Source organism: Heptranchias perlo, chromosome 19, assembly GCF_035084215.1.
Source record: "Heptranchias perlo isolate sHepPer1 chromosome 19, sHepPer1.hap1, whole genome shotgun sequence".
Taxonomy (NCBI): Eukaryota; Metazoa; Chordata; class Chondrichthyes; order Hexanchiformes; family Hexanchidae; genus Heptranchias; species Heptranchias perlo.
Window position 1 is genome coordinate 21,309,121 of NC_090343.1, and position 118,694 is coordinate 21,427,814.

Consider the following 118,694-nt stretch of genomic DNA (forward strand, 5'->3'; position numbering starts at 1 on the left):
GATTTTTTATATATCTATGTACAACCTGATTCTCTCATTCCTGAGCACCAACATTCTCGAGGATAAGACTAGTACATTGAGTGAGGCAGACTATGCTGGGGAATTCTACAAGTTCTTGCCTCATAATGTCCCAGCTGTCTTGCAATGAGGAAGCCAAGCTGGCAGCGCTCTTTTTGGTGAGAAACAGCCCTTTGGCAATTAGATTAAGAATAAGAGCCAATTATGAAAGCAACCCAAGGATTAACTCCATGTGGGTACACCACACTCAGCAGGGACACTGGCTTGAATTTATAGTGAAATTTTATAGGATCACAGAAATGACAGCGCAGAGGTTTAGCCAATTGTGCCGGTGTTAGCTTTTCAACTTGAGGTAACCACTTTCCTTTCTTGGTATCCTTTCATATTTTTTGCTTTTCAAATACTTACTCAATTCCCTTTTAAATAATATGACCTTGCCTCAATAGCCACTTGTGGTAAAGCATTCCATGTTCTAATAACCCACTGTGTGAAAAGATTTATTCCAACTTTGTTCTTCCAGTAAAAATCTTGAATCTATTGCACCTTGTTACTGATTCTGCAATCAGTGGAAGTAACTTTTCATTATTAAACCACTTAAAACTTTCCAGTTTTAACTGCAAAAGCCATTCTCACCAGACCTTAAATGCCACTGTCCTGATATGGGATTTCATGCAACCCACAAGAGGTCATGCAGAGGATATTCTTACCATTCCACAAGGGTTGGTGGCCATTATGGTTTGCAAACTATTGAACAAAGTTAATCATAGTTGCCTGTGTGCTGAAAGCTAGCATCTCTAAGGACTCATCGAACGTTCCCTAATACTACTACGAAGACAACCTACTCGTAAGAAGATTAAACTTTATTATGCTCCCAATCTGTCGCAAGGCCAAACAGTTAGTGTAGTTGATGATTTCCAATAAATCAAGAGTTTCTAAACGCATTATGGACCAAAATCCGAGCAAGTCCTTGGAAAGGAAAAACTCAATGTAAGAATGCGAGCGCATGATCATTTAGGAGGGATTGCATGGCAGACTCCAAAGGTACGAACTTTCACAGACACCCAAGAAGGTTACTAAGGTTCTTGGCAAATGTGCTGCTAAATAGAAGGTGCTATGCTCCAGGCTGATATCAATGCCCACGGTTTTCATGTCTGTTGGTAGTGTTGGTCTGTATGCATCTACATAGATTTCGTATATGTTATTGGTTGGAATATGTACTTGCATTTATATAGCACTGTTCATGTCCAGGAAGATGTCTCCAAAAGTAAACAAGAAGAAAAGGCAAATTTAAAAGGCTATCTGAGCAAAGACTTAATGTACAAGTATATGAACATTTCTCCCATTGTTGAATTGATGAAGACGAACCAGAGAGATCCTTGCACATTCTGGGCAAGAATATACTATCCAAGTTGAGGACAACTTACCATTCTGCATTGTACAATTTGACTGTTGAACAACAAATGCTGAATACCCTGGGTCAGTTTCAGGTAATAATGGATGACATTATGATGTTCAGACAATGAGCTACATATAATAAATGTAAAGTTTTCTGCCTAGTCGAGGAGAGACAGCAGGATCGTACCAGTGATTCAGTTGTAATTGTGCTGTGTGGTTTAAAAGTATAGTTCCTTGGCCATAATTCTTTTGTGGCTTCACAAAGAATGGGTATTGCTAGATGAAAATACCTAACTGGATTGATAAGAGTTTGAAGATCAAATACACAAAATGGGATATAAATACATTATAGTTAGCCTCGTGTTGCCAGCCTCATATTGTCATGCAGTGATTTGGGAAACTGCTCTGTTTGTGGACTTCGACTCCAAAATGAGAGGAATATGATTCAATGTTATAGCAGATTTTAACTGGGTTCCAAGTTGGTGTCAGTGCTACCCAGCACAATAAAATAATGACTGCAGCATAAATTTGAAATGAAATTCCACTATGTAAGTTAAAGTGAACTAATTCAAGAATTTTGAAAAATCTAGGAAACTGTTTTGTTGCATTAGGGTACAAGACCTAGGCCAGCCTGTTGTAAAACAAAGAATAGCAGAATGGATTCAGTGCCATTACCAGATAAGAGAGAGACCTCCCTGCCAAAATTAAAGGCAAGTACAACTGCTGTGGCATGTAATCTTAAACTATTTGTAAAAGCAGCCACATAAGCAAACATTAATTTTTGGAGGTAGCTGCTTATAATGGCATAGAGTTTGCCGGACTGTTTTGGCCTCTGAAGATGCGTATTCCTGAAGTGCATTCCTTTGGGATACAGAAACTTGATGTATATGGGAAGGTAAATAAAGGCAAATTGTTCTCTAGATATATTTTTTTGAATGAAGTTCTACAAGTACCAACTCTCCCACTATATTCTATGTTAAATTTGTGTATAGACTGAATTCCTATGACTTGAAAAGATGTGTGCGACTAGATACGATGAGAGTTGCTTCTTTTACTGTGGAAAGAACAGTGGCGGGTTTTAATACTGATAATGGACAAGAAAATTGCAGCTAGCTGACAAAACTAAGAAAAGAACTGAAGAGAGTATAGGCATGCTACAAAGTGCATATAAAGGAACTCTGGTGAAGGGTTAAATGGTGCCTTCTGAAAAGAGCAACAGATAAAAACATACCCTCCTTTCTTGTTCCCCCCAAGTGACTACTGTCTGCTATATTGTTGTAAATGAGATTACTGTGGCCATAGTATATGGTCTAATAATCCAATACATCAATGATTGTCACAAATTTGATAATGTATTGTTATGGGAAGACGTTACATGCAACAAAGAGAATGAGCCTCAATATACCTCTGAAAAATGCAGTTTAACCGTAATTAGTCCTACAATGAATTTTCCATGTTTTCTTGGCTCCTCATTCTTTGTGAAATGCTTGCACATTTAAAATGGCTGCTTCTTGGCTTCCACTATCTGTTCGCTATCCAACTTCTATTATTAAAGCTGAGACTGACTTTTTTTGTAAGTTGGAATTTGCTGCATTGTTTTACTGGTCATATTTATTACATAGATTTTAACATTTTTTCTAATTTTATTCAGAATAGAACTGTATAAAACTGTTGATGCTGAATAAAATGTTTTTGTTTAAGAGTGAGCATTTTGTTTTAACTGTTCTATTCTGTTTTGCTACTTTTTCTTTTTTTAAAAAAACACACCCTAGTGCCAGAAAAGGGGTTCATGTCCATTTGGTCTGTAGCAACAATTTAGGATTCAATTAAGCCATTTTTAGAGGTTACCTGGATACAGCTGCAAATAAGATGCAGCTGTGATTCAATGAGGCTCAGGAGACAAGAAAGACATAGAGGGAGTAGGAATAAATGGATAGAGACTTGGAAGAAAGAGACTGGAATTTGAGGTACCAGGAATATGGCACAGACAGTAGAGATGTAAATTAAAATTCTCTGACTACCTGCTGCTGAAGCACTCTCTACCCACGTGGAAAATGTGCAGGAACATGTAATTATTGAACTGAGCTGTCTTTGCTGAAAACTACGAGATCAGCTGAACCCTCATCAATGCTGGAGCATATCATGCTGTGATCTCAGGCTATTTTACCTGTAACTTGGAATCAGTGTTGAAGTTTCTTCATTTTTTTAAAGGATTTTCAGCTAAAACTATGATCTTACGAGCAACTGCTCCCCTGAGTCATTCCCCATGTTATAAAGTATTTGTAAATTTCTTTAAAATAAAGAAAGTGGTGGAATGGGTCAGCACAACTTCTGGGATCTAGTTTTGAAGGCAGCCCAGATTGATGAAAACCTTGTTTATTTGTTGGCTGTAAGGATACAATGTGAAATGAGTTTAAAGACAGTCTCTTTTTTGCTAACAAATGCTCCTGGCTGGTTTTCTGGTGCCCTTATCGCTGCATATGTACACAAGAGGAAAGCCAGCTACCACAACATATCCCAGCTTCCTTTCATTCTGGCTGCTGTCCATTTGAAAAGTAATGTAGTTGTTGGTTCTGGCAAAGAGGACATTGGTGGCATGCTTGATACACTTATGAACTGCAAACTGAGATGCAAGAAATGTCCTCTAAGAGCCTGAGGCAAAGAAGTTAAGGGCAGTGATGACTTTCACCACCACAGGCAAAGCATAGCCATCTGGCTCAGCAGGCAGTAGGTTGTGTTGCTGGAGGCTACCGAGGTCTGCAACAGCCTGTCTGGTGAAGCGCAACCTCCTCATGCGTTGCTCCTCAGACAAATCAAGGAAACTCTAGGACTGTCCACCTATGGGTTGGGTATGGCCTTTTTCGAGCAGCCCCCCATCACGTGTTGACTCCTAACAGGCCCAACTGCTGCTCCTTATGTTTGCACAACCTACTGTGGCTGTTCCTCTTCATACAACCAGATTAAAGTTCCAAGAATGACACCCATCATAAACCGTGTGCTTATTAAGGGGGTGGAAGCAGAAAAAATGTAGAAAAAAAGCAATCTCCATGGCAAACTCCTGTGGAAATCCAAAAAGACTCAATGACAAACAGATACCTATGACCTGAGTGCTTATAGGTGAGTAACCCTTTAAATACATCTTTTAATGACCCTTTCAAAACCAATTTTGTTAAATTTTATTCAGCGGGTTCACTTTCGGAGGGACTTCTATTTTTGCACGTTAAAATTGCATCAGGGTCCTAATGACATAAAAGGACCCCAATTTGCATGTCTTCATGAGGCTCCTGCCTGCTTTCCAGCAAGCACCTCTTACACTTAAAAGAACTGGTTAAAATGGCAAAGTAGGAATCAAGCAGGAATGGGGCACTAATTCTCCCGTTGCAATTTTAATTCTGCTGCCACCCCATTCTCACCAGGTGGGATGAGTTACAAACACCCCTAATGTTTTAAACATTTTTTTACAAGACAGTACCATGTGAATTCGAACAATTGGCAGAGTATTGTTTTATGAGTGATTCAGGATGTTTTTTAAAAACAAGTTCCCCTTTAACAGATATTTGCAAACTTAAGTAAAAGACAAGAAGATTAATCAGAGTAGCAATATTATTTATTTAAATCTTAACAAATTCTGTGAACTGTGCTTGTAAAACATTTTCAATGAATTTCAAAAATTATAGTGAGGACATATTCTTTGATTTCCATATATTTGTGGAGTTATTTTTCATCTTGTAGGTAAGCCGTGGTATTTTTAAAGCCCTTTATTGGTTACCTGTGCTCAAGAAGATAATTCCACAAATATAAACCATCATTAGCAGCTGTAACAGACAGCTGACATTTGTATCAGTAGTTTCCTCATACAAGTTACTAATGCAGTCTAATTAGGATGTGCAGGGCATTAAACTGTCAATATTTAAGAAAAATGAAGGGGTGGAATTTAATTTGTCTTTGCCAATCTAACTCTAGAGCAAATTTGTAATGTAACCCACAAGGACATCTTAGTTCCTTTTCAACAAGAATTCACACTTATCTGGCTGTCATCTCATGAAAGCATTTTCTACAACATTCAAATAATCTATTGGCTTAGAAATATTGGAGGTTCACTGTTGTTCTGTCACCACCACTTAATTCAGAATTTACATTAGTATGTTTATAGACACAAAATGAGATGTAAAATACCTAGTACAGTGCTCTTGACCATATGAATTCGGGAAAGGGTGATTTTTTGACAACTAGCAACTGGTGGAACCATAGCAGCGACATTGGTGTTTTTAAAAGGCTCATTAAGTCCAGGACTGCACACTTTACGTTTTTAAACACTATTCTCTTTTGTGCCTTCTTTGAAGCAATATGACTGGTTACGTTCTAATATAAAGATAAAATAACATCCCTTTCATCAGAAACAGTTCTGTTTTCATGTAAATGAGCTCATACAAATATGTTCTGAAATTATTGTAATGGTACAATGTGTTTTCAGGTCTTGTGTTTGAATGGTTGGTACCTGACTCATGTAAGGTTTATGCAAAACAGTGTCCCTTTGCACTAAGTTTATTTACTAATGCTTGCAAAAACATAGACTGTAAAATCAATATTATTTAAGCCATCACTAGAGTCTTGCACAGGTTAATCTGAAGCTGAAGGTTAACCCAGTCCTTAGTGCTTCTTGCATTTTATTAGGCAACAGGAAATCAGTAGTAAAATAAACCTGAGTTTAATTTTTTCTCTTGATGATGACCCTGTACCTTCAGTAGACAATTTGATGCGTGTGTATAAAAATTGAACTTTTTTCTGTAATGTATAGTTAAATATCTAGGATTCTGAAGATGTGCTGGATGACCTCTGAAGCAATGACTTGTATACAGAAGAGTTCAGGAACCTTGGATAGGAGTCTCTGTGCATTAAGGTATAAATCTGAAGCTGTGCATCCTCAAATGTATGAGTTGTCGGTTCAGCCATCTTTTTGTTGATGACTTCACGAACCCGTGAATCAAGGCTAACCTGGATATAAAAGAAAAGTATATCTGTAAATTAACCTGATATACAGTCAATTTAATTTCTTCCATACAATAATACAGTTTCTTCAATACAGTATTTTCATTACCCACATTAACTGCAATTCCGCATGATTTAAAGACATTTTCACCTTTCCCCCAAACTCGTCCTCTGTGAATCACTTTCATATATTATCTTCTGCAAGTCTGATGGAGGAGACTTATTTGTAAATTAGGTCAGTCTTCTATGCCGCAACCTCCACAATTTGCCATGGTGGGTTATTAGTCTAGTACCATAGCCATTATACTACTATGCCATCAACTGTAAAAGGCCTACACTTTGGGAGTGGATAGTTCTATTTGAAATCCTACAATGTAATAGTCCTTTAATCACCTCAGTTACCTATATTTCAGAATTTAATCAGTTATCTACTCATTTTTGTTTGACTTGTTGTTTTCTTCTGCAGAACAACAAATTACTAGTGACCACCTTAACCATCTTTCATAGCTGGTGGTAGTTCTGTTTTGTAATACTCAGTAAATTGCTGGGTTAGTAATGGAATAGAACCATTTTATCGGATGTCAATGATTGAATTAGATCAGTTAACTGCAGTAATGATTTTCTGACAGTAGAGAACAATAGTGCACTTTTTAAAAAATTGTGCAAAGCAAATCTGCACTGTTTGCTGCCAGAAAATCAGTACTGTATTGTAAGAGCGTTGTTACTATTCTTTAACCTGGATTTTAACATCAGTAATACTGCTGGTGATAAAATAATGTAAATTGGGAAATACAGGTTTTTATACTGACATACAAACATGATAAATTTATGCACATATTAACATTACACAGAGACATGAGACAGATGGATACAGAGACTGGACATATACAGGATCTAAGTGCCAATATGAGACCAGTGCCACAAACACAGATCTAGCAGGTAATGTGTTCTCTGGTGCACCATTAAGCCAAAGACATTTCTTTGATCCTCTTGTGATTGAATTGAGGATGAAGGAAAATTATTTGGTCACTGTTCATCCATGAGTACTAGCATATCATGTCAGTGATTTAGCTGATTAGAATTTCCATATATATATATATATGAGATGAAGCCTTACCCCAGCTTCAGTTACCACCTTCAGGAAAGGTTGGGTAATGGAAAAATTAAGGAAGGAGAAAAAAATGACAGGAGGAAACATTTCAATTTTAATCAAATTACTTTCTTTAATTGGGCTTTCCCTTCCAAAAAAAAGTGTGCTATCATTCTTTTGTATGTAAATGCGGATTCATAACACTATTAATTTAAAAATGCTTCAGTGAATTTTCACCAGACTTTGGTAATTGACAGTTCCTTACCAGATGCTACATACTGTTACAAAATTAGCATGTTGGGAACAGTTGCTTGTGTTGAACATTAACTCAAAAAATTAAGTTACATCTTTTACATAATATCAAAGCATATAATTATGTTTGTTTTATTACAGTGTTCTATATTTTGATATTTGTGTCTTTGTGGCACAAAGGATAGCATATGGCAGATAAACAGGATTATGGCTGGTATTACTGGATTTATTGGCAATTATATTTACTGTTTTGCAAAAATGAAAGTTTTCTTTGTCTCCAATATCCTTCGTGGGGGTAAATCAACAGCTCCCCTCCCCTGCATCGTTTTAACCCCATCACTGCCACAAATCTGCCCTTGATTTGGTTCATGTGGACTTAGGACAACATTAACCTATATTTATGTTGCTGCTATCCGCCTATTAATAGACACTCAATTGACAACATTAACATATTAATACCCAATTGAGAATTTATTTCTATAGCTGTGTGACATCTTGAGTGAAATAGATGCAATCAATAGCAATATCAGCAAAACAAATAATATGAACAGTAATCAGACAAAATCAACAAATAGTTTCATATTAGAATGTGGTCTTGTACTGTATTATGACTATTCAGTAGAGGGGTATTACAATGATTGGAGATGAGTATTTTGCTGACATCAATACTGCTCACATTTTTGCATATCTTTCAGAAAGCTCCCTTCATTGTTTTACTTTTATTGAAATAAAAATGCCAGAAAACAAACCACTAAATGCCTTCAAGTGCTAGGGGAAGGAGAACATGGGGTCAAGAGGCTGCATTTTACTGACTTGCAATAAATAGAGCAGCACTTTCTCCAAAATACCAAAACAATAATTTAAATGGGTAAAATTTCTCCCTGGTTTGAATATTCCATTGTGCTCAATCATTAATTTCTGAAAACTTCCAAAGCCATACTTCTAAAGAGATTTTTGAGCTACTTTTAGTTTAATCAATCAAATAATACCAGTTAAGCATTCCCGCTGGATAAAGCAATGAGTAAATGAGGCACGGAAATTAGGATGGTACCATGATCCTTGGCTTTTGCTAACTTAACTTGACTGATCAGATCTCAGCTGAGGTGGTATTAGGGGCTCAACAATGGTTTCAGCATTCCTGACCAGGGTTCCTGCTGTTTATCACCACCCAGTGATCTCTGCTGGAAATGTGTATGTGTGGACACTGAATGGGACAATCTTCACCCCCCTCCCAAGCAGGAACGAAGCAGTAGTACCATGAAAATAGCAACACAGCACTTCCCACTTCATTCCCACTGATGTCCAGGTCGCTGCCATTTTGGTGGGAGCATTGAAATGGGCAGCCCAGATGCTTGTCGGAACCAGGAGAAAGCCTCATTAGCCCATGCAAATTGGGGTACCATGATGTCACACTTTTTTTTAAAAAAGAGAATTTTAAACAATTTTTGTTGGGCCAGGAGCATTACTGCTCCTCCTGGCTCCACAAAAATTGACCCTCCTGACACCTGACCCCCGACCCCCTCCAGGGCTCTCCCCCAGGCTTGCTTCTATCCCTCTTTACTTGGACTGTATGAAGGAAGCTGCTGGATTTCCCATGCCCTCTGAACTGAAAGCAGCTCCAAATAGTTAGCAGCTCACTGTTGGAACTAAAATGAGGCCTGACCATGAAAATAGTTCGGGCCTCCGACTGCTTCCATTGGGTGGGTGGCAGACTAATTCAGCCTGTTTCCCACTCAGTAGATGTAGTAACTTCAAAATCAACCCTTCGTTGAATACACCAAAGAATTTGGCTGTGATACCCTGCAGTTGAATAACTTGCCTGTACTCGCTGATTATTTTTATAAACTAAGAACATCTACAAATGAAGAAAGACCAGAGGCTCCAGAACTGTACCCCATCAAGGAATCATTGCCTTCATGGGAAAGAAAGGTAAGGGAGAAAAATAAGCCTTTACTGGCAGATAATGTTCACTCTTCAGATAAGGAGTTTCTTGTGAAAATGCTTATGTTTTTGTAATTTTATAATACAATATTTGTGACTACAGTGTAAAAAGATTATGTTCATGTGATGTTCATGAATCATCAATCAGATTCACTTCATTACATCATATGAAACTAAGGGCATTGTATAAAAATATTCAAAAAAGGAAAGATAGGAGGTGGAGAGATCTATGTTCCTTAAAGAACTTCCCACAGAAATGCTCATTAGAGTCAAGAAAAAAGTACAAATTAATCATTTCAAATTAGAGCCCAATTATCTGGAGCTAACAATTCAGGTAGAATGATTAAGAATGCGCTCTAATTTGAATAATAGTGATAGCAAATTAAGAATGCAGTTTAGAACATAGATGAAATATGAGAATAGTGAAAAGGAATTCTCACCCCACATGAGGTTTGTATTGGAATCTAAAGGGTGCTGGAAAACTTGTTTCAAAATAATTTCAATACAAGGTTAGATATGTATTTCTAGGGTTTATATACAAGACTAATTTATAGATATTACCATTTCTACTAAGTTATTGGTGTTCACAGTGGACATCAATTTGAACTATGGTTGGCCACGTGCCACACTGTTGATCATCATTGTCTTAAACACTTGAAAATGTGCAAAATGTAAAATAATTTACTGTTGATTTTATTTAGGTTTTTGGGGTTTTTTCTATGTTAAAGGCTATATATAAATGTAAGTTCATGTTGAAATTGGTAAATTAACTAATTTCCATCAGTGAAAACTCTACTGATTGACTATATACTTTCTCCAGAAAGGGTGTCTCTGGGCTGGTGCTTGACAAGTAAGATGTATGATGGAGTCAAGAATTGTGAATCTTGATGAGCACAGCTGTTCATCTGAGTAGCTGAACTCTTCCTCATGCAACTTAACGTTTTCAAGATTGATGATTCTCCTCCAGCAGCAGTTCTTTGACACTGGTTATGCACTCTCTTTTCCTTTGCAATGAGAGAATGTGACTGGCAAAGATACTTTTCACCCATGTGACTTTATTAGAAAACCATAAAAAGGCTGCTGTTTCTACATCTCATTGCCAACACCAAAATGGATCATTTTATGGACTGACACTCAAGATTTTGGGGAAGAATTTCAGATTTTATAGCCATCCCATTAGATTCATTGGTTGGACAACCACCATTTGTGGAAATTTTGATTTAATATGCAAGTGCTATATGACTGTGTAAAAGATTGTTAACATGAAATTGGGTGTACAGGGTACAATTTCAAAATTTGCAGATGACACAAAACCTGGAAGGATAGTGATAGACTTCAGGAGGACATAGACAGGCTGGTGGAATAGGCGGACACAAGGCAGATGAAATTTAACGCAGAAAATGAGGAGATGAGGAGAAACTTCTTCACTCAGAGGGTAGTAGGTCTGTGGAATTTGCTGTCCCAGGAAGCTGTGGAAGCTACATCATTAAATAAATTTAAAACAGAAATAGACAGTTTCCTAGAAGTAAAGGGAATTAGGGGTTACGGGGCGCGGGCAGGAAATTGGACATGCATTTAGATTTGAGGTTAGGATCAGATCAGCCATGATCTTATTGAATGGCGGAGCAGGCTCGAGGGGCCGATTGGCCTACTCCTGCTCCTATTTCTTATGTTCTTAAAAGTGTGAAGTGATACATTTTGGTAGTAAGAACAAGGAGATGCAATATAAACTAAAGGGTACAATTCCAAAAGGAGTGCAGGAACAGAGATCTAGGGGTATATGTGCACAAATCATTGAAGGTGGCAGGGCAGGTTGAGATAGTGGTTAAGAAACCATACAGGATCCTGGGCTTTATAAAAAGAGGCATAAGGTACAAAAGCAAGAAGGTTATGATGAACACTGGTTTGGTCACAACTGGAGTATTGTCCAATTCTGGGCACCATTCTTTAGGAAGGATGTGAAGGCCTTAGAGAGGGTGCAGAAGAGATTTACAAGAATGATTCCAGGGATGAGGGACTTCAGTTACGTGGGTAGACTGGAGAAGCTGGGATTGTTCTCCTTAGAGCAGAAAAGGTTGAGAGGAGATTTGATAGAGGTGTTCAAAATTATGAAGGGTCTAGACAGGGTAGAGAAAGAGAAACTGTTCCCGTTGGCAGAAGGGTTAAGAATCAGAGAACATAGATTTAAGGTGATTGGTAAAGAACCAAAGGCAACATGAGGAAAAACTTTTTTACACAGCGAGTGGTTATGATCTGGAATGCACTGCCTAAGGGGGTCTTCAAAAAGGAATTGTTTAAGTACTTGAAGGGGGGAAAAATTGCAGGGCTACGGGGATAGGGCTGGGGAGTGGGACTTGCTGGATTACTCTTGCAGAGAGCTGGCATGGACTCGATGGGCTGAAGGCCTCCTTCTGTGGTGTAACCATTCTATGATCCTATGAAATGTAAATGGACACTTTAAAATAGCAGGATTCTCATTGATAAATAGCTGCTGAGGGGACTTACATAAGTCTTACACAAATCAAAAAAGATATTTGGCACAGAATGGGATGTTTATCTGTAAAGTTTGAAAAAAAATTCACAACAAAAAAAACCCCTAATGGTGATGAATTTCTGATATCAAATTCTTATTTGAAAAAAGAAACCAAGAATATTGAATGATATTTTAAGATTCAAATATAACTATTTTAGTTACCATAACAAAATAAAGTCATAATTTTTTAATGAATGTCCTGAGTCATAAAGGGAAGGAAATATTCCTTGCGTTCCATTTGGATGAGTAGCTGGCTCCTTTCAGACCAAGAGAATATGGGGACAATTTTCAACTGCCACCCGCCCAATTTACAAAGTGTCCGGCAATTGAAAATAATAGGGAAACAGCAGCTCAAGAGTTGCCTGATGTGACTTTCAGGTGGGCCAATAGGCACTCAGCACTCCCTCCCCCCACAGGCTGCTTGCATATGCAAATTGGGGTCCTATGCCACTTGTAGGACTCCATTGGCAATTTCAAATTACAAATGGGCAGAATGTGCGCCACACACCATTTGTGGCAGGCGGTGAACGGCCTAATCAGCGGCCGTTAAAGGGACCGCTGGAGGCTGCTCCAAAAATGTCCTGGAACATTTTTGGGGGAATTTTTGTGGAGTCAGGAGGAGCAGGAATGTTCCTCCTGGCTCCATTTTTAAAAAAAAACTGCAGCCCGCTACCAGCCATTGGGTTGACCCCCTCCTGCTGCACCTTTGCCCCCTCTTACCCACCCCCCCCCCCACCACCACCTTTTTAATGTTGACTTCTGGCTCAGCTTGCTCATGAAGCCGCTGGGTTTCAAGCCCCTCCCCCCACCCCAATCAGTTATTGAGTGCACCGATTGTATTATAAGGCCTGAACCTAAAAATGGTTCAAGCGCCCTGCAGAAGTGTTTTTGGAGGATGCAGTGTATATACTGCTGACTTTGTGCACATTTTAGAGGTATGTGAATAATTGGTTCCTTTTTATCTTTAGGATTCCCCTGTATCTGTAGGTTCAGATGATAAAGAAGGTATAATAGGCCTACTGAAGGAATTGGAGAATGCTTTGGCTTAAGGAGGCTCTCACACATTTATTTAGCATTTTATTGACCTGCATGGTCTGGTCCCTAATCTCCTGGCTAACTTTATGAATTCCTCCAATATGCTTCCTTCTTGTCCCACTATTTTAATCCCTTCTTGTATAGATACCCTAGACCTTTTTACCTGCTTGAAAGCTTCAGAATTCACATGTTTTCTCCATCTCCAGGATAGTTACTGTGATGATGGTGGTAAAAGAAACTCCAAAGAGTGGACCTATATTATCCCTGTATTGTACTTGATTTAGAGTGTACCATTTTCTTAACTCTAATTGCCGTTACGGTATTAGAAATAGAATGTGTCATGATTTCATGATATGCATTTACTCCTGAGGTAAAAAAAAAATACAAAAGTACTATGTGTGGTACAGGGTTCCACACCCTGGATGTTCCTCTAAAATGTGAAGCTCCAGAAGTATCACCACTATGCACGTGGGGCATGAAATGAAGTGTTATGGGAGCATGGTGGTAGTTAAGAAATTCAGAGGAAGGAACTATAGAGTCTAGCTAGCTAAGCAATGTGCATTTAACACAATGACCCAAGGATTGGGGACTCCACAAATTATAACTCATGACAACAGCTGACTTAGTTGGCAAGTCAACAGCTGGCAACCCATATTCCCTAGGGGTTTGCTGACCATCAAAACCATGTGCAGATGGTTCTGTGGAATATAAAATGAAAAGGCATTGAGCTAAGTGGAACTTTACAAACTTAAATCTAAAAAGGTACTTAGAACTTTACAAATACTTTATTTTGTGGACTATAAAGAGTGTGAAAATGTAACAATTTGAAGCAGTTAAATTTTAAGAACTGAAATCTTAAGATACAAGCAAGTGTATTTATTTTTAGCCTTTGCAGGTGGTTTGGCTGTTGCGGTGACAGCTGTGGTCGTAATAAAGGCCACAGTTAACAATGTCTGCTGTTACTGGGGTTCTCTACTTTCTGCACTTTTTTAAAAAAAAAGACTTAAAAAAAGGCTGTGGTGTGAGGCAGGGTAACAGCCCTTTTTTGAATGTTTTAATTTATTTTTTTCCTTTTTTTGATCAAGGGGACAACTTGCGATTGGCGAAATTCATGTACAAATACTTAATACAATAATAAAAATAGTACATGTAGGAATGGAATATGAATGCGTTAAGTGTTCATATGTAATCTGCACTGATCAGAAGTTCTCTCCTGGTCTTAATTGTGCCCTGTTATTGCTGAGAGTTTGAGAGTTTTATAATGACCATAGTGTGATAGTAAACCTGCTACTTAGATCTGTTTTAAAAGAGTGAATTTGAAATGTTTTTATTTAATTCAACATTTCCTAATTTGTGCAAAACGTGCCCACTTCACCTCAATCATCCATGTGCATGCTTCTGTAAATATGGGATAAATTTTCTGAGTTAGTGTTCCTGGTGCAGAACTGTGTAACTGGAGTGCATATGAGGAATTCAAGCATAGAGATCAGTGCACCTGATTTGCAGTCCATGTGATTTTCCTAGCCTGAATTCCTGATGTGCACTACAATTGTGCAAGCTCTGAATTGGAAGCACAAAATTGTAAAATTTATGCTTATATTCCAGCTCATGCCCCTTCACTTGTTCCTTTTTTTTAAATGAAACTCTTATCTCAATCTTTTCAGTAAAGATCAGTAAATTATTCAAGTTTTTTTTGTAATAGGTTTATTGAGGGACATTCGTGTGTATGTTGTCTCTTGTCTTCTGAATGAAAATGGCCAGTGTACTACCAGTTAAAACTTTCAACTTGAAAAAATAAACCACTGTGCTGATTTTTTTTTTAAAAAACTGGCCAAATAATATCCTTAGACAGCAATTTTTGATCCAATTTTTGGACTTTGATAGCCAGTGCCACAGACTTAGTAAACCATTTCTTACTATTTCAAGGTAGACAGACACTTCATTTACATTTTAGTTAAATTTATATTAGTGTTTTATAAATGCAAGTTCTTTTTTTTTTCTCTCAATCAGAGTCAGTGCTGCCACTAATTCACCTTCTTGGTGCTGTTGCATCTGCTGTCTCTTGCCAGTGTCTGTGCTCTAGAAGAAGTTAGCAGTTGCTACAAGCACCGGCTAATGCAAATAAAATATATGCTCCAATTATTGACACTTTGAAAATACCTTAAATGTGTCTCTAAGGCTCCATTTACACCCCAACTGTACTGTCAGTGCAAAGTGGTTTCACTTCACATCAATGCTAAGAAATTGTGAGAATCCAGAGAATTCCTTGGCAAAACCATTGACCCGTACAGTTATAGTGGAAATGCAAACTAAGTTTCTAAGAGCGGACAAAGTTTATTAGATCAGGCATGAAAGCGCCCCAGGTCATGTCAGTTGCTTTTCCATAGATGATGGACCAGATTTTGCTGTCAAAGTAACAGTGAGGCTAATGGCACTTGCCGTTATTTATGCGTAAATGGTAAAGCAACTTCAGGCGAGGAGCAGATGCGCAGTTAAATGGCAATATCAAAAAGCTGCAGTCCGAGTTGCGACGCTCTTCCGTTTGCTTCACAAAAACGGCATTTTGCTGTCTGCCTCACCATTGACATGGATTGAATGCTGTGAAGTTGCTGTACCTGCGCGGTAGATACGAACTAAACTCGCCACAGAAAGTTAAGTCTTGTCATTACAAGCATAAATACCCTTTTAACGAGATAATAATTGTTAGAGATTTTAAAAAATGTCAAATTTAAAATTAAAAACGTTTTTTTTACTTTCTGGCTGTCTTTTTTCTTTCTTAATCCAATCTTTCTTTCCATATCTGATTTGACATTGAATTCAGCCACTCTAATTTACACTTCCTTCTCAGTCCTTCCGCTGTTTATTTCTCAAGCCTTCAATCTGATTGGTTAAGGAGATACCCTGTTGGTTGCCCTGTTCACTCAGGTCCCAGATGCTCTGTTTCCCTTGCTGCACCTTTATCAGCTCGCACTTTCAGCAACTTAGTGGGCAAAAGTATTTTGAGCTGAAGGGTGCCAGGGCAAGTCTAACTAACGGCACATGACGTTAGATGCCCCGCTGCAGCAAAATCTGCCCTGATATTTCACCTTAGCCAATTTTTAAGGTTTCTTTTCCCTGTGTGAATAACAGGAAAAAAGTTTGTACGTGGAAATAACTTTGCTACAAAGAATTTTATACATGAGTTATATTGTTATATATCATTTGTACTATATTAAGTCATGTGCTCCATCAACTCAAGCACCAGAAACTTTAGGTGCCTCTAACAAACTTGGATTGCATTTTGTAGACTTCAAGGCAGTTTATTTGTAGCTGCATATGGTTAATTCAATTTTATCATGTTAATTGCAATTCATTTAAATTTTGTGCATGACTGATAAATGCAGAAATGCTTGAACACAAATCGCGTTGGCTCGGGGACTAGATTACCAAAATTACATCATGACGTAGATAGAAAATGTGTTGATGATAAAATAGTTATTTTGCATCCCATGTATATCAGCTCAAGAAAATTATATAGGCTCCAAAATTCCAGAGTAGGGTAGTTTTCTGCCACAATGTTCATTGGGAAGTAGGGCGGAATTTAGGTTGGAACCCGGATCTGGCAGGAATCCGCCCCCTTTCTGGCCCCTTTGGAAAATCCGGTACATTTCGGGCTGGGATGATCATAGTAGGTACAGCACAGGAGGATGCCATCTGTGCAGGCATTTTGAAAGAGCTATCCAATTAGTCACATTCCCCTGCTCTTTCCCCATTGCCCTGTAATTTTTTTTCCCTTCAAGTATTTAACCAAGTCCCTTTTGAAAGTTACCATTGAATCTGCTTCCACCACTCTTTCGGACAGTGCATTCCAGATCATTACAACTCGCTGCGTTAAAAAAAAAGTTTCCTCATATCCTCCCTGGCTCTTTTGCTGATCACCTTAAATCTGTGTCCTCTGGTTACTGACCCTTTTGCCACTGGAAACAGTTTCTCCTTAATTATTCTGTCAAAACCGTTCATGATTTTGAACACTTCTATCAAATCCTCCTTAACCTTCTCTGTTCTAAAGAGAACAATCCCAGCTTCTCCAATCTCTCCACATAACCGAAGTTCCTCATCCCTGTCACCATTCTAGTAATTAGAAGACGCTTGCCCAGTTGTGGGTGGGCATATTATAATCCAATGTAAATGGGGGGAAAATATCATACAATGTATTTCCCACATTTATGCCCTAAGCAATGCTGGATGACTGGGGCAGGGGGAAATTCCAAAACTCACAAGCTATTTTTGCCTACATGGAAGCACATCCCAAACTCGTGACCTCCACCACCTAGAAGGACAAGGGCAGCAGGTGCATGAGAACACCATCACCTCGAAGTACCCCTCTAAGTCACACACCATTCTAACTTGGGATTATACCCACACTGCTCAATCTCTAATCTCTCCCAGACTCTGCTCTCCCTTAAGCACACCTCAAGTGCTCTGCTCAGTTTTCTTCCTGGTTTGCTACAGCTCCATGTTCTTCATCCCGCTGAGGCCCCCCTCTCTGTACTCCAGCTCTGTTCCCACCCTAACTTAACCCTGAGTACAGTAGCCAACTCCCTCCCTGACTTGATCCCAAGAACAGCAGCCAGTTCTCCACACATCCTGGCCCCAAGTGCAATAGTCAGCTCGCTGACCTCATCTTGAACGTAGTAACCAACTCTCCATCCAATGTTGAGTGCCATAGTTAGTTCCCGACCTCACCCTGAGTGTAGATTCCAGCTCCCCACTTGGCCTGACCCTGAAATCAGCAACTGACTCACCTCCCAACCTGACCTGAGTTCGGTAATCATCTACTTACCTGGCCCTACCCAACCCAGAGTGCAGCCAGCCTCTCCAATCTCACTCAACCCTGAAGGTAGGTTACCAATAAACATTGGGGAATTATTTGAACTGCATCAAAATGGAGATATTTATTTCTTTCAATGTTCTTGGTAACTGAGTTTATTTAGGGTGATCATTATGTAATTCTTAAGCTAGTAATTTGTAATATTTATTGATCCACTAATCAATTTCCCATGTGTTTGCACATGGGGAGTCAAGACCAAGTGCAGTATTCAGCTCAAGCAGGGTTAGAGGACAGGATGATAATTGGACCAAAGCAGGCAAGAGGGAAGGGGGGAGGGGAAGATAAGAGTGAGAACAGAAAGAGAAAAGGGGAGCAGGGAAAGGGAAGCAAGAAAAAGGGAAAGAGAGGGAGATGGGAAGGGAGGGGTAGAGGGAGAAAGGAGGGGATTCATGGTCTCCTGGACTGGTTTCGATTGCCTGAGGAGGATGGAGAGAAATTTTCCAGATTTTTTTCCCCCCTTATTGGCCCTGGGTTTGCCTCTTCCAGGAGATTACATACATAGGAAGGGTCTAGTCATGCTGCTCCAGGCATCATGGGTGTGGAGCAGGTTTACTGGACCAGACAGTCTTTTCCTGCCCATCATTTTCATGTGTTCAAATGTAACTCCCTGCCCCTGACTCCACTCCTGATGACATTTGCCATGTAAGGGGACAGGAGAAGGTTCTGCCCCTTACAAGGCAAGTGGGAAATTCTGAAAACGGCAAAGACCTGGCCCAACTGGGTTTTTTTGGTGGCGGGGGGGACAGTTCTGCCAGTCTCCCGTCAGAGTTATGGCAGGAGGCAGGCAGACCACCTAGAATTCTGGCCCCAAGTATATTTTGTATAAGGGCAAACACTAGCACTAAAATCAGAAGTTAATTATGTCTTGTATTGTCCACATTTTACCAAAACAATCACAAGGAAACCAGAGATACGGTATGCCCAAAGGGGCTGCATGATGACATCATCAACTGTCCAGCCATGCCACCTACTAATTATATCAAACAGGTGAAAAGGTTATTACCTGCACATGCTGAAGCAAAATTTAAACTTTATTATCAAAAAGTCCATTAGAGTAGGTGTTCTACTACTGCAGTTTTTCAAATTTTTTAAAACTGAAACTCAATAAAATGTCCACTTACCTTTGCAGAATTTATACTAGGTATTCCAACCAAGAGTAATTGTCAAACCAGCAGTGCAAACCCATTATTGTCTGATTGGAATACCCAGTACCCATTGTGAAAATAGCCACACAAAGAAACAGAAGCATTAGCATTGAACATTATTACTCAATTTTCCACCTGCAGCTATCTAAGGTAAAACTAACACCCAAGTCTGCTAGGATTAGGAGTGGAAGAGGCCCAAAAATAGAAAAATAAACTTGAAAGAAAATAAGTTAGCAAAAAAGGCAAAGAAGAGGAAAGAAAATAAAAAATAAAGAGGGAATAGGAAGATAAGCCTAGAAATGATCTTTGCCATATCAGCAGACAAACCATTAGTGCATTCATGTGACGTTCCTTTGTCTGTTATTTTAGCACAGGCAATAATTTATTTATTTTAAATTGTTTCATGTCTTTCCTGAAATAGCATACAGTGGAATCTCATGTGAGTGGTTAGCACATTCATCTGCTAATAACAGCAACAGTAATTTCTAGGTTAATTTGACAAAAAATAATTAGAAGCACTCATAATTTATTATTCATCCTCTGCCAGTCTACTATTATTATTTTGATGTTCCAGTGTCCTGGAGAGTTTCAATCCAAGATACTCTACTGGCTCATTTGACACCACTACACTAATGACGTACCAAAATAGAATTTAAAGATAAATAAAATTTACCTCTTTAGGAGAAAGTATTGAAATATAGTCTTCATATATCATTCGTGCTTTGTCCTCAATAACACTTTTGTTTGCTTCATTTTTGAGATCCTCACATGATAGCCAAAACAGCATATTTTCTTCACTGTATTCAGTTCGTAAAAATTCTCTGAAGACATTTCTGCCTGCAGGAGTTTTCATTAGCTTGTCAAAGGATTGAGCCCATGAGTGCACTTCTTCTGCTGTTGGCTTCGCACTGTGTATAGCATAATTAGTGAAAACAATGTGAGTCCAAACACGACAAAGATTGTATTTAAAAACTGTCTTATTGGACTGGCATCAGATTTTATTAACATCATGATCTAATTAACCCAGAACAGCAGAGATCCACATCTAAGCTGGTAATTTGTTACCAGTTATTAAGAACTAACATGTTTTTGCTACTTCTGACTTAATGCATTATGCTGTAATATAAAATATACGATGGCCTGGAATTTCCTGGAAAGATTTAGCGTAAGTATGGCGTTGCGCTGTTTTGTTTTGAGGAAATTTGTGTATAACTGCTCTTTGTTAGTTTTACACCGGAATATTACTATGCATGAATTTCCTTGATCGTTTGTGCCATTTTCGAGGTACATCCATCAAAATGCTGCAGCCTATTTATATAGCTCCAACCCCACGCACAAGACCAGCAAGTTTCCTGGATTTACGTGAATAATGTACTGGTGTAGACTTACACCCAAAAATCTAGGTGCAGCATAGCTCTAAGTCACCTGATATTGGCATAATTGAGATTTCTGGAGTTGATAGCGAATTACTTTGCATCGTTTTAATGTTTCTTACTGAGACTTGCACTATACTAAGTGTTGTCGGTCTTGGCTTTTACGTTCCGGCATAGGCAAATGAGCTCCATAGGAGATTTGGGCGTAAGTTTCTGTTGGCATGATCGGTGCAGAAACTGACATAAATTTCAGCATAATTTCTGCATAAGTGTGATCCAGGAAATTCCGGTCCATTACGTAAGAATTATGCCGCTCTTTAGAATGAGAATTCATCTGGTCACTTTGTATAACAACATCGTAATAACATTTATGAAACTTCCATTGGTAATATGTTCTAAGAGAACAAGCTCACAAATGTGTTTGATGTCACTACACGCAGTTACCAGAGAAATTCTTACCTTCATATTCATTGTGCATTTATGCTTTCCAAAAAATTAGGCAAGAATTATATTTTAGAACATAAAAAAATGTGTTCTTTTATTTTATTCTAAGCAGCTATAAGTTTTATAATTATTTACACATTTCTTGAATGTTTCAAGGTTTGTTCTTACCACAGAATTATATTCGGGCGGTTCTAACACAAACCAACCAGGCACAGTGACTCATGGGCAAAGAATGTAAAGGTCAGTTAACAATGTTCCAGTGATTACATATTCACAAAACTATGAAGAACAGCAAAGTAAAAGGCCAATAACCTAAGAATGTATTAATCTTAATATGATTCATGTGTTTATGTGATGTATGCAATTAATGGTAATCAAAGTGATGACTGTTGAACTGATGTTTGGCTATATCACTTTTTAATGTGGAATAATGGATGGCCAGGGATGGATTATTAATGTGCTGGCGAATCCAATGAAAAGCTGACTGCATGTTATGACGTGAATTGGGTATCGAAGCCCAAACTGATACTGAAGGTAAGCAGAGTGTGTCTATCTCCTCCAAGGAGTTTCGTTTTCTTTCATTCTAGGATCGAATTGAGCCCTGATTCAGGTTGTATTTGCACTATAACTACAGAGTGGTACAATGTGAAACAATTTCAATTGTAGTATGAAAGCACTCTTAGTGATCCATTTGTGCCCTTCTGCTATTTTATACAATGCACAGAACATCCTTGTTTTAATGAAATTAACTTTACTGAGAGTTGAGCCTGGAATATGTTTTTGCTGGCAGTAGCTTGTCACATTTTGGATATTTTCCAACATTTTATACCAATATTAAAATGTTTTGTTGTCACAAGATACAGCAGAACTTAAATCATGTGCACTCTCATTTTTTGGATTCTCAATTTTCAGAAAGGATTTTCACAGCTAATGGGAGACTAGTAGAAATTGGGATTGCCAACACTTTTTTGTCACTCATTGTTCTGCTCCTGCCAGAAAAATCAGATGATGCCGAACAGCTATCAGCTGATCTGAAGCTCGCAGCTCCTCCAAACACTTGGCCCATGACTCCAGCCATTGGATCTGCCATAGCTCCAATACAGCTGCCCAACAATCTTTCCCTTATGCCAACCACAACCTCCCAGCTATAGATGTGAGCTCTAAAGACAGTATGTACTCACCTCCAGCAATCCTTTCAGCAGCATCCGCAGTGCTGATCTCAGTGGAGCTGCTGACATTAAAATCGAAATGAAGCCTGTTGGGCTCTTGTGCTAGTGAGGAACTATCACTAATTCTACACACCAGTATGAGAGCATGTTATTGATTTTAAGCTGGCAATTCTGTAGCACTGATCTCACCAGTGTTGGAGGGGAGTACGTGCTGCTTTCCATGCTCACTTCCAGAGGGCTGTGGTTAATGTCAGTTGAGTATTTTAGGTCAGCTCTCTTGTATTTGTGGTCCAGCAGCTGAGTCATGAATGGGTGCATAGAGGAGTTCTGAACTGACAGATTAGCTGATAGATCAACTATTCCAACGACAGCTGATCCTGTCAGCAGAAACAAAGCAATGAATGGGAACAGTGCTGGGACTACTGCCTCTGCAGGTCCCTGTGGCACACCTCTGTCTTGTGAAGCTGCAACTCCCAGAACTGCAGGCCGTGCCTGGCGCAGAATGTGATGTGCCTTCTCCTCAGATGTAGTGCTGAATGCATCCATTGCGCACCCCCCCCCCACCTCACCCCACCCCACCCCCCATCCTGATGGTGTCAGTTTGAGGGGGCCTAAAATGCAGGCAAATATGTCTGCACAGAAGAATTCTGAGTGTGATCAAAGAAATCTGAGTCTAAACACTAAGAACTCCCAGTCAAATGTTTGTCTGAGAGAACTGCTTCCCCTGTCACCTTTTATCCCCATTTGTCAATCATTGGTTTAAATGTTCAAATGGTTGCCGGCTGCAACTCGCCTATGTTTCCATGGTGTGTTTCAGAGGCCACGGGAGACACGTTCAGGCAGAGTTAAAATCGTTCATTTCCCTCAATCCCCACAAATTTAATTGATTTAAGTACTTCAACGATCTTAATTCCCCCTTTAAATGTCATCCCGCCGCTTTTGATTGCCGGTGGGACTTCTGGGTTTCTGAAGCACGCACGAACCCAGATGCGTCTGGGTGAAACTCATTTTTCAGCGTGTTGGAGCCGGGACTCATTCCCGTTCCCAACTTTAAAAATTTTTACTGCACCCCCGCCCCCAAATCACCTGTTCTTCGGTTAAAACCATGCCCTGTGTTTGTATGATATTCCTTTACCCACTATTTTAACAGAGGCATTAACTCATTTTTAAATAATGAACTAATGCCTGTGTTAAAATAGAGAACCAAAGGAATGTCACATGATTACATTAGGGAGTCTGTTAATATCGCCAACAATAATTTCTAGGCTTCAACGTTTTTTCACTGCGCTTTCTGATATTACATATTTTTTTAAAATGGTTTTGATGTTATTTTCAAATATATGTAGGTACATTTACTTAATGTATGTATTATATAGAGCATACTTGGGAACTGTAGATTACAGAATCTATTCTATGGTTATATAGACTGGGTGTTCATCGTGATACAACTGATGCTGCACTGTCTGTGAAAGGAGTGGAATTGATGGGCTGAATATCTTTTTCTTCTTCCATTCCATGTTGTGTTCTATGATGAATTCACAAGTGAGTTATCAAGACCTTCCTTAAGAGTGGAATAACTTCTGTATCTTATAATTCAGCATTGACTTTTCTATTTATACCACAAGTATACCTATTTATTTTAGATTTTGTAAAAAAAAATTAAAGGAATTTCCTTCTCTCTCGTCAGATGCCTACCTACTATGCATCATTTCCCAGTGAGGGGGGAAAGAAGGTGACTTCTGTCGTACTGAATTGCTTGAAAGTGCACAATTTTTTTTTAAAGTTCAAAATCAACCCAGCCTCCGAGCAGCGTGCCTTGCTGCGCAGCTGGAAAAGTCTGAGGAAAAGACACGCCCACAAAATCTGTCAAGTAGAGAATTCAGGCCCACGGATTCAAGTTGCATTGCTCTAGCAGGCAAGCAGACTTTACTTATTTAAAGTTAATACTCTATGTAATTGTAAATAAAAAATTTTAATTTTTCTAGTAAAAAGCCAAGAAATAATTGAATTAAATTTAGGGAATTAAAGGGAAAAGTAAAAAAAAATTTTTTAATTTAAAACAAAATTTTAATGACCAAAAACTCTTAAAATAAGGAGTACTATGAGACTCCACAATTTACAAGTTAATTTTTAGTTGTTTGGCAGTCATTAAAACTTACCGCACTGTTAAAACTTAGTTTAGACCTGGTATTTTTAAGTGTACCTGTTTGGTGGCGTAATTAGTTACTTTCCAGCTGAACAGATAAGCAAGTTGGCGCTTTTTCAATGATTTCTCTGATTGCAGCATGCAATGGCCCTTTAATCCAAAGTTGTCCTATTGCCTGCAAACCATCAGGAGCAAGTTCTGGATTTCCGCGTTTCACTGCGCATGTGCAAACGCTGGAACTTGCTCCTTCAATTCGGCAGTAACAACGGAGAACGCTGTTGAGATCCATTGTTATTTAGGGAGCAATTTCTGGCCCTGTATACTGTATGTATACTGGTCGATCTGGTCACCGAGACACAAGAATGGCATTCAAGCATTGGAGGCAGAAAAGAGATGTAAGGCTGATCCCCAGTGTCAAACATCCTGCTGAATAAGTCACTGATGTTGGAGTGGCACAGGACAAAGGCATTGTGTCATAGTAGGTACAGCGCTGGAGGAGGCTATTCGGCCCATCGTGCCTGTGCCTGCTCTTTGAAAGAGCTATCCATTTAGTCCCATTCCCCTGCTCTTTTCCCATAGCCCTCTAAATTTTTTCCCTTCAAGTATTTATCCAATTCCCTTTTGAAAGTTACTATTGAATCTGCTTCCACCACCCTTTCAGGCAGTTCATTCCAGATCATTACAACTCGCTACATAAAAAAAAATGTTTCCGCATCTCGCCTCTGGCTCTTTTGCTGATCACCTTAAATCTGTGTCCCTTTGTTACCCACCCATCTGCCACTGGAAACAGTTTCTCCTTATTTACTCTATTAAAACCGTTCATGATTTTGAACACCTCTATCAAATCTCCCCTTAACCTTCTCTGTTCTAAGGAGAACAACCCCAGCTTCTCCAGTCTCTCCACATAACTGAAGTCCCTCATCCTTGGCACCATTCTAGTAAATCTTTTCTGCACCCTCTCTAAGGCCTTGACATCCTTCCTAAAGTGTGATGCCCAGAATTGAACACAATATTCCAGCTGAGGCCTAACCAGTGTTTTATAAAGATTTAGCATAACTTCCTTGCTTTTGTACTCTATGCCTCTATTAATAAAGCCCAGGATCCCACGTGCTTTTTTAACAACCTTTTCAACTTGTCCTGCCACTTTCAAAGATTTGAGAATGTGCACCCCCCACCCCCCCCACTCCGGTGTCTCTGTTCCTGCACCCCCTTTAAGATTGTACCATTTAGTTTATATTGCCTCTCCTCATTCTTCCTACCAAAATGCATCACCTCACACTTCTCTGCGTTAAATTTCATCTGCCATGTGTCTGCCCATTTCACCAGTTTATCTATGTCGTACTATCCTTCACATTGTGTACTACATTTTTGAGTTTTGTGTCATCTGCAAACTTTGAAATTATACCCTCTGTACCCAAGCCCAGGCCATTAATGTATATCAGAAAGAGCAGTGGTCCTAATACTGACCGCTGGGGAACACCACCGTATACTTCCCTCTAGTATGAGAAATAACCATTCACCACTACTCTCTGCTTTCTGTCTCCTAGCCAATTTTGTATCCACACTGCCACTGTCCCTTTAATCCAATGGGCTTTAATTTTGCTAACAAGTCTATTATGTGGTACTTTCATCAAATGCCTTTTGAAAGTCCATATACACAACCTCAACCGCACTACCCTCATCAACCCTCTCCATTACGTCATCAAAGAACTCAATCAAGTTGGTCAAAAATGAGTTTTCTTTAACAAATGTGTGTTGACTTTCATTTATTAGACTATACTTTTCCAAGTGCCAATTAATTTTGTCCTGGATTATTGTCTCTCAAAGTTTCCCCACCACCGACATTAGACTTTCTAGCCTGTAATTGCCGGGTTCATCCCTCACCCCTTTTTTGAACAGGGGCGTAACATTTTCAATCCTCCAGTCCTCCAACACCATCCGCATATGTAAGGAGAGTTGGAAGATTGTGGCCAGAGTCTCCGCAATTTACACCCTTACTTCCCTGTGTAGCCTAGGATGCATCCCATCTGGGTGACTTTTCTACTTTTTGTTTTTAATTCATTCATGGGATGTGGGCGCCGCTGGCAAGGCCAGCATTTATTGCCCATCCCTAATTGCCCTTGAGAAGGTCGTGGTGAGCCGCAGCCTTGAACCGCTGCAGTCCATGTGGTGAAGGTACTCCCACAGTGCTGTTAGGTAGGGAGTTCCAGGATTTTGACCCAGCGATGATGAAGGAACAGCGATATATTTCCAAGTCAAGGTTGTGTGTGACTTGGAGGGGAATGTGCAAGTAGTGGTGTTCCCATGCGCTTGCTGTCTTGTCCTTCTTGGTGGTAGAGATCGCAGGTTTGGGAGGTGCTGTCAAGACACCCTTGGCAATATGCTGTAATGCATCTTGATTAATGCTACACACTGCAGCCACGATGCGCTGGTGGTGGAGGGAATGAATGTTTAAGGTGGTGGATGGGATGCCAATCAAGCAGGCTGCTTTGTTCTGGATGGAACAAAGCAGCCCGCTTGATCGAGCCTTTTGAGTGTTGCTGGAGCTGCACTCATCCAGGCAAGTGGAGAGTATTCCATCACACTCCTGACTTGTGCCTTGTAGATGGTGGAAAGGCTTTGGGGAGTCAGGAGGTGAGTCACTCGCTGCAGAATACCCAGCCTCTGACCTGCTCTTGTAGCCACAGTATTTATGTGGCTGGTCCAGTTATGTTTCTGGTCAATGGTGACCCCCAGAATGGTGATGGTAATGCCGTTGAATGTCATGGGGAGGCGGTTAGACTCTCTCTTGTTGGAGATGGTCATTGCTTAGCACTTTGAGTACTGCCAATCTTTTAAGTACCTCCTCATTATCTATTCTTATCCTATACAATATCGCTACCATCTCCTCCTTTCCTGCTACAATGGCAGCATCTTCTTCTCTAGTGAAGACAGATGCGAAGTATTCATTTAGTACCTCAGCAATGCCCTCTGCCTCCACTAGAAGATTTCCTTTTTCATCCCTAATCGGTCCCAAGCTTCCTTTGACTACCCTTTTACTATTTTTATGTTTATAAAAGACTTTTGAATTCCCTTTTATGTTAGCTGCTAATCTATTTTTATACTCTCTCTTTGCCCCTCTCATTCCCTTTTTTTACATCTCCTCTGTACGTTCTGTATTCAGCCTGGTTGTCTACTGTTTTATGAACCTTACATTCGTCATAAGCCTCCTTTTTCTGTTTCATTTTAATCTCTATATCTTTAGTCATCCAGGGAGCTCTGGCTTTGGATGCCCTTCCTGTCCCCCTCGTGGGAATGTGTCTACTCTGTACTCGAACCATCTCCTACTTGAAGGCCTCCCATTGTTCAATTACTGATTTGCCTACCAATTTTTAATTCCAATCCACCTGGGCAAGATCCCTTTTAACTCAATGAAATTTGCCCTCCTCCAGTTAAGCATTTTCACATTTGATTGTTCCTTGTCCTTTTCCAAAACAATTCTAAACCTAATGATATAATGATCACTGTTCCCCACATGCTCCCCCACTGAATTGTGAGCACTTTCCCAATGCCCTGCATTAACATGCAGGACCCTCGGTTGGGCATCACAGTTATTAGCACAAGAACAGACTGCCAAATGTGAGAGAATTAAAAAAAAACTGAGAACAATTTCCAGACTGCAGGGGTGAAGCTCTACAGCTTTAATGGCCCCTTTGCTGGCCTCCCAGACTAAGAGTCAAGTGAGGGCCATTTTCAGTCTTAAGTGACTGCAGCATGATTAATGGCGAATGATGGTATAAATCATGGAAATTGGTGATCGCCATTGACTGTAACGGTGAGCTGAGCGAGAACAAATTTTTATTGGCTTAGGTGAGCCTATCGGCGGTGCGTCGCAAATTTTCCAGCAAATAATGATGCGACGTATCTCACTTACTCCATTATTTGCTGGAACTTTTACGTATTAACAATGGCGCACGCCGTTAATGCGTCATTACTATGGTGCAAGTTCCCAGCAATTTCAGGCCCTGCATTTACAACAGGATTCAAATACAAAAGCAGTAAATACAGTTATATGCCACATGGCAAGGTATATATAGCCCTTTCCTCCTCCACTATGTGATAATCTAAGCTTACCTTGCTTCACACTTCTGTAAGGTTTCCAATTTGATATCACCAGATGTTCTTCGGAATCGATCATCATCTTCTCTCCTAATAAGAAGAGTGGAATGTAGTAAATGAAATTTTAAAAAGCTATGTTCACTTATACTATGGTAGGACCTGACCAAGGTGACACATTTACAATGTGGCTGCTTGTTTATTGGGTCAGTTATATTGCAGATATGGATTTGATGCAGTTTTTGTGGCCCCACCAAAACAGAATCTGATGTCACATCTGTGTTTCAATAATGTAAATGTAGATGGAGGAGGCCATTTGGCCTATTTTCCATAGAAACCTACATTTCCTCCATCAGAGTATCCAATTGTCTCTTCAGTGATTCTAGAGTTTGTGCCTCCGATAGACCAGTTAGAAAGCCATTCAGATATTAAGAAGCAGCACTGTGGCGCTGCAGGAAGAGTGCCGAGGTTTTCAGAGGCAGCCGTGAGGATGCTGGTAGAGCAAATGAACAACAGGAAGGAGGTTCTTTTCCTAAGGATTATAGATGGATACTGCGGCAAATTGGTGAAAGGGCACGCGGTGAAAGGTAGCGCAACATTTTAATGCCATTAGCATTTTCACCTGCAGTGCCATGAGAAATTTAATGATGTCACCAGCAGGGCCAAGATAAGACTTCCCTTCATATCTCTCACACTCTCTACACAATCCATCATGTACTCTACCTTAGCCTCAGCCCTATCAACTCTTCCTTTCCTTGCTTGCCATGACTCTCCTCAAGTCAGTGGGGATGATTTCACTATATTTCCTTTCTGCTTGCACTCAAGCCCTGAAAAGCTGTTACTTCTGTTCCAGCTACTTTTCTATCTTGGCCTCACTTGTTGCTTCTTCCTATCATTATGCAGACTAATGTAAGCTGGCTTTCATATGTTGAATACTCTTGCCCAGAGTACATATTAACCTAATTTCACTCTTCTTGAAGGTGGCATACAACACCAGGGAGACAACCGGGACAGGAGGAAGTCCTGTCATTCTGCAGACACTGACACCTATGGAAGAGACTGCCATTGACACAGAGTAGTCAGCATCATAAGAAATCGGAGCAGGAGTTGGCCATATGGCCCCTCGCGCCTGCTCCGTCATTAAATCAGATCATGGCTCATCTTCATCCTCAACTCCACTTTTCTGCCCAATCCCCGTATCCCTTGATTCCCCTAGAGTCCAAACATTTATCCATCTCAGCCTTGAATATACTCAACAACTCAGCATCCACAGCCCTCTGGGGTAGAGAATTCCAAAGATTCACAACCTTCTTAGTGAAGAAATGTCTCCTCATCTCAGTCTTAAATGGCTGACCCCTTATCCTGCGACTATGCCTCCTAGTTCTAGACTCTCCAGCCAGGGGAAAAAACCTCTCCGCCTCTACCCTGTCAAGCCCCCCTCAGAATATTTTATGTTTCAATGAGATCACCTCTTATTCTTCTAAACTCCAGAGAGTATAGGCCCATTCTACTCAAACTCTCTTCATAGGACAATCCTCTCATCCCAGGAATTAATCTAGTGAACCTTCGTTGCACCGCCTCCAAGGCAAGTATATCCTTCCTTAGATAAGGAGACCAAAACTGTACGTAATACTCCAGGTGAGGTCTCCAAAGCCCTGTACAATTGTAGTAAGACGTTCTTACTCTTGTATCCAACCCCCTCGCATCAGAGATGGCGAGGCTGGATGCATAACACAGCACGATGTGTTGACTACCAGGAACATAGTCTTTAAAGGCATCTTCCCTTTCTTTTTTCTTACTACTTAACTCTTTCAGTCACACACTGAGCATGTCAACTTGATGGTACATTGCCACTGAACTGCTAGTGCTTACCCTCACAACTACACTAACCCTTTTTCTAGGTCAATCAGACAAATGGGTTGCTACAGTAAGATAGACTGATGAGGATAGTGCTGAAGATAATACACCATCACTTGTTCTTCCTCTACCAAGCATCAGCAAAGAAATTGGCATCCTCCCTGATTTAGATAGTGATGTCGAGGGAAATGCACTGGGGGATTCACCAAGCATAAATGAGGAGCTGGCAAGGAAAGCCCAAGAAACAGCTAACTAGAGGGCCAGCTCACATCCTAGCTCTGCTGAAAAGGTCAGAGATGCAGACTTCAGGCACGTAGTCTTTAAAAGAAAGATGATTTCTGTGCACCAGTAATTGCCGAATGCATTGGACGGTTGGCCAAGGAGCTTCCAGAACATGTAGGAGGGTATGCTGGAGTCCATTACCAACTTGTGGGGGGGTTCTTACATATGGCATCAACACTCTGCACTCAACCATGCAGCATGCTGTTACCTCAATGGCCTCTGGAGGAGTCTATGACAGCAGTAATAGTATCTCCCATACTGGGGCTATGCAAGCTCTGGACTCAATTGTCACTTCCACCTTGGAAAGGCTGGGACAGTAAATAGATAGTGGCTTCAATCGGATCATGAACCTCCTAGAGAATGCTCCCCCATTGATCAGTAGATGTGCTGAGCTGCAGCTCGATAGTAAAGGCAGTTGTGCAATGGCGATGGCACTTCTAGACCTTCATGACCCTCTGAATCAATTCCTGTCCTGGTACCAGATTGCTCTGACTAATGCCAAGTTGTTGCAATCTGAAGCTAGGCCATCTCTGTCCTGAGCTCCAAGAAGTTGCTGACCATAAGTATCTCATGAGCCTTGAATGACCCACAACTACCTCCCATCTCCCATATTGCGACTATGGGGGAGCACCTCATAGAAGCACTGGAATAGATAAGACAGCATTTAAGAAAGACACAGGGCACTCAGATGATGATGTCAAACAGTGTATGGGCTTTTCTATAAGCCAGTAAAATCACAATGCTGTTTGACATCTTTGTGTGCAGAGAGTTCCTATTTGGAGCTGGTGATCCTATAATGTTAGTTGAATATCAATTTTGGTCTTTGGGTAGATGCTATTTATTTTTACGTGGAAGGACTGGGAGATGTGTTGCACATGACTGTTAATGCAGGGGAGCAGTGTGCTCAGCTTAAGTTCTCTTCGATGAACCGTTGCTGAAGAGCTCTGGCTGCAGGATACTATTGAGCCCTTCTTGCAGGAGATGGCAAACCACAATCATTCTGGACTGATCAGCCACCAGATCTGTCTAAGCATCTGAATCATTGTTTGAGGACTCCAATGGTCAGCTCAACGAGAGGTCCAGTTGACCCATGGATCTGATTGTAGTGGGGTTCTGCAGCTGAGCATGGGTTTGTAAGACGAGTCAAGAGTTAAGGGGATAGCCAGCCTTTAAATTGCTGAGCCGGGGCAAACTGGGTGGATGAACGATTCACACAATATAAAAGTAGCATGGGAGCTGCCTGGAAAGCAGGCATAAACCTGCACGATGCACTACTGGCCATCACACACCAACTGCACATTAATAGTGTGGAAGCTCTTGCGAACATGAAAGCAGTTGCATTGTGTGATGTGGGTGCAGTCAATGATGCCCTGGACTTGGGAGGAATCCTGCAATCTGTCTGAACCCCAGAGCCCTATCCTGCAGCTTCTGGATGTCCGTGAGGAAAGTAATGAATGGGTTTGCTCTAGCAAGTAAGGCACGTCACCTTTCTAATACACTGCAGAATGACTGATGTTGCTGATATCCCCTATGGCAGCCTAAAAGAAGTTCAGGGCTGCAGTGACCTTGAATGCAACAGGCAATACTGTTCTAACTTGAGCAATTGGCTGCAGGTCTCCTGTCACTGCCACACTAGAGAATCAAAGCCTTCTTATGCACTTTTGTTGTTTTGGGCCTATAAACTCTGTTTAGAGGGTAAAGATTCCTGCAAGTATGCCTCCTTCTATTTGCTCTCCCTCCAGCTGTGGCTGTGTGTGCTCTTTCCTCCTGTTCCTACAAGAGTGGGATTCTTATAAGAACCCCTATCAAGGCACAAATGCAATGCCAGAATCCTTTTGACAGTTCAGCACCTACAGTGGCAACTACAAGCACTTTTGAATTCTTTAAGGTCAAAAAACCCACATGGTACTGCAAGAAAAGTGTCAACAAAAGCTCTATACAGCTTTACCTGAGAACAGCTGAGGATCATTTAAATAGCATTTGAAATTACTGCCTCAGGACTTGTTTCGCCCTTGGTTAGTAGACGGGAGCAGGAAATGGTACTCAAGTGACAAGGTTGGAAAATGGCATTGGTGTCATAATGACGTTACTTGACCCCGATTTGAATTTATTCATGAGATTCCCACCACAGGAGCTCTGGCCACTAGCGCAAATATCCACAGATTTTCTTAACCTTTCCTGATAACTTAGTTTAAATTTTTTTATGAAACCTGTTTTTTCTGCTTATGTTTATAATAATATTACAACAATATATACAGTAGACCATGTAACCAATTGAAATGATGTTAAAACACAGATTACAATAGCTAGTAAATTTAACCAACTCTTGAAAGTATTCTATTACCACTTACTTTAATGATAATAAAAAGTTTGTATTTCTACTTTGTACATCAAAGGGAAGTTTAAAAATTGAACAATAATAACCATGAAGAATGGCTCTATGATCCACATCATATTACTCGCATGACATGTAGTGTAACTCCAGTTTAACTTCCAATACATTAATCAGAAATGTCGTGACACCACCTTGTGGAGGCTGCTTTACAATGCTTCCTCGTCACAGTTTATAGTATATATTATTACAGTTTCTAACCAGTGTGAAGTGAACTTTTTATTAAGATTAGGCAATTACTACCATTGAATTTAAATAACAACATATATTTATATAGTGCCTTTAAAATAGCAAGGAGTTTCACAAAATGGGGAGGGGAGAATTTTTGACACCATGCATGAATTGGGAAAAGAGTTGGGGAGGTGACTGAAGGCAGATTTTTGAAGGTGAAGAGAGATGCAACAAGGCAAGAGGATTTAGGGAGAAAATTTCCAGGTGCAATTACAAATTTAATATCCATACAAAGCGATAAGGGAAGAATATTGCTGAAAATGCAGCCCGTCCTAATATGCACATGAATGGCATAAACGGATAGCAACTTAGAAATCTTAAAACTTATAGATAGATGCAAAAATAGTGTACTCACACAAACCAATGTTAATAAGAATGGAGCAAGGAAGGTAGAACTAATGGATAGATCAAGCTATTGAAAACTACATTACACATGCCATGATGGCAAAGACAAGACACTGTAGAAGGAATTTACATGATTGAAATCACCCTGTTTTAATGAATATTGCTGTTATGTTATATGCCAAACTAATGTACAACAGGAGTATAAGGAGTGGTACAAGTGGTAGGCCCTTTACGGCGAAGTCTTTAACTACTTTTGAACAATATTTATTACACTTATTAGGGAAGGAAGCTCTGGAAAATACAGAACCTATGGAAGTTACATTAAGACTAGCTAGAACATAGATAGTAACCAGATATCATGGGGGGGGGTGATTTTCAACTGCTGATTGCCCGATTGTTACCTGAGAAATGGGCAGACAGCAATTGAAAATCGGGGGGGTGGGCCTACTCCAATGATGCCCAAGGACCCCCGTCACTATTTTCAGTTAAGCCTGTAAATGGGTGAGCAGCCTGCCCACCTGAAAGAGAAGGGAGACAGCTTAAAATATGAAAATTGGGGTCCTACACCAGTTGTAGGACCCCAAAAGCAATTTTCAGATACAAATGGGTGGAGTGTGCACATGCTAGCTTTGTCCATTTGTACAAGGCAATGAGCAGCCTAAAGAGTGATCCTTAAAGTGACCACTGGAGGCTGCTCAAAAAACAGCCCAGGAAGCTTACAATTTATTTTTTAGGAGAGCTCAGCAGGAGCTGGAGTGCTCCTCCTGATCACCCCCCCCCCCCATCCAGAGGCACAGCGTGGGAGCTGGATGACTTCCCATCCTCGCAGAACAAGCAAGCTGCATGCTGATGCCACCAGGGATCTGCTGCCCAGCTGCCTTTGGCAATCGGAGCTTCCACCAACACGGTGTCTGCTGAAGTTAAGTTATGTTACCTCTCTCTGTCAATGTGGGTGCTGGCGGTAGGGCATGGAGCACACCTCAGGCATTCTGACTCACCTGGCATTTCTCTGCAAGTCCTCCTTTTCCTCTGAACACAAGTTCAGAGGATCCCTTTTGCCCAACGCTCTCTTGCAAATTAAGGGAGCAAATAATGGGGCAAAAAAAATAAATAAATAATGACAACTGGCACAAAGGCCCTTGCAAGCCTAAGTGCCAGTAGTTCCAAAAAATAAGAAAATCTGTCGTTCTTTTAAAGGCTTTCCTGCCAGCAGGTCTGCCACAGGCCTCCTTCCCATCAGGATTCTATGGGTGTGCTCGGGAGTCGGTATGTAGCACATCTGGGGATTGCAAAATGGCGTGATTCCCTGGCCTTCCGCCTTTTACACAGATTATTGAGGCTCCTATCTGTTTCAGTTAGGAGTTCTCTGGGTAAAATTTTCAACTGCAGCGGGGGCGTAAAATGGGGTGTAATGGATCAGCCATCTGTTATACAGCCCGCCCGATTTTCCTTCCCATTGACTTCCATGGAAAATCAGGGGCTTGTAAATAATGGACGGCTGATCCGCTACTACCCATTTTACGGCCCCAACAAAGTTTAAAGTTTCATCCTCTGTGTCAGTAAAATCCCCCACCCTCACCCCAGAAATTTGGACAGCCCCAGAAACAGGCATTAAATGAGTATTAAATCTCCCTTTATTTTCCACCAAATCCTGTCCCATTTTCAGACACAAACAGGGTTGGGGTGAAGAAATCAGTTTATCAGACTTACCATGAGCAATACCACAGGAAATCGGTAGTGGACTTTAAAATTAATAGGTGAGAGGAAGTTAAATGGAAATATTACATTATTGGGGGTCACTTCATGTTCACAAACCATCCATGACTTATGATGTACTTGGTTTGCATTGGGTAATTCCCTCCTTCCTAAATAATCCATCCTGTTCAGAAATCATATCATACTTTTTCAAAGTAACCATTTTTCTAACTGTTCAATGATACAATTATTGTTATTAATATCAAATCATTAAATTGACTATTGGTCACAAATCATATTTCAAATGTGTTTTCAACCAATATATTTCACTGTGCTAGAGATTGAAATGTTTTCAGCCAATTTGTTTGCAAACAGAGTAATATTGGTGCTGATCATAGTGACACTGGTCTTGTGACACCAGTTCCCCAATTATGAGTCATACAGCCAGGAATGACTGTTGCAAAATTGATGTCGCCATGCTGATATCGCTTAAGAAAACCTCACTGCAAATGTGATTTATGGTAAATGAATACTTTTGTGCCTGAATCTGCTAGATGGATGTTTAATTACACCATGGTCTACAATAGAGTAAATGGCAACACAAACTTCAACGGCCCAGGGAATAAGCAACATTGGGCACTGCTCCAAAATGCTTTGACTGCTACTATGTCCGACGTAGGATCCGCTATCCAACAAGTCTATTAGAAGACTAAGATAAGTCTCCCATATTATGTCAGTGTTTAAGAGGGTAAATAGTGAAATATTATTTCCACTGGCTGATGAGTCAGTAATAAAGTGGCATAACCTTAGGATCAATACTAGAAGTTTAAAGGGTGAGGTTAGAAGAATTTTATTTCACACAAAGTTATTAAAATATGGAATACATTATCACAAGTGGCTACTGAAGTTGAGTCAATCACAACATTTAAGAGGGAATTATACTAACAGCTTACAAAAAATATTAAAAGGTACATGAAAAGCAGTGAAATGGGATTAGCATTAATAGTTCTAATGTGAAGCTAATGTTGGCACAGGCATGAGGGATCAAATAGCTTCCTTCTGTGCTAAAATTTCAATGATTCTAAGTCCTGCAGTCAGGATTAAACAATCTTTGAAGGAAGATTCAGTCAACCATGAGGATTGGTTTCCCTCATCTTATAACTGTATAGTGGTCTGTCCTTAGACAGATTACTACAGCCATGAGCAGCTGTTGGCCATCTAAGTAGAAAATTTCAGAAGCTATTGATTCTGCCCTCTCACCTCATTTAATAAGCATAGTTAATATTTTTGCAGCAGCTTTGCTTACCCATTTCCCACAGCTGAAACTTATGTTGAAAACTGGTAGATTTAGTCCACGTCCAAAAACTGATTTGAGGTATTTAGTACTGCTGTTTTTGGATATTGTTGGACATCAGAAATTCTGCAAACTTGAGGGGCAATTTTAACCCTGCTTGCCCAGTAGGAACGGGGCAGGTGGGCGGTTAAAATGGTTGCAGAGTACTTACTGCTTCGTTCTCACCAACCACTATTTTAACCATGCATTTTTTTTAGTCGGCTGAGGCGCCAGCCGTGGCCTCATGAATACATGCAAATCAGAGTCCAATGATGCAGATATCGCGTGTGAAGGCAGTGGAGACAGTTTCCATATATACGGTTGAGATGATGGGAAAATGGTAGGAGTCCACTACCAGCATCTGAAACACATGTGGAACATCCTAGAAGCTTTCTGTAGCATCAGTATGTCAGGAACAGCTTCTAAGGACTTTGGTAGCTTCTGGTGGCAGCTAACAGTATTGCTATAGATGCTTTAAGCAGAATGCTTTCACAGAGATTCCAAGACCTGGTTGGGACTATTCAGTCTGTATTGACACTGACCAGAAGCACCTCTGAACCTGTGCCCAGCAGCAGTGGGCTGCAAGGCGTGGGCATAGATGTTACTGTCTCTCTGGAAAGTGGCATTGAGCCTGCTTCCTTAAGGCCCCCTCCAATGCCTACATATGAGGGAGCTTCAGACATGGGCTCGGCCCCCCTTGTCATGGCAACAGAATGGCTACCAGAAGCTGGCCCTCCTAGGACAACTGCTTTCCTGAGACAATAATCACTTCAGATTGCTAAAGCTCCAGCGGGTCCATTGCAGCCAACCACCACTGAACCTCATCTCATTCAGGGAGCACTTTGTATGAGGAGTAGATTAGGAGCACGAGCGAGTAAGTTAGCTGGCATAGCGTCATTATATTTGGTGTCCCCCTCTGTCTGCAGAAACCTTACTGGAATCAGCAGCCATGGCTACAGAAGATAGCCCTCATCACCAATCAGCCATCTTGATAAATGGCTCTAAGTCATGAGGACTGGTATGGTGGATTGTCGCATAATGAAAGCAGCATGGCAGCTTCCTGGGTACTTGGCATTCACGTACAGGAAAAGGTGATTGTCATCTGGACATTAATAGAATGAAAGTCATTCTTATTCATAAAATTGAGGGGTTGTTCGGTTGTGATTTGAATGATACATGTGTTCCGTCAATTGCTCCGTGTACCTTTTAGAACCCTGACAGTCTATTGAACTGGATCATTTTCTATCTTGTTTATCTGGCTTCCATTGGAGAGGATATGAATTGTGTAGCCCTCCTGAATAGAGCATCAGTAACATTCTTGATATAATGGTGAGCAGTTGCCTGGCTAATATGACCAAGGTCACCGAATGCTGCCCAGAAAGATCCAGAGGCAAAGAAATTCAAAGCAATGGTGACCTTTACTAGGACAGTTAATGCTGTTCTCCTAGCGGACATGGACTGCAGGTCTTCAGCTAGTAACTGTCATATTTCTCCAATAGCTTCTGGGGAGGAAGTTGCTCTGAGGCACTGATGATCAGAAAAGTCTAAGTTAGATCTTCTTGATCTGTAGACCCTGGTGAATGGGTATGTGTCTATAGTGAAGAAATATCTTCTGTGATGCCTCACTCTAAGAACCTCCAATCTGTTCTCTTCAATGCCTCCAGCCTCCTCCTCTTCAGAGCATAATAGAGGAATTGTCATTGGGAAGTCGATGTCCCTAATGAAAAGCAGTTCTTTGAGCAGAGCTAGGTGAAACCAACAGCAAAAGTCTTGACCGAACCTCCAAAATACTAAAGAGATCAATAGGCAGGCAAAGTAACACCAACTTTCAATAGCAGAATACAAAATGGTCTCCTCAATGTGGTATTCGCCTCAGGAATACTTTACTGCAGCTCCTATCACTACTTATATGTTGGCAGTAATTATTTGGGGCAAGTTTGGGGCAAAAATTGGGCTAGATGGGTCAGAAGGTTAGCATTGGCCACTTGACTTTACCATTGGGTAGAGGATAATTCTAGTTCAGTTCTTTAGCAGCGATTTGAGGCAGTAGTCTCTAAGTAATTTTACTTTAGTTAACGCTCCAAATCCACCCCAAAACACGCAGTAATTCAGAGAAGAATCCAGCCCCATAAGCATGCATGTGCACCTTTATTTGTATGTTAAGGAATATCAAACATAATTACATATTCATAGAGGAAAGCAAAGCCTGATATTTTAGTGTCATTTGCATAGCAAATTCATGTTGTGGGATGTGTACTGCAGCTTGAGAATAACATATGTGATCATTTTGGAACAACGGCATTGCTAAGGGCATTGTACTCTTTCTTGGTTGTTGAAGAGGGCCATGTTGAAATGTGGAAGCAAAACTACATTGTTCTTCTTGAATTTGTCTGCATAATTTTCTCTTCAAACTATTAAATTGGAATTTATAGCCTATGTTTTATTGTGTATCAGGAGGACAATATGTGGAAAAGGCATAATGAAGCATTGAAAATCTTTAGCCCTCTAAGTTTCATTAAATAATTTTAATCCTTAAAGAATTAATTGGCAGAAGGGGCAAAACAATAAAAAGGCAAGGAAATGTAAATATTTTGATAACAGTAGATAGGAATAATTAAAGAATATTAAAGGAAATGTAGCTGCATGGATAGAGGCATGGCTGGGGGTCAGAAAACAGAGAGAAGAAGGGATTTTATTTGAGTTATTTTGATGTGGGTACTTGTGTGCTAGGGCTTTGTGCTTGGGACCTCTTTTGCATTCTCTATGTATACTCGGGCATAAGCAAAAACGGATAAATATTTTAGTTTGCTGATGATATCAAGTTAGGAATGCAAAACTGAGGAAGAATACAAAAAGTTACAAGAGTTCATAGACAGGTTAATAATGTGGGCAGATGCAAAGCAGAGAAATATTAAATAGCACACTTTTGGAAAACAACAATGAAAGGACGTATATCTGAAACAAAGTGGAGGAACAGAGAGATCTAGGTGTGCAGATAGATCTTTAAAGATGGGAGTACTGATATAAAAGGAATTGAGATTCTGGGTTTTATATATGGAGTAGTGAATATAAAAGAAAGCGGTGTTGAATTTGTATAAGACATTAGTTAGCTTCTGTTTCAAGTGTAAAGGAAGGTTGGAAAAATTGGGACTTTTTCACTGGAACAGAGAAGGTTAAGGGGGAATCTCAGAGGTTTTCAAAGTTACAAAAGATTTTGAGGGAGTAAATAGTAAAAGATTGTATCCAATGTTTGGTAAATTGGTAAGAGGGGGCATGGACTCAAGATTATCACTAGATGAATGAAGGGGATGTTAGAAGATATTTTTTCAGTAAGTGGGTTATTAGAACTTGGAATTATTTATCACAAGTGACTACGAGGCAGAGACTATAACATTGTTTAAAAGAGAATTCGATAAATATTTGAAAAGGAAGAATATGAAAGGATATGGGGAAAGGGCAAGGGATAGAATTAAAGTAGAATACTCCTGCTGCTAGCTCTTCAACAGAAGTTACGTTGGACAAGCGTGGCAGTCCCCATAGAAATTCACCCCCCCAGTCTCAGAAATGTATTGCTTTGCAGGAAAAATTGGCACGTAATGCCGACCAGAGGCAGGACACTGGAGGTGTCATCAGCACCTTTAAACTCCTCATGCCTGAGGGGGAGAAGGCAATGCAGCTTTTGGGGAGGTACTCAGTTCTTGCCATGGGAGCCAGTGAGTGCAGGTCATCGTGATGGTGTCCTCCATACAGATCTTGCTCCAATTGAGCCAGGGCCTCCTCGCCAATTATGTTAAAGTCCAGCCCTTCTTGAATGGCAAAACTGTGAAGGGCATATGGCTACAGAGCCCCTCCCGACCTGTCCAAGCAGTGAAACTGTACCTTTTAGACCTCGATGGTCATTTTAATGACCAATCATGTAGAAGTATGTGCCTGGTTGTAGCGCTCCTCTGCTGCTAGTCATGCCATTCTTACTGGGATCATTATCCATGAGAGCTGAGTGTAAGCTTTGTCACCCAAAAGCCATCTGCTGATGTGATTTTCTTCCCTGAAGAGATCAGGGAGGCAAAATTTTGAAGAATGATAACTTCCAGCATATTGGGCATTGACATGTAGGATCCTCTGCATGTTGTCACACACAATCTGTACATTGAGGGAATGGAAGCCCTTCCTATTCAGATAGTTGAGGGGTTTTCTGTGGGAGCTCTTAAAGCATCATGAGTGCCATCGATTGCAACCTGAATCTTGAGGAATCCAGCAATCCCTTAAAGGTGGATGGCCCCATCATCCTGCTGCCTTGCTGTGATGCCAAAGGTGATGTACTTGCCAACTCTCCTGTAAAGGAGATCAGTGACCTGACAAATGTATGCCCATACTGCAGCCTGTTTCATATTGCAGAGATTGCCCTTGGCTGCCTGTGCCATAAAAGATGAACACAGTAGTCACTTCCATAGCCACAGAGAGAGCAGCGCAGGAGAGAAAGAAGGAACTTGCATTTATATAGCATCTTTCACAACCTCAGGACATCCCAAAGCACTTTACAGCCAAATTAGTATTTTTTGAAGCGTAATCGCTGTTGCAATGTAGGAAACGCGGCAGCCAAGTTGCACACTGCAAGGTCCCACAAACAGTGATGAGATAATGACCAGATCATCTGTTTCTTTTTAGTGATGTTGGTTGAGGGATAATTATTGGCCAGAACACCGGGAAAACTTCCCTGCTCTTCTTTGACATCGTGCCGTGGGATTTTCATGTCCACCTGAGAGGACAGACTCGGTCTCATCCAAAAGATGGCACCTCCAACAGTGCAGCACTCCCTCAGTACCTCAATGAAGTGTCAGCCTAGATTATGAGCTTGCTGCAGGTCCTCATGCATTAGGTAACAGAGCTGCTCTATTACCTCTTGGGCGAAGTATACTCTACTTATATCAATTCCTAAGTAAGGTCCTCATATGACCTGTGCTGCCTTTATAATAATACCTGGTGGACTGCATACTCCTTAAATGCTGCCTTATTCTCCTTTGCTCCAACCTGTGCTGCCCCTCCTCTTCCATGATAATATACATTGCTATGCCCATAGGGAATACCATACCTGCTCCTGAGAAGCCCTCACTGCAAGTAGGGGTGGTGGGGGCTGAAAATTTGCTGGTGGTCTGACCCTTGGAGAAGCAGTCAGAAGCAAATCCAGGTGTCTAGGCAGAATGGCAAAAGAAATGCTTAAAAAAGCATTTATCAGCTGTAGAAATCTGTGTTCAAAATTTCCAGACTCATCTGTGTCAGGAACTCTTCACTTCCACCTTGATCAGTTGATCCTGGCAGCAGCTGCACCGTATAAATCTCAGTCTAAGCTCATCCAAAGTGCATTAAGAGTATAAAACCAGGCAACTGGGAGCCACAGCAATATCGGCTGTCATTTGACATATGCAAATGAGAGGAGGCAGGCTATTCTAGCTGAAGATGGTAAGATTTGAAAAAAGGGATCCAATATACAGGAATAAGCATCTTGGAGGCGAAATTTGTGTTCGGAGCAAAGGAGACAAAATTGGCAGGATTTCTGATATCAGCATGGGGGCCTTGGGGAACAAAAGGAATTAGTATCCGTCCCCCTTCCTGTCGAAATTTCCCGTGGAACTGTGTCCCACTCAAAATACCCCCAGCACCCCAATGCCCAATGTACATCCTTGTAGTGCCCTCCCAAGCTCAGAAATTTTGGGCCCAGTATTTCTACATTTAAATACACTGTGATAATATTTTTTCCCTTCTTTCATAACTCACATATCCAGTGTATGTAGTGAATCAGCTACCTGCTTTGACACAGAGAATTCCATTTGTTAAGCCTGTGTCTTGGTGGTTGGCAGTGTCTTGGAGTGTGGCTGCCCTATGATGTACACTTATACTAGTATGGTAGCTTCGTGGTTGAATACCTGCATGAAATAGTGTGAGGCCAGCTGGGTCCTGGGTGGTTTCTTTTTCCATGGTGATAATACAGCAAAATATTGTGGTAAAGCTATACTCTGGCCCTGGAATTCTGCATGGTTTCTCTTGGTCTTCCATCATGACTTCTGCAGGAGAGTGGTGAAACTCCTGGAGAAATGGCGTAACTTTACAGGAGACTGGGAGAACCTCCATGGAATTTCAGGGCCTTAATTTCTAACTGGCTCTGGCCATCTTGAAAGTAGCAAGAACAAGTAGGAAGAAAAACAGTTGGAAGTTCACTGTTACTGCCTTCTTGCAAACTAGCCCACTCTCTTGTGCCAGTGGCAGCTTTCTCCAGCTGGAGTTTGAAACAAGTACAATAAGTAAGGCTGCTGGCCGTCTGTTGTTGCTGCTAATGCTTGTACTCAATTGCAAATACACAATGTGTTCGTATTAAAGGGCCGATTTTAACCCTGCCCGCCCAGAGGAAACCGGGCATTAAAACAGCCAATGCGACTTACCTGCACCGATTCCACTGACTTCCCACGGATTCTGATATTAATATCATCTGAGTAGGCGAGAAGGACACCTGCCGGAAAGCAGTGGGGTCCTCCTTTAAATATGCAGATCGGGCTCTGATGATGTCATCAGGACCCAATCTGGAATTTTAACTGGAGGCTTGTACGGTGATGCAGTTACAGCTTCTCCGCTAGGCCAACCTGGCGGTAGGAGGAGCCGAGGACAGAAGAGGTCCAGAACAATAAATGGTTTTGGTTTTTATTTTTGTTTAGTTTCCTTGTGGGCCAACGAGGAAACCTTGGGCCTCCCCTGCCCTGGGCTTCCCTCCCCCTCTCCCGACTGCGATGTCCTCCCAACCCCCCTCCCAACCACTTACTTGAGTGCCAGGGGCTGTTCCTTCAGGTCTCTGGTGGCGGCTTCCTGCTGCCTAAAATCCTGCTCCCGCCCACTGGCCAGCTATCATTTCCCGCCGGGTTCAGATGGGAGACTGACAGATGAGACCTGGGAGTTAAAATATCCTAGGCCTCACGCTGCGGAGGGCCGGTCGGTTTGCCATCCACCTCGGCTCCCACCCACACGACTCCTGGCCGGGAGTTAAAATCGGGACTTAATTTCCTCTGTGAGTTACCTTGTTTATTTCAAATGCATTTATACCTGCCTAAAAAAAGTGCAAAGAAGAATGTAGTATGAACACTTCAGGCATTCGCACCTGAACCCAACAGAAGAAAAAATCTAATTCAGTACAAATCTGATTGGAAACAAGCTACTGTAATAATCATATTAAAATAAAGATTACAATTAGACTTAGACAACTATTAGTCTTACATATGGTAACATAATGGATTTGATTGTTACAAGAAAACTTTAAGCCTATTTGGACAATAATAACTTAGTCCTGCATGGTCAAACTCCATAACTTTTTCAGGAAGTGGACTGTGGAAATTCTTATAGCATGGTGTACTGGATTTCCAGAATGTTTTGACCCAATGCCTTACAAAAGGCTGCTACGTGATTTTAAAGCAGTGGAAAGTCAAGGTAAGCTAGTATTCAGATAAGAAATAAGCTAAAAGAAAGGAAACTGTGTGTGGGGGTGGTGGGGGGGTGGGGCGCGTGTGCACGGTACGGGGGATGTAGTATCGAGTGGAATGCTCCAGGGATTGGAGTAGAGTGACCCAGGAAATGTACTGGGACCTCTACTGTTTTTAATTGACATGAATTACTTGAATTTAGAAACTCAAGTTTTGTGAAGCAGCCAAGGGCCCGCAATGGAAATAGAAAAATCTCTAAATAAGTGGAACAGTGGCCAATAAGATTCAGTGCAAACAAGTGCAGTATATCACACATCAGGAAAAAGAATGGATGATATTTGTACTGTATGAATGTGTCAAACTTGAAAGAGAGCTAGGGGTGCTAGACTTTGCACTTAACATGTCCAGGCACTGTCTGGCAGCAATCAACAAGACAAGCAGAATGCTGCATTATTTTGCTAAATCAGTAGATAAGTCGTTGATGTCATGTTGAAACTATACAGTTCTCTGGTCAGACAGCACCCTGAGTACATTGTCCAGTTTTGGTAACCCAGACACAAAGTAAACCTTGAAGCCCTGAAGGTTGTGCAGAGAAGAGCCACAAAACTTATCCTTAGTATCGGTAGATTACATTATGAAGAAAGACTGGAGAAACTTGGGCTCTTCAACCCTGATTAATGTTTCCCACATTACAACAGTGACGACACTTCAAAAGTACTTCATTGACTGTAAAGTGCTTTGGGGCATCCTGAGGTTATGAAAGGCGCTGTATAAATGCAAGTCTTTCTTTCTTCTTTCTGACAGGAGGTAACTAAGAGGATCCTCATAGAGATCTATTAGATATTAAAGAGCATAGAAAAAGTGTACCACGAAAGTAAGACAAGAAGGCATAAGTTCCAACTGGTGGAAGGAAAATTTGAAAGGAATTCATGCAAAGAGTGATCAACAGTTGGATTGGACTTCCTGGTAATGTAGGCAAAAACCTTGAAGACATTTAAGATGTTTCTAGAAGGATGAGTTCAGATAGACCAAATGGCCTTCCGTATCAACATTTATCTTGTGATTTTGTGAATATCTATTATGGTGAACATTAGTGCTATAGATTGGTCTAAATTATATAATGATTTCTTGAATGCTAAAAAAATGTAGATATTCATTTGAGTAAATAATGGCAAAAAGACAAAGAGAAAATTTAAAAAATAATCCGCTTGGTTTCATTTCTCTTTAAATCGTTATAAATTTCATTTGCAACGAAAACCACAGTAGGAACTAAATTTCCTGTTTCATGGGTGTTTCAAAAACTTTCTTCCTTTGCAAGTAGGCATCAACTGAAACAGAACCTAAATTCACTTCCCTAAAACGCTCCTCAAGAAGCATGCATTTTCTCCCCTTCAGTGACTTCTGCCAAGCCACTTCTGCTTCAGTGTACAGGGATTGTGCAAAAGCTGCATTTAATTTAATTCTCTACTAAATCTTACTCAAAGAATGATAACCACACAATCACTGTTTATATTTTATTCTTAATTTTTTTGAACTTGTTAGAAGTATAGTATGTAACTGTCTAACAGCACAAATACAATATGCTGCATGATGTAAGCAGATATAAATGTCATGTGGACTGGATAGTATAAAGGAATTTATTAGAGCCTAAATTAATAATAAAGCGTTTTTTCACTTATATCACAAAATCTCACAAATAGATTAGCAAAATAATTAACAGAGATCGGTGAGATATACAGAATAAGTTGCCAAGTGTTATCATAAAACTATGACTCCAAAGGGTAACTAGGTTACTTTAGGTGTCAGCCGTGGCTCAATGGTAGTACTTTTGCCCGAGTCAATAGATCATGGGTTTAGCCCCACTCCAGAGAGTTGAGCACACAATCTAGATTGCAACTTCAGTGCAGTAGTGAGGGAGTGCTGCACTGTCGGAAGTGCCATCTCTCAGATGAGACATTAAACCGAGTCTGTCCTCTCAAATGGGTGTAAAAGATCACTTGACAATTTTCAAAGAAGAGCAGGAGAGTTCTCCCAGTGTCCTAGCCAATATTTATTCCTCAACCAACATCACTAATTGTTCTCTGAATCGTATTGTTCTCTGAATATAAATGCGAAACGTTCAAGGATTTCCTGACATTCACCTGACGAAGGAGGAAGCCTCTGAAAACTTGTGATTTTCAAATAAAATTGTTGGACTATAACCTGGTGTTGTAAGATTGTTTACAACATCACTAAAACAGATTATCTGGTCTTTTATCTCATTGCTGTTTGTGGGAGTTTGCTGTGCGCACATTGGCTGCCGCATTTCCCTACATTACATCAGCGCATACACTTCAAAAAGTACTTAATTGGCTGTTAAGCACTTTGGGATGTCCTGAGGTAGTGAAAGCTCTTTCTTTGACTTCCCATTATAACAAGCCGAATTATTTTTCAAGACTGTTTACATAGTGTAAGTTTTAGAATTTAGTGCTCCAAAGTGGAGAGTTTCACTTGATAGGAGCGCTTTATCAGCAAATCAAACATAGGGATCACAGTGCCCAATTTTCGGACCACGATTCTTTATTAATACTCCAGTCACTTGTTTAGATGGATGGAAAGGATCCCATGGCATTTTTTGGAAGAAAAGCAGGGTATTATCCTGGTGTCCTTGCCAGTATTCATCTCTCAATTAATACCACCTAAATAAATTAAATGGTCATTCTTCTCACTGCTGTGCACAAATTGACTTTTGTGTTTGCCTAAAAAATAATAGTGACTGCTTCAAAAGTAATGCATTATCTGTGAAGTGCTTTGGGCATCCTGGGGACATGAAAGGTGCTATACAAATGCAGTTTCTTTCTTTATGGCACTGTTCAAAGAAGAGCAGAAAGTTCTCCCAATATCCTGGTCAATATTTCTCCCTCAGCCAACACCACCAAAAACTGATTAACTGGTCGTTTGCTTTGTGGGGCCTTCTGTGTGCAAATTGGCTGCCAAATTTGTCTACAAAATGACTAAACATCAAAAGCAATTCATTGGATGTGCAGCACTTTGGGACGCCTTGAGGATATGAAAGGCACTTTATAAATGTAATTTCTTTCTTCCATATGATACTTTTTCTACAGAAGCGTATAGACATAATGGGATAGATTTTCTATCTGCAGGTGGTAGTAGATTTAGAGCAGCTGTACTTGTGCTAAACCCACTGCCATCCAATTTTATTTTCCACTCAAGATGGGTGAGATTTTTGGCCTCCATGTCCGTCTAATCTAACACTATTATGTTTCAATTCTCAATTAAAAAATCACTAATTTCTCACAGAACAAAAAATATTTAATATAAGCATCTTTCTGATGTAAACATACTACTAACTAAAAACTTCGAAAAAAACATCTGCATAGAACATTTCAGGTACCCAAATACCAAAGTCTAATTGCTAGAAAGGGTAGGAAAATGGAATGAGAGAAAACAGATCTAGCTGAAGAGCTAACACTGGCACAAGCACAATGGGTTGAATGGCCTCCTTCTGTGCAGTGTTTTTATAATTGTACCTGTGTGGGTAAACTTATGTTATATTCCCTGTAGATGAGGTTAAGGCATGATCTGATTGAAGTGTTTAAAATAATGAGAAAGTGGAACACAACATCCCAGAAGGCCATTAGCGCAAAATTAATTGAGGTGCTTAATAGTTGAGATCGAACCTTGTTTGAAAACAAGGACAAGACTTTTTAAATCGAGGCATTCCTGGACTGGGAGCCAATGTAGGTCAGCGAGCACAGGGATGATGGGAGAACGGGACTTGGTGCGGGTTAGGATACGGTCAGCAGAGTTTTGGATGAGCTCAAGTTTATGGAGGGTGGAAGATGGGAGGCCGGCCAGGAGAGCATTGGAATAGTCCAGTCTAGAGGTAACAAAGGCATGGATGATGGTTTCAGCAGCAGATGAGCTGAGGCAGGAGAGGAGGTGGGCGATGTTACGGAGGTGGAAGTAGGCAGTCTTGGTGATGGAGCAGATATGTGGTCTGAAGCTCATCTCAGGGTCAAATAGAACGCCAAGGTTGCGAGCGGTCTGGTTCAGCCTCAGACAGTGGCCAGGGAGAGGGATGGAGTCGGTGGCTAGGGAACGGAGTTTGCAGCGGGGACCAAAGACAATGGCTTTGGTCTTCCCAATATTTGGTTGGAGGAAATTTTTGCTCATCCAGTACTGGATGTCGGACAAGCAGTGTGACAAATGAGAGGCAGTGGAGGGGTCGAGGGAGGTGGTTGTGAGGTAGAGCTGGGTGTCGTCAGCATACACGTAGAATCTGACGTGTTTTCGGATAATGTTGCCGAGGGGCAGCATGTAGATGAGAAATAGGAGGGGACCAAGGATAGATCCTTGGGGGACTCCAGTGGTAACGGTGCGGAAGCGGGGAGAGAAGCCATTGCAGGTGATTCTCTGGCTATGACTGAATTGATAAGAATGAAACCAGGCGAGCGCAGTCCCACTCAGATGGACGACGGAGGAGAGGCGTTGGAGGAGGACGGTGTGGTCAACGGTGTGGTCAACCGTGTCAAAGGCTGCAGACAGGTCAAGAAGGATGAGGAGGGATAGTTTACCATCATCACAGTCACATAGAATGTCATTTGTGACTTTGATAAGGGCCATTTCAGTACTGTGGCAGGGGCGGAAACCTGATTGGAGTGATTCAAACATGGAGTTGTAGGAATGATGGGCACAGATTTGGGAGGCGACAACACGTTCAAGGACTTTGGAGAGGAAAGGGAGGTTGGAGATTGGGCGGTAGTTTGCAAGGACAGAGGGATCAAGGGTGGGTTTTTTGATGAGGGGGATGATGACAGCAGATTTGAAGGGAAGGGGGACAATACCTGAGGAGAGGGAACCATTAACAATATCAGCTAGCATGCAGGCCAGGAAGGGAAATTGGGTGGTCAGCAGTTTAGTGGGATTAGGGTCGAGGGAGCAGGAGGTGGGTTTCATGGTCAAGATGAACTCGGAGTGGGCATGAGGGGAGACAGGAGAGAAACTAGAGAAAGATGCGAGTTCAGGGCTAGGGCAGGGGGGAGCCATAGGGGAAGTTTGACTTGGTGGGCTTGGGGAAGGAAGGGAAGTGGCAGAGGCAACCGAACCGATGGTCTCAATCTTAGTGAGAAAGAAGTCCATGAGCTCCTTGCACTTTTCATTGGAGGGGAGGGGAGGGTGGAGGGAGCAGGGAGCAGGGGAGAGGGGCTTAAGAAGATGGTTTGTGGTGAAGAGAAGCGGGGGGTTATCTTTGCATTCCAGGATCATGCTGGAATAGTGAGCAGTTTTGGCAGAGGAGAGCAGGACCCAATAGTGCTTTATGTGGTCCAGCCAGATCTGGCGACGAATGGCTAAACCAGATGTCCGCCATAAATGTTCAAATCTGCGTCCCTTGGACTTGAGAGCTGAGATGAAGGCCGTACCGGGGGAATGACCAGAGTGAGAGAGAGTAATGGTTTTAATGGGGTCAAGGGCCTCAAAGGTGGAGGTGAGGGTGTGACTGAGCAGATCGGTAACTACAGAAATGTCATGGTGAATGGAAGGCCAAAGACTGGACAGTTGGGAATTTGAAAGTGCTGTTATAAGTGACTTGGGGGAGAGCTTTTTCCAGGGACAGACACAGAAGGAAGTGGAATTAGGAGGGGGAAGGTGGATGTGGGTGGAGAGGGATATAAGGAGGTGATCAGAGATGGCCTTATCCGTGATTGACATGATGGGAATAGAGAGGCCATGTGAGATGGCAAGGTCAAGGGGATGGCTGTGAATATGGGTGGGGGAGTTTATATGGAGGGAGAGATTAAGGGAGGATAGGAGGGCAGTGAACTCAGAGGAGAGAGAGCATGATGAGTTGAAATGGAGATTGAAATCATCGAGGATGAGAAGTTGCTCAGTGCAGAGGCTGAGGGAGGAAAGCAGTGAAAATATCTGTGTGAAACTTGGCATGCTACTTGGGTGGGCGGTAGAGAATGAGGATTTTAAAGGAGAGACGAGAAGGGTGGAAGGTGAGATGCTCAAAGAAAGAGAAGGTGCCAGAGTTGTAGGGCGACAGACTAAAGTGTAATTTGGTGATAAGGGCCACACCACCACCGCGGCGGTCTGGGTGAGGCAAGTGGAAGATATAGCCAGGCGCAGAGGCTTCATTAAGGGGGAAAGTATCATCACCCATCAGCCAGGTTTCCGACAATGCAATCATCCACAATAAGCTCATGGATGGCAAGGGCCTTGTTCACAAGTGAAAGGACATTCTGGAGGGAGATGTGGAGGAGGCGGTGATAGCTGATCTGCTGGCAGAGTCCATAGGGTCAGCACTGGGAGGGGTGAGTGGGACGGGAAGGAGATTGGCAAGATTAGCCCCCAGCAGATGCGTTGGGTGGGAAAGTCGATGAGAGAGTATGATGGGGCATTTGGGGTTGGTGCTCATAAGGAGGCAGCGACGAGTGCCTCGATGGACCCTTTGGAGGATGCCAAGGGAGGCACAGAGGGAAGCTGTAGGCTTATCTAAGAGGCAGTCAAACCTGGGATGGCGGCAGGAGAGTTGGAAGGTCTAGGAGTGCTGAAGGTTTGGGGTAGATTTGGGGGCGCAGAGTACCCGAGATGGGGAGAAATTAAAGGAGGCATGGCGACAGGAAAGAGGGACTTAGGAGGGGTAAAGAAAAAGAGGGGAAATAGAAGCGATGGGCTCGGGTCTGGAGCGGCAGCCAAAATGCGCACGCAATGAGATGGGAGTTCTTCTGATGTCCTGGCCAACATTTCTCAAGTAATATTGCCAAAAGTAGATTATTCTGTCATTCATCTCATTTGCTTTTTGTGGGCAAATTACCTGTCCTGTTTGCCTACAAAACAGTGACTGCACTTCAAAAGTAATTAATTGACTGTGAAGCATTTTGGGATATTCTGAGGATTCGAAAAATGATATATAAACACAAATTTGTTCTTTCTTTCTAAAGGTAAAAGTGGATTGTGAGTAATTCAAACTGAAGTTTAATATTCTTTAGTATTCTAATATTCTTTAGATTCTTTATATAATTTCTTAAATGCTGGAATCTGTTTCACAAATATTTACTTATAATATACAGGCCAGGTTTTATACCAAATAAATTGAAGGACATACCATGGGTAGCTGCAGCAACAGCACCAACAGAAACAGCATGTATTTGATCTATGGTTGCCTGCAGATTGCATTGTGGTGGAGTTCTCATTCTGCGACATCTGCTGTTTCTTCTCGCTCTGTTCAGATCTTGTGCACTAAAATAAGAAAAATACAGTTTGGAAACACTGTACTGTTTGTATGTGTGCTATAAATTCCTTTTTTACACCCCTGATGCAGGGAAAAGCAAGAGTTCTGGTATTATATGCAAAAATTAATATCCAATCATTGCACATTTTTCTAGCATATTCCTTTTGTAGCAAAAAGCTCCACAAAGAACATGTGAGACAACTTCCTACTTCCTGTGGTGTAGTAAGTGCATTTTCCTGTGGTATCATATGACATTTTATTCTTCATTACAATACAATGACAGTACACATTCTAGTGTACACTGTCTGTAGCAATTGAACTTAATAAGATATTGTGATTATACAAAGAAAACTGGTTTGTAACTTTGTTGAAGCATATGGGGTAGAATTTCCGTGGGGGTTCTCCCAAACCTTGTCGTAACTTAAGCATAAGACTAGCAGAAACTCTTAAGAAATTGTGCTTATGGCTATTTATGCTTTACATTAGTAAAGATTTGGAGCCTTCAGAAGGTCTCAAAGTGACTCAGTCCAGGCCCGAGCTGCCGTGAGTTCTGCTGAGGCTTTTCAAGGGCATAAAGGCTGGAATTTCCTGGGGAATCCCACGCACTACCCCTAACATATCCTTGATTTGGGGAGTAATGGGAGGTGGTGACAGATCTGTTCGTGGTCCCCATGACCGGAAAGGTATGGTCTAACCAGGGATGAATGCTGACAGCCCCGGGATCCAGCTCATATTCTGCGCCCCAGGCTTAAATGGGATTTAGGCCTTCTCCAGCCCCAGGAAATACTTTGCACAGCTTTAATCAATAATACAGTTTAGCAAACGTTAACTCAAAGGGAAAGAAAAACTTGCATTTATATAACGCCTTTCACATCCTTAGGACATCCCAAAGTGCTTTACAGCCAATTAAGTACTTTTGAAGTGTAGTCACCGTTGTAATGTAGGAAATGCGGCAGCCAATTTGCATACAGCAAGCTCCCACAAACAGCAATGGCAATGTGATAATAACCAGATAATCTGTTTTAGTGATGTTGGTTGACGGATAGATATTGGCCAGGGCACCGGGGAGAACTCCCCTGTTCTTCTTCGAATAGTGCCACGGGATCATTTACGTCCACCTGAGAGGGTAGATGGGGCCTTGATTTAACATCTCATCCGAAAGATGACACCCCTTCAGTACTTCAACTTTAACTTTCAAAAAAGTGTCAGATAGCCTTAATATGGACACTGTAATAATAACAATTTAATTACATTCAGAGTTGATAGCACTTACCTTGAAAGCCCCACCCCAGGACATGAGCACATAAACTAAGCTGCCACTTCAGTGCAACATTGAGGGCATGATGACATAGAATTACATTGCATAGATATTATAACACACTAACAGGCTGTTCGACCCAACCAGTAAATGTTGGTGTTTATCCTCCACTTGAGCAGTAGTCTTAATCCCTTGTGTCTACCCTGTAACCCTATCACTTTATCATCCTTTCCTTCAACCACCTATCTAACCTATTCTTAAATGTTGACATGGTCTCTGCTTCAATTACTAACTCCACTAGTGAATTCCACAGCCTCACAACCCACTGTCTATCCTATCCTAAATCTCTTACATTTAATCTTACATCCATGTCCCCTCATTCGAGTCCCCTCAACCCGTCATAATTTTAAGCACCTCTATCAAATCAGCCTTAATCTCCTCTGTTCTAATAAAAAGAGCCCCAATTTTTCAAGTCTTTCTTCGTATTTGTATTTCCTAACCTTAGTGAATCTGCACTGTCCCCTCTCGATTGCCTCAACATCCTTCCTATAGTGTGCAGCTGAAAACTGCACACACCAACTGTCTAAAGTTTTATATAAATTCACCATTACATCTCAACTATTCTCTACCTCTTGCCATAAAACCCAGCATTAGCATTCCAGTAGCTTTTTTTTTTAATGCCCGTACTCACTTGAGGTGCTTCTTGTGAATCTGCCCTCTACTCTTCCACATCAGCCAGCCTTTCCCCATTTAAAAGCATAATTATTTTATTTTTTTATTAACAAAATGTACCACCTCACATTTACTAACACTGAATTCCGCCTGCCACTTTTTGCCAATTCCACCATCTTATCAATATTCCCTCAAAGTTTCTTTTGGTCCTCAGAATTGATTACTATGTCTCCTGTTTTAGTATTTTCTGCAAATTTGGACATCACACATTCTAACCCTATATCCAAATCATTGATGTACAGTGAAAAGACCTGGTTCCAGAACAGAACTCCGTAGGACACCACTACCCACTTCCAACCATTCAAAGAAACTGCCCTTAACTCCTACGCTCTGGGGTATATTATGACTTTTAGGCGATCGATCGGCAGAGCACGTTGGTCAGACGCCCATTCTGGCAGCGAAGAGGCCCCCACGATTTTGAGGCCCCGGTCTCATTTAAATCACTGCAGCTCGCTGGATTAAGTTGCGTTGGGGGAGTCGCTATCGCGGGGGGTGGAGGTCCCAGGGCAGCAGCGGCACAGATTATTTTTGTGGGCCCCAGAGGTGCACAAGAGTAGCGAGTTCTCCTGGTCTTGGCTAAAATTCCTTACTCAACTGACACCACCAAAGATAGCTTATCTGGTCATTCATTCAGTTCCTGTTTATGGATTCTTGTGTGAAATTTGCTGCATTTGCCTACATAATAACAGTGACAGCACTTCAAAAGTAATCCAATGATTATAAAGTGCTTTAGGATGTCCTAAGGATATGACAGGGTGTTAAAAGTGCAAGTTATTTCTTTCCAGCTGGACCACATAGTTCCTTTAAACTGCAGATTATAAAAATACTTGCAGACACAATTAATATTTATTTAATAAATGTCTCAAAGTGTTTAGGAGTTTTTTTTTGTTTGGGAAATAACAGCCAGGAGAGGTGAGTGTTATTTTTGTCATGACAGTGGGACAGAAAAAGCAAATTAACCATGCATTTCAGCACAGTTTTTGTCAGTGTATAGTTAAAAACTTGCAAAAAATTGTCCTCCAAACAATTTCATGAAAATGGTGTCCTTTTCAAACTATTTTGGCTGCTGGAGAGATTCTTGATATGCAAAACAGTGCAGGATTAGAAAGGCTACCTAAACAAGTTGTCAAGCACATAATAATATTGAAGGACTTGCTTGGAAAAACAAATATGTAATGTTACTCAATTACAGGTGTAAGATCAGGTGCCAATATTAGCTTTATTATGCAATAGCACAGAAGCGGACAAACCAACAACTCACCCGCTCTTTTTGTGATCACTGTACTACACTTCAGATTCCCTGAAAAAATCACACCATTAAAACTATGAGGGAGGTTTCCACTCACTCTCAATTTTGTTTTCTCATTCATATGAAGCTTTTTGTATTTATTGTGTGCTTTTTAGATTTCAATTTCGTCTTCAAATGTGGTTTGGATGGTCAAAACAAAAGTCTCTGATTTTCACAAGCTGAATTTCAAAGTTTAGTATATAGATTGATTGAATAAACCTAAGTTTGAATTGGAATTTATCTTCAGGACAGCCAAATTGTAGTTGAAGATTGAGTAAATTTCAGAATTTTATCTCCAATATATATTTGTTATACAAATTTGCATCAGTACATCATCTTTTCCCTGTTGCATAAGCATGCAAAAGTATGAAAATTGAATTCCATAGTTGGCATGGATGTCGTATGGCCGAAAGGAAAGGGGACAAAAAAAGTATTTGCTTATTCCTCTCTGCAGCATGACTTTTCTTAGTAAAACTGGTCTTAATGCCCTCTTTCTACACAGGGCTCAGTGAGACATTTCTTACATGAAATCATAGCATGATCCTTGTTTCTATCAGAATTTGCCATAATGGTTTATTCTCTTGCAAGCAATCTGAATATATGTTTCACTACAGCATTTTATTATGTATGAACAAGTATCTAATTCTTGTCTCAATTGGTTACACTTGCCACTGAGTCATAGGTTGTAGTTCAAGCACTACCACAGACATGAACATATAATTTAGGCTGTCACTTCAGTGCAGTATTGAAGGAATGCTGTGTATTTGGAGGTGCTGTATTTCAGGCGAGACGTTAAATCAAGGCCCTGTCTTTCTGTTCAGGTGGATGTAAAGAAAATCCCATTACACTATTTGCAGAAGAGGAGGAGGGGATTCTCCTAATGTCCTGGACAACATTCTTCCCTCAACCAACATCACCAAAAATGAATGATCTAATCATTTGTTGATTTACTGTGTGTGAGACCTTGCTGTGTGCAATTTGGCTGCCACATTTGTCCACATAACAATAGGGACTGCATTTCAAATGTAGTCCATAAGTTCTGAGGATGTGATAAGGCACTACATTAATGCATAACATTTAAATCAGTTTTAATTCAAACTTAGCTTCTTTCTTCTCAATATTTAGCCAATTGTAACCTGGACACAAGATGATACTGACCACTCACAGGCTGATGGAGGTAAAGTCTACCATAAATTATGTATCTGAACTATTTTAAAACAATGTAAAGAAAGAATACAAATGGTTTTGGGATGCTCAGTATGAACATGTATTTCCTGTAGACCAGCTGTGGAATATATGCAAATAGTTCAAAAGGGCAACAGCTTTTTTGTCATATGTTTAATAACCACCTTATTGTACTCTTAGGCTGAAGCTGCTGATTATTTTCATCTGAACTTTTGCATCTCAACAGTTATATAGGGATGAAAATTTAGCAGGTGAATTATTCTTGACCAAAAGACCAAGCTGTATTAAAATAGTGGGGAAGGGGAGGTCGTTGAAACTTTTGGTGGGGATGGAAAACAGGCAGTTGCAGATTAGTTGCGCATTACATACCCCCCTGATTTTCTTCGCGATTTGGAAAGGAAAATCGGGCAGGTTATACATAAGACTGCTGATCCACAACTGCCTGTTTAATGCCCCTGCCAAAAATTAAAATCAACCCCATCAAGTGTTTTGCACTTTGATCCAACTCAACTGCAATAAACATTTCAACCTAGAAATGACTGAGGATGACATTAGCAAACAAGTGCTTAACGTTTTGGTACGACATTCCTCGGTCTGCTATTTTAACAGAGGTAGTAATCTGTTTTAAATATAAAGGGTAATGCTGTGTTAAAATAGCAATTGTAAACAATTTTACAACACCAAGTTATAGTCCAGCAATTTTATTTTAAATTCACAAGCTTTCGGAGATTTCCTCCTTCCTCAGGCAAATGTTTCAAGAGCTCCTTGAAGCCTACGCATTTATACATATAGAACAATACATGGTGTTTACAGACTGCCCCTGCAACTGCCCGTTGCCAAGGCAATCACCGTGTTCAGACAGAGAGGTGTCACCTGCAGAACCCCCGAATACACATTCAACATATTAAAATAGCAGACAGAGGAATGTCATTTAATGTATTTGTTAAAAATTTTGGCCCACTTACTAAGGGGGCAATAATAACCTCTTTGTGGAAAGATTCCCCCTACCCCCCCCCCCGAATCAGCACATATACGCCAGAATTCTTAGGTTCCTTCGGCGGGCAGGCACCCAAGATGGCATTTAAATGAGGTGACTTCCCCCTGATCCCACAAACCACAGCAAAGTCAGCGCCAGATGTCACCAGTGGGGGAATCCTAGCATTTTCGCTGGGATGTGCCCCCCTGGTGGATTTTTGACCCCAGAGTCTCAAACAAGGATTTGTTGCCAATTAATTTCACATAGCAACTTGCTCTGGTGTTTTTGTTTTCTCACAGCAATTTCCCACAAATTTCTCATTTGAGGCAAGGGTTGGTTTTAATTTTGATTTCTGACACAAGACTCAGAGCTTTAATTTCCATTATTAATTAATTACAGTGTACAATGTTCATTGTCATATTATTGTTTTTCACAAGGATGTGGCACCTTTTCATTTATTGAAGCATTTTCCCACAATGTTTGTATTTTGAACAGATTGTTTGTATTTTGCACAGTTGTGAGATGCAATCATCTTACGTTTTTGGTTCACTTAGTAGCACTCTCAGCCAGAAGGTTGTGGGTTCAAGCCCCACTCCGAGACTTGAGCACATAATCTAGGTTGAAATTCCAGTGCAGTATTGAGGGAGCACTCAAAGGTGCTGTTTCTCAGATGAGACTTAAACCCCTTCTGCCTGTTTGGGTGGACATAAAATATCCCATTGTACTATTCAAAGAAGAACAGAGAGTTCACTTGGTGCCCCAGCCAATTTTCCTCCCTCAACCAAAGCTCCAAAAAAAGTAACTAGTTATTCGTTTCATTTGCTGTTGCAGGACCTTGCTCTGCACAAATTGCATTTATTTAAATAACAATAGAGACTACACTTAAAAATTAGTTAATTAGCTGTGAAGTGCTTGGGACATCCTGTTGACATGAAAGGCACCATATAAATGCTTGTTTTTTCTTCTTTCTTTTCTTAATTGATTTTGATTTGAAGCATTTATCTTCGTTTCATTGTAATTTATCCAGTGGTCCTCAAATTTGTTCAGGGATTTGGCACAACACTATTGTTTCTCAAAGCAATATACTGCAATCTTATTTCTCACCAATTTCTATCATAGTTTCTGTTTTCAGAGCAATTCACCACTATATTTTTCACTGCAAACTGACACCAAGGGGAAAGATTTCCTGTGGTCTTTACGTGTTAGTGTTATCACAACATTGCGGGACAATTTCCCCGATCATTACTCATGACATCTTAAATGTTGAGGATACTTTTATGAATTTGCTAAAAGAATAATCAACACAAGGGTAAAATCACCAAACCTGCAGTCCCAGCCTGGAGCCATGGGTACCAAGAGGCCTACAACAAGATCGCACCAATTCTCTATGTCGTGTTTTCTTTGAGTGCAGTATGCCACAGGGCGTAGGGGATTGATGAATTTACCCTGTAAGAAATCTTTGCACTATGTTTATGATGACTCGAACACATAGCTAGGGGAGGAATTTTTTTTTATTCATTCATGTGATGTGGGCGTTGCTGGCAAGGCCAGCATTTATTGCCCATCCCTAATTGCCCTTGAGAAGGTGGTGGTGAGCTGCCTTCTTGAACTGCTGCAGTCCGTGTGATGAAGGTACTCCCACAGTGCTGTTAAGTAGGGAGTTTCAGGATTTTGACCTAGTGACGATGAAGGAACGGCAATATATTTCCAAGTCAGGATGGTGTGTGACTTGGAGGGGAACGTGCAGGTGGTGGTGTTCCCATGCACCTGCTGATCTTGTCCTTCTAGGCAGTAGAGGTCGCGGGCTTGGGAGGTGTTGTTGAAGAAGCCTTGGCGAGTTGCTGCAATGCATCCTGTAGATTCCTGTAGATGGTACACACTGCAGCCACAGTGCGCTGGTGGTGGAGAGAGTGAATGTTTAAGGTGGTGGATGGGGTGCCAATCAAGCAGGCTGCTTTGTCCTGGATGGTGTCGAGCTTCTTGGGCTGCCCTCGACCAGGCAAGTGGAGACTATTCCATCACATTCCTGACTTGTGCCTTGTAGGTGGTGGAAAGGGTTCGGGGAGTCAGGAGGTGAGTCACTCGCCGCAAAATACCCAGCCTCTACCTGCTCTTGTAGCCACAGTTTTTATGTGGCTGGCCCAGTTAAGTTTCTGGTCAATGGTGACCCCCAGGATGTTGATAGTGGGGGATTCGGCGATGGTAATGCCATTGAATTTCAAGAGGAGGTGGTTAGGCTCTCTCTCTTGTGGGAGATGGTCATTGCCTGTAACTTGTCTGGCGTGAATGTTACTTGCCACTTATGAGCCCAAGCCTGGATGCTGTCCAGGTCTTGCTGCATGCAGGCACGGACTGCTTCATTATCTGAGGTGTTGCGAATGGAACTGAACATTGTGCAATCATCAGCGAACATCCCCACTTCTGACCTTATGATAGAGGGAAGGTCATTGATGAAGCAGCTGAAGATAGCTGGGCCTAGGACACTGCCCTGAGGAGTTCCTGCAGCAATGTCTTGGGGCTGAGATGATTGGCCTCCAACAACCACTCACATCTTCCATTATGCTAGGTATGACGACAGCCACTGGAGAGTTTTCTCCCTGATTCCCATTGACTTCAAATTTAGTAGGGCTCGTTAATGCCACACTCTGTCAAATGCTGCCTTGATGTCAAGGGCAATCACTCTCACCTCACCTCTGGAATTCAGCTCTTTTGTCCATGTTTGGACCAAAGCTGTAATGAGGTCTAGAGCCGAGTGGTCCTGGCAGAACCAAAACTGAGCATGGATGAGCAGGTTATTGGTGAGTAAGTGCCACTTGATAGCACTGTCGACGACACCTTCCATCACTTTGCTGATGATTGAGAGTAGACTGATGGGGTGGTAATTGGCCAGATTGGATTTGTCCTGCTTTTGGTGGACAGGACATACCTGAGCAATTTTCCACTTTGTCAGGTAGATACCAGTGTTGTAGCTGTACTGGAACAGCTTGGCTAGAGGTGCGGCTAGTTCTGGAGCACAAGACTTCAGCACTACAGCCAGAATGTTGTCGGGGACCACAGCCTTTGCTGTAATCCAGTACACTCAGCCATTTCTTGATATCACGTGGAGTGAATTGAATTGGCTGAAGACTGGTTTCTGTGATGGTGGGGATATCAGAAGGAGGCCAAGATGGATCATCTACTCTGCACTTCTGGCTGAAGATGGTTGCAAACGCTTCAGCCTTGGCTTTTGCACTCATGTGCTGGGCTCTGCCATCAGTGAGGATGGGGATGTTCACGGAGCCTCCTCCTCCCGTTGGTTGTTTAATTGTTCACAACTGGATGAAGCAGGACTGCAGAGCTTTGATCTGATCCATTGGTTGTGGGATTGTTTAGCTTTGTCTATACCATGCTGCTTCCACTGTTTAGCATCCATGCTGTGTCGTAGTTTCACCAGGTTGGCACCTCATTTTTAGGTACGCCTGGTGCTGCTCCTGGCATGCTCTTCTACACTCCTCATTGAACCAGGGTTGATCCCCTGGCTTGTTGGTAATGGTGGATTTCCCCATGTTTTCACTCATTACAAAAACTCATCCATTTCAGATCATAACCACTGCTCCCATTTTCTCAGACAGCAAGTGCTGGTAATGGTTCTGCTGTTGCCATTCACAGCTCCTCTAGACAAATCTTTTTTTCTTAACTTGTCCCATTACCACCCCCTTTGCCTTGCACCATCATCCCTTTTATCATTTAATCACTCCTGCCCTCCACCCTATCACAGACCTTCCCTTTTGTTCTTTCTTCCTCTCCCCTCCATCCCCCCTTTCCCTGGCTCTGCACTTGCTTAAAAACTTTAACTCTTTAACATCTTCCAGTTCTGACAAAAGGTCTTCAACCTGAAACGTTAACTCCATTTCTTTCTCCACAGATGCTGCCTCACTTGCTGAGCTTTTCCAGCATTTTCTGTTTTTATTGCATCTTTTTGTGACTGACCAACACACACTTATTCTCCTTTGACCCTCACATTTCTAGCAGTATGTTTCCACAAGGCTTGGGTTTTTCACAACTCACATCACATTCATAATATGCAATTTGAAAGAATTCTGTTGGATTTGACAACTCTCTCAAAGATCTGATGAGATACTCATAGTGCGTTTATTTGATTTGCTGCCCACTGACTCCTGCTGGAATTCAACACATTGACTAGTTTCTCACAGTGATTTTCCATAATACTGTAATGTTTCACAGCAATTTACCTTCACACTTTCATTATTTGCAGGATTTTCCACCATAATCTTCCTGCTGCTTTCAGAGATTTGCCATATGCTCTTATTCAAAAGCCCTTGCTGTTTGACGTAATCTTCTGACAGTGCATCCATGTGCTTGTTCCTCACAATGATTCCTTGCCTTATTCACATTTCTCACAACTGTGTTTTACAATGCCTCTAGATTCTCCTAATAATTTACCACAATCCACTAATTTTTCTTCGCAATTTTTCATGAAAGTCACAAAACCAGTTTCTCTCAGAAATTTCTTACAAGGCTTCTGTGCTGAATATTGATCTTGCGTAACTCTGAGGCTTGTGTTTACAATATTTGCTGCTATGTTTTAGTTTCTTATTGAGATTCAATGGGATCCTTTTGTTTCTCACAATAATTTGATATGACACTATCATTTTCTAAATGAAATCACTGAAACACAACATTTTTATTGTATTTATTTATTTATGCTAAAACACAGGAATGATAAAAGTAATTTTTGAGTCATGTAGCAAAGATAAAATATAATGAAAAATAAACAAAAGACATAGATTACAAAATAACTATATAATTAAAAACAACCTGGAAAGTTAAAATTAGTATTAAAAGTGGGGAATCAGGACAGAACCTTCAGAGTGCTAGTGGTAGGATAATAATGCATTCCTGCTTAGCATTTTAGGACTAAGGGCACATTACTCGAACAAATATACTTGACTGCCCAAGGTCCTAAAACTGTACACTGTAATCGTATTTTTCTAACAGAGATGGTTTACTTTCAAATGCAGTATGATGTCTTTTGTGTGAAAATAATATAAAGTATGCAAAAAAATAAACAAAATTGTAATATGAAATTCAGAAAATGGACACATATCAGGATACTTTTTTCCCTAAAAGGGTGGGGGAAAAATTTCAACTCCCAGCCACCCATTGTGCACCGATAAGATGGGCCTTGCATCTCCGAATTTCATGTTGTGATTTCTCGTGCCCGAGGTGCTCCGGAAGTGCGCCCGACACCATACTGAATCGGATGCATTTTAGTTGTTCAGGGTGCCCAGCTGAAACCGACAAGGGGCCAAATAAATGTATGTAAATGAGGGCCCTGTACCTGCTTAAGGATCCCTATGCCAAATTCAATTTCATGAGTGCAGGATTCACCCACTCTAAAACTCACTCACAATTACTGGGTGGGAGGGACGCTGTACCAGTGTTATTTAAAGGGATCCTCAGCTGCAATGAGGTAAGCAGCTGGTTAGTTGTTTTAGACTGCTAGTGGGCTTTTATGCCTATTTCTGGCTACGTTGGCTGCAGTGGTTGACTACAAAATTTGTTACATGTTATTTTTTTTGCTGCTGAAGGAGAATCTCTGCCCAGAGACTTCTGCATAAACTTCCTTTGGCAAGATGGTTGTGCTGCCTGATCTGCTATTGTGGCCAGAGGACAAGGAAGAGAAAGAGCAGCAAGTAAGAGTGGAGAGACCTGCAGCTGCTGGGAAATGAGGGTGACGAATGGGAGGTTGCACTAGGCCTTATACCACATGAGTTTACAGGACTAGAATATCTTACCTCCAGTTAAGTGAGGAGCAGTGTCAACGGCAGCTCCACTTCACGGGGAGCTGAGCTATATCACCTTTTGCAGCACCAATTACAACCCGGCACCAAGTAACAAACTTCAATGCCTGTGGCTCTGAAGGTAACTGTGGCCCATAATTTCTATATCTCTGGGTCATTCCAGGGTAGAATAGGTAACATAAGCAATATTAGTCAATTTGCAGTGCATTGCTGCATGAAGCAGGTCATGGATGCATTCTTTGCCAAGGCAAACAAATTCACCTACTTCTCTATGGAAGTAGCAAAGCATGAGGCGAGAGCTGTGGGCTTCACAGGATCGCAAACTTCCCCTGGTTGCAGGGCATAATTGACTGCACCCACGTAACCTTGCATGCTGCACAATAGGACCCAGGACTATACATGAATAGGAAGAGCTTCCACTCACTGAACGTGCAACTGGTGTGCGATGAAAAGTCCGTGAGTCATGCAGGTCTGTGATTTGGTTTTCTGGCAGTTGTCATGGTGCTTTTATCTTACACCAGTCTTCATCCCCCGAGCAACCCCCCCAACTACTTCCCTTTCACTCAGCGCACTGGATGTCAGGTTGGCTGCTTGGGGAAAAGATGTATCGCCGAAGCATGTAGCTTATGACAACTGTCAGGAACCTGAGCACAGATATAGAGAAGCACTACAATCAGAGCCACGCCTATACCAGAGCTTTGATTGAGCAAACCATTGGCACCTGAACACGGGTTCCATTGCTTGGATAGGCCTGGAGTCACCCTGCAATATAGCCCCAAGAGAGTCTCCAGATTTGCAGTAGTTTTCTGCAGGCACTGTAACTTTGCCCTGCAAAAGTGGCAACTCTTAGAGCCACCTGGGAGGAACACGTAGAGGCGCAGCAGCAGGAAGAGCAGCAGGAGGCCAAGGATGCTGAACAAGTTGCTGGCTCATGTGGTGAGTGCTGATTGTTTCCATAATCTGTTCTTTTTTTTTATTCGTTCACGGGATGTGGGCGTCGCTGGCAAGGCCGGCATTTATTGCCCATCCCTAATTGCCCTCGAGAAGGTGGTGGTGAGCCGCCTTCTTGAACCGCTGCAGTCCGTGTGGTGACGGTTCTCCCACAGTGCTGTTAGGAAGGGAGTTCCAGGATTTTGACCCAGCGACAATGAAGGAACGGCGATATATTTCCAAGTCGGGATGGTGTGTGACTTGGAGGGGAACGTGCAGGTGGTGTTGTTCCCATGCGCCTGCTGCCCTTGTCCTTCCAGGTGGTAGAGGTCGCGGGTTTGGGAGGTGCTGTCGAAGAAGCCTTGGCGAGTTGCTGCAGTGCATCCTGTGGATGGTGCACACTGCAGCCACAGTGCGCCGGTGGTGAAGGGAGTGAATGTTTAGGGTGGTGGATGGGGTGCCAATCAAGCGGGCTGCTTTATCTTGGATGGTGTCGAGCTTCTTGAGTGTTGTTGGAGCTGCACTCATCCAGGCAAGTGGAGAGTATTCCATCACACTCCTGACTTGTGCCTTGTAGATGGTGGAAAGGCTTTGGGGAGTCAGGAGGTGAGTCACTCGCCGCAGAATACCCAGCCTCTGACCTGCTCTCGTAGCCACAGTATTTATATGGCTGGTCCAGTTAAGTTTCTGGTCAATGGTGACCCCCAGGATGTTGATGGTGGGGGATTCGGCGATGGTAATGCCGTTGAATGTCAAGGGGAGGTGTTTAGACTCTCTCTTGTTGGAGATGGTCATTGCCTGGCACTTATCTGGCGCGAATGTTACTTGCCACTTATGAGCCCAAGCCTGGATGTTGTCCAGGTCTTGCTGCATGCAGGCTCGGACTGCTTCATTATCTGAGGGGTTGCGAATGGAACTGAACACTGTGCAGTCATCAGCGAACATCCCCATTTCTGACCTTATGATGGAGGGAAGGTCATTGATGAAGCAGCTGAAGATGGTTGGGCCGAGGACACTGCCCTGAGGAACTCCTGCAGCAATGCCCTGGGGCTGAGATGATTGGCCTCCAACAACCACTACCATCTTCCTTTGTGCTAGGTATGACTCCAGCCACTGGAGAGTTTTCCCCCTGATTCCCATTGACTTCAATTTTACTCGGGCTCCTTGGTGCCACACTCGGTCAAATGCTGCCTTGATGTCAAGGGCAGTCACTCTCCCCTCACCTCTGGAATTCAGCTCTTTTGTCCATGTTTGGACCAAGGCTGTAATGAGGTCTGGAGCCGAGTGGTCCTGGCGGAACCCAAACTGAGCATCGGTGAGCAGGTTATTGGTGAGTAAGTGCCGCTTGATAGCACTGTCGACGACACCTTCCATCACTTTGCTGATGATTGAGAGTAGACTGATGGGGCAGTAATTGGCCGGATTGGATTTGTCCTGCTTTTTGTGGACAGGACATACCTGGGCAATTTTCCACATTGTCGGGTGGATGCCAGTGTTGTAGCTGTACTGGAACAGCTTGGCTAGAGGCGCAGCTAGTTCTGGAGCACAAGTCTTCAGCACTACAGCTGGGATGTTGTCGGGGCCCATAGCCTTTGCTGTATCCAGTGCACTCAGCCGTTTCTTGATATCACGTTGAGTGAATCGAATTGGCCGAAGACTGGCTTCCGTGATGGTGGGGATATCGGGAGGAGGCTGAGATGGATTATCCACTCGGCACTTCTGGCTGAAGATGGTTGCAAACGCTTCAGCCTTGTCTTTTGCACTCACGTGCTGGACTCCGCCATCATTGAGAATGGGGATGTTTGCAGAGCCTCCTCCTCCCGTTAGTTGTTTAATTGTCCACCACCATTCATGACTGGATGTGGCAGGACTGCAGAGCTTTGATCTGATCCGTTGGTTGTGGAATCGCTTAGCTCTGCCTATAGCATGTTGCTTCCGCTGTTTAGCATGCACGTAGTCCTGAGTTGTAGCTTCACCAGGTTGGCACCTCATTTTCAGGTACGCCTGGTGCTGCTCCTGGCATGCTCTTCTACACTCCTCATTGAACCAGGGTTGATCCCCTGGCTTGTTGGTAATGGTAGAGTGAGGAATATGCCGGGCCATGAGGTTACAGATTGTGCTGGAATACAATTCTGCTGCTGCTGATGGCCCACAGCGCCTCATGGATGCCCAGTTTTGAGCTGCTAGATCTGTTCTGAATCTATCCCATTTAGCACGGTGGTAGTGCCACACAACACGTTGGATGGTGTCCTCAGTGCGAAGATGGGATTTCATCTCCACGAGGACTGTGCGGTGGTCACTCCTACCAATACTGTCATGGACAGATGCATTTGCGACAGGTAGATTGGTGAGGACGAGGTCAAGTAAGTTTTTCCCTCGTGTTGGTTCGCTCACCACCTGCCGCAGGCCCAGTCTAGCAGCTGTGTCCTTCAGGACTCGGCCAGCTCGGTCAGTAGTGGTGCTACCGAGCCACTCTTGGTGATGGACATTGAAGTCCCCCACCCAGAGTACATTTTGTGCCCTTGCTACCCTCAGTGCTTCCTCCAAGTGGTGTTCAACATGGAGGAGGACTGATTCATCAGCTGAGGGAGGACGGTAGGTGGTAATCAGCAGGAGGTTTCCTTGCCCATGTTTGACCTGATGCCATGAGATTTCATGGGGTCCAGAGTCAATGTTGAGGACTCCCAGGGCCACTCCCTCCTGACTGTATATCACTGTACCGCCACCTCTGGTGGGTCTGTCCTGCCGGTGGGACAGGACATACCCAGGGATGGTGATGGAAGAGTCTGGGACGTTGGCTGAAAGATATGATTCTGTGAGTATGGCTATGTCAGGCTGTTGCTTGACTAGTCTGTTGGACAGCTCTCCCAATTTTGGCACAAGTCCCCAGATGTTAGTAAGGAGGACCTTGCAGGGTCGACTGGGCTTGGTGTTTTGCCGTTGTCGTGTCCGGTGCCTAGTGGTCCGATGCCGGGTGGTCCGTCCGGTTATATTCTTATTATGACTTTTCGTAGCGAGATTTTACAACTGAGTGGCTTGCTAGGCCACTCTTTTGCTTCTCCCAGGTGGTTACATGGCTGCTGGTGGGTACGGGGTGTCTAATCACGATGCTTCAGGCATTGCGATTGTGTGGGGCAGGCTTGATGGACCAAATAGTCTTTTCCTGCCTTCATTTTTGTATGCTCATAAAAACAAGGGCCACTAGTTGGAGCTGGAATTCTCCACATGGTGTGCAGGTTCCCTAGCAGGGAAATGCATCCAGCAGTTGGTAGTGCACAGCCATCGGTTGCACCCTGGAGGTCTTTATCTGTCCCCTCTGCAAGGCTAGGACACAAGCTCACCCTCCAGTAAACTGGTTCCTGGGTTGTCCTATCCCTTGTCCTTGCTCCTGTGCACTTGTGCTCTGTGAATTTCCCAGTGCAGACTTCTCTAACTGACCCTCTAAAGTATGCCGTTTATCAATTTCTGAGCTAGTGTTTGCAAGTGTAAGCTCAAGTGACAGTGTATCTTCAAAAGGACTGTCCTTCTCTTCCTCTGCTCTGACTGAGCCCGTGATATGCGATAGGCCTGTAAAGAGAAACAAGTGATAAGGGTTAGCAGTTAGTGGCAAGGGTTAGCAGAAACAGATGAGTGGCAACTTAAAGCAGCACCAGGTTGCCATGCAGTGATTGAGGGAGAAAGTTCAGTGGGAAGACAAAAGGAGAGTAAGATGGTCAAACACTCTGTGGAGCGCATCATAGGAACAAAGGAACAGGAATAGGCCATTCAGCCCCTTGAACCTGATCTGCCATTCAATTAGATCATGGCTGATTTGTACCTCAACTCCAGTTACCTGCCTTTGATCCATATCCCTTGATACCCTTACCTAATAAAAATGTTGATCTCAGTCTTGAAAATTTCAATTGACTCAGCCTTTTGGGGGAGAGAGTTCCAGATTTGTGAAAAAGTGCTTCCTGATTTCACTCCTGAATGGCCTAGCTCTAATTTTAAGATTGTGTCCCTTTGTTTTGGATTCCCCCACCAGAGGAAATAGCTTCTCTGTATCTACTCTGTCAAATCATTTTATTATTTTAAACATCTCAATTAGATCACCCCTCAACCTTCTAAACTCAAAGGAATACAAGCCAAGTTTATGCAACCCATCCTCATAATTTAACCATTTAAGCCCAAGTATCATTCTGGTGAATTCTGCGCTGTATCCCCTCCGAGGCCAATTATATCCTTTCTGAGGTCCCAAAACTAAACACAGTATTCCAGAAGGGGTTTGACTAAGGGTCTGTATGACTGAAATAAAACTTCCTCCCCTTTGTATTCCTGCCCCTTGCGATAAAGGCCAACATTCCATCAGCCTTTTTAATTACCTTTTGTACCTGTGCACTCGCTTTTGGTGATTTATGTACCTGGACACCCTTTGCTCCTCAACAGTTCCTAGTCTTTCGCCATTAAGAAAATATTCTGATTTGTGTTTCTTGGATCCAAAGTGGATTAATTCACACTTCCCCATATTGAACTCCATCTGCGCAGTTTTGCCCATTTTCCTCTGGCCTCGCCAGTTATGGCGCTTCTGAACCGTCCTCTGCCCACTACATCAATTCCAGCCTCTTCCACTGGGGCAACACTTGAAATGATGGTGCCCATCCTCCTGTGCACATCTGTTCCCACTTATTGTGTTCTAAATTGTTTTGCAAGAAGAAAGGAGTGTGTTATTGTGTGGTCCGCTGAAGGATTGTGAAGATGTGTGTTTCAGGGTAGAATAGTGTGGATGATGCATGAAAGATGCCACAGGGGTGGAGGGTAGGGGGATAGGGTGGGGAAGTGAGGGGAGTAATTTTGAGGATAATAGCACGTACAGAGTGTGCAAGTTGCAGCAGTAGGAGGTTCTGTAAAGTGTGTTGCTGCAATTGGAGGAACATGATGGGAAGGAGCGGAGGGAAGGCTTGTGAGTGTTGAGGCTACAGGTGGTGCAGGGCTAGGCAAAGAGTAAGAGAGATGTGAGTAGGATTCTTACCTTAGCAACTCTGGTCAGATCATTTATTTTTTTCAACATTTCAGCCAGATCCTGGGCGCTATGCTATGTGCATTCACCTGCTCAACCACTGTTGCCATGAGATTTGCCATGACAGCCTTCTTCTGTGAGCCGAAAACAGGACCTCCTTCCGCTTGATGACCTCTAGCAGGATTTCCATGGCATTGTCCAAGAATCAAGGAGCCCTTGCAGTCCTCATAGTGGATCTTCCCTATTCCAAATTTCAAGTCTGAATCATGCAGCTCAAGCAAATTGCATCTCCCTTTAGATGATGTCACTGCCGCCCAAATTCCCACCTCAGCAATAGGGAAGCTACCAATAATGAGCGCGAGTACCATTAATAGCTTGCTCATCATGTAGAATTTAGGCACAAACCTGAATTTGGTTTGTGCCTCTTGCCCACATTATCGGAAGGGTGCAGCGGATGCCCCAACCACTTCACACCCATTTTGGGTGGTGGTAGAATTTCTCGGCCAGTGTGTGTGTGTGTGCGTGTGTAAAATTAATTCTGCGCTAAGCAAGATACATCTTATCTTCTATTACTGTCTCTTACTGTCATTGGCTGTCATTACGATTACATGTAGGGATGTGGTATAATCTGAATGATTGATCTCGACTGGGTTTTGAAAAGATATAGTAATGGCTTAAAAACATTTTCTTTATCAATTTTGCAGTTTAAATTGACTAGGAAGGGTTCCCTAGAAGAGATTTAAGCCAGCAATTGTTATAAGAAAAAGCCATGTTATGATTTATAATGACCAAGTTATATAATATCTGAACAGAAAATTGTTTTTTGAGTCATATGGTAAGTATGTCATGCTATTCCAAGTATGTTGGTGACTGGCTCTTGCTGTATTATTCAAATGATCATAATCATTATAGGCAACATTTTGATCTGATACAGATGAACACTGATGACATGGCTGGTTATCACTGCTGGCCATATGCTGGTCTGACAAAGCACTGTGCCTGTTCACAGTAGTTTTGTATTAGAAGCATTTTGCTAACTCATTAGCCCAATCTCTACATAGGAAACCACAATTTTTGCACCTAGTTCCTCTTTCAATGTTTCTCAAAGTTCTGCTGTACTGCACACATGCATATGATAATTGTTCTGATAGATGTATCAGTTTTTCTGAATGTTGTAAAATGGCAAGTTTCTCTATTATTACAATAAGCTTAAAATGACCATAATATTTTAATGTCTCAATTTTCATCTGCACAGTTTAAAGAAAATAGGAAATTAAGGCAACATTTTTCAGTAAGAGGGTGATAGAATTGTAGAGCAGATTACCAGCAGTGGTGGCGGAACAGAGAACCATGGCAAGTTTTTAAAAAAGGTCTGGATGAATTCTTAATCGGAAAGGGGATGCAGGGCTATTAGTTTCAGAATCACAGTAAGGAAGCAGATGGTTGGTTTGGAAGGGTAGGCCAAATAGACCAATGGTCTTCTCCTGCTCAACACATAACCATAAAACTATGTATATGTTAAGATTTTCTAAGAAAATAAACAAGTTTTTTATTTTTAACATCACAGTTAGATAATCAAAATGCAGGTAGCTGGTCATCGCATTAAATTTCTTATTCTAAAGATTACAGTAGCAAATTATTTTTAGTAGTATTATTCTTCGGTAGTATTTGAATAATAGTATTATCCAAGGCTTCTTCGACAGCACTTCCCAAACCCTCGACCTCTACTGCCTAGAAGGACGAGGGCAGCAGGCACATGGGAACAACACCACCTGCACGTTCCCCTCCAAGTCACAGACCATCCCGACTTGGAAATATATTGCTGTTCCTTCATCGTCGCTGGGTCAAAATCCTGGAACTCCCTACCTAACAGCACTGTGGGAGAACCTTCACCATACGGACTGCAGCGGTTCAAGAAGGCGCCTCACCACCACCTTCTCAAGGGCAATTAGGGATGGGCAATAAATGCTGGCCTTGCCAGTGACATCCACATCCCGTGAATGAATTTTTAAAAATTGAGTATTACTTGTAAGGGGGAAAATAGTACATAATTGCTACCAGCAATGAAGATGCATAATATTCAAAGCTCCAAAGTCCAAATGGGAGCAATTTTTGTCTCGCTACCACTCCATTTCCACCTAGAAACAAAACAATAATGTGATGAAAATTGTGTAGAGGATTAACCTGCCAACTTAAAGCTGGAGGTCTGTCTATTCTGATTTAAGCGGCCAGAGCTCCTATCGGAAACAAGCGAGGGCCTCATTAATATTTGCAAATTGGGGTCAAATGACCCAGTTAAGAACGCAATCCCATTTTTGTTTCTACCTGCAAAACTACCGCCAGTTTCTAAACCCACCCACAAACCATGGGCAGTACAAACTGGGAGGTGGTCATTTCCAGTGATATTATCTGAGAGCTGGGAAGTTTTGGGAGATATTTAGCTTGTAATAGATTGTGGGTTTTTTTGCCACTTAGTCTATGTTAAAGTGCTTATAGTGGCTGTACAACATTCAAAACTCTTAAGGGGCATTTAGCACACACTTTTTTTATAATGGAGGTCCTTCTGGCAATTCCAGTCTGCCTAGAGGATGAGGAAGAGGAGCAGCAATAGGAGGAAGGAGAAAACAGTGCTGCAGGGAGAACAAATAGGAGGCATGGTTACAGGAAACCTCACCATCCCAACAGAGCGTATAGGCTTAGGGCATCATACCAATACAATATAATTTCACTTGCATCATGGTTAACTGGTTTTGTGGAATTCCATGTTCATATTTTACAAAATCAACAGGAGGAAAATTACAACCAGCCAACATTTTGATTGGAGGATAATAAAATCAATAAATAAAAAGAGTAAAAAACTGTATCTTCCAAAAGAAGAAAATTTCCTTTGTTAATTTGATTTAATAGCACAGCTTTTCTTGTTAACTGTTAATCTTGAGTGCTACTTGGTAAATGTAGAAACATTGATCTTCGTTTAAAGCTGCATGGACAATTTTTTTGTAATTGAACTCAATATTGCTCACTGTATATTAAGATGAAATGTTTTATTGCTGGGCTGATGAGATTTTCAACTGTCAACTGTGATTTAATTGCACTGTCCAAAAACTTTTAGACTGGATAGATCACATGTTTCTTTAATGATCTTTACAGGTAGGGCTAAATGTATGTAGGAAGCATGGTGAATTCTAGAAATACAAGGGTGTGATTTTCGTGTCGCCATGTCCCGTTTGTGCTTACCCACCGGATTACCCTCCACCCTAATTTTCAGGCAGACCTACAATCTGATGGCTGGAGCACCTGTTGGAAACAGGTGGGAAGCTCATAAATCATAGAATGGAATCATAGAAAGGTTGCAGCCCGGAAGGAGGCCATTCGGCCCACCAAGTCCGCACCAGCTCTATGCAAGAGCAATCCAGCTAGTCCCACTCCCCTGTCCTATCCCTGCAGCCTTGCAAATTTTTTCTTTTCAAGTACTTATCCAGTTCCCTTTTGAAGGCCATGATTGAATCTGCCTCCACCACCCCCTCAGGCAGTGCATTCCAGATCCTAACCACTTGCTGTGTAAAAAAGTCTTTCCTCATGTCACCTTTGGTTCTTTCGCCAACCACCTTAAATCTATGTCCTCTGGTTCTTGACTTCTGCCAATGGGAACAGTTTCTCTCTATCTACTCTATCTAGACCCTTCTTGATTTTGAATACCTCTATCAAATCTCCTTGCAACCGTCTCTGTTCCAAGAAGAACAACCCCAGCTTCTCCAGTCTATCCACCAAACCAAAGTCCCTCATCCCTGGAATCATCTCTTCTGCACCATAAGGCCTTCACATCTTTCCTAAAGTGCGGTGCCCAGAACTGGACACAATACTCCAGTTGCGGCATATAAATATATGCAAATTGGGGTCAAATGACACAGTTAAGACCCTGCACTATTTTCATCCATGCCCACTTGACAAGAACCAGTTTCTGCTCCCACCCACCAACTATGGACGGTACAAGTTGGGAGGCAACCACTTCCAGTGAAAATTAAAGGGATCCACAGCTGCAGTCAGGGAAAGCTGGATGGAGTTACGGGAGATATTTTTATGGCAGTCGCTTGTGGACATTGCACCTTAAAGATATTCAAATTTAACGTAGTTGCTGCTATAGGTTCTGCAAACATGTTGCCTGCTGCTTTAAAGTGTTGCTTCTTTTCATTCTTGACACAATACCCCTCCCCTTTAAGGGCTGCTATAAGTTCCTCACATTTGGCTGTCCTGCCCAATTTCCCTGGTCAGCAAGCTGCCTGTTAGGTAGCGAGTTTTGTGCTGGAAGCTCACCAACTACATTATAATGAGAACCCAGGCCCATAATCAATCAGTTCCATGTTGAATGCTGCAGGCAGCCACCACAGCCAGCGCAACACCTAAATCGTCCTCAAGATGTCCAACATGACTGCCTTTTAAAAAAATGATTTCATCCCTACCTTCGTGCGCTTCTTGTGATATCTATTTGACATCTTTCCTTAGAAACACATATAGTTGTCTCTTGAGCCCATTTAATCACAGAAATTAATGTAGGCAATATTAGTAAATACTTAACATGTTCATGTCACATTTCTCTGATTGTTCTTTTAGCAAAGGTGGCAGTTTTAAATGCAGCGCCGAGTCTTGGCCTGAATTTCAACCCCATAGAGTCCTTCCCACGTTACGTGACCTACACTAAAGATAATACTCCAGACTGAGTCTAACGAGTGCCTTATAAAGCAACAATGCTACCTATTATTTTTTTTTATTCCATTCCTTTTACACCTCATCCATGCACAATGCTGATAATTTCACCAGGAAGGAAAGCACGGAAAAGGTGGTAAGCTTCTCAAATGGACTCCAAATTGATTAAATCACAGAAAGCGAAGAGTATTTCTGAATGGAGCTGTGTTGACACAGGTCACTAGCAGAGTGCCACAGAGATTAACACTAGGGCCATTGTTGTTTGCACTGTGTATCTTTGGAGTTGGGGACTGAAACAAAATTGTCCAAGTTTTCAGATGACACAAAATTTGCAGGGGTTGAAAATAATAGTGAGGATGCAAATCAAACACAAAGGGGTCTGGATATGTTGGGAAAGTGGTCTGATGAGTGGCAAATGGCAGTACAAGAAGGTCCAGGACCACATTCTCAGCGCAATTAGGGATGAGCAATAAATACCGGCTTTGACAGTGACCTCCACATCCAAAGAATTAATTTAAAAAATAATATGGACAAATGCAAGGTAATGGTATTAGGAAGCGGAATAAATAGCCGAGGTCGAAAATGTGCAGGGGAGCACATCCATGTGTATGTCTCAGGATGTAACCACACTAGTTCCTCTAGTTAGATAGGAATAGCGGGAACTCGCACCATCAGGGGCACATCTGGGACACCCGCCCACCGAACATGTCACAAATTGTGGTACAACCTGCCAGTTCCAGGGGCTGGCAGGTAACCCCCACCCACCTGGAAAGAATTCTGAAGTGGCCACCTTTGTAAGGGGGTTGCATTTAAATATATATATTTTTTAATTATTCAATTTTGCTTTGGGGGTCCAGGCCACAATCCTGGTCAATAATATGTTTGAGGTTATCAAAACTCTAGAACCATGAGACACATACTCAAGCTTAAAAGAGGGAAGGTGCATAGACCGTTTGTATTTAGCTACTTTACACAAAGGGTGGTGAACAAGGAGGTAGTGGAGGCAGACAGACAGTGGAACATTTTAAGGGAGAATTGGATAGATATTTGAGGGAGTGGGCAAATGAGAGGCATTAGATGGACGGCTAAGTCTTTCCCAGTCATCCACTTTCCTACGATCCTTTGTAAGCAGCAAAGTAACAAACTTAAGTGATAATGGTCTGTCTCACAATTTTATATGTTAAGATAATTGGCAAAAAAGCCAGGGGGAAGATAAGAATTTTTTTCACCCAGTGAGTTGTTATGATCTGGAATGTATTGCCTTAAAGGGACCACTGAACAAACAGTAGAGAAAGAGTGCCCCTCCCGGCTCCACAGCACTATTACGGGCTGCTGCCGGCCCGCACTCAGCCCTCCTGCGTTTTCCTCTGCCCACCTCCCAGAACATACCGGCGAAGCAGCAGGCCTAAATTTGATCCCCGACCGATGGGCGAGCTGCCTCTGGAGGCACGACAGATGCCACAGCTCATCTCTAAAATGAGGCCTGAAGTCCAATTTCGGATGTACCTCGGACTCTGGCTTTTGGTGCACGTTTGAATTTCTGCAGGTTTTAGCATGCAGTTCTTCAAAAACTCTCCCTCAGAAAATGGTTTAGATGACACAGCTATTTCATGAGCAATCACATAGCACGTTGTAACAGCAGTATCACTTACATGGCAAGTATTAGCAAACATTGCTGTTTGTGAGACCTTGCTATGCGCAAATTGGCTGCCACGTTTCCTACATTACAACAGTGACTACACTTCAAAAGTACTTAATTGGTTGTAAAGTGCTTTGGGACATCCTGAGGTCAAGAAAGATGCTATATAAATGCAAGTCTTCCTCTTTTTTTTATTGATTGCTGCTTTTTAAACAACAGTGCTAATTCAGAAAATTTATCTTTATGTAACTTTCCAGTGCACTTATCATATTTCTCACCATGGTGTGCTTCATAGCATCTTCAAATGTTGTATTCTTTCACCACAGTTACCTGTTGCTTACAAATCAAGCATGTGGGCTTTCCATTCACATCCAAAAAGAAACACAAAATTAATTTTATAATTCATGTGAATGTTCTGGTAATTTAGCTAATTGGTGCAGAATGTGTTCTGGGATATAAACTTCATAGTTTCAGAAGGCAAGGGGGTACAAAAATTACAGTGAAGGCTCTTGTCAGAGCTTAAAGAAAAATCATTTTTGCTTTCAAAAAAGGTAGGTTTTTCTTTTGTAACAAAGGTACCGAAGCTGGTAGTAATTGTTTTTCTCAAGTGAATCAGTAGCATGGGTTTGGCTGAGGCAAAGTAACTGTACTTTATTTTTAAATTAAATTATTGAACTGTTAGATTTATCATCACCACTGGTGAAGTAAATGGTGGAAATAAAAGCATAATAATGGATTTAGGCATGGGCACATAAGCCTTGCTAATATTTGTATCATTAAAATCCTAGCATCTAAATCAGCATCTTTCTTCAAACTACAGAGTGAAACTCCAACATTCTGCATATCAATTATTTGTTGAGGTTTCTGCTTCCATCTCTCTCTCTGGATTCTGTTTCAAAGGATGGACGTATTGGGCTACTACACCCAAGTTACTTTAACTCAGTCTGTTCTGGATGGTCTTACTTTACAAACTCACCTTTTCTTTTTCTTACTCCTCCGAATCAAACAAAAAGAAGTGCTTAGGAGTGTAGTGTGCCACCACTTTGACATACTGTATAATACCTTGCTACTTTGCTGTACTGTGGGATTCAGATCCATTCACCACATTACATTTTTGAGAAAGATATTCAATCCATCTCGCTTTCGTTCCAAACATTTAAAAACAAAATGATACATGGAGGAGTGAAACGGTCTTTAAAAAATGATTACAAATATGTTACATGCCAAGAACATAAGAAATAGGAGCAGGAGTAGGCCATACAGCCTCTCGAGCATGCTCCCCCATTTAATAAGATCATGGCTGATCTTCGACCTCAACTCTACTTTCCTGCCCGATCCCCATATCCCTTGATTCCCTTATAGTCCAAAAATCTATCAATCTAAGTCTTGAATATACTCAATGACTGAGCATCCACAGCCCTCTGGGGCAGAGAATTTTGAAGATTCACCAACCTCCAAGTAAAGAAATTTCTCCTCATCTCAGTCCTAAATCGAACACCTCTTACCCTGAGACCATGCCCCCTAGTTCTAAACTCTCCAGTCAGGGGAAAAAGCCTCTCAGCATCTACCCTGTCAAGCCTTCTAAGAATTTTATACGTTTCAATGAGATCACCTCTCATTCTTCTAAACTCCAGAGAATATAGATCCATTCTTCTCAATCTCTCCTCATAAGACAGCCCTCTCATCCTAGGAATCAATCTGGTGAACCTTTGTTGCACTGCCTCTAAGGCAAGTATATTCATCCTTAGGTAAGGAGACCAAAACTGTACACAGTACTTCAGGTGTGGTCTCACCAAAGCCCTGTACAATTGTAGCAAGACTTCCTTACTCTTGTAGTGTTAGGTGTTAGCCTTGGCTCAGTGGTAGCACTCTCGCCTCTGCGTCAGAAGGTCATGGGTTCAAGTCTCACTCCAGAGACTTCAGCATATTATCCAGACTGACACTTCAGTGCAGAACTGAGGGGATGCAGCACTGTCGGAGGTGCCGTCTTTCAGATGAGACCTTAAACCGAGGCCCTGACTTCCCTCTCGGGTCAACGTAAAAGATCTCATGGCACTATTCCAAGAGCAGGCAAATACTCCCTGGTGTCTTGGCCAACATTTCGCTCTCAACCAATATCACTGAAAAACAGATTATCTGGCCATTATCTCATTGCTGTTTGTGGGACGTTGCTGCGCACAAACTGAGAGTTGCTTTTCCTACGGTACAACAGTGACTACACTTCAAAATGTACTTCATTGGCTGTAAAGCGCTTTGAGACGTCCTGAGATCATGAAAGCTGCTATATAATTGCAAGTTCTTTCTTTTACTCAAAAATAATTTAGAAAAATAATCCCTGCCACCAGGATAGCCGGTCTTCCCCTCAAATCCCATTGTTCCTTTTGCTGCTGATTGAAGCTCGGGCTCAGGGTTGTTTGTGGGGTTTATTGCCCTGAGAGAGGAGCTGATGGAGTGGGGCTGCAGTTTGCAGCTATGCCGGGCGCTGCTCCCCTCTTTTGCTCTTTTTCTAAGCCTAGCGTGAATGCCGGCTGTTGGAGCTGGCGATGCAAAATCAGGGTGTGCGATTCCTGGTACACAGTGAGAATAGTGTGCCCACCAGTGGAAACAATCTTTCACTATTTACCCAGAATAAAGTCCCCAGGTTTTGCTCACTCCTTTACTGGCTGCTCATCTTTCAGCGCGCTCCCACTCACCATGTTGCTGCTGCAGCTCCAGGCTCTGCAAGAAATTCTGGGCCCCATGCCTACACAACCCCGCCCCATTTCCCAGTCCTCTCTTCCCCCCTCCCCACACAAGCCCCAATACCCCCCCAACCCCCAGTTTCCCTCTCTTCCCTGCCCAAGCCCCAATCCCCCCAACTGCCATTTTCCCTCTCCCCCGTCCGAGCCCCAATCTCCTGACCTTCATTCCATAGTCTCCCCTCAACCCCAACCCTCCCATTTCGCAGTGTCCTTTACTCCCCTAAGCCCCCATTCCCTGAACCCCATCCCCCCAACCCCCTGTTCCCTGTCACCATCTCCCTCTCTTCCTCATCCTGTCCCAATCTCCCGAGCAACCCCCGCCCCCCCCACTTCCGAGTCCCAAACAGCTGTTCTCTGGTCCCTGTTCACCCTCTTCCAGTCCAGCGCAGCCCAACCCTGCAGCTCTTCCCACTCAGTCTCTCTCTCCTCAACAAACCAGTCCCATTTCCGGTCATCCCTGATTGGAGGCCAGCTCTCTGTGCCAACACAAGGGGGCTTCACTGCTGCTGCAGCTCTAAATTTAAAAGGCGCAATTCTCCTGGGCTATTGCAAGCAGTGCTCGGGAGATTGGAGTCCCATTCCGGGAGACTCGGCACAGCACACCACGGACCAGATGAAACTGTTCCACGGCCCGCATCCGGCCCACGTGCTGTATGTTTATCATCCCTGCTCTAGGACCAGACTGTATACTCTAGGAAGCTCTGGGATGAGATATTGAACGGAGGCCCAACTGCTGCTCCAGTGGTTCAAGTGGATGTTAAAGGTCCTAGGATGGAATTTCTGCAGGTGTTCCCTGATCTCCCGTCGTAATTTCAACAGAAGATCACTGGAAGCCCCAAGAAAATGGCATCAATTGCTGTTTGCACCGTTTCTCCGGGTTTTCTGCTGAAATTATACCGAGAGATCAGAAGATCTCTGTGGAAATTTCAGGCGAGTATGTCACTATTCAAAGAAGAGCAGTAAGTTCTCTTTGTATTTTGGCTAACATTCATCCCTCAACCAATACCACCGAGAAACAGATTAACTGGTCATTCATCACGTTGTTGTTTGTAGCAATTTGCTGTGTGCAAAATAGCAGCTGTGTTTGTTTACATAACAACAATGGCAGCACCTTAAAGCAATTCATTATATGTGAAGCACTTTATGATGTTTCTGAGATGTGACAATGCAATGTTCTTTGTTTTGTTAGACTTTTCTATAATGAATGCAAACTGTTGACTGTAACCACCCCATATTGTTTATGTAAACAATGGTTAATAGAATGTTCCTGCACAGAATAGGCTCGCGTACAGTAATAGCAAAAATCAATAAGCTGGTAGTCAATTAGAATTGTTAGCTGTCAGTAATACACACACATAATATATAATATATATACACAAGAAATCATCTGAGTTTTCTTTAATTGCATGTTTCTGTCCTCAGAAATATATATATCTTTTAAGTTTTATTACTTCATTTACTAGTTAATGTACATATTTCAGTCAGTCATACTAGCAGCATGGATGTATACTATCAACAGAGGGAAAATGTTGAATGAAGCATATTGGGTGGGATTAAAAAGTCAAATGAATGTGTAATTATAATGTGAAGACTCAAGATGTGCAACGGTTACAGCTATAGATTTTGGTCTGATCGTCTTATCATACCTGGCAAGAACTTTGTCTTCTGCAGAATTCAAACAACGAGTAATAATTACACATCTTTTGCTTAAGCATGGCAAGACAAAGTAAAGCTTATTCCCAACTGGTTTAGTACATTTATCAAATTCAATTTCATTTTGCCAGTTATATTTTGCTACTTCCAGCTTCTGAGTGTTCAGTGGAACAAATAATATAATGATTTCTTTTCTGCATCACATTTTGTTTTACAAATTAAAGAAACCAGGTTGCAGCCTACGTAACCTTTTGTAGGCTCTACCTGTTTGAATGTCTCTTCGGTACCTTTCCCAAGTGGCCATTATTCAAAGTTAACCTTGGCTGTGGGCAAAGCTGCTCAATTATGAGGGGAGGGGCATCAAGCCCGTCATCCTGAAACATACACATACATCCCAGAAAGGGTTACTACACAGTGATCAGGAAGGGGAATCCTAGCTGATTCTCACTTTTGGGACACTGGCCAATTGTAGTAACCCTATTGCTGCTTTAGGAGTTGAAGTTAGGACCTTCCTGGTATGGATGGTTCAGCAACTCACTGCACAGATTTTCTGAGCCATCTGGGAGCTACATTCAAGGCTTGATCCCTCCAATCCACTAAATTCTCAATCTCAGTCATGATGCTCTGGAGATGTGCTGAGACAACACCAGTTGCCTCCCCACAATTGGAATAATCCCTGGGTTATTGTTGTGTACCTTCTAGCCATCAGCTCTTAGCTGCATTTTATCAGACTTGGGAACATATCACTTCCCTACTTCATTTATTGAGACCCAAAGGAAACTAGAAAGCAAATAGAGGGAATTCATGCGCTCAGAAAATGCAACAAATGTAGACATATATCTCAGATTTTACAGTGCATTCCATGACTTGGCTTCTTTAATTATGGAAGTGAAACAAAAAAAAATCCACATAAGATCTGCATCTTTTTTGTGCTGAGAAAATGAACATAAAGCAAGCCTTCCTGTCTGTCCAGTTTTCCCTCATTTTAATTTTGTCCCAATACAGATTTGATTTGCTTTCCCTGAATCCCAGCACAGAATTATTAAACATTCTATTGGTTAGTCCTTCACGTTTCACTGCAGATTAGCCAAATATCTTTCCAAAAGACCCTCAGATTCTTCTATCTTTTTCCAGTTACCACCTATTGTGCCCACAATAATCCAATAAACATAAGGAAGCATGAAAAGAGAAAACCCCATTCAGTGTAACAAGCCCATTCCTCCCACTGACCACGTACAATCTGTCCTACCTCGGGCTCCACCCAACCTTTTTAATCTACTGGGAAATTCACTGAATGTTTCTCATAGCCTCCAAAAGTGAATCAAAAGAAACCTCTATCTAACCTTGAATTTTACATTATAGCTGGAAATTGCTGTTGGCAATATTAGTTGGCACAAATGCAATGGGCAGAATAGCTTCCTTGTGTGTTGTAAACTTCTATGGTTCTATGAATGAATTAAGTATTCATAAGATAATATTGTACCACAGAATTTCTAGGTTAATATTCCAAAAGTGGTCTCGTCAATGATATATATAAGCTTAAAACAACTTGTTTCAATTTATTATCAAATTACTTGTAGTTACTGGGTGCTATCTTTTCTTCAGTTCACTAATTTTAATAAAAGAGTAGATGTGATTATAAATCATGAATCAGAGGAAAATAGATGTCCAGATTACTATCTTACATAATTTGATTCTTTCATTTTACAGCTATTTCAGAAATTATAGTCTCAGCAGTTACCATATTCAATAGTTCATGCAACTTTATTAGGGTAAAGGTGTCAATATTAGTCTTGCTTACTTAGATAAAGACAATTGCACCAGGAAGATTTTTGTTTTCACCACTTCCTGATCACCAGAGGGAACACTTCCTGTTCTGAAATCAGAAAAACATCTGAAAACTTAAAATCCTTAACTGTAATTTGCCAGCTCAGAAAATGATATCAGAATAGTTGCCACAGTTGTGTTGCCATTATTTTTACTTTGCACTTAAAGTTGCAAATAAGTTAAATATTTTACTGATCTGGGAAGACCAGATGTGGATTTAAGGATTCAAAACTGGACTGAAATAATGACATTCGAGCTGCTGTACATAGTTTTAAGATGTTCTTTGCATTTTTTAATTTGCACTATTGGTAGGTAGAGGTTTTTAATCACCATTCTCACTGATGAATACTACAATGCTTCCACAGAGAGATCCGTGAGCTTTTTAATGCATGCTTTAAGTAAATGGAACAAGGAAGAGAGTGTTTATCAAATTCAAATACAGAGGCTTTCATTCACTAATATTCATAAGGCAATAAACAAATCACAAGACTTTCTACTATCACAGAAGTAGAGCGATTTTAGAAACATTGTACATGGTTTTCAACATGCAAGGGATTCATTAGCAATGTAAAGAAACATTTGGCTAACAGTTGGGGTAGATTTTCTCTGGTCACACTGTACTAACAATATCATAAACATAGCTGGAAGGTTTTCACTATTTCTGGCATAATAGTAAACTAGTTCTTTCAAATTTCTTTTACTATTTCACGAGAAATAGCAATCAGAGGAAATCTCTCCACTAACACATACTGATCAAAAGAAATTTCCCACCCATGTGTTTTAAATATCAATATGAAACTTCTCCCAACATTTTAAATAATTTATGTATTATTACACCAGGTTTCTGTCCTGTTTATATTGCCCCTTTAAATTCCAGTAGGGTGGGCCATGGGTGGATTTTCTATCGCCCCCCCACATGTCAAGGGGGAATATCTGAAAGGCTTCCTGGGCTTCCCTGTGAAATTGCACGCCTTCAGACCTTAAAAACCTCAATGATCTCTCCCCATGTGATCTGCTGAGGCCCAGAAAAGGCTCCAGAAGCTCCAATTGCAAAGGCAACTAATCCTGTAGGGGATCAATAACTTTTGAAATGCCCTAAAATTATACCTTTGGAAGCAAAACTTCCACTTAACTTATTCTTTTTTTCGGCCTTGGGTCCCTCTGTCAGAACATCTGGGTACCAATGTGGCATCCACCAGACGGTCACAGCAGGCACCACTGAAGCCTGCTTGCATGCACAATGTGCCAACCGTAGTCATGCAAATGAATACAAATGATTTGGGTCTTCTGTCTTACCAGAAGCTGGATGAGGGTTCCACTCCGCCACACTTGTGCTGATGGAGCAGTCCCCATCTAATTTCAGAGCATATATATTTTACAAACAAAGAAAAGTCAAGGAGGGGAAAGGGACATTCAATCCATCAAAGCTCATCCCTCTAATATCCTATTTCTCCTAACAAAGCATCCCACTGTATCTTGAACAATTCCAATTATTTTGCTGTACTATTTTGTCTGATAGATTATTCCAAATATTTAGAATTCATCCTGATATCTATTTGAAATTTATTTTTTACTCATTTCCATTCATGACCTATGGTCCTTTTTGAAGTAAGAATTTGGCTATACCCTACCTACACTATTCAATATTTTATATACTTCAATGAGAACCCTCCTTAACTTAGGAACATAGGAATTGCTGGGTCCATTTAGTTTGCCTTCTACCACCCTGGTAGTCGCATGATACAATAATAATGGAGTTGTCAAACTAATCATAGCAATCAATCTCTATCAATTAATCTACAACATACCGAGATACAATGATAGGGAAACCCCAGTGGTGGAGAGCTTTGGAAACCATGGGGTAAATTTTAACCCCCAAGAACGGGTGTTTGGGGGCAGAGGGCAGATAGGCAGTGAAAATAGTCCGTTTTCGGAGCGGGCCCTCATCCCACATCCAATGGGCCTACTTCCGGGTTTGACCCAGACGCCTTTGGATGCGCGCGCGCTTCTGACACCCGCAAGTCCCACCACCAATACTTAAAGGGCCAATTTAATATTTAAACCACTTAATGCGATTAACTTTTTGTATATTGAGTTACACAAACCATTTTAACTCTGCCTGAATGTGTCTTCCATGGCCTCTGAAACATGCCATGGAAAGGGAGGCGAGTTGCAGCCGACCCTCATTTTGACCTTTAAACCAGTGATTGACACGTGAAGAAAAGGTGAATTTTTGCAGCAGGGCACTCAGTTTTCTCAGGCAAACGTTTGACTGGGAGTTCTTTGTGTTTAGCTGAGATTTCTTTGTTCACACTCAGAATTCTAGTGTTCATAGGTATTTAACTACATTTTGGACCCCCTCAAACTGACAACATCAGGATCGGGGGGGGGGGGGGGGGGCGGCGCAATGGATTTATTCAACAGTACATCTGAGGAAGTAGCACAACACCATCCGCGGCAGGCATGGCATGCAGTTCTGGCAGTTGCAGCTCTACAAGACAAAGGTGCATCACAAGGACCTGCAGAAGAGCCAAGGCAGGAACAACGGAGGGGTTGCAGGAGGCACTATCCCCGTGAGATGGTCTACAAGCAGAGGCTGAGCTTCCGGGACCTCTCTGAGGAGCAGTGGCTACACAGGCTCATAAGAACATAAGAAATAGGAGCAGGAGTAGGCCAATCGGTCCCTCGAGCCTGCTCCACCATTTAATAAGATCATGGCTGATCTGATCCTAACCTCAAATCTAAATGCATGTCCAATTTCCTGCCCGCTCCCCGTAACCCCTAATTCCCTTTACTTCTAGGAAACTGTCGATTTCTGTTTTAAATTTATTTAATGATGTAGCTTCCACAGCTTCCTGGGGCAGCAAATTCCACAGACCTACTACCCTCTGAGTGAAGAAGTTTCTCCTCATCTCAGTTTTGAAAAAGCAGCCCCTTATTCTAAGATTATGCCCCCTAGTTCTAGTTTCACCCATCCTTGGGAACATCCTTACCGCATCCACCCAATCAAGCCCCTTCACATTCTTATATGTTTCAATAAGATCGCCTCTCATTCTTCTGAACTCCAATGAGTAGAGTCCCAATCTACTCAACCTCTCCTCATATGTCCACCCCCTCATCCCCGAGATTAACCGAGTGAACCTTCGTTGTACTGCCTCGAGAGCAAGTATGTCTTCTTAAGTATGGACACCAAAACTGTATGCAGTATTCCAGGTGCGGTCTCACCAATACCTTATATAACTGCAGCAATACCTCCCTGTTTTTATATTCTATCCCCCTAGCAATAAAAGCCAACATTCCGTTGGCCTTCTTGATCACCTGCTGCACCTGCATACTAACTTTTTGATTTTCTTGCACGAGGACCCCCAGATCCCTTTGTACTGCAGTACTTTCCAGTTTCACGCCATTAAGATAATAACTTGTTCTCTGATATTTCCTGCCAAAGTGCATAACCTCACATTTTCCAATATTGTATTGCATCTGCCAAATCTCCGCCCACTCACCCAGCCTGTCTATATCCCCTTGTAGGTTTTTTATGTCCTCCTCACTCTCTACTTTCCCTCCCATCTTTGTATCATCTGCAAACTTTGATACGCTACACTCGGTCCCCTCCTCCAAATCGTTAATATAGATTGTAAAGAGTTGGGGACCCAGCACCGACCCCTGCGGAACACCACTGGCTACTGGTTGCCAGTCCGAGAATGAACCATTTATCCCAACTCTCTGCTTCCTGTTAGATAACCAATCCTCCACCCATGCCAGAATATTACCCCCAATTCAGTGATTCTTTATCTTGAGCAATAATCTTTTATGTGGCACCTTGTCCAATGCCTTCTGGAAGTCTAAATACACTACGCCCACTGGTTCCCCTTTATCCACCCTGTACGTTATGTCCTCAAAGAACTCAAGCAAATTTGTCAGACATGACTTCCCCTTCGTAAAGCCATGCTGACTTTGTCCTATTAAATTATGTTTATCCAAATGTTCCGCTACTGTCTCCTTAATAATAGACTCCAAAATTTTACCCACCACAGATGTTAGGCTAACTGGTCTATAATTTCCAGCCTTCTGCCTACTACCCTTTTTAAATAAGGGTGTTACATTAGCAGTTTTCCAATCTGCCGGGATTTTGCCAAGTCCAGAGAATTTTGGAAAATTATTACCAAAGCATCCACAATCCCTACTGCCACTTCCCTCAAGACCCTAGGATGTAAGCCATCAGGTCCAGGGGATTTATCCGCCTTGAGTCCCATTAATTTACTGAGTACCAATTCCTTAGTGATTTTAATCGTATTTAGCTCCTCCCCATCTAGAGCCCCCTGTTTGTCCAGTGTTGGGATATTCTTAGTGTCCTCTACCGTAAAGACTCAGATTGAGTCACCAGGTGGTTGCAGACATCTGCACGCTCCTTCATGTGCCACCATTCTACTAATGCTGGAGGTGGACTCCTTCATCCTTTCTGCTATTGTGGAGAGTGTGCGTGACATATTTTCCAGTACCTCACAAAGGTGCAGCTGTACCTCTATCATTCTCATTCTCAATGATGGCCCCCCCGGGGTTCAGCATCTGTGTCCAGCTGAGCAGAACTTGGAGAGGAGTGTGGCCCCCGACATGGTCTCTCCATATCTGCCCCTGCCATCAGTGTCCACTCGTGCACACTTGTGAGTGGTGAATTGCCAGATGACAATCCAACTATCTGCCTAACAGGACCCACCGAAGTGCGAATATCTGCGCTGGTACATGGCTGGATATGATATGACGGTGCACCCTCAGGGGAATCTGCCTCATCAATCCTTGAAGGCCCTAGAAGAGAACATAAAGAATACTAACAATTATCGCAGAAGTTAGTTTGCAATGACTGAGGTGTGCAATAGCTCAATCATTGATAACATCAATTCATGATGTGTGAAAGATGTTAAAGTTCTGTCACTAGCTGTTTGCGGGTTGCCAGTCTCGCCATTTCCGACAGCCAGGCAGTCAACCATGCGGCTGAGCTCCAAGGCCTCCTCCTCTGCCTCTGTCAGGGGCACTATTTGTGGTCATTCCCTCCAGTCCTACTTTCCTCCCGTGCATTTTGTGCACTCTTCTCCTACAAGGGAAGAACGAACCGACATGTGAGTGAGTGAAGGTGACGTGGTCACCCGATGGATGCATTGCGTTGGGTGAGGCTGCCAATGAAACAGATGCATCAGAGGGTGAGTATCAGACAGAATCATCACATTGCATCAGGATTGAGGTGAGTGTGAGTGGTGGGTTCATAAATGGGGAGGCGAGAAAGTGCAAAGAAAGTGAAGGTATGTTGATAAAGAGCCTTAAGTAGGTGTGAGGAGTGATGTGATGGAGTAGGCTTGGCAAGAGAGAGTGAGAGGGGGAGTAGTACACCACAGCATGTAGGTGAATCAGTAACTGTACTCACTTTTCTTGACCTGGTTAGGACCTGCCACTGTGCTCCTGCTGCTCACCTCCTATGCCACCTCCAGCCAGGCCTTCTTGGTGGCCAAGGCAGGGCATTTTCTCCGATCAGCCGGGTACAATATCTCCCTCCTGCCCCTCACACCAGCCAGTAGCAACTCAAGAGAAGAGTCGTTAAAGCGGGGTGCTGCCGTACTCCTTTGATGCTGCACCTATGCACATTTCTCCTTTCTCCGTCAAAATCCAAGGTTACAATGGTCCTTTAAATACTCCAGTTCCTAGCGCATCATTCGGGTGTGCAGTATGCCCACTGCGCAGCTTGGAGACACGAAACCCGGAAATTACATTAAGGGCCTTCAATTTTGAATTTTGTTGTGATCGCTCGAGCTGATGCACAGAAATTTTTTCTGGGCATCCCACGCGACTGCATCCACTCTCCGCCTCGGGAGTCTGTTCCATAGATTGGCCATTCGCTCACTGAAATATCGACCCTGATATAAACGGTGAGGCGGGAAGGGTGTGGGGGAGCCTGGTAGTGGGCGAAGAACCTTGCAAGACTGGGGACATAGATCGGCTGGGCTTCGTTTAAATAATTCTCTGCAGACTCTCGCCAGACAGCTGGCCAGATTGGCTGCCTGGCCGGTGGGTGGGGACAGAGCTGCATTAGGCCGTAGCCAGGGACCAATGGGAATGGACCCCGGCAGTCAGTGGGGGGAGAGAAACTGTAGGCCAGGTTCAAGAGGGTGGGGGGGGGGGGAGAGGAAGGATCCGGGCCGCGATTGGGAGGGGTGGGGAGAGGAAGGATCCGGGCCGTGATCGGGAAGGGGCGGAGGGGAAGAGGAGGGATCGGGGCTGCGATCGGGAGGGGTCACGGGGTGGGGGGGGGGGGGGTAGAGGAAACATCCTAGCCGCGAATGGGAGGGGGCACGGGGTGGGGGGGGGGAAGGAAGAATCTGGGCCGCAATCAGGAGGGGGCGCAGCTGTGGGGGAAGGAAAGATCTGGACCGCGGTCGGGAGGGGGAGAAAACAGAGGAAGGATCTGGGCCACGATCGGGAGGGGGGTGGGTGGGGGGAGAGAAGGCTGAGGCCGCGATCATGAGGGAGGCGCTGGGGAGGCCGAAGGCTTCCTTGTGAGGCCTGGGGAGAGCACTCCTGCTCCTCCTGGCCCACAAGGAGCTTAAAAATAGGCAAAGTTCTAAAACTTACCTGGACCTCTTCTGGCCAGTCAGCTCCTGCCACTGTGTTGCTGCTACCAGGCAACGCACAGGGCGGGACTCCCCCTGTGTTGAGGTTAAAAATAAGTTGCTGCGCCGATGACATCTTCAGGCCGTGACTTTTGCATGTTAAGCAGGCCCTCCCCCGCCTCTTGCTTTTAGCAAGAGCCTCGTCCAGGGCCTAAATCGTCAGGAATGGGGTCGGGTTGCTCAATACCGATATTTTAACCCACCCAACCCCCCAACCCTTTCCATGGGAGGGAGGTTAAAATTGAGGCCATTGTTTCTGCAGATTAGTTTTGAATTTACCCCCCATTCAAGCGCAGGCTGTGTCCTCTGGTTCTATTCTTCTCAACAAGGTGAAATAACTTGTTATGGTCTACATTATCTAGTCCCTTTAGAATCCTAAAAAAAGCAATCATATCACCACTCAACCTTCTCTTTTCCAGTGAAAACATTCCCAATTTACATAATCAGAACATGCCCAATTTACATTACTGCCTTAACAGAATCAAATTTCTCTAATCTATTCTCATAGTTCATGCCCTTTACACATGTTACTCTTCTCCAATGCATGTATATTTTTTTGTGACCAAAATGGGACACAGTACGCCAAGGCTGCTATTATACTTATACAAGGCTTCTTCGACAGCACTTCCCAAACCCTCGACCTCTACCACCTAGAAGGACGAGGGCAGCAGGCACATAGGAACAACACCACCTGCACGTTCCCCTCCAAGCCACACACCACCCCGACTTGGAAATATATCGCCGTTCCTTCATCGTCACTGGATCAAAATCCTGGAACTCTCTACCTAACAGCACTGTGGGAGAACCTTCACCACACGGACTGCAGCGGCTCAAGAAGGCAGCTCACCGCCACCTTCTCAAGGGCAATTTGGGATGGGCAATAAATGCTGGCCTTGCCAGCGACGTCCACATCCCATGAACGAATAAAAGAAAAGATACCCCGGACACTTTATAAATTTACTGCAGATTCGTTTTAATATTGTAAGAGTGGACACTCCTACCTGTGCTCTCAAGACATTAAAAACTGACCAGCCAGAGAGTAAGCATGTCTGTAAGCATGCATTCACAGAGCTCTTTCCTGGCTAAACTTAGTGTAATTTACACCACCCACTACCAGTGAGGTCTGTAATGGCAGCCTTAGTATAGTCTGATGATGGCATTGTAAAACTTTAGCATAACTTCACAAAGATCAAAGTTAACAAAGATAAGCACACGTGAGGGAAGCCATTTGGCCTATTTAGCTCATCTGTCCATAGAAATCCATAGCCTCCCAGTCACAGCACCTAACTACCTCCTGATTGATTCCAGAGTTTTTGCCTCCACTACCCAGATATTGATCACTCTGCTTCCACACATTACTATTGAACTTCATTTTGATTAGTTTGTACCTATGTCCCTTTGTCCCATTTAAAATAGAGCTCTGGATTAATCTTTTCTATTCCACTTAATTTCTTATATACCTCCAAAAGGTCCCTTCACATTCACCTCCTTTTAAGGCTAAAGCATCGGACGGGGTGAAATCTGTCTTGACTTCAATGGAAAACAAAATCAGGCGGAGTGTAACACGAGCGGCCGATTCGCTATCACCCATTTTGCGCAACCGCCCAAGACCAATTTCACCCCACCCTGAATTCTTCTAATCTTTCCCCATAACTTGATCATCTGATACTTGGAATCATCCTGAAGGTCATTTTCTACACCACTTCCAGGGCTTGGAGGCTTCTCTTCTGTTTCAGTGATCAGAACTGAATACAGTATTCAAGGTGTGGCCGAAGCAGAGCACTTTGTAGCTTAAGTATGGTGACTCCAGACTTTTACTAAAGTATACTGGTTTTGCAATATAGATCAGCATTCTGGTTATTTTGTTGATTCTGCTCTTCAATGACTGGGTATGGTTTTAGTTAAGTCTACTGTCACTTCCCATTTTTTCTTCTAATTCCAATACATCCAATTAATTCAGCTACTTCTGCAGCTTCACCCCTTCCCCTTGTCCACCAAGCCAAAGTGTCACCTGTGGCTCCGTTGATAGCACTCTCACCTCTGAGTCAGAAGGTTGTGGGTTTAAGTCCCACTCCAGGAACTTGAGCACAAAATCCAAGCTGATACTCCAGTGCGGAAGTGAAGGAGTGCTACGTTGAGACGTTAAACCAAGGCCTCGTCTGCCCTCTCAGGTGGACGTTAATGATCCCATGGCACTATTTAGAAGAAGAGCAGGGGAGTTCTCCCCGGTGTCCTGGCCAACATTTATCCCTCAACCAACATTGCTAAACAGATTATCTGGTCATTATCACATTGATGTTTATGGGAGCTTGTTGTGTGCAAATTGGCTGCTGCGTTTCCTACATTACAACAGTGACTACACTTCAAAAAGTACTTAATTGGCTGTAAAGCACTTTGGGACGTCCTAAGGTCGTGAAATACGCTATATAAATGCAAGTCTTTCTTTCCTTCTTTCCCCCTGCCCTGGCCCTGAACTTGCATCCATCTCTAATTTCTCTTCTGTCACCCTTCTTGCCATCTCCAAGCTCATCTTGTCCATGAGACCCACCTCCTGCTCCCTTGACCCCATTCCCACTAATCTGCTGACCAGCCAAGTTCCCTTCCTTATGCCCATGCAAGCTGACATTGTAAATGGTTCTCTCTCCTCAAGTAATGTTCCCCTCCCTTTGAAAACAGCCATTATCATCCCTCTCCTCAAAAAACCTACCTTCAACCCCTCTGTCCTTGCAAACTACCACACCATCTCCAAACTCCCTTTCCTCTCCAAAGTCCTTGAACATGTTGTCACCTCCCAAATCAGTATCCATCTTTCCCACAACTCCATGTTTGAATCTCTCCATTCAGTTTTCCGTTCCCATACCTTTACCTCTGAAGTCCCCCAAAGATATAGCCTTGGCCCCCTCCTATTTCTCATCTACATGCTGCCCCTCGGTGACATAATCGGAAAACACAACCTTCAGGTTCCACATATACGCTAATGACACCTGGCTCCACCTCAACACCACCTCTCTCGACCCCTCCACTGCCTCTGATTTGTCACGCTGCTTGACCCAATGAGCAGAAATTTCCTCCAACTAAATATTGGGAAGACCAAAGCCATTGTCTTCAGTCCCCACCACAAACTCTGTTCCCTAGCCACCGACTCCATCCCTCTCCCAGGCCACTATCTGAGGCCGAACCAGACCGTTCACAACCTTGGTGTCCTATTTGACCCTGAGATGAGCTTCCAACCCCATTTCTGCTCCATCACCAAGACCGCCTACTTCCCCCTCCATAACATCGCCCATCTCCGCCCCTGCGTCAGCTCATCTGCTGCTGAAACCCTCATCCATGCCTTTGTTACTTCTAAACTTGACTAATCCAACGCTCTCTTGGCCAGTCTTTGCACTCTCCATAAACTTGAGCTCATCCAAAACTCTGCTGCCTGTATCCTAACTTACACCAAGTCCCGTTCGTCCATCAACCCTGTGCTCACTGACTCACATTGGCTCCCTGTCCAGCAATGCCTCGATTTTAAAATTCTCATCCTTGTTTTCAAATCCCTCCGTGGCCTCACCCCTGACTATCTATGTAACCTCTTCCAGCCCTACAACCCTCCAAGATCTCTGCGCTCCTCCAATTCTGGCCTCTTGCACATCCTCGATTTTAATCGCTGCACCATTGGTGGCCATGTCATCAGATACCTGGGCCCTAAGCTTTGGAATTCCCTCCCATAACCACTCCTCCTCTTTAACCCTTTCTCTTCCTTTAAGATGCTCCTTAAAACCTACCTCTTTGACCAAGCCTGTCCTAATATCTTCTTATGTGGTTTGGTATCAAATATTGTTTGATAACGCTCCTGTGAAGTGCCTTGGGACGTTTTACTATGTTAAAGGTGCTGTATAAATGCAAAGTTTTTTTTATTCATTCATGGGATGTGGGCATTGCTGGCAAGGCCAGCATTTATTGCCCATCTCTAATTGCCCTGGAGAAGGTCATGGTGAGCCGCCTTTTTGAACCACTGCAGTTGGTGTGGTGAAGGTACTCCCACAGTGCTGATAGGTAGGGAGTTCCAGGATTTTGACCCAGCAACGATGAAGGAACGGCAATATATTTCCAAGTCAGGATGGTGTGTGACTTGGAGGGGAAGTCTCATGCGCCTGCTGCCTTGTCCTTCTAGGTGGTAGAAGTCACAGGTTTGGGAGGTGCTGTCAAAGAAGCCTTGGCGAGTTGCTGCAGTGCATCTTATAGATGTACACACTGCAGCCACGGTGCACCAGTGGTGGAGGGAGTGAATGTTTAAGGTGCTGGATGGGGAGCCAAACAAGCGGGCTGCTTTGTCCTGGTTGGTGTCGAGCTTTTTGAGTGTTGTTGGAGCTGCAATCATCCAGGCAAGTGGAGAGTATTCCACCACACTCCTGACTTGTGCCTTATAGATGATTGAAAGGTTTTGGGGGTTCAAGAGGTGAGTCACTCACTGCAGAACACCCAGCCTCTGACCTGCTCTTGTAGACACGGTATTTATGTGGCTGGACCACTTAAGTTTCTGGTCAAGTTGTTGTTGTTGCCACAGAACTGGAACAGCCCTAATCAAAATCACATATGACATCCTCTGTGACTGTGGAGCATTTTCCCTCCTCATCCTTTCTGCAGCCTTTGACATGGTAAACCTCCTCCAATGCCTTTCCTCTGTTGTCCAGCTCGCTGAGACTGTCCTCATATGGCTCCATTCTTACCTATCCGATCATAGCCAGAGTATCTCCTGCAATTGCTTCTCTTCCCGTCCCCATACTGTTACCTCTGGAGTCCCACAACATCTATCCTTGGCCCCCTCATCTTCCTCATCTACATGCTGCCCCTAGGCAGTGTCATGTGAAGACATAGGGTTAGCTTCCCTATGTACGCCGATGACACCCATTTCCACCTCTCCACCACCTGTCTTGCTCTCTCTCGATCCCTCTGCGCTGTTAGACTGCTTGTTGCTTGTCAGACATCCAATCTTGGATGAGCCGCATGCTCCTCCGGTTAAACGTTGGGCATATTGAAGCCATCGTCTTTGGCTCCTCCCATAAACTCCATATTCTTGCCACCAATTCCATTCCTCTCCCCCGTCACTGTCTCATGTTGAATCAGACTGTTCACAACTTCAGCATCCTATTTAATCCTGAGCTGAGCTACCGAACCCATATCCTCTCCATCATAAAGGCCGCCTACTTCCACCTTCACAACATCATTCACCTTGCCTCAGCCCATCTGCTGCGGAAACCCTCATCCACACCTTTGTCACCTCCAGACTCAACTATTCAAATGCCCTCCTGGATGAACTCCCATTCTCCATGCTCTATAAAACTCTGCCTCCTCTCCCCATATCCTATTCTGTATCAAGTCCTGCTCACACATCACTCTTGTCCTTGCTGATCTACATTGGCTCTTGGTCTCCCAATGCCTCCAATTTAAATTTCTCATCCTTGTGTTTAATATCCCTTCATTGCCTGATCCTTCTCTCTCTCTGTAACCTCATCCAGCTCTACAACCCCCATGACTCTCCAATCCTCTGTCTCTGGCCTCTTGTACACCCACTTCCATTTGCCCCACCATTGGCAGCTGTGCCTTCAGCGCCTAGGCTCCACACTCTGGATGTCACTCCCTAAACCCCTCCACCTCTCCACTTCCCTCTCCTCAAGACCCTCTTTAAAACCCACCTCTTTAAACAAGTTTATTGTCACCCCTCTTAATATTTTCTTCTTCGGCTCAGCGTCCATTTTTGTCTGATTACACTTCCGTGAAGCACCTTGGACGGTTTTTCTATGTTAAAGGCACTATATAAATGCAAGTTGATGTTGTTATTCTTGTTGCTGCTGCTGTACATTTCACACTGAGTTTTAACTGCCATAATCTTGCCCACTTACAAAACTAGGCTTGTAGTCTACAGTTCTGACTAAATATCCTAGCACCGTGTCAACTTTTTAATTGCTTCAACACTTTATGTAAACATTGAAATTGAAGTGTCTAACATTACTACCATGTCCCTTTCTAAATCTCCTTGTGTTAAATCAACTTTCTCAATTTCTATTTCAAGACGTTCCACCTTGTTGTGAAAACAACCACCAATGCAATAGAAAAATTACAATGTTTCAAGCTCCTACATTATTTGTGTTGACTTTGTATGGCTGTCACACAGTCAAAACAAGACCATTTTTACATTTATTTACATCATTAAACTATACAGCATTTAGTAACAAATAAAGCATTTAATAAGAAAATATTGAATTGATTTGTTTAACAAACTGGTTCAATGTCACGAAAAGTTGGAGTAAATAACAAACAACATAAAATTGCATATAAACATTTTGTTACAAAAATACCAGTAAGTTGTATTTCTAAAAGAAACTATCAAAAATTCATACATCACCATGGAAGGGGAATTAAGATATATTAGTACATTGTTTGCAGAATTTGTCACAATTATATAAAATTCTCCACCCTCCCTAAACTTCAGTTCATCCAAAATTCTGCTGGCAGTATCCTATCCTGCATCAAGTCCCGCTAACCCATCACTCCTGTCCTTACTGACCCACATTGGCCCGTGGTCCCCAATGTCTCCAATTTAAAATTCTCATCCTTGTGTTTAAAATCCCTTTATGACCTTGCCTTGTCTGTAACCTCCTCTAGCCCTTAAAACCCCCAGAACTTTCCATTCCTCCGACTGGCCTCCCCCCATTTGTCCAACCATTGGCAGCTGTGCCTTTGACCACCTAGGCCTCACACTCTGGAATTCACTCTCTAAACCTCTCCACCTCCCTCTCCTCAAGACCCTCCTTGAAATCCACCTCTGAGTTCTGAAATGATACTAATTATGTTCTTATATTAAGCTATATCTCTATTTGTTACAATTTAATATATGTATTTTAGAGGAAATATAAAATAAATAAAATTAGTGGGGAATGGTTTAGAGTGATTTTAGTAGAGAATATGACTTGAAAAAGTTGCCATTTTTCAAATAAGTATTATCCCAAAGATATAATAAAACAGAATTAGACCTCTATTGCAACTTATGTAATATAAATCATCTTAACCCTTCAATAATACGCCCAGCTTTCTCTGTTATTTTTGTGATCTTCAGCTCTGTAGTTTATCACTGTAACCTTCAACTACACTCAGTATCTAACATACCATACTTTGAAACTGAGATTGGAAAGTTCAGTTAAAATGAAGAAAATATTGAAGGCTAGAAATTATTGTTGGCATTTTTAGCAGACAAAAACTTAATGTATTCATATGACAGTCCTCTGTTTGTAATTTTAACAATGATGTTAACTCATTTATTTCAAATGATTAACCCCCTCTGTTACAACAGTAGAATGTTGTATGAATGCATAAAGTGCTTCTCTGCTAATACCACGAACAATAATTCCTAGCTTTAAGTTGAATATTTGCTGGACCCTCCTTTAGAAAAGGAGAAATCACCATTAATTGCAAATAATATCTGCAAAGTATACTTCAGAAAATGTTATGTTGTAAATGTTACTTTTCTCTTCATTTCAAATCGACAAATTACAACAGATTTTAAAAACCTGAAAGGGGGTGCGATATAATTAAGTTTGAAGCTACATTTAACCAATATTCTCATCCTTGTGTTCAAATCCCTCCATAGCCTCGCCCTTCCCCATCTCTGCAACCTCTACCAGCCCTACAACCTTCCGAGATCGCAATGCTCCTCCAATTCTTGCCTCTTGCGCATCCCCAATTTTAATCGCTCCACCATTGGCGGCCGTGCCTTCAACTGCCTAAGCACTAAACTCTGGAATTCCCTCCCTAAACCTCTCCGCCTCTCTACCTCTCCTCCTTTAAATCGCTGCTTAAAGCCTATCTCTCTGAACAAGCTTTTGGTCACTTGTCCTAATATCTCCTTATGTGGCTCAGTGTCAAGTTTTGTTTGATAACGCTCCTGTAAAGTGCCTTGGGATGTTTTACTACGTTAAAGGCGTTATATAAATGCAAGTTGTTGTACTGATCAGATGTTAACATTTCATTCATAATGTTTTATGAATGAAATATTACCACCTGACCTACTGATTTCTTGCAATGTCAGGTGTTCTTAATATCGCTGGAGGAATTCGGAATACATCATTTATTCTACAGATGAACAAGGCCTGATTAGTCAAGAGTGAGCTATAGAGAGCTTCATCATTTGGGCATATGGATTACACAATTTGTCAGTGAGACTACTACTTGTGCAACAAATGTATTATGCAATTAAACATGAAAACCAACATGTTGAGTAAATTGCACAAATGACTTAATTTTGTTAACGCATACAGATACAATTTTATCATCACACCGGGCCCAGACCCCTTCATTGTTCAAACCATTTAACAGAGTCAATACAAATGCATGTAACAAAAATTTGGATTACACCATATGTATTCTCCACTTTAAACTGCTCCAGCCTAAACTGATGCTGAGTTCTTTCCTTGAGCAATTTTGTATACAAATAAGAAGTGGTGCATTTTACTGAAATAATGATTATGTTTGATGGTGAGATACACTTATTAAACTTACAAAGGATTGGTTAAAAAAAGTATCATAAATGTTAAAAAGCACAGCTGCTGGAAATCTAAGCAAAAACAGAAAATACTGGCAACATTTAGGAGGTCAGGCAGCATCTCAGTTTTGAAGAAAGGTCTGCACACTAAATGTTAACTGTCTTGTTCTCTCCACAGATACTACCTGACCTTCTAATAAATGGTTATTAACTTTAAATGTATTTCTTGCCTTTTTCTGTCATTTTTAAACTGTTGTTTAATTGACATTATTGAAAAAACTGGCTTGAATGAGTTTCTGAGCCCAAATATATTTATAATAAGTAGACACAGTCAATAATTCAGGATACTACAATGATCAAGTCTTTTCAACTCCATATTTTAATTCAGTTCTCTTCCACTGTCTGGCTTGGTAACTCCTTCATGACAGTTTCCTAAATGCCATCAGCAGCCAATGTTTTAACATAAATATTCAACATAAAGTAAAAAGATAGAAAAATGAATCTTAAACAAATCAAGATTATGTTCAACTTACAAAAACATTTTTAAAAGTATAGTGGGATTGAAATTCTATGTTTTGGGAAGGAGAATCTACAAGAGCTCAGTGTTTCTTTCACCTCAATGCTGTTACACCCAAGTGCTGCAATAATTTTTTTGAGAGATGACCAGCATAACCATGTGATATTGGTTTCCCCAACAGCTTTACTGAGACAATATGCATCTTTAGTTACAAGTGCCAAAACACTTTCGAGAGTATATTTGTATCTTAGAAATGGAGTAAGCAAATATGTTGGGCTCATTCGAAATTGCAGGCTAAGTCATTGGTTTGCCAAAGTGAACAAATTCAAAGCATACAATAGCACCGTGGAATACCCACACTTGACTGTACTCATACCCATGCACCCTGTCATCACATTGTGTTAAATGTGTGCATGTACTCTCATAATTTTGTTCTTCTTCACTTAAGAAATAACTAGACCTACAGTAATCCCAAATGTCAACACTACACATATGACACATTAGTGACAACCTCTCTAAGGAAAGATGCTTGTATAACTGCTTGGCCTGGAGAGTAATCCATAAGACCTACTATTCATCAGCAAAATTGAATACAGTAGAAGCTCTATTTGAATATCCTCAAATAACTGCCGAGTAAGTTTGTGCATTGAGAAACATCGACATGCACACCTATAGCCACGGGAACTTGTAGTAGCACGAAAGTGCCTTGCACTTTACAAAATCTCAGTGCTGAGGTATTTCTGCAATTTCCCCTCCCTCCCGTTTCATTGCAGCTGCTACGATTTCCACATCACCGTTATTTTGACGGTGGCCCGTTCTTTTCCGAACAATCAACCCTCCCCCACGTTTTAGCATACATACACTAATCTCATTACTTCATTGACTGGTATATTTTGTATCAAACAAATGAAGGGTTTGCAACAAAACCTAAAGGTTTTGGGAGCCTAAATCAGAACTTGAAGCACCAGGCAATTTGACTACAAATGGGCACTTGACAGATCTTATAAAATTTTGCTCAGGTTGAAAGGTCTTGGGGTGGAGGGGTGTAGCTGATGCTCGTGTTTGGATGCAAATCAATGCACGGGCGCGAGTTGAGCGCCACACGCGTAGCCTCGTGCTGGACCGCGGCGCCGACACGAGCCCGGCTTCAGGCAGCAGCCACAGGTAGGAGAAGCGCGCAGCCTCCTGGAGTCGGAACCAACATCAAACGTCACCGTATCAAAAGTGCGGCAACTTATAACCCTGCGCGTTACCTTTTTACTTCAAACCTGCAACTTGACACAACACAGAACCGAGTCGACCTGCTTAAAAAAAAACTGTGGCAATTGAAAACAGAGATTGGCAAATTGTGGAGGTTTTTGAAACAAAATATCGGTGCTCTTACTATTGGGGGGCATGCAGCAAATGCTAGGAGATAGTTCTGCATTTTATGGTGCACAGGTTAACGCACAAGAAGTGTTAACTGACACACAAAAAAATCAACACAACGTTGGAAGATAATGAATGTAACACCACACTTGTATTTCTATAGGAATATTCCTATATATTTTTTTTAATAACCATATAAACATCTAAAATGATTTGTTATTTTCCGGTAACGCTGTGTATAGTGACCTGCACTACACAAAAGGAAGACTTGTCAGACTGAGATCTGGAGCGGATACATCTCTCGGGCTTAGCCTTAGAATGAACAGATCCAATCCTTGTCAAATACATGATTTTTTTTTCAAATGCCAGCAAGCAAACATGAAGATAATACTCACAGTTTTTCATTAAAATTCGGTGTATCACTGTTTCGTTTTCTTAAGCACATCCGTTTTTTTTTAAGTCAGATCGACACCCAGGGCGGCTGGCATAGATCCGCTGCGCATGCGTTTCAAAGCGATTGACTTCTCGCAATTGTGTGGTTGTACGTCAGAGTCTCAGTCGAAGATCTTTAACAGGCTTTTTTCCAGGTCTCAGTGTTTTAGCAGCTTTCCTAATACGTTCTGTTAACAACATGTAGCAAATGAAAGTTTTCCACTTTCAGTTCTGTTGCATTTAAAAAGCCTTCAAAATAGACACTCGTGGGACAAGAATTGGACGCTATTTTTTTTGTGAAAAACATATAATTCTTTAAGAAGTTAAGGAAGGAAGATAACAGGGTGCGTTTCGATTTTCTGGCGCAACTGATTTCAGGGCAGAGTAACATCCTACGTGATGACCGATGCGTATATTTAAAGTGAAGTGAAAGCAAATTCAGTTAAAACTAGAGACATGTATAATTAAACGCCAGAAAACAGCTTCACCCAGCTTCTTTTGTGTGGAAGTTTTGCGTTATACAACAAGACTCAATCAAAAGAACAAAAGCTCCTCAGAAATAAAGGAAAGGAAATATTTAAAAATAGATCTGTTATTGATACTATTTGAATATATATAGATCTGAAAAATATAGATTCCCTTCTTTGCTACATATCGATTTGCATATACCCAAGGAATCCCTTTTCATCCGAGCAGAACTATAAACAGTTCTAAAAATGTCAACGCCAATACCAACATAAACCAGAAGCGATAAAAGACAAAACAGTTCATCCAATCACTCATAAATGTATGAATTATTGGTATAATTAACGATGCACTTACACTCCACAAGTTTATCATAGGGGGCTTCTCACCAACACTAAACTTAGTGTGAAATGGATGTTAATGCCCGTACTGACTCCATTGGAAAAGAGAGTAACACTACCTCCTCCTGGAAGTGTCAGGTAGCGAGAGCCCTGACACCAGATTCAGACTGTAGTTACATTATAACTGCAGGGTCCTGCTGAGCCAACCCACCCGACAGTTACAGTATAAATGCACCCGAGTCTAATTGTATTTGTATATGTATTGTGTTGATCTTACTAATAGATCCTTAAAAGAAAACGGTTAACATACATGTCTACGTAAGACCATTTTCATTTGTTTTTAGTATATATGCGTGCAGTCAAAACAACTTATTTACGATGCTATGTTTTTTAAAATTTATTTTAGATTATTGTGGTGCTGATTCTGTTTAAAAGGGACTAAACGGTAGGACGGGGCGATATACGTGTTACGTGTGTTCATAACGACACGAAAAGGTATTTTTCCAGGCTGTTTGAACAGCTTCCATTATCACCAAATAAGCGTTGCGTACCAACGACTTGATCTCCAGGCATCAATTTTTGTCAGTAAAAAAATATTTTTACTTGTCTTGCGTTAAAATACAATACAGCAATTTAATATAGTACAAAGAATAATGTGTAATCTCAGAATTAGCGCTGCATGTTTCAACTATTCGAGAAAGATGCCCCACTTCGATCTTACCTGGTGTGCGTATTCTTAATGTATAATTTGAAGTCGCTATTTGCATATATCTAACTACATTAGATCACCTGCTGTTGAAAGTATTGGCAAAATATTTGCACTTTCAGAGACACAAACCACGCCAGTGGCTACTTCGACAATGGCTAATGAATTAGTATTTTAGTTCCTCAAGAGTTTTAAATTTTAACTTACATAATCATTGCAACATTAAGATGCAAGGCACTTCTGGTAAAAACTGTTCACTATTATATTTATACATTGCTCTAACATTTCAGCAGTCTTTTATTTATAAAATAAATGCCAGTCTTAGCAAAGCATGTTCAATATGTTACAATTTATCGGCTTCGTTCCTTATCTCCGACCAAAATTGGATACGAAATGCCTGAATTAAATTCCAAATTCATTTAACAAATGCACAAATTCTGTCACCACTTTACGGTCAATAAATGTTTTTTTTAGTTTCAGACTTTCAGGCTTTTGTCTTTAGTCACAGAAGGTGGCGCCAGACACCACAAATAAACCCTGCAACTAATTAACCATGGACAAGTCGATAACCCCAAATATTTCAAAGCTAAATTACTGCATTGTTTTCCGATCTTTTTAATAGGTCTTATGATTCGAAAAGGGTGTGTGTGTGCGATTGGGAAACGATGAAAAGATAGGCAAAAAAGTAAAAACGTGTTTACGGGTGTTCCTGCTTGGGGTGGTGGGGGTGAAGGGAGGGGGAGGAGTGAAGGGGTTGAGGGGAGGGAATAAAGGGAGAAGGAGGGATTGGGGAGAGGGTGGAGAAAGAGGGGGATAGGGGGTTTGGGGTAGTGTGAGCTACAGGGAGGAAGGAGGGGAGCTAGAGGTACTGTGCATGTACTTGTTTGGGGGAGGGAGGAGTACTGTGTGTGTGTGAGAGGTAGGGTGGTGGGTAGGGAGGAGTGAGAGAGGAGTGTCATAATAGGTACAGCACAGGAGGAAGCCATTTGGCTTATCGTGCCTGGTGTTTGAAAGAGCTATCCAATTAGTCCCACTGCCTTGCTCTATCCCCTTCAAGTATTTATTCAATTCCCATTTGAAGGTTACTATTGAATCTGCTTCCACCACGCTTTCAGGCAGTGCATGCCAGATCATTATAACTCGCGGCATAAAAAAATGTTTCCTCGTGTCGCCTCTGGCTCTTTTGCTGATCACCTTAAATCTGTGACCTCTCGTTACTGACCTGTCTGCCACTGGAAACAGTTTCTCCTTATTTACTCTGTCAAAACTGTTCATGATTTTGAACACCTCTATCAAATCTCCCCTTAACCTTCTCTGTTCTAAGAAGAACAATGTGCTCCCTCATCCTTGGTACCAGTCTAGTAAATCTCTTCTGCACCCTCTCTAAGGCCTTGACAGCCTTCCTAAAGTGTGGTGCCCAGAATTGAATACAATACTCCAACTAAGGCCTAACCAGTGTTTTATAAAGGTTTAGCATAACTTCCTTGCTTTTGTACTCTATACCTCTTTTAATAAAGCCCAGGATCCCACATACTTTTTTAACAGCCTCCTCAACTTGTCCTGCCACCTTCAAAGATTTATGTATGTGCACCCCCAGGTCTCTCTGTTCCAGCACACCCTTTAAAATTGTACCATTTAGTTTATATTGCCTGTCCTCATTCTTCCTACCACAATGCATCACTTCACACTTCTCTGCGTTAAATTTCATCTGCCATGTGTCTGCCCATTTCACCAGTCTGTCTATGTCCTCCTGAAGTCTGTTACTATCCTCCACATTGATTCTATATTTCCGAGTTTTGTGTCATCTGCAATCTTTGAAATTATACCCTCTATACCCAAGTCCAGGTCATTAATATTTATCAAAAAGAGCAGTGGTCCTAATACCGACCTTTGGAGAACACAACTCTATACTTCTCTCCGGTATGAAAAACAACCTTTCATCACTATTCTCTGCTTTCTGTCCCTCAGCCAATTTTGTATCCATGCTGCCACTGTCCCTTTAATCCCACGGGCTTTAATTTTGCTAACAAGTCTATTATGTGGTACTTTATGAAATGTCTTTTGAAAGTCCATGTACACAACATCAACCCTCTCCGTTACTTCATCAAGGAACTCAAGTTTGTCAAACACAATTTTCCTTTAACAAGTCCGTGCTGACTTTCATTTATTAGCCCATACTTTTCCAAGTGCCAATTAATTTTGTCCCAGATTATTGTCCCTAAAAGTTTCCCCACCACCGATGTTAGGTTGACTGGCCAGTAATTGCCAGGTTTATCCCTCTCCCCTTTTTTGAACAAGGGTGTGACATTTGCAATCCTCCAGTTCTCTGGCACCGTCCCCATATCTAAGGAGAATTGGAAGATTGTGGCCAGAGCTTCTGCAATTTCCACCCTTAATTCCATCTGTAATTTAGGATGCATGCCATCTGGACCGGGTGACTTTTCTACTTTGAATACTGCCAATCTTTTAAGTACCTTCTCTTTATCTATTTTTATCCTATCCAATATCGCTACAACCTCCTCTTTTACTGCTACCATGGCAGCATCCTCTTCTCTAGTGAAGTATTCATTTAGTACCTCAATAATGCCCTCTGCCTCTACAAGAAGATCCGCTTTTTTGTCCATAATCGGTCCCACCCTTCCTTTGACTACCCTTTTACTATTTACATGTTTATAAAAGATTTTTGGGCTCCCTTTTATGTTAACTGCTAATCTCTTTTCATTCTCTCTGTCCCTTTTATTCCCTTTTTTAGATCTCCTCTGTACTATCTTTATTCATCCTGGTTCTCTACTGTTTTATGAACCTTACATTCATCATAAGCCTCCTTTTTCTGTTTCATTTGTCTGTGTGTGTGTGTGTGTGTGTTGGGGGGGGGGAGAGGATGAGGAGTCCTGCAACTAAAATTGATGATGGCTATGGAAAAGGTATAAAAGAAAACAAAACATAATTGGTTACAGAATAAATTGGATGACAACAATCAGCATTGCGACAATGGTTACCTCCAATACTTACATTTTCTATAAAGGTTTACTAATGATAGGAGCATTTTGATCTGCAAATACAGTCTAATGACCTTGTAAGCTGGATGTTTCTGTAACAAGACTCATTTTACCATGATAAATCCAAGTTAAAAATAAATATTGACCTCAGGGCTGATGAAAAAGCTTTTTTGCAAGTTAAAAGGGTATGGTCTCTACCACCTTGTAATATCATTAGACTCGTTTCTGACTTCACATACCATTTTAATTAGCAGATTTACAAATGCTATGAGTTTGGCAGCACTTTCGAGTGAAACCCAAAGCAGTAGATAACCAAGTATTGCCTCATCAACAACAATTTGAAGGTATTGTGGTTCAGTAATTGTCGCTGTGTATTGTCATTGGTTAGATTAAACACCACCAGAGAAATTTCTTCTGATTACTGTGTGTTAGCAACATTGAAAACAGAGTGTGAAGATTTCCTCTTTTGGCTTAGTTTTAGAGCAATTGTAAACCCATGGATTTTGAACATTTTTAGAAAATCTATATAGTTTCGAAAGCATCTCCTATATACCTGTACTTGAAATCATTACCATAATTTAATTTTTTATGCAGCAATAGATTTGCTTAGATCATCATGACAAAGACTAACACCAGAAGTTGCTACATTAGTCATTGGTTTGTGTTTTTAGCATTGGTACAGAATCTTGTTTATTTGGAAAATAGAAGATATATAATGACTACTGGTGTAATGTATCAAAAATATAGTGCCTTTCACATCCTCAGGATGTCCCAAACTGCTTTACAGTCAATGAATTATGAACATATGTAGCAGAAGAAACTAATTGGAACTATGGAAGTCCCAGGTTTTGATCAATAAGTTTATAATATTTTCTACGATTTAATGTGGATACGTCCTAAGAGTGGCACCCATCATAGTCCAGGATTGCAGCTTAATGTGTGTCATCTCTCTATATTTGGATTGGTATGGTTACAATTCTTCTAGATGTAACATCACACTGGTTCCTGAGGCACTTCAATTGTAAAATAAATACATTAAATCAACAAAGGTCAGGTATGGAAAGAAATCACATCCTACAGTTAGGTGAATCCAATACAGAAATAATGAATGAACTGTGTTAAATCTGTATTTTACAAATATTCTTACTGTGTAGCTTATCTTTAATGTAGCGAGTTTAATGGGATCAATTCAATTTGTAATATTGTGGAAATTGAAAGCCAGAGTGTAAGAAACAGTTAAAACTTTGTGACTCCATGACTATTGTCAATTTCTCTTTTATTTCGATAATGCGTTTTGTTCAATTTCTGTAAAAAAATAACCTGTGACTTGCCAGCCTAGTTGGAATAAAAGTGGCATAAAGGACTGGCACAGGATGAGTCATGACTGCTGTCAGGATAGTCATGATGTGGAGATGCCGGTGATGGACTGGGGTTGACAATTGTAAACAATTTTACAACACCAAGTTATAGTCCAGCAATTTTATTTTAAATTCACAAGCTTTCGGAGATTTTCTCCTTCCTCAGGCAAATGTTTAGTGGGCACAGACCTGCGTGATGCACTGCCTGCGGTCGCAAACCAATTATACTTTGAGGAAGTGGAATCCCTTATGATTGATAAAGATGCCAGGCTGGTGTTAGGGAACAAGCAAAGCAACATAGATGCAGTCAATGGCACCTTGCATCCTGGGGAAGCCCACCATGTAAGCGAAGCCTAGTGCTCTCTTGTCCTGCTTTGCTCTGTCCAAAGGGAAGGAGAAGTAAGTGTTTCTCATGGTGTAGAAAGCCTTTGTGACCTCCCTGATACATTGGTGCATTGCGAATGGTGAGATGTTGCTAATGTCACCTGTTGAAGCCTGAAAGGAGACCGTGGCATAAAAGTTGAGGGTGACAGGCAGTACGGTCCATGCCCTGGTTTGAGTCTGTAGTTGAGGCTGAAGCAGGTGAAATAGCTCGGTGACAGACTCCTTGGTGAAGTGAAGGCACCTGAGACATTGCTCCTGAGTAAAGCTCCCTGAATACCTGCTGTGGACATGGTCTCCTGTGCAGTGCCCTCCTCCTCATCCCTGTTCTATCAACTTCTTCTGCTCTGTGGTGTCTTCCTTGCTGCTCCCCCTTGTACTCCAGCCCCAAAGGCAGCTCTACCAGATCATCCATGAATACACAATGAATGGGAAGACCCTAGGCAAGACAGAGGGTCAGAGGGATCTTGGTGTGCAAGTTCACAGATCCCTGAAGGCGGCGGAACAGGTAGATAAGGTGGTAAAGAAGGCATATGGGATACTTGCCTTTATTAGCTGAGGCATAGAATATAAGAGCAAGGAGGTTATGATGGAGCTGTATAAAACACTGGTTAGGCCACAGCTGGAGTACTGTGTGCAGTTCTGGTCGCCGCACTACTGGAAGGATGTGATCGCTTTGGAGAGGGTGCAGAGGAGATTCACCAGGATGTTACCAGGGCTGGAGCGCTTCAGCTATGAAGAGAGACTGGGAAGATTGGGTTTGTTTTCCTTGGAGCAGAGGAGGCTGAGGGGGGACATGATTGAGGTGTACAAAATTATGAGGGGCATAGATAGGATGGATACTAAGGAGCTTTTTCCCTTCGTTGAGGGTTCTATAACAAGGGGGCATAGATTCAAGGTAAAAGGCGGGAGGTTTAGAGGGGATTTGAGAGAACTTTTTCACCCAGAGGGTGGTTGGAGTCTGGAACTCACTGCCTGAGAGGGTTGTGGAGGCAGGAACCCTCACAACATTCAGGAAGCATTTGGATGAGCACTTGAAATGCCATAGCATACAAGGCTACGGACCAAATGCTGGAATATGGGATTAGATTAGACTGGGCTTGATGGCCGGCGCGGACACGATGGGCCGAAGGGCCTCTATCCGTGCTGTATAACTCTATCTATGACTCTACTGCCAAGCTATCTCTGAAGCAGCCAACAACAGTACAACACCAGCAAAACCTAGCTCTGTTTAGACAAAGTGAACTTTCCAGAGTGATAAAACACACCAAGAAACATCCAGAAGTTATCCAGTGGCCTGAAATGACAAACCAGCAACTATCCTATAAGTACTGCACGGTCCCTTTAAATAGGGCTGTTGAGGGGTCCTTTCTGCCAGTTAGAGCCACGTGTTGCTATGCAAGTTCAGCACCTGGGCAAGCAATGCGCTGGGGTATACCGATATCGAAAATGGGTTCTGCAAGAAGCGGAGGACCCTAATTTAAATAAGATAATTCTGCTGTTTGCATAATCTGGATGCGCGCTGCTGACGCCAACGTATCTACCTACACCAATGTGGCGGGCGGCGCACTACCAGCTTGTAACGAGCATGCGCTTCCTGCCCACCATATTAGAAGGTTAGGAGGCCGTTCAGCACCTTTAAAACAGGAGGTGCATGGCCGAATTGCTAGGCCATGGTGTGGAATTCAAAACAGAGTCTTGATTATGAGACAAAACCTAGCTCAAAAGTGCAAGTTACTGAATTATCAAGTCAGTGAGAAATTACTGTGGGTGGATTGAGAGGTACTGGAGAAGTAGTGGGAGTAGAGGTGAAGGGGAAAATTTGTCTTTACTCAGACAAGTTAATCTGACAATGAATCAGGCTGTAAAATGGCTGACACTTGTAACTGTTATGAATGAGATATATATACAGCATTATAAGATAGGAACCACTGCCCCAGACTAAAGTCTTGTTACTGACAAAGAGATTATGAGCTATACAATCAAGCACAAGCTCCATAAAATCATGCATTAGATCTACAAAATGTTTAGGTCAAATGGGTGGATCAGTGATTTAGCGTAAAAAAACTTATAAATTTAAAATCCTAAAAAATGCAAGTTTATTCTGGTTGTAACAAAACATGAGCACAATATTGAAAATTTGCAAGTTTAATCATCTCTATTTGTGAGTTAATCATACAAAATTATTCTGATCTTATTATATGAGTAGCAATTGCAAAGCCCCACCTGTTTATCTCCAACATCAAATCACAGGAAACATCTTGCAGTTAGGGACAGCAGATCAGTAAGATCTGTATCTCTTAACTGCATGCTGTTATCATAAGGTTAAGACTAAAATATTCAGGTCACAGAGCTAAAGTAATTGTTGCCTCAGTAAAATTACTACAAATATATTGTAAACTTCAATTGTACAACTTTTCTTATTTTGCCAAGTGCAGCCATTGGCAAGGTTATTTTAGAGCTACTCAATTTAACAAGCAAAAGCAATACTTCCTGTTTTAAGGCACTCATACTGATTCAATTACATCAGGACTCTTATGGCAAATATCACCACTTTTGTGTGTTCACTGAAACAGGAAATCCTCTTGCAGAAGGCTATATTTTTTCATTCATGGTATAGTATTGTAGCTTGCACTGTTTGTGAGAGTGTCTTTTGCATGATTTAAAAATACATACCACCAGTGATCTGTTATTTTAACTAGTGAATTAGTTTTGTCAAATCATGTAGGACTTTGATGACAGACTGAACTGTATGGGGGTTATATTGGATAACACCCGAAAATGGGCGTAGGGCTCGCGGTGCATGATTAACATGTGCCTGTTCGTTGCGGTGCAGGCAGCTACCTACACTGTGGATTGGCTGCCTGCATCAGCAAGGGGCCCTGATATCATGAATGGCTAGCACTACTTAAAGGCAGCCCGTACCTCTTAAAGGGAAGGTGCTCTGTGGCTGCAGGAAGTGCTGGAAGTCCATTGGGAAGTAAATCTGTGCTGGAATATAGTGAAGAATGGCTGCGCCTGTGAGAAAGTGTGCACCATGGTTCTCGGATGATGCACCAGAGGCCTTTGTGGAAGAGGTGGACAGAAGGAGGAGCATCCTCTATCTGCAGGGGGGCAGGAGGCCCTCCAGACATATGCTCAAGAGGCAGAGGGAGGAAGTAGTGGATGAGGTCAAGGCCAGGAGCATAGTGCCAAGAACATGGATGCAGTGCAGGAAGAAGTGCAATGATTTGACGAGAGTGGTCAAGGTGAGTGAGTTCAACTGTCAAGTGGCATATCCTACCAACTGCACCAGTAGCCTCATCCACTGCTCCACACACTAAACCCCCCTTCACCTATCTACCATCAAACTCTTTCAATCAGTACTCAACTCCTCAAATCAGATGCTTCATCTCACCCTCACACATTACCACTGTTGCAAGCCACATGCCCACAACTCACAGGTCATACACACTGGCAGCTATTCAACCATGACAACCACAGCACCCAAAAATCTTGCAGGACACTCACTGACACACCTCTCTTTCTTGCAGGAGAGATGGCACATAACAGTAAGAAGCATGAAAGAACTGGAGGACAACAGAAGTGCCTACACATCCTAACCCCCATAGAGGAGACAATGCTGTCCATTATTGGAAGGGCCACCGCTGAGGCAGTGGCCACTGGTGGTGCTGGAGGGATCGATGGTGAAAGTCTCTGCATACCGAATCCTCCTTCTCACTTCCCACTTCTCCCTCATCCCACAATCTTTTCTGACTCACGTGCTGCAGATGGCGTAAGCATGCACTTCTTACTTTCTCCTCTCCCCTCACCACAACTCAACCCGTATCCCTTTGTTATTTCAGATAGGCAAGAACTGGAACCTGCCCAGTCAGAGGAGACAGAGGAAGAAGACAGTGATGATGAAGACACACCGTCACTCGGTCTTATACTTACAACTATCAGCTCAGAGACCGACACTGCGCGTAGTTTAGAGGCTAGGATAGAGGAGGGATCTGCACGTGGTGAGGCACCAGGCACAAGCGTGTAGGAGCTAGGACAGGGGGGAAACGGATACCGCAGGTGCCAGCTTGTCAGAGGGCTAGGTCACACACTAGTTCTGCTGCCAAGGAGTCAGTTGATGACTTCGATGGGCCAGGCTACAGAAGAAGGCTGATGGGTGTACACAACTAAATACTTGATGCACTGGAAAGCCTGCCAAAAAGCCTGCACACAATGTCAAGGGGCACGGAGGAGTCCAGCTTTAACTAACTTGGCACAGGGCTTTGCGCAGAGCTTGGAGACTATACTTTCTCACATGGAACGGGGTGGTCAGCCCCATCAGCACACCTGTGGAACCCACCATGATACAGTGTCTGATGATCAATGTCACAGTTTCCATTGCAGCACAAACATCTGCCATCAAAGGTCTGACTGCTGCATTTGGAGCTCAGACTGCTGCTTTGGAAGCTTAGGCTGCTGCTATCGTGGCTCTGGGTACCACAGTTGAAAGGGGCTTCCAGGGTGTCACATCAGTCTGGCAATCTGTTCTCCAGCAGGTCACCTGGATTGCTGAGGAGCCGCCGTGGGAGAGTGGCAGCGGCACCATGGAAGACGAACCTGCTCCCACCCCTGCTGCTCTGCCAGTGCCCTTGCTGCTGCCAGTCAGCCAGCCAGGCCAAACTGCTGCAGCCCAGGCTGAGATGGATGCAGTCTGAAGCTGGGCCCTCTAGGCCAATAGCTGCTCGAGTTCGTCCCCCATGGTAATCTGCACACTCAATTGAAGCTCAGCAGCCTTCCACCACTCATACTCCAGTCACTGGGGATGCACCTGGTAGGAACACTAGAATAGGTAAAGGCACACGAACAACAGGCACTACGGGAATGCACAAGGGTGAATAGTCTCATTTTGTTTGCATAATTTCATGTGTTCATTTATAAATATGGATTTGAATTTGCATTTGGTGATAGGTTTTATTTCTGCGATGAGCTGAGGGAGGAAGCAATGTGTAATCACAAGGAGGATGATTTGATGGTCATGTGACAGAGGAAAGGAAAGGACTGTGGGACAGTTGGTGATTGGGGCAGTGTTGTTGAGGTTACTGGTGTCACTCATTAATAATCTGATCACGCAGAGCCCTGGCAGACAGGGCCTGTCTACCTTGTAGCCCCCCCCTGCCTCTTCCTCCACCTCCTGCTGCACTTCCACCTCTGCCTCTTCCTCTGCCGCTTGCTCAGGTTCTCGTCTGATAGGCGGTAGCAAGGGCTGTCCCTCACAATGGCCAGGTTGTGCAGCATGCAGCACACTATGACAAATCTTGATACCCGCTGAGTACTGCAGGGCTCCTCCAGAGCGGTCCAGGCAGTGGAAGCGTTGCTTGAGGACGCCTATGATGTGCTCTATGATGTTCCATGTAGCAGCATGGCTCTCACTGTAGGCCTGCTGTGCACATATGGATGCATTTTGGACTGGAGTCATAAGCCATTTCATGAGGGGATAACCCTTGTCGCCCAGTAGCCAGCCTTTGACTTGCCGTGTTGGTTGAAATATGGGTGGCACAGAGGATTACTGCAGGATGGAGGAATCATGACTCCTGCCAGGATAGCGGGCATTGATCTGCATGATGCGCTGAGTGTGGTCACACACCAACTGCATATTGAGGGTGTGGAATCCCTTTCTGTTCATGAATATGGTCGAATTCAGATGCGTGCAGTCTATGGCATCCTGCACCAGGAGGAAGCCTGCAATGCGAGCAAACCCGCATGCTCTCTCCTGCTGCTTGTCTCTGGCAAGGGGGAATAAGATGAGTGCGTACAGAGTCTCAGTGACCTCCCTTACACAGCAGTGCACTGCAAACCGCAAGATGTTGCTTATATCTCCAGCAGCAGCCTGAAAGGAGCCAGAGCCGTAAAAAATTAAACGCCACTGTTACCTTGACAGCCACAGGTAATGCTATCCTTGCCCTGCTCTGAGGCTGCAGTTGTGGCTGCAATAGTTGACAAATTTCAGTCACGACCTCTTTAGTGAACCACAGCCGTTTGATGCACTGATAGTTGCTGAAGTTGAGGTAAGAGAATTGGTCCCTCAAGATCCTCCTTGGATATGGCCTCCTGCTGAGTGCCCTGCTCCTCCTCCTCCCTCTTCTAGCAGGTTGTCTTACTCTGTGTGGCCTCTCTTCATTCTCCCAGTCATGTTTAATTTCCAGCGGAAGCCCTAGCAGGCCACCTGTGTCTGGAAGCAACTTTTTCCAGCAGGCTATTTTAAATGCCACTAGCAGTACTGCAAGACTAGCAAGACCACTCTCTAGAGAATATTGCAACTTTAGCCAAGTATAGAAAACTTCCAAAAACATGTACAATTGAACCAGCAGCCAGAAGAAATAATCCAGCAACTAACCTGTAACTCCTGCATGATCCCTTTAAATAGCGCTGGAGGGGTGTCCTCCATGTCGTTTAAGTCCTCTTCAGCTGTGCGAGGTTAAGATGGTGTGTTGGCTGGAGAGTGGAGTTCCAAAACGTCATCGGCTGCTTCAAATCAGCATTGCACACTGATTCGTGTCATAATCTCCCTACTCTGCATGCTGCTGGCGGTGACTAGGTATGCGCGCGAGCAAACCCCTTTACCAAGATGGCGTGGACGTGTGCACGCGCATCTCGGATACTATTTTCGGGGCTTAGGTGTCCGCGTAGCGCCTACAAAGCAGATGCTGCATGCCCCAATTTCGCCCCCTATTACTGGATTCAGAGTTTGGTGGAACTAATTTTGTTTTGGTTAGTTGGGTGTCTGACATACTAGAAACCCATCAACATGTTTAAGAGTCTCCAAATCAAGCTACTGAGAAATCTGCACTCATAGAATTACTGTTTGCATGTTATGTAGTGTACATTCTACCTCCATAGGGACACACTCGAGTTACCTAAATCCAGATAATTTAGGCGCAGATTGATAAGGACACTCAAGTGTACACAGAAATACTGTTAAGATTTTAACTAACTAAAACTGTGCAGCTTACCAATACATTCCAGCCCAGCTGCTTACCACCTTATCCATTAGGGATTTGTTTGCAGAGTTACCTGGAGCTGAGTGGGAAGAATCCCAGACCCAGTAATGTGTATACCCCTCCAGCTTTCATTAGTGAGCTAGACTGGCTCATCAATTATTAACAGCGCCCTGGAGTACTGTGGACCTGCCTGGTTCAGTTATCGAATTAGCGAGTTCTGACTTGGTTCTGAACTTCCATATGTCATCTTGGAGCTTACTTGACTTATAAATGTCTCCACTTACCTCCCCCTCAGCCCCAAAGTGGATTGTCACTAGTTGGTCAATAATCTGCTGCTTACTATTTGGTAACCTCGAGTTGACACCATGTGAATACTTTTATTATGTGTATACTGTATTTGGATATTGACAGTAACGGTGTTTGCACAGTTTCTCCAGGTTTCCGCATATCTTCCACTGAAGTTACGGCAATCTGGAGAACCACTACAGAAAATTAACCCTAAAGTTTCCACAAATTTATTAAAATACAGATCTGTTACAGCACAAGATGTGGTATTACACAATTGTAATGCAGTCATTGTTAAAGGGACATAACAATGAAGTCAATTAAATGTTTAACTACTGAAATAATAACATTTAGGTCAAGATAGTGCTAAAAGACACCTGCCTTAAAGGGACCTTCCTCATCCTTATTTGGTTTATTGTCGTGGGATATAAAGTACCAGTTCTTCATACATTTTTGCAGCCAAATGTTACTCTAAATATATGTGAAAAAATGGCACAATAGTTTAGCTTGATAAAACACTAAAAATATTGGAGTGGCGCAATCCAAGTGGAGACCATGTCAACTTTTAAAAATAGGTTAGATAGGTGGTTGAAGGAAAGTGGATAAAGGGATATGGAAACCAGATGGGCACAGCCATTAGGACTGCCGCTCATGTGGACGAAAAACACCAACATGGACTGTTTGGGATGAATAGTCTGTTTCCTTGTTGCAATTTCCATGTAATTCTATGTACTGAACTCCTGAATTCAAGTGTTTTGGTGCAGGGAAGAAGCAAGTGGTAGCCATGCAATTTGCCCACATGGAAAGTAACTGAGAATTGAGTTACGAAGAACAGGAGAAATTTAGCTCTTAAGCTTGAAAACGATAACTAAGAGAGGACCATGTGGCAATATATAACATGTTAAATAGCATAGAAAATATAAATCTGGAGTACTACTTCCAGGTAAACTTTGACTGTAGAACAGGAGTGGGCTTAAATTCAAAATAGTGAGTAGCAAATTTAGAACTGATATCTGGAAGTTCTTCACACAAAGACAGATCAACACATAGAATGGATAAAGTAGTGAAAGCAAAAATTTCATTTCACGGACAGTTGGATGTTATGATGGGGAGATTGTAGGTTTTCCTAGAAGAATGAGCCAAGAGCCACATTGCCTTCCTTATCCATATTTATATTATGAAAGACAGAAAATCAAGAGAAGAGTTATTACCTGGCTGCTGCCATGACCTTGTCGAAACTTATTCAGAACACCACTGAGAGAGGCCTGAACTCATCCATTATCTCATCTGAAGATGTGTGAGGAAGATGGGACTCTTACTCTTGATTAGAAATAAATAAATGTATTTATGATGAATTTAGATTCTGCAACTTTTAAACTCCGAACAAGATGCTTGGGTACGGGAGTTGATTGATGTTTAATTTTTGACCTACTAAAGTGGTCTAATGGGAATCCCTGCTGTAGTTATGTTTAATTATTATTTACCTTTGACTAAGATGCTGAGAAGTAACCCTAATATCTAATTAAGAGATTAACAAGGTTTATTTAAGTATTTGACCTTCAAATACTGATTTTATCTGTGCACAGAGAGATCATTTACTATTTAATGCACGGTACGGACCCTCGTAATCCTTTAAAATTTAACTGCTTGACACAGCAAGGGTTCTTTCATGTCCTTATTATTCCATGCTTGGAACAGTAACAATTTTTATTATATTAATGTTAGACTTCAAATTCTCCTTTATCTTTACAGTAATGCATTGGTTTGTGTTATCCTTCAGGCAGATAAACACTTCTCTGGAGGGGGGCCATTGTGATGCAACATTTCTTTTAATTTTCTACTTTTAACATACATTGATCAATATGCTACATGATCGGGAAAATGCTATTAATGGAAAAGATGGACCGTTCTTGCCTCCGTGTAAAATTTGTACTACAAGACATCCTCTTTCTTTTATTACTTCTTTCCTATTGGGGGTTTGGGGGCACAGGAGGAAAGTTCTTTAGGTTTTTTTTTGAGCATTAGGCTTCTTTTAGAAGCTTGGTCATGGATGGGGCAGTGAGGTGAAGCAATCCCAACGTACTGGATATTTTGGATTTTGATAGTGCTTGGTCACTGAAATGTATTGGGCCAGAAATCTCTCCTGAAACAACAGAGGTGCTCAACAGCGCTCTCCATTTTTAGTGGCAAATTGAAGGAACAAGTTTCCACATTTGCACATGCGCAGTGAAACACAGAAATCCGGAACTTGCTCCTAGTGGCTCGCCGGCGCTACGACAGCTTCGAATTAAAGGGCCATTGCACGCTGCAGTCAGAGAAATCATTGAAAAAGTGCCAACTTGCTTATCTGCCCAGCTGGAAAGTAACTAGTTAGGCCACCAAACAGGTACGCTTAAAAATAGAAAAATAATTTCTAAACTAAGTTTTAACAGCGTGGTAAGTCTTAATGACTGCCAAACAACTAAAAATTAACTTTTAAAAATGTGGCGTCTCATATTACTCCTTATTTTAATAGTTTTTGGTCATAAAAAAAAATTTAAATTAAAAATTAAAACTTTTTACTTTTCCCTTCTGTCTCTTTAATTTAATTCAATTAATTCTTTGGACTTTTATTTTAAAAAATTAAAATTTTTCTTTACAGTGACATACAGAATACTAACTTTAAACGAATGAAGTCTTGCATTCTTTAGCAATGCAGCCTGATTCTGTGGGCGGGATTTCGATTCTTGACAGATTTTGTGGGTGTGTCTTTTCCGCACAGACTTTTCCAGCCGCTCGGCAACTCATGCTGCTCAGAGGCTGGGTTGATAAAAAAAATTGTGCGCTAAGTTCAAATTCAAGCAATTCGACGCCACAGAGCCCGCAGTATTTTCGTTAATTTAATTTGCAGGATTGTGGTAAGTGTTGCCTCGCAGCTCAGAGTGATTTCTGGCCCCACATGTCCTAATATTTTGTCCCTAATACCTTGGAAAAGAGGCTATTGGAGTCTAACCTTCTCCAACTTCTGATTTTTATCAACTTGTGGGCCGAATATTTTGAATTGTTTTGTTAAACCTGGGCATCAAAGGTACTGAGTAACTTATTAAACAAAAATATATCAGCTATACATGTAATCCTGGCACTATCCTTGGTGTTAACTGGTTTATGAAACTTTTGAGTTTTATTTTGCCATTGTTTCCTATTCTGATTTTACAAAAATGTCCAGTCAATCTCTGGGATCTCAAGTAACTTCTGGAGATATTAAGAGCTGCCCTGATTAAGACAGTATCAATGGAGGGAAAGGCCCTGTACTGTGTGGAAATTATAATTTCATATATATATTATTTAGTTTTTCAGATTTTAAATATGCTTTCAACTTTATTGTTTATCTTTTAGAAGACTTCCTCTATAGCACTTATCTCTTTTCATTTCCAAATATCTGAGCATGGTTCTATTTGCACTGTCAGTCCCTAGGTGTCTCACCAACCAGGCATTCAGCTGAGTCTCATCCTGTCAATAACCATAAACATACACTTTTTAAGATCACTGAGCAACAATCAGGACTAAACTGTATTGTCTCCACCACCACCTCTGCTGAGGTGAACTATCTCAGCACAGACCAGTGATCAAACCTGAAAGTATAGGACATCCTTGATGATGACCAGGAGGTTCCCTCTCCTCCTCTGGCACCATTATTTGCTCCACCTCACCTGTCCTTTGACTCACCTGGTGCTACTTTATCACACACATTAACTGCATTTCAGCTGTTCACCACTGGCTCTTTTCAGCCTGCCGTAGGGGACATCGCCCGCACCAGTCAGCAGTATTCATCGATAGAAATGATTACCACTTCATCAGTGCAGTAAGTGGCTGATCACAGAAATAGGGTCTTGCAAATTTCTGCAAAACACCCAGGCAATTGTCACAACAAATTTATCCTGAGATATTCTACCATCTACCCATTATTCAACCCTTCCAGGAACATGGCAGCATGGCTGCAAGGGATACCTGCTACAGACATGACACCTCTCCATAACCCCATCACTCCAGGCAACTGATATAATAGAAGCCATGGGACCATGAGGATCAAAATTGAGCACATTATAGGCATGCTGAAGGTGAGGTTCAGGTATTTCAACAGGTCTGAGGGGTCCCTACACTATGCCCTATGAAGAGTCTCCTGCATAGTTGTTGTGTGCTGCATTCTTCACAACTTTGCCTTACAAAAAAGCCTGCCTTTGGAGGAGCTAGAGGAGCATCTGCAGGCCTGATCGAGCAAGAAAGATGAGGGGGAAGAGCAGGAAGCAACAGAAAGAGTAGTGAGATGTGAGAGATCAGCTTATTGCTCAGCAATTCCAGTGACCGACTCAGACAACTCCTATATCCATGAAATACTGAGAATGCAGACTTCTTGCTAAGAAGGACCCAGAGGAAAGAGAAAAGGGACAAGAGTTAGGATGGGAAATAGAAGAGTGATAGTCTTGAAAAAACAACTGGACATTATGGCAGCTTGTTGCATCTTTGCTGAGGTGAAGGAAGGTTGTAAGTAATATGCAGACACCCTGCCAGGATACTGCCTCTGCCTGGGCCACTGATCTCCAGGACATCCTACTCTGCTTCGGTAAGGGCAATGATGTTAGGTACTCCTCCCCAGTTTTGACTCTCCCCTTCGCTTTGTTTGCTGTCTTGACCTGCAGAGAGGGTAATAGTTAGTAAGTGGCTGCTGAAAAGGTACATGGAGATGTGTGGAGCTTGTGCATATAGTGGATGTGTTGAGAGGTGGAGAAGATGCAAGATGATGGAATGAGGAAAGGGAGGTGCAGAATGTAAAGCTAAGTGTGTGGAATGTGAAGTGAGGAAGGAGTGGTGGGAGGAGTCAGTAGTTGTGCAAGTGGTAATATGTGAAAAGAGAATGATGTCAGTGTGTTGTGTGAAGAGAGGAAAGGAAGAGGAGAGTGTGCTTGTAATGAGAAAGAGAAGTATTGTTGGCATTCCCTTGTGATTGAGGGGAAGGGATTGTTGAGTGTGGTGGGGGAGGGGGTGAAGAGTGTCCTGAGGTGCTATCAAGAGAAGTAGAAAAATTAGAGGTGTACTCGCCCTTGCTGTCCTTGTGAGGACGTGGAACCTCTGCCTACACTGAAGCCAGGTCCTGGGGTTGATGCGGGAGACACTGACACTTACTGCCACCTCTGTCCATGCCTGCTTTACCCTGGCCTTGGAAGACACCTCTGCAGCTTGTGGGGAAGAGTTGGTCACTCTTTTCTGTCAATTCCGCAATTAAAACTTCCAGGGGGCAATTGTGGAGCAGCCTTTCTGTTCATCCTAGCTGCCAGAAACCGTTTGCTACACTTTAAAAGCAGTTTGCACACAGCAAGTGAAAGCAGGAATGCAACCTCGCTTTAAGAGGTGCATCTCCACTTTAAGTATATTTGGGAGTCGCACTGGAAATTGCGCGCAGCAGGTGACGGGGGGGGGGGGGGGTGGGGTGGGCAAGCTGCCTGATTCTGCAGGTAGTCAGGAGGGCAGCCTGCCCATGAGACATTTTAGAGATTTCCTGCCCGTGGGGGTTTCTTGCCCGCCCCACACCCCACCCACCCCTAGTTAAAAATAGGGCTAATGTCTTTATTGACTACCCTAATGGTTTATTGGAGAAGAGCACCATGTTGTTAAACCAAGCCATGCAAAGCAGCAGCTCCAAAGTTTGTTTCCTAATCAGTGGTAAATTTGCTGGTCTGAGCCAGGCCAGTATTCGGGGGCTACAGCTTTCCTCAGCAATCCTGGGCAAAGGAGGGGGAAATCTGCCAATAAGTGATAAAATTGATAGCACTTTCACACCTCAATATTCTAGTCTGCAGCAATATAGTTTTTGATGTCACCACAGTACTTTGAAATAATGCAGAATAAAATATGTCAGAAATTTATACCCAGGTAATATATTCTTCCTTTTGATAAACTGAAGGATCGGTTTGGAATGACAAGTTTATGAGATTTCTGCAAAGTATTTTGGAAAACAATTTACCACAACCTTCCACTCCAAATCAGAAAGAGTCTTTGAACTGAATAAACAAGCAGTAAATTTACATTGAATTATTACCATAATATCAATAAATAAATTTAACATAAATTTATTTATTGAAGGGAGGGAATTGTTGAGAGTGATGAGGGTGAAAAGAGTACTGTGAGGTGCTATCTCACCCTTGCTGTCCTTGTGAGGACATTAAAGACCATGACCCCTCCACCGGGACTTACCTTCCTGGCGCCAACTCTGGCCCATTTTCCTTTACCGAATCTAGCCTGTTTGACATCCTGCAGCTCGTCTGGCAAATTTAAATGAGGCCAGAGCCTTAAAATCAAAGGGGCCACTTTGCCGCCGCAATGGGCGGCTGACCTGCCGGTCGGTCGTCCAAAAGTCAAAATCTACCCCCAGTCCTATGTACTGTACTACTGAGCAAATACTGCACTGGTTTGGATGTGAACCAACATGATTATCCTCAAAGATTTTTTCCACCAAAATATGTTGCTAACTACTTCTCCACTGCAATTGATGTTCAACGCTTGAAAGCAAACATTGACCAGTCTACTGGCATACAAATTACGAAATAAATCTTGGCTTTCAGAACTTTAATGCCTTGAAATTATACTG

At 42.2% G+C, this 118,694-nt stretch overlaps 1 protein-coding gene across 4 annotated transcripts; it reads right to left on the reverse strand.

Annotated features, from left to right (window-relative positions):
* Positions 1-5,008: 5,008 nt before the first annotated feature.
* Positions 5,009-99,436, reverse strand: rgs19 (regulator of G protein signaling 19). Of its 4 annotated transcripts, XM_068000457.1 has the most exons (6): positions 99,380-99,436; positions 98,521-98,745; positions 51,202-51,335; positions 28,514-28,588; positions 19,942-20,176; positions 5,009-6,408 (listed from the first exon to the last, which is right to left on the reverse strand). In XM_068000457.1, the coding sequence occupies exons 3-6, from the start codon at positions 51,297-51,299 to the stop codon at positions 6,220-6,222; spliced, it is 597 nt and encodes a 198-aa protein (XP_067856558.1). In that variant the 5' UTR covers positions 51,300-51,335; positions 98,521-98,745; positions 99,380-99,436; the 3' UTR covers positions 5,009-6,219. The 4 variants fall into 4 exon arrangements, with proteins under 4 accessions (XP_067856558.1, XP_067856557.1, XP_067856556.1 ...); XM_068000456.1 differs by lacking the exon at positions 99,380-99,436 and having other exon boundaries at positions 98,521-98,886; XM_068000455.1 differs by lacking the exons at positions 98,521-98,745; positions 99,380-99,436 and adding an exon at positions 52,601-52,680.
* Positions 99,437-118,694: the final 19,258 nt, after the last annotated feature.

Excerpts from the sequence above, each read along its gene's own strand:
- rgs19 (XM_068000455.1), bottom strand. The coding sequence starts at position 52,624 with ATGTCCTGGGGTGGGGCTTTCAAG. Across the intron at positions 28,589-51,201 it reads TGTTGCTGCAGCTACCCATG|GAGAGAAGATGATGATCGAT; the intron begins GTATGTCCTTCA and ends TCTTCTTATTAG. Across the intron at positions 20,177-28,513 it reads TTACAGAAGTGTGAAGCAAG|TGCGAAGCCAACAGCAGAAG; the intron begins GTAAGCTTAGAT and ends TGCTATACACAG.